The following is a 141,796-nucleotide window of genomic DNA, read 5'->3' as shown; positions in this document are numbered from 1 at the left end:
CAGGAGGGGGGCTAATGGCAAATTATGCCTTTCCTCACGTCTGATTGAGTTGAAACAGACAGGATCCACAGCCAAGAAAAAATCCTGGTTTGACCCCTAAAGTGGGAGAAAAAAACAGTAGAAATGCAGCAAAGGGAAGTGCACAGCCTCAGTCCATGGGAATTCTGTACTCTCCCTCTAGTGGTTCAAGGCTTAAAGGAAGGGCTAGCAGGTATGAGCTGGTTCCCCAGAGCAAAGAAGTGCAAGCTTGAACTTGATAATCAATAGGCCTGAATCCTGTCTCAACCTTTCACAAGCCGTGCAAACTTGGGCAAGTTATCCCACCTCTCTGAGCATCTTTTTCTATGGTACCTACCTTAAAGGGCTAGTGAAGGATTAGAAAAAAAGGAGAGCTCTGCTCTCTACAATGCAGCCACAAAAATTTAGAAAGAGAAAAAATTATTATGGCTCATAGTTTTCCAGTCTCTGATTGATTGGCCCCATTGCTTTGGGCAAATAGTGCCATATCATGGCCAAAAGCCAATGTCCCCAGGGAAAAAATTGCTCAGCTCATTGTCTGGAAACAAAACAGAAGATGAAGAAGGGACTAGAGTCCCACAATCCTCTTCAAAAGAGTGCCCCCAATGACCTGAAGATGTCTCATTAGGTCCCATTTCTTAAGGGTTTCATCAGCTCCCAATAGTGATTCACAGGCTGTGAGAGTTGTTAAGGTCATTCCTTCCATGGAGGCTCCGGGGCACATGCCACTGTCTAGTCACGCCCAGCTCCTGGGGTCCCTGGTCAGTCAGTAAAGCCCATTACCCCAGGACTAAGAGTCACAATCATAGACCCAACAATTGAGGCCTCACCCACATGACATCACTGACCTCTCTTAGAAACAATGGGAGGTGATATCACATCCTCCATTTTATACCTGAGAGAACTGAAGCTATGGAGTGCTCAATTCACTTGCTTAGGGTCACAGAGCTAGGAAATGGCACAGGTGGGGTTTAAGCCAGTAAAGTCCACCTTCTTTAACTCTATCCCTTAGAAATTATTTATCCAGTCTTCCATTAGACTGAGAGCTCCTTTAGAGCCCCACCCCCACCTCTCCCCCAAAAAAACGGATGGCCAACCTCTATTTACATACCACCAGGGACCAACAGTTCATTACACTGATAGGCCTGCAAAGGAGAAGATTGGAAGAAGGAATTCTAATCCCTAACCCAGCCTCTTCTTTCTCTTGCCTGGCCTCAGCCATCCTGTGACTGTGCATCCTGGGGACTTTTCCCCAGAATTAACTTTTATCCTTCTTGTCCAGGTTTGGATTGAGGTATCTACCAAAGAAATGAGAATGTATGTTCACATAAAGACATGTAGGTGAATGTTTATACCAATATTATATACAATAGCCCCAAACTGGAGACATCCAACATCCATGAAATGATTAATGAATAAGCAAAATATGATGTATCTAAACAATGGAATATTAGTTAAGAATAAAGAAATAAACTGCTGATTTGGGCACAGTGGGAGGGTTAAGGTGGGAAAATGGTTTAGGCCAAGAGTTTGAGCAAGTCTGGGCAAGATAGCACAGAAAGAAAAGAAATCAAAAAGAATGAACTACCGATATACTCTACAACCTAGATGAGCATCAAATAGGTATGAATAAGAGAAGCCATGTAAAAGATCACATATTGTTTGATTGCACTAACATAAGATGCCTAAGAAAAGCAAGTCCAAAAACAGAAAAGTAGATCAGTTGTTACCAAGAGCTGGGGATGAAAGTGGGGATTGACTAAAAAACTGGCTTTTGTGGGCAGGGAGATAGAAAAATTCTAAATGTTTTAAAACTGGATTGTCATCATGGTTGCACAACTTTATTAATTTGCTAAAAATCATTGCAGTATACATTCACAGTGGATGGATTTTATAATACCTGAATTATATCTCATATCAAAGTGAAAATTGTTGGTGTTTTGTTTTGTTTGGCACTGGGGATTGAACCTAGGGGTACTTTAACGCTGAGCTACATCCCAAATCCTTTTTGTTTTTTTTATTTTGAGCCAGGGTCTCACTCAGTTGCTGAGGCTGGCCTGGAAATGAGACTTTACCATCTCAGCCTCCTGAGTTACCGGGATTACAGGCATGAGCCACCATGCCTGGCTCAAAGTGTTTTTTTTGTTTTCGCTTTTGTTTTTGTGGTTCTGGGAATGGAATGCAGGGCTTCGCATATGCTAGGCAAGTGTTCTACAATTGAGAGAGACCCCCCACCCCAAAAGTCTGTTTGTTTTTGTTTTTGTTTTTTAATGAGGTTAATACGGAAAAAAAGATGATATGGAGTGAATAAGTAAGATTAAAAAAATCAGTAATTTCCATCTATGTAAAAAAAAATTAAGTTAAAACCCTCCATATGGAACATTCACACACATACCAATATATATAAAGAAACATGTTTTGAAAGATCTACCTCACTTTTTACAACTGATAACTTTTGAGGTGGGGAGTAGGAGTGAGTGGCTAAGGAGGGAGACTTTTGTTTTACAGTGAAAATTAATTCCTCTGAGTCTCAAAGGTCACCAGATCTAGCAAATGAAGAGAACAAGTGAATTCAGAGAATTCAACTCTGAATTCAGAAAATCCAGCTCTTCTAATGTTATGGCCCAGGCAGTTGTATTTTCCCAAATCATCCTTAGGTAGTCTGAAGTTCAGAAGTCCATAATATCCAGGCACTTAAAACAAGGGTCCCCAAATCATTTAATTAAAAAAAATTAGGGGGGCCAGGGTTGTGGCTCAGTGGTACAGCGCTTGCCTAGCATGCATGAGGCACTGGGTTCAATCCCTGGCACCACATAAAAATAAAAACAAATAAAATAAAAGTATTGTGTTTATCTACAACTAATAGATAGATAGAGAGATAGATATAAATTAGGGCTGGGGGTGTAGCTCAGTGGTACAGTGCTTGACTAGCATGTACAAGGCCCTAGGTTTGATTCCCAGCACTACACAACATAAAATATAAAATAAAAACAAATTCAAAAAGAGAAAAATAAAATAAATTATGCAAAGGAGAGGGACTAGAGACTACAGTCCATCCCCTGGCACTATCTTTTGGGATGCTTGGACCCATAGTTTTAGAGCATTGACTTTTTTGTTGTTGTTACATAAAGAAACAATGTCTTTATTTTATATTTATGTGGTGCTAAGGATCGAACCCAGTGCCTCAGGCATACTAGCCGAGCACTCTGCCTCTGAGCCACAATCCCAGCCCAAGAACGTTGTCATTTTGAAGTAGTAAACTGTTTCCAGAATAAGGAAGGACTTAAGAAATGATCTTATCCAGTTCCTTTGCTCTGCAGGTGGGGAAACTGAGCCCCAAAGAGGCGTTGGATCCTGCCCAATGTAGGAGTTCATTTGGCCCCGGGGCCCGGGCTGAAGTCCAGGCCTCCGATGAAGCTCCCAGCTCTGCCCCCGCACTGCGCTCTGCACAAATTGTTTCTTGTCTCCGGGAAAGGGGAGTTTATAAATTTGGCCACATTTTGGAACAACAGAGCCATAAATGGACATGACTGAGGGAGGCTGGGACGTACCTGACCTTTGAGGCTGGGGGTGGGGAGGGGAAGGGAGAACAGCCACGGCCCAGATTTCTGCATCCAGGGGAAAATAGAACTAGCGGGAGCAGCTAGGAAGCTGCAGTGAAGCAGGGAAATACAGAGGGACAGACCAACTGGATTTTAATGCCCTTTGCCACCTGCAGACCTTGGACAAAAGCCTTCACCTCTGAGCCTCAAAGGTCACCAGATCTAGCAAATGAAGAGAAGGAGTGGGAAATGTGTGAAAATGAAGAAGACCAGGCTCCAACTCTGAATTCAGAGAATCCAGTTCTAATGATATGGCCCAGGCAATTGTATTTTCCAGAAGCATCCTAAAGTAGTCTGAAGTTCAGAAGTCCACAACATCCAGGCACTTGAAACAAGGCTCTCCAAATCATTATTTTTACTAGACTCTGTTATGTAGAGAGGAAAGCCCAGCTGGTTTAGCACAGCATTCAAGACCTCCACAGAAACCTCTTAAGCAACTTCATTATCCCTGTCAGCCCTTCATACCCATCAGTCCAATTCTTTGGCAAGCACAAGGCATGTCCTCCCTGTGGTTCCAGAAAAGACCAGATCCCTGCCACCCATAGGGGTCAGAAGTGGGAATAAATAAATTAAATTCCGTACTCTAAGGTTTCCTTTCATTTCCAAAGAAATTCACATTCATACCTTCAAACCCTAGTTTCAAGGGGAAAATGCACCATCCATCTCCATCATGAAACTTATGGGGTCTCTGTATCCCCATATTGAATTTCTACTTCCTCTGGGTTCTAATATCCTAATAAATGAGCAAGCAAGTGAGTGAGTGAGTAAATGAATGAATGAATGAATCCTGACTAATTGATCTCCAGCCCTGGCACTGTTTGTAGCCAATAATGTTTGTTGAAATACAATGAAATCTGGATTTTCTGAGTCACATTTGATCTGAGTAGAACAACCACTGAAAAATAAGTCAACAAACATTTATTGAGTACCTATTATGGGCCAAGATGTGGAAACAAACCAGATCATTCCAGATGTGGTAAGGGCTATGGGTGCTATTGGGGAAAGAGATTGAAAGTTACTGTTCCATGTAAAAGGTCAGGGAAGTCCTTTGGTGGAGGTGCCATTTGAGTTGAGACCTGAAAAATGAGACAGAGCTGACCTGTAAGGGCCCCGGGAGAGGTGTCCTGATTTAGGTTTGAGAAGATCTCTGGCTTCTGGGTGGTGACTGGAGATGTCAGTGAGAGGTAGAGGGGGCAGTGGACCAAAGCCAAATGACTGGATTAACAATGGCTGAAGAACAAGCTGGATGTGGTGGCACATGCTGGTAATCCCAGTGGCTTGGGAGGGTGAAACAGGAGGATCGTGAATTCAAAGCCAGCCTCAGCAAAGGCAAGGAGCTAAGCAACTCAGTGAGACCCTGTCTCTAAATAAAAAATACAAAATAGGGCTGGGGATGTGGTTCTGTGGTCAAGTGCCCCTGAGTTCAATCCCTGGTACCAGGAAAAAAAAAAAACCACAATGGCTGAAGAGGTACAGCCCAACCATAAGAAGAAAGATACCACACGGGGCCTGATGTGTGGGTAGGTCTTGTGATCCTTATATTCTTTGATTGCTCTGAGTCTTATTTATATTTTAAACATATATACACATGCACTTGCATGCGCACACACACAAAGAAAACAAAAACCCCTCAGAGCCTCAGAAGTTGGCTCATACCCATAGGATTGTTTATTTGTTTTTTTTTTTTTTTTAATGTTTTTCCCACTGAATCTTCAGTTTTGCATTTCCAGCAGTTGGCATTCACCCAAGAGGACAAGTTAGCTGGGACAAAAGGCCTTCCATCTCTCTGTCATTGTCTTCTGGATCACAGCTCGTGGCTGCTAGAGGGTCATTTCCTGTGGCCTTGGTGGGGCTGGGAGGCCGAGGTGTGGGGGCCAGGCCTTCCCACGGATGCAGCTGGGTCAGGCACATTTCCCCAGAGGATACCACTATGGGGGAGGAGAGTAGGGCAAGTGAGAGGTTGCCCTGGAGGTCAGGCAAGCAGCTCTGCCCAACAGTTCATTACTAAGTTAGTTACTTAAAAATTAAAACAGTGGAGCAAGATTCCCAGGCTAGCCCACAAGAACAGTGTATTGCACTGATACTGGAGAGCCATCTCTCTAGGACTAAAGGCACCCAGACTACAGAGTCTCTGAACCACATGATTTCAAACTTGCCAAATCTGGACCACATGACCTGAGAATGAAGTGAATCTGGCAGTGATCAGGAATTAGAAAATCCCCACCCCCACCACAGACCACAGTGGGAGCTCTGACCCCAAAGGCAGAAGGTTCCAGGCATGGAGACCACTGAACTCCACATCTATCCAGTTCACACACAAACCCAAATTCTGCTGAGTTTCTAAGCTCAGGATGTCACTCTCCCTCACTCACCTCCAATCACACTAGCTTGCCTTGGGATCCTTCTTCCAGCCTCGGGTCCTTTGCTGATGCCATTCTCTGCCTGGATCACAAAGAAAAGTACCCAAAGCATCCTAATGCTTTCCTTCTTACCATCAACCCCAACTAGCAGTAGTGATTTTTGTAGTAATTTATGTGATATTGTTTCCTTCCAAAGTACCATTGAAGATGTTCCACCACTAAAGAAGTGGCTTCCAGAGTCACCATGGAAAGACAGAGAAAGGATGATGAGTGGTCTGTTTTTATGGACCAAGCCAGGCAGTGCCACATATCCCTTCTGCTCGGCCTAAATCAGTCATATGACCCCCCCTTACTTCAAGAGAGGCTGAAAAAAATGTGGTCTATTTGAGTGTTGTCTAATTGAGTATTCGGGCATACCAACCAACTCTGGCAACATAAGAAAAAATGGGGTAATAGAGGCCTGGACAGGCAAAACCTCACTCTGCATTACATACAACTTCTGCATCCCCACCCTGGGAGGAGGAAGCATGTCTACTGGGCCTGGGTCCACCTTTTCCTGTGAATGTAAAACTAATCAGTGGTTAGAGCCTGTAGCATACATTGCCTATATCCCCCTGACCTCTACCACCAAAATATGTTTATTGCAAATGCAGATAACTGCCTGACTATGTTGCTCTGGAAAGTTACTAAGTGCTGAGAGTTCTAGAAGCAGCCCTCAATTGGTGAAAGATAAGAAATTGATGGATACCCCAGCTCCCTTCTTGTTTGGGATGACTGTGGCATGTTCTATATTGTCTTCAAAAGATCTCTAAAAAGTTTGAGCTCAACCACCCTCCAAAGTAACTGGCTTGATAATGATTCCTTACCCAGCTGCCTTACTTTCCCCATCTCACCTTCCCACTCCCCTACAGGGATTCCCTAGGGTCACTTCCCAGATAGATGCCTTATACTTAAATAGTTGTCTTGAAGTCTGCTTTGGGGAGCACCAAAATCAAGGTAGCTCTCCAGGGACAGTGACTATTTGAGCCAAAGAAATGTGAACAGAAGGGATGTGTGGCACTTCCTGGCCTGGCCCATAAAACAGGGATAGGAACAGTGACCTACACTCTTTTCCCCTACCATATCCAGCCTTGCACTTCATGAGTACTCAGTTTTTTTGAGGACTGTTTAGAAACGCAAATAATGTCAATGGTTGGTCATCTTGGCCAGAGCTGCTGCAGACTTATCAGGGAGAAACTTCATGAACTTGAAAAAAAGCCATGAAGGATTTATCTGCTCATCTGTTTCATTCCCACAAACAGGAAATCCAGGGCAGGCAGAGTTTCCTGACCCGGGGAGAGCTCACAGCAGCACTAGGTCAAGAATCACCTCCTCATGAAAGGAAATGTTTGAGTAATTTGAGGAAATCCATGTCGCCTTCCTTGCTGCCTGGGAAAAGGGAAAGTTCAGAGTTCTGGGTTCCAGTCCCCACTCAGTGTCACTCTAGGCTGTCCCTTTTAGGTTCCCATCTATGAGATATCCTGGTGGAATAACTATGTTTGTGGGTATTTTCATATTGCAACATTCTGTATCTCCTCAGAACTCAGTTCCAGCCCTGGCACAGTATTTTTCTTTTGAAAACTTTTAAGGGATTCAAGAAATCAAGACAGACGAGTGTTCTGAGTATTTTAGAAATCAACATTTGCTATTATTAAAAAGAGTTAGTTTGTCCTGTAGATGGAATTTTCCATGGAAAAATATTTTTAAATATATATTTTCTTAATAAATTGACACACTCTTTTCTTGTTTTCCTCTTTCGAAGCTATTTCCAATCTTTACCTCATAGTCCAAGTTACCTAGCCAGTTCTGGATCACGTTGCTTTCCTACTTAAAACACATCTATGGATACCAGGTGGCCAATAGGCGTCCCACAGTGCTTTGTACATAGCAGATGATTGATTACTAGCTGCTGAGTCCTGGGAAGACACCATAGATCAGCTTGTTAAAATGATGTCTCAAATAAAAGTAGAAAGTTAATGAATAAAGGCCAGGAAAGCTTATTAGAGTGTAAGGTGCCTGGACTCTGGTATGAACATTGTGTCTCTGGTTTCGCTGCTCAGTTGTCTTTTCAGATTCTAGATAAATTTCTAAATACAGAGGATTAGGTGGGCATGTGACACACACACCTGTAATCCCAGTGGCTCAGGAGGCTGAGGTGGGAGGATCATGAGTTCAAAGCTAGCCTCAGCAACTTAGTGAGGCTTAAGCAACTTAGTGAGATCCTGCCTCAAAATGAACTATAAACACAAAAAAGGGCTGGATTTGTGGCTCAATAGTTAAGCACCTCTGGGTTTAATTCCCAGTACAAAAAAAACCCCAAAAAACAGTGTATTAAACTATATATGTATGTTTGCTTATCTACAGATCTGGTAGCAGTTGGTCACAAAGTTGGTCCACCAACTCAATGATATGTGAGATACAAGTTCTTTCTATTCTTTTCCTCCTTTCCTTTTATTTCAGTGCTTCATGATTCCAAGACAATAGTCACATCTGTAAACATCATCCTTGTTCAAGGAGGGTAGTATCACTGAGCTTCCCCTCCCTTATAATTCTTTCATCAGGAAAGCTTCCTAGAAGCATCCCTGTATAGTCTCCCAATGCTTCATTGGCCAGACTTAAGACACATGATCACCTGTATTAATTATCCATTATTGTGCTTAGAACAACAGTAAACACTTACTAACTCTCTAGCTTTTTGTAGGTCAGATATCCAAGAATGGTTTCTGGCTCGAGATCTGTAAGTTGATAATGGTGACTAAGTGACAATATAGGGAGGTTAATGTCTTTCAAAGAAAAGTTTGATAGTATTCACAGTTCCCTAGAAACGAGATATAGCATGCCATGCAAGACCAAAGGGGAACACACCAGCGTCAGTCAGGGTATAGAAGGAGCAAACAGAAGGCATAGGCCACAGCACTTTTTTTACACACACACACCCCTCCTCCGCACTGAGCGTTCAGCCCAGGGCTTTAAGCATGTTAGCCAGGCTCTCTACCATTGAGCTACTTCCTGAATCCAGGCCGCAGCACTTACTGGGGTTTCCATGTGAAAGGCAAGGCAGGAAAGGGTAAATAGCTTAAGATTTGGTTAGTTTGAATAATTTCAGCGGGTTTTGGGACAGAGAGGCTGTCCCTAGTTGTCTGGTATCTTGGCCTGAGTCGTTATAAAGCAGAGTATTGTTAAGAGTTATATAAAAGAGGTTGGAAGTATGAGCTGAGAATTGGTTGGTTTGTATATGAAAGGCAGGTTCACTGGCAAGTTGCTTTACTGTCTCTAGAAATTAACTAGCTCTGACAAAGACAATCTCTCCTCAGCCAGTAAGGCCCTCCCAAAAGATGTCAAAACATCATAAAATATAAAAAACTAAAAGTATTATTGGGCTGGGGATGCAGCTCAGTGGTAGACTTGCTTGCCTAGCGTACAGGAGGCCCTGGGTTCCCAATACTGAAAAAAAAAATAGATAGATAGATAATAGACAGATAGATAATACAAGCATAACTCTGTTACACGCTGAAGTTAGAATGTTATCCACATTGGAGTCATACAAAAGCTTAAATGGGACTGGAGCCATGTCCACAGTGGCCCACTCACATATCTGGCAAGTTACAGCAAATTATTGGTGGTATAACTTAGTTCCTCCCCATGTGGACCTCTCTAAAGGGCTATTGAGCATCCTTATAGCATGGCTGCCAGCTTCTCCCTGTGAGAGTAATTTAAGAAAGCAAGGCAGAAGTAACAATGGTTTTTATGATCCACCCTTAGAAGACACTCTTAGGAATGAGTCACTAAGTCAACCTACATCCAAGGGAAAAAATGAGTTTCCACCTTTTGAAAGGAGAGATGTCAAAGACCTTACATAGACATATTTTAAAAACACCAGATCCTCCCTGATGACAGGAAGTCTAGGAAAGCAAAGGAGAACAGGATTATAGTGACCTGCTTAGACCTATCATGATTCATCACCTAGGACACCCTGCCACCCCAGATAAAAATCAGAGTTCAGTTAACAAGAAAGAAGAAGGAAGGGCCAGGTGCATGCCTGTGATCCCAGGAACTCAGGGGAGGCTAAGGTAGGAGGATCACAAATTGAAAGCCAGCCTTAGCAACTTAGCAATGACCTAAGCAACTTAGTGAGTTCCTGTCTCAAAAATAAAAAGGGCTGGGGATCCAAAAGAAGAAGAAAGGAATTCTGATGGGGATGTGGCCAAAAGTGCCCCATGATGGAGATGATAAAGGGGCAGATCTGGATTGCCAGATAAATGTGTGTCTATATTCCATGGTACATACTCATAGGAAAACATGATTTATTATTTATCTGAGGTTAAATTTAACTTGGTTATATATATATATATATATAGAGAGAGAGAGAGAGAGAGAGAGAGAGAGAGAGAGAGACAGAGAGAGAGAGAGAGAGACAGAGAGAGACAGAGAGAGAGAGACAGACAGACAGACAGAGACAGAGAGACAGTGACAGAGACAGAGACAGAGATGGGGGGGTAGGACGTTTTCAGGAGGTCTGGGTGACTCAGGAGGAATAGCTATCTTGAAGCCTGAGGCAAGTCTTGGGTCAGAAAAATGAAAGTGGGTGGGGAGGTTAAAGTCTCCTGAGGTCCCATTTACTTTTGATTGCTGCCACCCCAATGCCACATCCACCACCAGCAGCATCACTACTACCATCATGTCCATCTTCATCCCGAAACACAGCCATGAGGGGTTGGGTTTGTAACTCAGTGATAGAGTACATGCTTAGTACATGAGGACCTGAGTTCAATCACTGGCACTGCAAAACAAAAACAAACACAACCAGAAGCACCTCTCTTCCCAAACACCCTGAAAAATAACTCACAAAGCTGAAGTGGGAGCTGAGTGTCCTGCTACAAAATTCATCTGATAGACATATATAAACATGGAACTTGGATTCTTGCTGTGTGACCTCAGGCATGGCTCTCCCCTCTCTGGTCCTCCTTCTCCTCTGCTAACAAAAGCTTGGTCTAACTGTCTCCAAGGGCCCTGTTACTTGGCCTACGTGTCTTCCTCCCAAAAGGAAAAACCAGAGGGAACAAAAAGACAGGGGTGATTTCTCTCATCCAATCTTCAAGCCAAATTCAGAAGAAGATGTCCAGTGTGACATAGATTTAATGTAAACAGTGGTGCATTAATACTTACAAATACCCCAAAAGGAGTCCCAGATGGCTATTTTTATCCCTTAACACACACACACACTCACACACACACACAAACCCCCACCGGGTAAGTTTCTCCAGTGGTTTTTATAAGAAGTCAGAGTTCCAGTTAAAGGCACTAATTAAACAGTTTTGACTTAGGGCAGGAGAGAGGCTGGCAAGAGTCTCCTGGCTGGGCATGATGTCACCACAATTGTGTGTTTCTCATGACCCAAGAATGTGAGTGTGTTTGCACTGCATGTTGGAGCCAATGATGCAAGCGCAGCTGGTAAACAGGCCCCAGACAGGCAGGCCCTGTGAAGAGCCATGGTGCAGAAGGCTGGCTGCCGCCCAGCTCCTGCTTAACTCCTTCCTGGCAGAACTGACTGGTGGGCCTTCTGGCTAGTGGACCCCCGGGGTTTAGCCAAGAAGCCTCCTCCACTCAGTTCCTGCCTCTCTCCCAGGCACAGTCCCTGGTGGTGACAAGCCCCAAATGTGGAGTCACCAACATCTGCATTCCCACCCACTCACATCTTTTGCTTGCTCTAGGACCCTGGGGATATGTCTCCCTAACCCTGAGTCTCAGTTTTCTCAACTGTACAACGGGGGAAGAAACAAGTCTTTCATCTTTTAACTGCACCTCCATGGGTCAGAAAACCCAACCAAAGCCTTTTCTGCACATTCAGAGAAAATTCATTTGGGAATTGTGCTGCAATAAACATTGATGTAGCTGTGTCCCTGTAGTATGCTGTTTTTTAAATCCTTTGAGTATAGACCAAGGAGTGGGATAGCGGGGTCAAAAGGTTGTTCCATTTCAAGTTTTCCAAGGAATCTCCATACTGCTTTCCTTGATTTGAATGAATTAAGACTGTGAGTCTTTATGTATCCCACTAACAGGAATATTCACACTTTTAAGCCAGACGCAGTGGTGCATGCCTATATAGTCCCAACAACTCCGGAGGCTGAAGCAGGAGGATCCTTTGAGCTCAAAAGTTCAAGATCAGCCTGGGCAACATCCAAAAACATCTAGAGGCCATATAAAAAATAATAATAAATAAATAAAACACACACACACACACTTCTAGCTCCAGAAATCCTTTGATTGGAGATGGGTGAACCCAGACCTCACAGGATCACCTTCAAAAATCCAAGACCATTCCTGAATTCTAAAACCCATCCAGCCCCAAAAATGTTGATCAGGGGTGGTAGGCCTGAAGTCCCTGACTCTAGCTTGTGAGGGAACTTCTTAAACAGCTGCTTTTCTTTAAAATGCCAGCCCCCCAAGGACAGGCCTTAGCTCTGTCTTTATGTCACTAGCAGCTGTCTCAGTGCCTGGCACAGTACAAGTACCCAACTTGAGAGTTATCGAATCTATAGCTAAAGTTATTCAGACCCCATAAAGGCTGTGGTGGGAAACTGAGGCCTGAGCCTCTAAGGTAGTCTCCTCTGAATCTTTTCCCACAGATGGAGTTCTGACTTCCCCAAAAAAGGTAGCTGCTCACATTTCACTGAACAAATCTCTGCTGGCTTCTCACAAACAGCTTGGTGACCCCCCTCCAACATTCCAGGGCAGCCGCTGGCTGGTTTGTGGGCACTGATGAGTTTTCTTTGGCAGAAGGTTCAGCTGATATATAAAAGGGGACCCCATGCCTTAAAGCTGGGAGTGGGGAGGGGATAGCCACAGGGTAGAGTGGGGACTGAAGGTGCCTGAGGAAGATTGAATCTTCCAGTTGAGCTGGGGCTGAAAACCAGACCCCCCAGGCCCCTCAGACCTCTCTGAAGACCATGAATGTGTCCATCAGACCCTGCCTTAAGGCTGAAGAATTATCCAGACCCACATGGAGCTGCCAGGAAAGCAAAGACCTCACCAGCATGGTCTGGCCTACCCCAGACTACTGTGGGGCCCCAAGTAACTCCCTCCTACACCTGGCCTCAGAATGATGGGAATTGAGATTCTAGCATGGCACAATAGAGTTGAGGTCATGAACACAAACTTGGGTTCAAGCCATGACTCTTCTTTTGGATTGAGGAGGGAGCTAGATCACATCAATTTCCTTCTTTGAGCCTTAGTTACCATATCTATAAAATGGCACTAAGTTATAGGAATATTGTCCAAATGAGTGTGCCTGGCACATAAGAACAATAAAGAAATGTTAAATAATATTACCCTTTGCATGGGCAATCCTCCAGCTCTGATGTTCTTTTTCAGATACTTAGTACAATAATCTCTTAATTGTCAGAGCCATTGCGTTCCAGGAACCACATGAAGTGCTTCACAAATATTGTTTAATTTCATCTTCCCAACTTGTTTCAAACAGGTACTGGCACCATCCCCATTTTTCAGAGGAGAAGACTGAGGTTAAGAGGGGTGATGTGACTCCTTGTTTCACAGTTGATTATTAGCAGAGTTGGATTTGTCAGACTCTATGCACTTCATACTGCTAGAAAGATCTAGCAGCCAAGTCCAGGCTTAGTTCCTTGAAGCCAGAAATTCTACGTCCAGAAATTCTGGGCTACCTGCTGTTGTGGCACGTGACTTGGGCAGTGCTGAGACTTCAATTCCACCATCTAGGGATCTAGGGAGATCTCCCCCACCCTGTCACCCCCACAAGACCACTAGTACCCTTAAAAAGGACTTTGTAGACTCTGAGTTGGGAAAGACTTGGTCAAATGGGAGACAGGGGAAAGAATGAATTGTCTCCCAGTTACCCTGACAAGTGTCAGACCATATCTGGTCACAGAGTAGCTGGAGAAAGGAAGAGGAGTGAGCAGCAGCCACCTCACAACTGGAAAGAATCTGGGTTAAGGGTATGACTTGGAAGTCAGATACTGAAAGAGAAGTTGTCCCTGTCACCCAGGGCCTAATGCTCAGCATGGTTCCTCCTTCTATTGGAAGTTGGGAAGTACTGTCTAGAGGTGAAGAACTTGGCTTCAAGTCTCCAATCCACTGTCTCTAGCTATAGTCCTTTGGACTTCCCTTCTCTGACACTGAGACTTCCCAGCTATGAAATGGGGTGATAATGATAATATCCCCAATAGGATTCTAGTAAGGACAAGTCTCAGTCCATTGTCTTAGTCCATTCCTGCTGCCGTTGCAAAATATCTTAGACAGAATCATTTATAGTGAACTGAAACGTATTCCTCACAGTTCTGGAGGCTGGGAAGTTCAAGATCAAGGTGCCAGCAGATGTGTTATCTGGTGTGGGCCCAGTCCTCACAGATGGCATTTCTATGTGTCCTCACATGTTTCAAGGGGCAAACAAGTGACTCTACGTGATGTCTCACATGAGGCACTGAAGGGTGTTAGTTAGAGACACAAAAAAAGACTCGGGTGGATAGGACTGTATACTCAAAGACTTGGATTTAGGCATTATTGCAGCATGGATAAGAGACACTGGTCTCATGTTTTCTTTTAGTAACTTGCTCAACAAGATCCTGAGGTGGGGGATCTGAATGGAGCTTCTCCCAGGATCCTTTGGAACAGAGCCAGAAGGTTAAGTAGGAATTAGGCCCCATGACCCACATAAGCAGGCAGGAAGGAGCAGGTCCAGCCTGGGGGTCTGGTCTCTGTGGCCAGGTCTGGCCATATTTGGTTTTCAAGGAACTAGGAAGCCTCTTACTCGCTCACTGCCCACACACAAGAGCAAGGCCACCCACAGTTGCTGAGTCAGGGAGGCAGCTATGGTCAAGAATAGAGGACTCACAGTGGGGTAACTGGAACACAGTGGTTCAGAGCCTGGCCTCTAGAGTCAAGATATGGGTTCAAATCCTGTTCAGTTGCTGACAGCTCTACTAACTTTGGACCAGAGCAACATCTCTTAGAAGCTTCGTTTTCTTTATCTGTAAAATAAAATATTAGTGGTAAAGACAAGGCACCATTATAGATTTTTGTTATGTGCCAGACTGTGCTAAAACACTCTCCTGACACAATAAAAAGATTATCATTGCCTGCATGAAATAAAACATATCATTCATCTATGCCACAGTAATTTTTAAACTCCAAGTCTTTGCTCATGCAGTCCCCTCCAGCTAGACAGTCTCAGTCTCTCTCTCTCTCTCTCTCTCTCTCTCTCTCTCTCTCTCTCTCTCTCTCTCTCTCTCCCTCCCTCTCTCTCTCTTTCTCTCTCTCACCAACCCTTATGTATCCTTCAGTGCCCAGTGTGAGGTATCCAAAGATACTTCCTGATCATGGAACCTGAATTTCCAATGAGGAACTTGAGGTACAGAGAGGTGAGACCTCATGCAAGTAAGGAAAAGAAACAGGAAAAGCTAAGAAGGGCTTATAGCTTCTTTACACTTCCCTACACTCTCATTTCTGTAATTTAATCAGCCCCCGCAAATATCCCCAGCAGTTTTTGTAAAACTTTTGGCATCTGTTCTCAATGATTCCAATTTCCAAATTGCTGCTAAAGCCTTATTCAAGTTCTATGCAATAGTTCTATGCAAAACATAAGCTAAATACCATTCCCATTTCACAGGTAGAGAAACTGAGGCTCAAAGAAGTGAAGCAAACAACCTAAGACCTTAACCATCAACAAAAGGAGAAACCAAAGGTGGTCTGTAGTGTTCTCTGGCTTTCATTCCTCACCACAATGAGCTGACCCTCCACACACTAAGAGGAGACATTTTACTTTTCCTTTTACCCCTAGACAGATGATTAGGATAAAAGAAAAAAATTGAGACCCACTTGAAAGCAAGCATCAGGTAGAGGTCTGGGGGTGTAGGTCAGTGGTAGAGAGTTTGCCTAGCATGTATAAGATCCTGGGTTTGATCCCCAGCAAAAAAAAAAAAAAAAAGGAAGGAAAGGGGGGAGGGAGGAAGGGAAGAAGGAAGAAGAAAGAAAAGAAAAACAAAAGAGAGAAAAAGAGGGGCCTGGGGATGTGGCTCAAGTGGTAGTGCATTTGCCTAGCATGCATGAGGCACTGGGTTCGATTCTCAGCACCACATAAAAATAAAATAAAGATACTGTGTCCTCCTAAAACTAAAAAAGTAAATATTAAAAAAAAAAAAGAAAGAGAAAAAGAAAGGTAGGTAGGCCAGTGGGTCAGTCAGTGGATTGGTCAGGCAGAACTAGTAGGGTATTTTGCAAATAAATAAAGAAATTAGGCCTCCTTTGAAAATCATAAATGAATCAGGTGAATGAACAAGCTGTAACAAATTCAAATTGGATCATCTTCGCATGACAGGCAGGAGACCAGAACAGCTCTCCAAACCCATTAGCTCATCTCACTCATTTTGAAGAGAGCTCCCGCCCTTACCAGGCATTGCCATGAGAGCGGGGCAAGGTCCCAGCCCCAGGGGAATCATTGCCTGGGCAACACCTCCCAAACTCTGGAATTTCATGTCCCAGGAAAGTTTCCTCCTAAAGTGGGGTACACAGTTGACAACATTTTGCTATATGTCCAAGAACATTAAAGAAAAGGAAAAATAAATTACAACTTTCTACTGTTACCACCATCTCATAAAATTTAATAGCAAGGGCTAATCTCAGAATTTGGCAAATTAAAAACCTACCTGTGTAAGTAATTTCCTAGTTTTCTCACTAGCCTCAGGGCAAGGAGAACAGTTATCTAAGAAACTTCTGGCAACCCTCTGATGAGTGAGAGATAAATATCTATGTAAATAACTCAGAGTAGGTATATTCATTGTTTCCGGGTTGAGAGCCACATAAAACTGTATGGCTACCTTAATTAAAAAAAAGATTTATTGGAAGGGAGTTTTATTTAGAAGATTTATTTTATTCTGTGATGGACAAAGAGGTCACCAATTAACCATTCCCAGCGCGGATGGAAAGCTTCAAGAACAGATGGAATCAGGTCTCTTTTTTCTCTCTCTTTACGACCCATTCTTTCTCTCTCTCTCTGCTTCTGTTATTCTTTGATCACACTACCAGAGAACAGGGTTTCTCCCTGTGACAGAGAACATGGTGTCCAACACGCTCCACCTTTCACAATTCATGGCTTGAGCTCCCAGAGACTGACCAACAAAGTAACTTCTCCGATCCAGAATGAAAGAGGGCGGGGGAGGGGAGACAAGGAAGGCGTCTGATTGGTCCAACTGGGTCACGTGCTTACCTCTGGACCAATTAACTACGTGGCCTGTAACAACATGGCAGGTCTTGTGAGAACTTAAAGTTTGAAAAGAGGAGAGGTATGTAAAAATACCATAGATTTTCCCTGTGGAGAGGAAAAATGCCCTAATAGACAAAAGTGTGATGAGTATTCAAGGGAAAAAGAAATAGCTTCTAGCTGTAGAAATCAATTAGAGCTTCTTAGAAGAGTTGGCATTTGAGCTGGTTCCGGAATCTGAGAATATTTTGGGACATACAAAGATTTTAAATGCTGTCTCAATTTAGAAGAGAAAGATGAGTACTGGTAGGGGAGAAGATATCTGAAGGAGCTATATACTAATGCCTTACTTTGTCAAGATTTGTATTGTCCTTTAAATTGACATAGAATACACAGTAAATGCTGGGCGCAGATCGCCGGTTCAAAGCCAGCCTCAGCAATTTAGCAAGGTCCTGAGCAATTTAGCAAGACCTTGTCTTAGTGGTTAAGCGGCCCTGGGTTCAACTCCCTGTACCAAAAACAAACAAACAAAAAACCTGTAATCCCACCAACACAGAAGGCTGAGACAGGAGCACAAAAGGATTGCCAGTTCAAAGCCAGCCTCAACAATGGCGAGGTGCTAAGCAACTCAGTGAGACCCCCATCTCAAAATAAAATACAAAGTAGAACTGGGGCTGTTACTCAGTGGTCAAGTGCCACTGAGTTCAATCCCTGGTACCAAAACAAAACAAAGCAAAACAAACAAACAAAAAAAAAAACATTAAATGTATTTTATAGTTTGTTGATCTTGTTATGGAGCTGATGATCAAACTTGAGGCCTTACACATGCTTGGCAAGTAGTCTACACTGAGCTACACTCCCAGGCCCATTTTATAGCTTTTAGAAACATTCTATTTATTATATGAATGTATATATTTTAATGGACAATAATTTGTATTTGTGGAAGACAGTGTGGCACTTCAATACATGTGAAATGATCAGATAAGGGTGATTGGTGTATCTGACACCTCAGACACTTATAATTTCTTTATATAAAAGCATTTATTCTGAAATAATTTTAAACTTACAGAAAAGTTGTAAAAATAATTTAGAGTTCTTCCAAACCCTTCATTTGTTACACCTTTACCTAACTTTCCCAAATGTTAACATCCTGCCTAGCCTTAGTAAAATGATCAGAACAGGAAATTAACACTGGTGCAATATTATTAACTAACCCACAGACCTTATTTGAATTCTGCCAGTTTTCCTTTTCATTTTATCCAGGATCCCATATTGCATTTAGTTGTTATGTCTTCTTAATCTCCTCCATTCTGTAACACTTCCTCCTCTCCTTTTATGACCTTGACTCTGAAAGATACTTCTCATTGTATAGACTGTTTCTCGGTTTGAATGTCTGATTTTTTTTTTTCTCATGAGTAGAATGAAGTGCATTTTTGGCAAGAATATCATAGAAGTAATGTTATGCCCTTATTAGTGCATCAGATTAAGAGCTACATTCTGTTGATATGATTTCTTACTGGCTATTAACATTGATCATGAGGTTAAGGAGGTGTCTGCTGGGTTTTTCTTTCATAAAGTGCCCCTTTATAATTAGTATCTTCTGGGGAGATATATAAGGCCATGCAAAAGTATAAATTTCTCATCATTTACAGTTCTTTTTAAAAGTACTACCAAATGGGAGGGGAAGGAGTATAAAGGTAGAGAGGATAGTAAAATGAATCAGACATTATCACCCTATGTACATATATAACTATACGAATGGTGGGATTCTTCATCATGTATAACTAGAAGAATGAAAAATTATGCTCCATTATATATGATATATCCAAATGCATTCTACTATCATGTATAGCTAATTAAAACAAATTTAAAAATTTTAAGTGCTATCAAATGCACACCATCTACTTTTCAACGAATGGCATCTGTTCATCCTCTGTGTGCCATACCCTGTGTTTATGCCCAGGAGTATGCCAACAAAAAAGAGCACTGGTCTAAGATTCATAGTTCAGTTATGTGTTATGTGTAGCTCCATGACCTTGCTGGGCCTTAATATCCTTATCTGTAAAAATGGGCATAATTATATGTTACTACTCAGAGCTGCTGAGGGGAATTGTGCTCATTAAACTGTTCAGTAATCCTAACTGAGGTTGTTTGTTTGTTTTTTCTCCTTCTGAGGCACTCACTTCTGGCCTCACCTCCTCCTGTTTGCAGCCTCTGTTCCCATCCTTCCTCTGTCCATGCCCCCAAGCTTTTCTCTGTCATTGGCATGACTCTCATCCTACTTGCCAACACTTACTTGTGATGTCATTTAATAAATTTTGGAGACACAAGGAGAGCCCTGTAGACACAAGGAGAGGCCTGCCAATTTCCTTCTGGAGGCTCTGTCTGCAATTTGGGGGGTTGCCTCAAGGTGTTAATTGATGCCTGGAACCTGTGGGTGGTAGACAGGAAATTCTTTTTCCTCTGATGGAAATAAGTGGGAGAAGTAGGAATTGACTTCCTCCAACAATACTTTGGCCCTAAAAATGAAAAGCTTGAACTCCATAGAGTATTGAAGAAGCCCAAATGGATACTTTTGTCTTGCTGAGAGATCTAACATGGACACACTTGAATTAACTTTATAACATGAAAGGATGAACTCACCCCAGATCCAGCCTCTAAAGCCAACAGCATTTTTTAATTTGAGACTAGATTTAAAAGAACAGAGAGAAATGCCAGTAACAGCTCTCACTCAACTCAACTCTAACAGGCATTCCTGGGGTTGAATTCAATCCTTTTTAGAGGCAGGAGCCTTGCACACTAGGTTGCCTTTTTTTGGCCCTTTATCCAAGATTGTCATGATGATCAAATATGATAAAGGGTGAAAGAAGCAACTTTGAAATTCCTACAGGGCCAGTAAATACCAGCTACTCCCATGCTATAGCCAAAGGGCAGATTCTTAATTCCTGTTTACCTAGAGCTCAGCAAGCATGTTAAAGGTCCCTATCCCTCACATTAGCCCAGCCAGGCCACTCTCTCCTTCAGAGGAACCCCTCAAAGTACAGACCCTTAAATAGAGACCCAGTAGCATACAGGAGATTCTCCCTTGTCCTAGGACAGTTTCCCCCTTGGCAAGTCACAGGTCTGAGTTTCCCAGGCCTATCTCCTATAGGAGGAAGCACCTGTAGTGCTGGACTCCTGTTCAGTTAGCACCTGACCAATAATTAGTTATAGTAGCTTAAGACTATTTGCTGGGCTGGAGCTGTGGCTCAGTGGTAGAGTGCTTGTCTAGCATGCATGAGGCACTGGATTGGTTCCTCAGCATCACATAAAAATAAACAAATAAAATAAAGGCATTATGTCCATCTACAACTACAAAAAAAATTTTTTTTAAAGACTATTTGCTGATTTTTCTTGAGGGGGGTGTACTAGGGATTGAACTCAGGGGCACTCAACCACTGAGCCACCCCCCAGCCCTTTTTTGTATTTTATTTAGAGACAGTCTGGGTTTTTTGTTTGGTTGTTTTTGTGGTGCTGGGGATTGAACCCAGGGTCTTTTGCATAGGGGGCAAGCACTTTACCAACTGAGCTATATCCCCAGCCTGACTGAGGCTGGCTTTGAACTCATGATCCTTCTGTCTCAGCCTCCCTAGCTGCTGGGATTACAGACGTGAGCCACCACGCCCAGTTCTATTTGCTGATTTTATTTCCCTCCTCTGGTGAGCCCTAGGGAAACTGATCCTCTGGCCTAAGAAACTTTGGATTTAAGAGACAACCCCAAACCCCTATCACCCAGTTGTTTCTCTGGTCACTAATCCAAACTATAATGCACATATAAATCCCCTAAGAATCTTTTTAAAATATAATATTCCCCTTGCTAGGAGTGGTGGCACACACCTGTAATCCCAACAGCTCAGGAGGCTGAGGTAGAAGGAGACTAAGTTTGAGGACAGCCTCAGCAACTTAAAGTTTTTTAATGAAAAAGAAAGTGGAGAGGGGGAGCTGCGGGCTCTTTTCTGTGGAGAATACATTCCAAAGTCCTCATGGATGTCTCAAACCACAGAGAGTAACCAATTCTATACTTTCTATGATTTTTCCTATACATACATATCTATGGTAAAGTTCAATTTATGAAATGAGAACAGGAAGAGAGTAACAAGAATAACTAATAATAAAATAGAGAGATTGGGGTTGTGGCTCAGAGGTAGAGCCTAGCATGTGCAAGACCCTTGGTTTCATTCTCAGCACCCCAGAAAAATAAATAAATAAAGGTATTATGTTCAACTACAACTAAAAAATAAATATCGGGCTGGGGTTGTGGCTCAGAGGTAAAGCACTTGCCTAGCATGCATGAGGCCCTGGGTTCAATCCTCAGCACCATATATAAATAAATAAAGATATTGTATCCATCTATAACTAAAAAAAAAAATTAAATCTTAAAAAATAAAATAGAACCATTGTGGCAAGGTACTGTAATGAAATTACAAGCAATACTACTTTTTGTACTTTGGGGCCATTATTAGGAAAAACAAGAGTTACTTAAACAAAAGCACTGTGACACCATGACCACTGATCTGAAAACCAAGGCAATTAACGGGCAAGTATTCTACATAGTGTGGACACTCTGAACAGATGATGTACTCATTCTAGACAGAACAGAGAAACAGGACAGCTACTTGGAATGGTGCACAATTTAAACTTATGAAGTGTTTATTTTTGGAGTTTTTATGTAATATTTTTGGACAGTGGTTAACTGTGGGTCACTGAAACCACAAAAAATGAAACCACAAATAAGGGAGGACTACTGTGCAGATTCTGATTCAGTAGAAATAGAGTAAGGCCGGAGATGCTAAGCTCTAACCAACAGGTTGATTAGAGGGAGATCTGGAAACCAGAAAATAAACTTCATTTTTGTAGGGCAGAGAGATGGTCCTGGAGATTGAACCTACAACATGGTACATGCTTTGTACTACTGAACCACACCTCCAATTCCCAGAAATCAATTTTGAGTGAACTAAAACAATGAGATTGAGGGGGCCCCCTTTTTGGGGGGTGGGGCACCAGGGATTGAACTCAAGGGCATTCAATCACTGAACCACATTCCCAGCCCTATTTTGTATTTTATTTAGAGACAGGGTCTCACTGAGTTGCTTAGCACCTCACCATTGCTGAGGTTGGCTTTGAACTTGCAGTCCTTCTGTCTCAGCCTCTGAAGCCACTGGGATTATAGGCCTGGACCACCATGCCCAGCTTAAGGGGCCTCCTTTTTAATCTTGAAATTTTTATAATCTTGATACCACTTCTGATGATAGCCTTCCAATAAACTCTCCTTTTTTTGCATAAGATAACCCAAGAAGGTTTTGGTATTTACAAACAAAAGGTTTTTGTTTTGTTTGTCTTTTTAGTGCCTGTGATGCTGGAGATGAACCCAGAGCCTTGTGCACACTAGGTAAATGCTCTGCCACTGAGCTACACCCTCAGCCCAAAAGAATTTTTTTTTTGGGCGGGGGGATAATGGGGATTGAACCCAGGGGCACTCAACCACTGAGCCACATCCCCAACCCGTTTTACATTTTATTTTGAGACAGAGTCTTGCTAAATTGCTTAGAGCCTCACTAAATTGCTCAAGCTGGCTTTCAACTTGAGATCCTTCTACCTCAGCCTCCAAAGCCACTTTCGGAATTATAGGTGTGTGCCACTGCACCCAGCAAGAATCTTTCTTAATACTTCAGAAGTCTTTTTTGGTTTGGGATTTGTTTGGCAGGGTAGGGGAGTACTGGAGATTAAATCTAGGGGCACTCCACCACTGAGCTACATACTCAGTCTTTTTTTCTTTTTTCTTTTGAGACTGGGTCTTACTAAGTTATTGAGGCTAGCAAGTATTTTCAAAATAGAAAAGAGTGACTCCTCCTCAGTCCTACCCCTTCACTTCAGTTCTGATCCTCCAGCACCACCCTCCCCAGCCTGGTTAGACCCACCTGCTTCTTAAAAGAACCAAGTCTTTTTGTGGCTGGGGTTGGATACTGAGGATTGAACCCAGAGGCACTCTACCATTGAGCTACATCCCCAGATCTTTATATTTTGAGATAAACTCACATAAATTTGCCCAGGCTGGCCTGGAACTTGTGGTTCTCCTGCCTCAGGCTCTCAAATAACTAGAAGTAACTGGGATTACAGACACGGCCCCTTCACCTTGCTAAATACCCTAGGGGCTACCGATCATTTAAATCTCCTTCAGTAATACAGAAGAGGGTTTTGTTGTTGTTTGTTCTTTTGCAATACTGGAGATCAAACCAACAGCCTGACAGGTGTTAGGGAAGCCCTCTGCCACTGAGCTACATCATAGTTCTTTTTATTTTGAGACAAGGTCTCACTAATTTGCCCAGGCTGGCCTTTGAACTTGTGATCCTCCTAACTCAGTCTCCCAAGTTGCTGGGTTAACAGTAATGGGCCACTAAACTGGCCTTGAGCAGAAGAGGTTTTCAAAGGTTATCCCAAGGATTCTTCTTTGGCCTCTGAATATTTCCCAGAGAAAGACCAGAGGCTTCCTGACCTCCCCCACAATCCCTCAGCTGTCTTTTGCATCAATTAGCTAGTGACTAATTGCTCCCTAATTGCAAATTGGCTGGCCTTTTACTGGGCTCCCACCCACACCAGCTGACAGGCATCCTCCAGGGAAAGGTCTTTTGTGGATCCAATGGTTCATTTGTTCCACAAATGTGTGGTGAGTGCTTTTGAAGCCAGGACCTGTTCTAGGCCCTGGGGGCTCTTAAGCAAGCTGGATTCCATCACTAGCTTTAGCTTTATGAAGTTCATAGTCTTAGCAGGAAACAAATGACAACATATAAGTCGTTTGAGGTAATAAATGCTATGATGGGTGTTGGGATATGTATAATACAGTACAGAGTAATTTTCAAGAGTTTCAGACAGGTGCTCTTGGGAAGGCCTTTCTAAGGAGGTGATATTTGAGTTGGGTTGAGTCAAAGAGCAAAGATGAGGAGAATGAAGAGTTTAGGCAAAGAAAACTACGAAGGCAAATACCAGGTGGGAGAAAAAATCATGGCCAACTGTGGAATATCCATTGCCTCTATTAAGCCTTACAGATTTCAGGAGTGACCTATCAGGCTGGAGCTGGTTGTAAAACTTGGGGTAAAACACCCCTCTCACTCCCGGTTGGCAGAGTTGCTGGAGGGATTTGCTCCTCCTTGCCCTGCCCTCAAAAGGAAGAATTGTTCATCTGATTGGCCAGTTTTCAGAATTTTGATTGGTCCTTGGTAGTAACTAGGGCACTTTTATTTCAAGGTCCCAAATTCTACCACGCCCCTGGGGAGCAGGGTGAAATGCCCTGGGGAGCCTAGATTAGAAGCAACTGATGCCCTGGAGGAATCCAGATCCAGGCTCAAGACTTTGCAGAGAAACAAAAATGCAGATTGCTATGTGAGATTTCCTGATTTTTAAATGCTAACAACGAATTTAAAAAGCTTTAAAAGCTATACAGGCCAAATACAACATGTATATGGCAGGACCTGGTCCACAGGCTTGGGTGCAGTGGACCATGGTGAATGCCTAGAGGTATTGGTGAGGGACAGGAGGAGTCAGGTTGGATGCTAACTGTCACACACACAACTCCACCCCCACTTGTGTCCTAGTAAGATCACACTACCACAGGCATATATTGAGCACTATTGTATGCATGGCTCAGTGACAAGCTAGGATGTACAAAGCACACCATGAAACTTCACCCTCCTCCAGGGCTGGGTGGGCCAGATTCCAGTGCTGACCTGCCTTCCTGTAATTGCCATAAAACCTTGGATTGGCTCATTATTTCTCTGGGATTCAGTTTATAGCCTATGTTGACATTAAGTTAACCAAACCAATGAAGGAAGATTATGAGGAGACTTGAGTGTCTGGTTAGGGAGGTTGGTTCAATCTGATAGGAAGTGGGAGCCACTGAAGGTTCTTGAGCAGGATAGTAACATGCTGAAAAGGAAAATGAAACAAGCCACCTGAGCAGAGTCACACACCATCCAGGTTTGGTGTAGAGAGGAGAACAACTAAGATTTATGCAAATTAGATCTTTTTGACCCTGACTCCCTGAAGCCCCCACAGCAAAGTCCTCCCTTCTTATTATGGTCTACAGCCAGGACCAATTTCAACATGTGCACAGGCACAGGGTCTCACACTTTTTTAGTGCTCTGCAACCACCTTTTGGAAATTCTAAATAAATCTGAATAAGGGACCCCATGTTTTCATTTTGTATCAGACCCCTCAAATTATAGACCTGTCCCCAGACTCTTTCATCTGGCCCCTGCTCCCTTTCTTTCTCATTCAAACCCCATGGCTCCCTCACCCTTTAAATTGTAGACACATTAGTTCTCAATCACTTCTTGAAGGTTCTTGGCTCAGGACATTTACAGAGCTTGCTCCCCTTGCCTGGAACACCCCCACCCGTACTCCAAGACCAACTCAATTCTTTAACAAATTTCCTGTTTACCTATTCAAAACAAAACTTAAAAAATAAATTAGGGCATGTGGTGTACTCAGTGGTAGGATGCTTGTCTAGTATGTGCAAAGCCCTGATTCAACCAAATAATAATGATAAAAATTTAAAATTTAAAAATAACTAGACAAAATTACTTTAAAATAATAATAATAATAATAATAATAATAATAGGACTGAAGATAGACCTTAGTAATAGAGTACTTCCCTTGCATGCATGAGGCCCTGGGTTCAATCCTCAGCACCACAAATCACACCATCAGCAGCAGCAGCAGCATCTAAACAGGCCTCCAGTACATGCTGGCATAGTGCCATGTGATTCCTTCTGCAGAGACCTCACCATAATCTCTAAAAACTTTATGTGGGAGTCTATTTACTGAATATATCTTCCCTTCTAGACTGTGAGCTCCATCAGGCTTGCTATGTATCATGAGATCCTTATGGACCTCTGGCTGCAATGGGAAAGTTAAGTAGGAGAGAATGAAGGCCAAGCCATCTCTCACCCACCTCAAACGTCCCCTTAAGGTTGGGTGGAAATTTTTTTCAGGATTTTCAGACCACACATCCAGCACAGTCTGCGCTAACCCTGGCCTTTCCCCAGCTGGAACTGATTACATTGAGACCCTTTTGCTCTGCCCTCTTCCCAGAGAAGGAACAATCCTAGAGGTGGGTTGAGAAGGGGACACATTTTATGGACCTAAGAGTTAGCCTAAAGGAAGCAATAATGAAGGTATTTCAGACATCTTTCAGCAACACAGGTATAGGTGTTTAGAAGTTTTGTGCTTATAAATGTTTGTTAAGTGACAAAAATACAAATGGGTGAAATATTTCCTTCTCTTAACCAAGAAAATAAAACCACACCACAAGAGGTAGAGGGAAGGGACAGGTTTTACCCAAAACATAATAAAGACTCCTGGCCAAATTTATGTACTGTGGGAAGATAAGATCAAAAATAACATCAACTTCTTCCAGGTGACTCACGGTTGTTAAACAAGCCCTTGTAAGGGTATTAGGATTTGAACTAAGTTCTGGACACAGACAAACTCCCTGAATGATCACCCCCAACTTAATGAGGTTGAAACTATTCCTCTCCCCATTTTACGGATGAGGAAACTGAGGCCCGAGAAATTAGTCAATTGTCACACAGCAGGGAGTTGGGATTTACACCCTAATCTGTCTACTTCCAGATGTTTGAGCCCTTTACTACCACAACATAACTACTGCCTTGACTGATTTTGGGAAAATCCCTCAACTTTTCTGAGCTTTGGATTCTTCACCTATAAATTGCCCCTCATTTAAGCCACTGGTAGATGCTAGAGTTGATCCCCACTCCCCTCAGGGTGCTGGGGATCTAACTTGGGTGTGTGAGAGAGTTTTTTTCTCTCTCTAACTTGGGTGTGTGAGAGCGCGCCCGCGAGCTAGCTCTCTCTCTCTCTCTCTCTCTCTCTCTCTCTCTCTCTCTCTCTCTCTTTCATTGTTACTGGGAAATGAACCCAGTAGTGCAGTAGTGCTGTATCTCCACTCCCCTCAGGGTGCTGGGGATCTAACTTGGGTGCATTAAAGAGTCAGTCTCTCTCTCTCTCTCTCTCTCTCTCTCTCTCTCTCTCTCTCTCATTGTTACTGGGGAATGAACCCAGTAGAGCTCTATCACTAAGTTACATCTCCACCCCTAGCCCTTTTTATTTGTGAGATGGGGAAATCACTAAATTGCCTAGGCTGGCCTCTAACTTGATGGCCTGGAGTTGATTCTTTATAGAAGTTAATTTTCTGCCTGATCCCTCATCACCACCTAAGGAGGAGAGGAATGTGGCAAAAGCAGTGCTTTGTATTCTCCAACCTGTTTTGCCTAGGCACACAGGCAGAGGGCAGGTGACTGCCTTCTGGCCAATGAAATTACACATGCCACCCCTGGGCCAAGGCAGTTAAAAGTAGATGTGCCTCATTTGATTTTCAGGCTTTTCACATGCAGTGGTTTCAGGAATGGATTCTAGGGAGGATCTGGGGGAGTCATTGCTTGGAAGAGAGCTGTCTGGGAGAACCCTTCAACCTACATAAGACTTTGCATGAGTGAGAAATAAAGTCTGATTCAGCTACTAAGACTTATGGTTCATTACAGCAATTAGTACTAACACTGAATTAAAGTGTGTATCAGAAAACTCCACATTATGTACAACCCCAAGAATAAGACACTAATTAGCATAATTACACTCCATGTATGTATAATATGTCAAAATATACTCTACTGTCATATATATCAAAAAGGAACAAATTAAAATAAAAAAGAATAGTCTACAAAGGGGAAAAAGTATATATCAGTTATCAATTGCCATAACAATGCTGCACCCCAAAACTTGGTGCCTTAAAACAGCAACCATCTATTTGGTTTATGATTTCATGGATTGGCACTTTTGGCTGAGCTCAGCTAAAAGTTCTTCTGGTCTCAGTTGGATGTACTCATTCATCTGTGTTTGGCTATTGGATAAACTGATGACTGACAGGGTAGCCTCAGCTAAGTCAATTTGCCCTGTTCCAGTAATCTCTTATACCCAAGCAGGATAGCCAGCCTTGTTCACATTATAGCTGGGAGGGTCCAAGAGAAAGATCAGAAGCTATGAGACATAGTAAGGCCCAGTCTCAGAACTAGCAGTGTCTACTACATTCTATTGGCCAAAACAAGTCACATGGCTGAGCCCAATGTTTCAAAAGAACATTGCAAACAGGGGGGCAAGCTGAAGTCAGTCAATATATACCAAAATATATATACCAAAGTTGGTATATATATACTCTATCCTCTCTCTCTCTCTCTCTCTCTCTCTCTCTCTCTCTCTCTCTCTCTCTATATATATATATATATATATATATATATATATATATATATATATAAAATGATACCGCCTAGAGTATATATATATATACTCTAGGCGGTATCATTACCCTCATTTGAAAGTCCAGGAAACTGAAGCTCAGGGAGGTAAAGTACCCAGTGACTGCATGAATCAGGATTTAAGCAAAACCTGAAGCTCTTGCTATGCTCCAGGCATCCCTAGTGACTTCACAGACTGGTCTTCTTTGGTTAGGAGGTTCCCACCTCTGCCAATTGAACTGGAATTCAGTACCCAGGCTTCCAGAAAAAGGGACCTAAAATATCAGGATCTTGATCTAGGCTTTGGAATAATAGGGCATCTTTTCACAAAGTTGGGATTGGGGAATGCTTGAGCTCAAGTCCTAAGAAGCTGTGACTATAGTGACCTGAGGCTGGCAGGCAAGCTTTTCCTTCCTGGTCTTTGAAAATTAGATGACCCCAGGGCTGGGGTTGTGGCTCAGCAGTAGAGCAATTGTCTAGCGTCTAGCATGTGCAGGGCCCTGGGTTCAATCCTCAGCACCACATAAAAATAAATAAAATAAAAGTATTATGTCCAAGTACAATAAAAAAATATTTTAAAAAAAAGAAAAGAAAATTTGATGACCCCAGAGACCTATTTCACTGTGTGATCCAGGCATATCCCACTCCCCCTCTGTGCCTCAGTATTGGGGTACAAAGTATAAGGAAATAACAGGCAACAGTTCAGCCTCTAAAATCTCAGCACTGGGCTCAAAACCAGATTAGAGCTGTTTTGCTGGAAATTGAACCCAGGATCTCACACATCATAGGTAAGTGCTCTACCATTGAATTACACCCCAGTCCTTTATTTTGAAATTGGGTCTCACTAAGATGCCCCAGCTACTCCCAAATTTGTGATAATCCTGCCTCAGCCTCTCAATAGCTGGGATTACAGGTATGTGGCACCATGCCCAGCCTGATTCACTTGCTGTTACTTCTGGGCAAGCCTTCTTCCCCTTTGAGCCGCATACTTCTCCTTTAAAAAATAGGCACAAGAAGACAGGAGTCACCATATTGGGGCTGTTGTGAGAACTGAATGAAGGAATGTACAATGTAAATGCACCACCTAAAGTACCCACTGGCTACTTTTTTGTTTAAAAAAAAAAAAAGGCCTAGGAATGTAGCTCCATGGTAAAGTGCTCCTGGATTCTGCAATCAGTCAATCAATCAAGTACCTCCTGGGGCTGGGGCTGTACCTCACTGGTAGAGCACTTGCTTAGCACATGCAAGGCCAAGGGTTCCATTCCCAGTGCAGCAAAATAAATTATCTGTCATACCCAAGGCTGGTTTAATGGCTGGCAGTGATGTTAATATCATCACAACTAAAACCCCATCTTACAGAGGAGGAAACAGAGGCTCAGCAGTGACTTACAAACATCATATAGCTAAAAACCAATGATGTCACCACCATATTCAGGCTTGTCTGATTCTAGAAACTGAGTTCTTAAGTTCTCTTGGCTGGAAAATCCTGGGTTGGAGTCCTGACTGTGTCCACTACAACTGTCTGACCTAGGGCAAGACACTTTTCTCTCTGAGCCTTATTTTTTCCTCATCTTAATAAATTAGAAACTGCTTCATAACACTGTGGAGAATCAATGAAAAATGCTTAGCACAGTGCCCAGAAGGGATATTGTACATGCTCAGCAATTGCAGGCTGCCAAATTCATATTGTCATCAGGGGCAATTTGCTTAACTTCACGTGCTTAGGTTTTTTCTGTTCAACAAAAGGGCTCATAATAGTCTTATTCCATTGAGATGATCATGAGGAATGAGTGAGTTACTGTCCACTAAGCTTTAACACAGTGCCTGGCACATAATATGAATTCATAAGAACTGGCTTTTATTTTTTAAGTTCTGAAGCCTGCATGAGATTATGGGGTCCCCAGTCCCCCAGTGGCTGTGACTCCAGGCACTCCTCCACTGCTATTTAGCTATTAGGCCCAGTGTCCTCATCTCAAATCCAGATGGGGGAGTGAAAAGGGCGTGCAGGGCCAGGCCTGGCTGTTGAATGGCTGGGAAAGTGACTGGAAGGCTGGGTTTGGGTTTGGGCCCCACCCCGTCTGCCTGCTCTCCCTTGCTGCAGCTGGTCCTGCAGCCACGTTTACACTTGGCTCTGAAGTTGGTGCTGAGCAGTCCCTCCTACTGTGGCTGCCTCCTCTGGGAAGGTTCAGAGCCCTTCTGCAGCCTCAGCACTTTTCTAACCACCCCAGAGAAGCCAGGCCTGCATGGAAGCTCTGAACCAGATACTGCTCACCTCTGGAGTCTGCAAAGAAAGGCTTTCCTGCCTCTGTTGAGATTTATCGGATCTGCTAAAGGAGAAGGGCCCACAAAGCTGGGTTCCAATCCCAGCCATACCAACAACATGCTGTCAACTCAAACAAGTGACCTCCCTCTCAGTTTCTTTTTCTTTCTTTCTTTTTTTCAATTTTTATTTTGTAGTTTTAGATGGACATCATGCCTTTATTTTATTTTTTTTAATTTTCTTTTTTAGTTGTAGAGGGACACAATACCTTTATTTATTTATTTATTTATGTGGTGCTGAGGATTGAATCCAGTGCCCCACGCGTGCAAGATGCATGCTCCACCACTGAGCCACCACCCCAGCCCCTTATTTGCTTATTTTTATGCGATGCTAAGGATCGAACCAGTACCTCACATGTGCTAGGCAAGCGCGCTTCCACTGAACTACAGCCCCAGCCCTGAATCTCAGTTTCTTTATCTGTAAAATTGACATAATTTTAGCATCTACTCAGGCTGTGGTGATGTTTAAATGAGTGTATGGCACATAGTTGCTGCTCAATATATACGTTACTATTGCTATTTTACATTTGGGTGTTCCAGGCCCTGAGAAAGAAATAAGGGATTTGGAAAGCTGGGGATTTGAAGTGCAGAGTGGCTCTACCCTTAATTTGCTCTGTGACCTAAAGTTTGTCCCTTGCCCTCTCTGAGACACAGGGTACCTGTCTAGATAGATAGTCCATGAGGTTAACATTCAGGACTGTGTGATGCTAACACTCAGCTGCTGTATTCACAAGTAATGAAAAGTGTCGGTTTAAAAATCTGATGCCACTTATAGTAGTAGCAGCACATGACTGTACTCTCAGAGACATGGGAGGCTGAAACAGAAGATTGCAAGTTCGAGGCTAGCCTCAGCAATTTAGCAAGATTCTATCCCCAAATGAAAAAGAATAGAAAGGGGGCTGGGGCTGTGGTTCAGTGGCAAAGCACTTGCCTAGCATGTGTGAAGCACTGGGTTCGATTCTCAGGACCACATATAAATAAATAAATAAAATAAAGGTCCATCAACGTCTAAAAAAATAATTAAAATAAAAAAGAATAAAAAGGACTGGGAATGTAGCTCAGTGGTAGAGTGCCCCTTAGTTCAATCCCCAGTACTCAACACACACACACACACACACACACACACACACACACACACACACATCTGACAAGACCTCAAATGGGCAAACTTCTAAATGTCAGATGGTGTTTTAAGAACAAGAGTGTGGGTTAGAATTGTGTGTGAAGTGCTGGTATGGCTGAGCTTCACTGAGCCTTTTGTAATTATAAGAACTCACAGGATTCAAGCTATGAGGGTCATAGTGATAAAAATGCTACACATGTATTATAAAAGTGATTAGAAATCAGGGTTGAACCCACTTGAGATGATTACACAGTGCCCCCACCTTCAACCTAAACTCCCTCTCCAGGCGCCAAGGACAAAAGGTCCAGGCTGACCCATCCAAAATTCTCCTGTTTGTATATGAGGCTGTTCTCCTAGAGTTCATTGCTGCCTAGTGGGCATTTCAGGGGCCTCCTTCTCCTCCTCCAAGGCCGGAAGTTTGCCTGGCACTATTGCTCAGAGAACACAGAAGCTGGATGACATCATAGAGATGATGGCCTTGCTGAACTGGTTTGAGAAACAGGTCCTCATTTGTACCCCTAGGGCTGTTGGCGTGACCTTGGGAGCCTCCAGTTCCACTCAGGAGGAGGAGGATCACAGTCCTTGGATCAAACCAACCCCAGCAAGAAGCAGTTCTCCTCTAGGGACCTCATGTTCCAACTTCACTTGCCTGACTGTTCCTTTACACAGTTCTCATGGTCCTACTTCCCTTCCTTTGCTTATGTTGTTCTCCTCTTCCAGGCTGCTTTTCCTCTGTCCTTTCCACATACCAAAGCAAGTAAGGGCTTTGTTATCCATAACTTCTAGAAACCAGATACCATCTCTCTCTCTTGAAGACTCTAACTGCAGGCCCAACTCCATCCCTTCTCACACTCCTCCAACCCTCTGTTGCCTAGTAGCTTCCTGGTCTCATCTGGCTTTCATCCACTTTAGCCAAGATGGTATTCTCTCTGAAAGCCTTGGAATCTTATGTTGTCCAGGCTAGGTATAGGGAGCTTAGGGAGCTCAGAGCACAACTCATTGAATAGATGAGAAAATTGAAACTGAGAGGACCAAGGCCTTCCATGGGGTAGAACTAGGACTAAGACCAATAACCATTTTTGCCTTTTTTTTTTTCTGGTACTGGGGTTTGAACCAGGGCCTTGAACATGCTAGGTCAGTGCTCTACCACTGAGCTACATCCCCAGCCCCTGTTTTTTGCCTCTTAACCCCAGGGCTGGATTTTCTCTGCAGGACCCTGACTAGGGGGAGGGGAAGCCAGGGTGACTCAGGGATTCAACACCACCAGTTTGGTAAAATATTCATTCTCAGACTTGGGCACTGGAGCAAAATATTACCCTTGGCCCCACAGCTGCTTTTGCCACTCCCTACTCTGCCAGTCCAGGGTTGGACCTGCAAGAATCTGGATCTTTCCTGTTATAGCCCTTCGTTCTAGGAGAGCTTAGAGCAGACTGGTCCAACCCCTTCTTTTTAAAGATGGGCAGATAGAGGGCCACTTCCATCTCCTGTTTCACTCAGAGGAGAATGATCTTCCTTTTCCTATTTGCAAGCCTCTTGGCCTCTACTTGCATTGCCAAAAATGCTCTTCCATGCCTATTACCTTTTCTCTGTGAAGTGAATTTCTTTTCTCTTACATTCAAGGGTCAGTTCACAAACCACCTTCTTTCAGAAGCCTTCCAGGATTTCCCCCATCCTCAAGGCTGCAAGGTGGAGGGAAGGGGCTTCAGAATTTGGCAGAATTCCACTGTTCACATATCATGCCAGCCCAAGGTGCCTTCACCTCCACAAGCTTTAATTTCCTCCTCTGTAGAATCCAGCTACATCTATCTTGCATAGTGGTTAACTTGCAATAGTTGTCTGACATGCAACAGGTGCTCAGCAAATATCAGGGCCCTCCTCATGTGATGTTTACTCTTTCCTGGTCTGTGGCTATAAACTTCCCCCATACTAGTGCTGGGCTACCTTTTGATCTCTAAAATCACCCCCACCACCAATTGCCCTCTGCACCAGCACCACCCTCTGCAAGTAGGAAGAGAAAGAGGCAGACAGATAGGTATGCTCTGAGAGTTTGACAGCAGGGACTGATTGGGACCCTCACATCCTTACTGTACCACAGGGGTAAATAATTGTGAGTGCAAGACTTAAGTCAATGTATATGGGCCTCATCTGTATAATTCCTCCCAGCCTGTAGAGGAACATAGCTAGCACCAAGCATGCAGTTCACTGGAGCCAAAAGCCACACCTCAAGCAAGCCCTAAGAATCCAGGGGGCCTAGGTGTGCTCTGCAAGAAGGAATGGTCCAAAGTGGTGCATGAGGTACAACAGAGTTGGCTTTGGAGGACATACACACTCCTTCAGGAAATAACATGGGTCCTAGGCCAAGTAGAGACACCTGAGGACCTCAAACTTTATCTGCCAAATTGTTCTCTATTTACCCCTGCTCCAGGGTGATTGGAAGATGGCTTTCTTCTCTGTGCCTTGATTTTCCAATGTGTAAAACTATTTCACAGGGTTTGGGGGATGAAATGAAAAAACATGGAAAAGAAAGTGTATACTAGATCTCTCCTTAAATATGTGTGTGTGTGTGGGGGGGAGTTGCTGTAGCATAGCATTTGAATCCAGGTTCTTCTGGGGCAACTGGAGCCAACTTCCAACTTCCCACAATCCTACGTTCTACTGCTTAGAAGCACTAGACTCAGAAGGTGTTAGACTCAGAAGGTATTAAGTATGAATCACAGCTACACTACCTATGGGTTGTCTTCATCTGTATAATGGGACAATGATTCTGGTATCATTTGGTTGTTGCAGGGATTATGTACCTGGTGCATGACAAGTACAGAACAAATGAATTATATTTTTATACTTTTTTATTTAATGGCAAGTAATTCAGACTCCATGTTCCCAGTCTCCACCCTTTTTGGTCCCCAAGGAGAATAGTTGGGGTAGCAGGTTCCAGGGACACCAGCATGTGGAATAGAATGAGTCTGGCTGACTTTTTGTTTGCTCTTGGAAATGTTGGCTCTCTCTGAGCCTTAATTTCCTCCATTTGTTGAACGAGAGTCTAGAGTCCATATTCCCTGTTTAGGACTCTGGCGCTCCAAGAGGCAGATCCTATAAGGGCTTGGGAGAAGCACGCTAGTTGAGGGTATCTGTGCAAAGGTATGTGCGCGGGGGAAGACATGCTGTGTGATTGATCCTGCTCCATCTGAGATGGTCCCAGGCAGTCCAACACGGGGTCAAGGTGCTGCTGGTCACTCAATCCCTGCTCTGAGGTGGCCCAGACCAGGTGTCCCAAAAGCGGCCTGGAGGCGGCGGCAGAGCTTGAGCATCGACGCGAGGAGTAGGTGGAGTCGAGGGAGGGGACGTGATCTCACGAACAAAGAGAAGGGCGGAGAAGAACTGCACTGATGGCTCTGAGAATTGTATGATTCCAGGCCACTTACCCCGGCTTGAGGCACCCTTCTCGACTTTGGCATAGAGCTTTACACCTAACTTAGAGATGCCCACCCGACCAGCCACTAGCTCCAAGACTGCAGTACCCAACACCACTGGCCCGCGAAGGGCGGGACTTTAGGGCGTGGCTGTCAAATTGAATTTCCCCAATGGGGCACAAGGGTGGGCGGGACCCGACAGAGAATTGGCTGCTGCGTTAGGGTGGGGAGGAGCCAGTGAGGCTGCTGGCGCGGCTGGACGGACCACTCCAGCAGAGTCCAGAGGACGGTTGCCGGGCGAGTCTGGCATCCCGGGTTGCGGCGCCTCCCGCCGGACGGTCTATAATCCATCTGTTGAGTCTGGAGCGAGCTAACCCGAGGCCGCCCCACACAGACGGTCTGGACTGAAAGGTAGGTGGGCGGGCCTCAGGGCGGCTCCAGGACCCCCGACGGGTCTAGAGGGTAGAACCCGGATATCTGGACAGGAGCTCTGGAACTCCGTATGTGGGAACCCACCCAATCACGCGAGCTCCAAGTAAAGGAGAAGGTTTTGAGCCGTGGAGGAAGACGCCCTCATACCTCCAAGAGGTCCTCGACCCTCAGGAACTATAGTCTATGGGGGATGGGAGATACCTTGAGGAAGCGCCTACAAACTTGAGGCCCCTCAGTCTCCAGGGTCCCCAGACTGTGTGATAAGAATCCGTGGGACTAATGAGGGGAAGCAGCAGGAATTTCTAAGAAGGAAAAGACTTCTCACAGACACTTGGGTGTCCTAAATAAGACAGTAGGGACCCCCTGCCCCAGGGAAAAAAAAAAAAAAACATGAGGAAACCGAATGTTCATGGAACCTAAGGCTGGTGACCACTGTGTGATCCTCTTGGGGTGGGAGGGTATCTCAGACAAAGTACGTAGAGAAGAGGCAAGGACCCTCGCAGGCAAGGGTTGCAAAGTTGACACCTGTCTGAACAAGGATGGGAAAAGCAAGCAGTGACCTGAGCAAGCAGGTGTGACAAACCCCACTTAGGACTTCCTGAGACACATTCACCAGATGGGGTGACTAGCTAAGTGACTGTTCTGGAGAGGGGAAGGGGATGGTTGAGGGATGAATCAACAAGTGGAGGAGGGGGTGGAAAACATGGGACTCTTTCAGTCACCATATATTAACTAAGCACCCAGGTGTGCTAGGCCATGGGCTCCTGATTTCCAGAAAGACAGATATTAGCGCTACAAGATGAAGGAGAATTGGGCTAGGACCCTGGATCATGATTTAGGGGTCCATTTTGATGGGTAGTGATGGGGCAAGAGGGAGTGCCTTGGGCTCCTGGGGGCACTTTGGAAGAGTGCTTCAGAAGCTGTAAGTGACGAAGATTTTTATTGTATCCTTTCCTGTCCTTTGAATCTTTGGGTTCTTCCTTTTCCCTGGAACAAATCCCTGGCCCTCTCTGATCCTCTCAGTTTGCCTGAAGTCCAGAGTTTGGGTGAATCAGCTTCTGAAGGCACTCTCAGCTGGAAAATGAATTGTTTAAGTATGTGACTGCCAGAAGGAGCTGGGTGCTTGTATCCTTGGCTTCAAAAGGTCAGGACAGTTGGCATCAGGGGGATGAGAGGAGTGGAGAATTGTGTGCCCTAAGGGCTGACTCTCAAGAGTTGGAAGACACAGTTTCGCAGCTCCTGTACTTGGGGGATTGAGAATGATGGTGGCATCAAGACCCAACCCACAGCCAGAAGCTGAGTTTGTGCAGTGGGTGGAGGTTGGGCAGGCTGTGGGGATGGGAGGGTGGGGCAGGAAACTGTGGAGACTGGTGTGCACCCCCTGGTGGTGCATCCAGTTTGGGTGGGCCTTGCTGGACTCAGGCTTGTCAATCCAAGTCCCTGCCCTCCCTGTTTAAGACTTAAATGGGATGAGGACCCAGCCTGCGCCACTGGCAGATGAGCTGGCAGGGCTGGGACAGGGATGCCTATTCTTGGTTTGGTGGGTTTTCCAGAAACCACACTAGGGTAGAGGGCAACTCCCAGCCAGAAGGCACAACACAGGATGGGATAGCAAGAATAGGACAGCAATGGATGGTCACAGGTTAGAGGGAAACCGAGGCACAGGGCCTAAGTGCCTATGGTTTTCTAGCAGCCCCAAGAGGCCTAACTCATGTCTGTCCTCTGCAGAATTCTCTGAGCGGGTGTCAAGTGCTATAGGCACTGGGGAGCTCACCAGGAGGTGACAGACAGAGCCAAGAGCCAGTGAGATGGCAGACGAGGCCTTAGCTGGGCTGGATGAAGGAGCCCTCCGGAAACTGGTAAGTGGCCCCATGACCCCCACTGTGGGGTAGGCACACTAGGCTAGAGAAGCAGGATCAGTCAAAGCTACCTCTCAACTAACAAGAAGAGATGGGGGGGAGGGGTCAAGGGAACAAGGCCAAGCTGGTTCCATGTGGCTGATGCAAAGGCCCCTGTGGCATGTGCTGTGTGTGCCAGGTGTTAAAACCTGGTCCCTCCCAGCACCACCCCCCTTGCCACCACCTGTTTAAACAGTAACTACTGAGGACTTGCCCATGTGCAGTCACAGATGTGGGCAGGCTGGATCTGCCTCTGCTAAACAACAGCCTGGACAGTGCCTACCCCTGAAAGCTGTATAACAAAAGTAGCAGCAATGATTAATAATGTCAAGGCACAGTGTGAGGCAGGCTAGGTGCTCAATATATCATCTCACAGAATAGTCACAGTAATTCCAAGAGCCAGCACACTCAGAGAGGTGAAGTCACCTGCCCAAAAGAATGCAGTTAGAAGCCGTACCAAGATCCAAACCCCAAAGAGGTTTATGGGGGACAAAGAACCCTGGGAGAGTCAAGGCTGGAAGAATAAATGAGACAGAAACAAGCTTTGTGGACCCCTATGAGTTCTGTCTGACTTCTGGTCCGTCATTTTTCAGTGTCTCAATTTCTTTACCTGTATAATGGGGGGGGGGGCGGAGGAAGTGTATATGACCACAAAATCTAGGTCCTTGGATTGGCATAGGGGTGAAATGAGGTGTGGGCCCAGATCTTGGGATGGAGGCAGAATGGGTCCCCACCATCCCCTTTCCCAGTTTCTTCCTACCCCTATGTACAGAAAGGCTGTGGGGGGACATAGCAAGGAAGTGACATGACCACCAGAGAGCCAGGCAGGTATACCTTGGGGAAGAGCTGGAGTCCCACCCCCTAGTCTCTGACCCTTGTCCAGAGGAGAAAATTAAAGATTTACTTTTCCTAGGAGAAGACAAATGACCCACTCCACCCCCGTACTTCAGGGAGTACCCTGAAGGCAGAAGATGGAAGGACCCAGCTAGGCCAGCTACCCAGCACACAGTCTAACTGCTGCGATCTCCCCAAGGCACTATGCCTGTGAGTCCTCAGACCAGTGCCTTAGACTCTCTCTGAGCGTCTGCTGCCACCAGTCGCCACTATTATGAGCAGCCTGGAAGGGCAGGGATTTGGTTTTTAAAGGTGGCTACTGGTCAGCTCTCCTCTCCTCAGGAAGTCAGAGTCTTAATGGGAGTAGCGGAGTCAGAGCGCTGCAAACAGAGGAAAGCCAGGCCTGGTTCCCGCGAATCCCCATCTCTAGGGGTCCGCATTGAGGCTCAGGGTTTTCAAGCCGCCAGCTCCCACTTTCATGTGAGGTTTGGGCACTGGAAGCAGTGATGGAAGTCACTCAGTACCCTCCCTGGGAGAGGACAAACGAAACCCCGCCCCTTGTCTCAGAACCATGTTGCTGCCAAAGGTCTTTCCCACCCTGAGACCAGTTCCTCCACCGCCCGGGCGCCCGCCATTTCTGCAACCGGCTGCGGGAGAGTCCCGCCCCGTGCTCCGGCAGGGCCCGGCCCTCGCCGTCCTCGTGGCAGGAACCGGGGCGTCCCGAGCCGGGCTCCTCCCCGCGGGGCCGGGCCTTATAAGGGAAAGTCGGGCTAGCTCCGTCCGCCCTGAACCCCAACCAACTCGGGGACCTGGGCAGCTGCTTCCGGCCTCGGCTCTCGCACATTCCTGAGGACCTGGCGGTGGGCTGCACGGAATGGGGGCGTCTGAGGACATGTGTCCTGCGTGCCCCTCGGCCACATGCCGGACGCCCTCCGCCTCGGTCCTGGGTTCGCACTCTTAATACCCTTGCTGGGTGACCTGAGGAAGCAGCTTAGTTTCTGTGAACCTCTGTTTCCTCTCTGTAGAAGGGGACATTAAAGCCGGCGGCGGCGAGGGGCTTCCTGTCTGGTTCCCCCCTAGGCGCCTAGCGCGACGCGGTTGGGAGACGCGGGGGCGGGCCCTACGCGCAAAGGCGCTTCTGGAGCTTCTGGACATACAGCACCCCCTGGCGAGACGTCGCTCCACTGCTAGCGGGTCCCGGGTGGGAAACTGGGGCCTTGGGATTAAGCAAATGCCTGGAGAATCTCCTGGGTTTTGCAGGTGGGGAGAATGAGGAACAGAGAGACGCTGGGCCTGTCAGACGACCCCAGCAAGGAAAGCAGAAAGTACCGGGAGCACACCCCCCCGCGCGCCCCTCCTTGCAGAGGAGGAAGCACCCTCTTTCCTCCCGGGAGAATTTCACTGGGCAGTTTCGGAAACCCGCCCCATCTCCTTCCCCTTCCCCCTGGTGGACAATGACTCTTTGTACTTCCTTCCCTCCTTCCCTCAGCCCCCTCCACACACAGCGGTTGTGCCTGAGAGGGTGGGGAACACAAGCCATACAACAGAGACACTGTGGACACTGGGCCAACCTTTGCCCACAGGCCCAAAGGGAAGGGTCATGCCAGGGAGTGACCAGTGGAATGAGTTCCATCCCTTAGCCCTACCCCACCCACTTGGGGGAATTAGAGAGAAGTTTCCAGTTTCTGGATGGGGACGCTGAGGCACCCAAGGCTTGCAGAAGTGTCCAAGTTACCACATCAGTCTTTTGGGGGACAAACACCCCATCTCTAGAGCCCAGCTCATTGGAAATGGGGACCCAGAAGACAAAGGGCTAGTCACTCTGGACTGTTTATCTTCTGAGTAGCAGGAGCTGAACTTACTATCACGAAGGTCCCCCATCATTCTCATTCTCCCTCCCTTTGCTATAATAGGCCCCTCAGGCTTACGAATCTCTAAAGGGGTCTCCAAGTTAAAGGGATCCCCAAAATACAGTGCCAGGGCCCTGTAGATTCTCCACCATGACCCACAGACCCTAGCATCACAGTTGTCACAATCTGGGGCAGGCCCTGGGTTCAAATTCTGACTCAGGTAAGCAAATCACTTCTTTCTCAACCTGTTTCCTCTTTTGTCAGATGGGAATAACAATGTATCTAGGATATTTGTGAGGTGAGGACAGTGAGGGCTTATTACCATGTCTGACACACAGATTCTCAATACACATGTCCTATCTCTCACATTTACCCTCTCTTCTCTCTCCCTCCTAATTGGCTAGAACAAAGGGGGGGTGATAATTACTGCATCTGCTTATTGCACATGCAGGGGAGAACTGAATCACTGCTCCATCCCTATCCTCTGCCCTGAGGTGAGGGCCATTGTTTTATCCAGCAAATAAGGAAACAAAAATACAGAGAGATTAAGGGGTGTGCCCCTCACCACCCCTCCAAGACTAGACTGAGGCTTAGACCCTCCCATACCTCCTCATGAATGTGGAACCTGGAGGGCTCTATCCCCCAAGGCTCTCCCCATTATTTAGTCTAGGATGAATTGGCTCATGGCTGAGTTGGGCCAGCCCACACTCCCTGCTGAAACCTATCTATCTCCAGCTCAACCACACCCCAGCCACCCTGCTCCCCTACTGAGCAGAAAGAAATGATAAAGGGGGAGGCTAAAAAGGAGAAGGAAAGAGGCTTCCTTGGCTCTATCCCCTAATTGGTTTGGGGGATAGGGATAAAAGAATCACCTGAGGGCTGGGGATGTGGCTCAAGCCTGGCATGTGTGCCGCCCAGGTTCGATCCTCAGCACCACATACAAACAAAGATGTTGTGTCTGCTGAAAACTAAAAATATATATAAAAATTCTCTCTCTCTCGCTCTTAAAAAAAAAAAAAAGAATCACCTGCCTTTGCTTGCTCCTATCTGGCTATCAGACCCCACACTGAAGCCTTTTGCCTTCTTTTTGCCACTTTCTTCCTGGGGCTATGGGCCAGCCTCCTCCCTTGAACTACACATGATCCCTGGGATGGGGCCTCTATCAGGTGGTGCAGAGGAACCACAAGAATTAGCTAGCTCAGAGAAGATGTCCTTTTCTGGACCTGGTCAAGAGCTATAGGGCTGAAAAACTGGTGGGAGCACCTGTATTCCATAGACACCCTCTCTAGGATTCTGGGTAACCCCTAGGGCCAGTTGCCTTATCTCTCTGTGGAGCTTGCCTTCCCTCTCTGGGTTCTGGCTCCTTCAATGGTATCTAGGACTAGGACAATGAGGGGGAAAAATAGCCCCCAGTCAGACAGGTAGCTAGGATTCCTGAGCCCGTACCCCTGTTTCTCCATCTGTCAATCAGCAAGGCTATGTTGCTCTGGGACTGAACTATGGGAGTCTCCCTTGCTCACAGGGGTTCTCCAGCTACCTAAATCACCCTTCCCTCTAGGGACTGTTTTTTAATGACTCACAGGAATGACTGCTCTTCTGTAGCTGCTCCCTAGTTTTGGGGTTTTGATGAAAGGCTCTCAGAAGTCAAATAACAGGGAGGGGTGCTTGGCTGCTTGGCACCTGACACAGGTGGGCAGCTCATTTACAGTGGGTGCTCTGTGAACCACAATGCACAGCAGGCTGCCCAGGATCCTTGGTGCTGTGAGCTGGGGCTCCCCCTGAGACCTCTGCCCTGGGTGGGTGGTCAGGCACGTGAATGGCTTGGAACTGATAGAGTAGAGACAGGCCATTCATTGTGCCATAGGCAGAGCCGTGGGCAGTTGGTGCCAGCCTTCCATCCCTGATTGCCAAAATGACCCTCACCCACACCTACCCTTGCAGCTAGAGGTCACAGCAGATCTGGCAGAGAGGCGAAGGATCCGCTCAGCCATCCGGGAGCTGCAGCGGCAGGAGCTGGAACGTGAAGAGGAGGCTCTGGCATCTAAACGCTTCCGTGCAGAGCGGCAGGACAACAAGGAGAACTGGCTGCAGTGAGTGGCAGGGTTCGGGGTGGGGGTTGCATTGGAAATGCATGTGGGAAGGGAAGAATGCACCAGGGCTCAACTTGTGTATAGGAAGGTGTGAATACAGGTATGTGTATCATCATGGACTATATATTTATGGTGATGTCCTAGCCACACTGGTGTGGACAGCATGTCTGAGTGTGTGGTATTAGTTCCCACATCCAGGGGCATTTGTGTATCACTGTATGGCCAGAGAGTCTGCATAGGCAGCTACATATCCCACTGTCAAGGTTCTGGGTACCCTGTCCTGACCCTCCCTTTAGCCCACATCCTCCATGACCTGGCCTTGGCAATGATAGCTACAGTCATAATATCTTTGCAGCTCTCAGCAGCGGGAAGCCGAACAGCAGGCTGCCCTCACACGACTGGCAGGGCGGCTGGAGTCTATGAATGATGTGGAGGAGTTGACCACACTGGTATGGCCCAGGGCAGGGGATGGGGATAGGACTGGGACAGGGCAGGTGAAGCACCTTGACTCTCCAGCCTAAAACCCATGACCTGCCTCTCATTCTCAGCTGCGAGGTGCTGGTGAGTACGAGGAACGCAAGCTGATCCGAGCTGCCATCCGCCGTGTACGGGCTCAGGAGATTGAGGGTATGTGCCCTTTCCTGGCTCCACCGCTGCCCTGCTGTGTGCTGCCTACAGCACCTCCCAGCCACTCGCCTGACACTTGCCTCTGCCCTTCCAGCCGCCACTGTGGCTGGGAGGTTGTACAGCAGGCATTCCAACAGTGGCTCCGGAGAAGACAGCAAGGGGCGGGCAGCATACAGGCTGGAACAGCATAAGGTAAGGCGCACGGCCATGGTAGAAGGGAGGCTCAGTGTCTTGTGCCCACAGATGCCAACATTACAGAGCTCCTGTTTGTCTGCTACACTGGTATTTGACTGTTAAGGGAGGACCCCAGGCTGTGTTTGCAGACACTGGAGCTCTCAGGCCTCTGCCCATTCTCTCAGGCAAATTCCAGCCACGTGTCCTCTACACCAGACTTTGTTTCTATCCAGGCCTTCCTCTCAAAGCCAACCTGTCTACACTGCTCCCAAGTTTCTGCCCCTTCCCCATTACCATTTTTATTGATACATAGGTCCTCTCCTACCTTCACTCCTACTTTCTAACCCCATTCCTGCCATCCAGCCTGCACCTAGCAGCCAGAGGGATCTCACAGAAATGCAAACCTGACCCTGGTGATGTTACCTCCCCTCCTTAAACCCATCCCAGGCTGCCCCTTACCCTCCAGACAGCCTGCATCCTTACCTTGATTCACCCAGGGCCTGCGTGTCAGATTCCAGCAAACTGTTGGAATACTGTTCAGAGTCAGAGCTATCTGTTCTCCAGGAGTGCTGGTAAAGTCAGGCCGTGTAGATTCCCTAAATGACCAGCAGAGGCCGCTGGGTCACTGGTCCGGGCAGGTTTCTCTACCTATTCACTGATTAAATAGGCTGAGTGAGGGTCAAGGGCCTTTGCTCCAGGGATCTATTAGGGCCAGGAATCCCCAACAGGTCTTCTGCCATTTCCAACCACTGACATTAGGATCTGGTCCTCTCTGAACCACCTTTGGCTAGGCAATGCCAAGAGACTAGAAAGTAAGGATCAGAGATAGCCCCATTCTTGTGCAGGTTCCACAGGAAGCCATGCTCAGCTCCTCTACTTTTATGCCCTTGCCTTGGGCACCTGCCAGCCTTGCCCTCCATGGGTGGGGATAGCACTCAAGGTAGGAAAATCTTGGTTGAATCCTATGGGTCCCCCACAGGTATCAGAAGTCAAAGAACAGGAGCAACAGGCAGAGGTCCCAGAGCCAACCCCAACTCCCGAAGGGACCAGCCAGGATATAACCACAGTGACACTCCTGCTGAGAGCCCCACCTGGGGGCACACCTAGCTCATCAGCCTCACCCAACAGTTCACCTACCACTGCTTCTCCTGAGCCTTCACTGGAGCCTGCTGGAACCCAATGCCCTGCTGCCGAGGCTCCAGGCAGTCCTGAGCCACCTCCTAGCTCTTCGGGAACCCCTAGACCTGATTCCCCCGAGTCGCCAGCCACCCTCAGCACTGAGGAGCAGGTGGTCACCAAGGTGAGTCTGGAACAGGAATGGGATGCCAAGCAAATGAGATCCATCTGGAATCAGCCCTGCTTATATCATGTCTCCTTGCAGCTCCTGCCTGGGCCCACAAAGCCTCCTGCCACCCAGAGCCCCACCAGAGGTCCTTCCAATACAAAAAGAGCAGGTGAGGGTTCCATCAGGGATAGCTACAGGCATCTGCCTTTCCCTGCCCCAGACTCCCTTTCCCTGACTGTAGAATGCACTGATGCCTGGATAGCTGCAGCCTCCTCAGGTTTAGGCAATCCCTGACTGCCCCTGAGGTGTCCCCGCCCCTGGCCAGGCCCACCCCTGCCACCCATGGCCAGAGGCCTCCCTGCAGCCTTGAAAGGCAACGGGCCTCAGGCACATTCTTTTTCCCAATAAGGGAGTGCGCCCATCTCCCAGCCAGAGCCATGGGCAGTGCTGGCCAGGGGGGCTGTCCCCTATCCCCATCAGTAGGGAGGATCTAGACACCATTCCTCTAGCTCAGGTTTAGCCCTGGCCCCCAGAAGTGTCCCAAGTCACCCTGGGGTCAGGGTAGGAGGCAAGGGAAGTGACTGCCTATGGGAGAGATGTGGCTGAGTAGGAAGGCCTTAGCACTGGATGATACAGGAGGGGGTGGGGAAGTTTGGGGTATACAAAGGGGTTGAGAGGCTAGGGAGATGTAGAGGAGGGGAATATAAGAAATGGATCCCCTCCAATTCACTCTTCTTTCTCTTCCCGGGCATGGCTGCCACCTACTCCTGAACCTGCCAGATCTGGCTAGCCCCCAGCCCTGCCAACGCTCCGTATCTGTGCTGAGCCCCCACCAGCCAGCCCAGAACCAAGGTACTACCTATTCTCAGCACCCCAGGATCTGGGAAGTCCCTGTCCCATTTAGCCACTAACAGCCCTCCTGTTCTTTCTAGAGTCCACTCCCCTTGCCAGCGGACCTTCTCCATTCCAGCGGGCTGGCTCTGTGAGAGACCGCGTTCGCAAGCTCACATCCAATTCTCCTACAGCTGCCAGGCTCCAGGATGGCCCACCCCGGGCAGCTTTAGGTTCCCCGACTCCCACAAAGCTCCTGGGCCCCTCCTTCATCAGCACCACCCCTGCTGCCTCCTCTAACAGCTCCTCCTCTCAGGGCCCCAGTGACACCTCCTCCCAGTTCAAGCAAAGAGGAACAGCCCAGCCCCTGGCCCAGCTTCGGAGCTGCCCCCAAGAGGAGGGCCCAAGGGGGCGGAGCTTGGCTGCCAGGTCCCTTGAAAACAGAGCAGGGGGGCCTGTGGCCTGTTCAGAGGAACCCAGTACCCAGCTGCCCGTGGCCGTCGGTATTGCTGAGCCAGGGAGCAGTATGAAGACTACATTCACCATCGAGATCAAGGATGGCCGTGGCCAGGCCTCCACAGGCCGGGTGCTGCTGCCCACAGGCAACCAGAGGGCAGGTAGGCCTCCCCACCATCTCCCCACTACTGGGGGTGAGTGCCTGAAGTTACCCAGCTCTGCACAGAGGACAGATGCTGTGGCCAAGGCTCAGGGTATCTCCAAGGGGTGCACTGGGAACAAGAGCGCCACCAACCTTGGTTGGCACAACCATCATCCCACCAGTTCCTGACAGCAGCCCTTCTCCCTACCCAGAACTGACACTGGGGCTGCGTGCGCCCTCCACGCTCCTCAGCACCAGCAGTGGGGCTAAGAGCACCATCACCCATGTCAGCAGCCCTGGGACCCTGTCGCGCTTGGGCAGTGTTACTCATGTCACCACCTTCAGCCACTCTTCCCCTGGTAGCCGAGGAGGCTGCAGCATTAAGGTGAGCTCTTCTTCATCCCACCAGCTCACCATCCATCATGTCAAACTGCTTAAGGTCATAGGAATTGCAGGTTTTCTCTCTTTCCCCTCTATACATACCTAGAAACTGAGGCTCAGAGAAGGAAAGTTGTTACAGTTGTTACAGCAGATTCATTAGCCAGTTGGTGACCAAGCTAAGACCAAATTCTAGTGTATCAGCCACCAGGCATACCAGAAGCTCATTTAATACTGATCTTAAGCTTCCTACTTGCTGAACTCTGGTCTTTAGTCCAGAATTTGTTGATTTCATTCCTAATGAACAGATAGGAAAACTGAGGCTCAGAGAGGATGTTAGGTCTTTGCCCCCCTTTCTGTGACAGCCCAGTGACCCTGTTCCCACCCAACACTAGACATCAGTCCTGAGGTGTAGAGCTGCTCATGAGCTGATCCAAGATCAGCCTGACCCATTAGAAGATTAGAGATTAGTGATTAGCATCTGCGTCAACCTCCCTGTGGGGGTTGGGCAGAAGCATTGATGGGGGACAGACAGGAGGGGGAGTGGGCACCAGTCGGCGAAGCAGCAACCTAGCAGGTGCCACGGGAACTGAATACACTGCATCCTTTCATTATTCATTCCTAAGCCTGGGATCAACTGGCTAGGAGTTCATTTGGGGAAGGGATCCTCAGCAGGCCACCCAGCTGCCCAGGTAATACCCTGTATGCCTAACCAGAAATTGGATGGGGCTTTGGTTGAGGTGAGATGGCTATAGCCAGCTCTGTGTCTTCTCAGAAATGACAGGGAAAGAGTCAAGACAATAATTCATCTTTGTCCAACATCAAGACCAGTGTTGTCTGCTAAGAAATTGGGGTGGGATGTCAGGAGGGAGTGGTTGTAGCTGAGACCCTTGAGTGGATAGAAGATGCTATGGTGATAGTTGGATCTTGCACTGCCAACTCACCTCAGTTTCCCCATATAGGGGAACAGATAGCATATCTGTAATGCACTTGCTTAAAATTTGTGATTGGATCTGAACACCATGGGCAGGCTAGGGTCCATTTATCTCAGGGCTGTAATACTTATTACAGTTGTTATAGCAGGTTGCTCAAAGTCCAGTCTTCTTGTGCCTCCATTTTCCCCATCTGTCCAAGGATTTCTAAAATGGAATTGCATGAGGGCAAAGGCATATTGGCTCTAGAGTCTAGCAAATAGATCCTTACAGTTAATGTATATGGTGGTTCGAATAGCCCTATTCCCTGCTCCCTGCCTCAGTTTCCTCATCTGTGAGGCATGGGATCCTGGTCTCATTAATCCTTCAGAACACATGCAGCCTTGCTGTGCTTGTGGTCTGTGATCTGTGTGGGGCCAGGGCCAGGCCTGGCGGTCAGCCTACTTGGACAGGCCACCCCTCCCCCATTGTCCCCACTACAGAGGAGCCCAGAATAGGTTTCTATTTGGGCTGCAGCTCCAGCTGGCTGGTGGTGAGCTGGGAGGCCAGCAGGGGAGGGGCAGGCCTGCTGCCCTTGCCTTCGCCCTCAGCAGCAAAGACTCTGATTCTGCCAGCCATAGAGAGCAGTCCCTGCTACTGTCCCACCATTACACCCCTTAGAGTTTTATCCCGCACTATGCCGGGGGTACCAGGGCCTGGGCCTGAGATGTCTGCAGCCCTCGAGGAACGGTTGGGCCAGGCTTTGGAGGAGCTGCAGGCGGTGGCTGAGGCAGGCCGGGCGGCAGTGACCCAGGCAGCTGAGGCAGCTGTAGCCGCCATGGAGCCTGTGGCCCAGACAGCTGAAGAGTTGCGGGCTGAGACAGCGGCACTGAGCCTGCGGTTGGATGCCTTGAGCAGGCAGGTGGAAGTGTTGAGCCTTCGGCTGGGGGTCCCACTTGTGCCGGATCTTGAGCCTGAGCTGGAGCCCAGTGAACTGCTCCTGGCTGCCGCCGACCCCGAGGCCCTCTTCCAGGCAGCTGAGGATGCCGGGACCCCAGTGGCCCACCCACCTGCCTTCAGCACCCGCCGCTGCTCCTCTGCCGGCCCCACCCACAGCAGCAGTCTTGTAAGTCCCTCTCAGCTGGTGGGAGTGGGTGGTTTTGAGGTAGGTCCTGCCTCTGCTAAGTGACCTTAGGTGTGCTATCACCTCCTCTGAGCCTCAGTTTACCTATCTATACAGGAGACCAGGATAATAGTGCTCCAAGATTAGGACAAGAGGGCACCAGATTTACCCTGAGGCATATGCTCTCCGAAGCTGCCCTGGCATCCCCTGGCATGGCCATGGCCCAGCCCCACCCCAACCCCCACACTCCAGCCAGGCTGAGCCTCCCTGAAACAGCTGCCACCTCAGCTCTCCTTACCATTATGGCAGATAGAGAGGCCCTGCCAGATAGGGAGAAACTGTATTAGTTGGGCTGGGGCCTTGACTTCAATAATAAGGAGATGTCTTGGGAAGAGTGGGAGTTAGTTCGGGGCTGGAGGCCCTTAAAGGATGGTTTCTAGCAAGGGTGGGATAGTGGGAGGAGGGATTCAGAAGAGAACTTCAGTGAGGTCTTGGCTTAGAGCAGCCCCAGTCAGATACCTTGTTAGGAGTCTGCAGGCCCTGATCAACCCCCTTAGCAAAGGAAGATGGGATATGTGCCGCCTGGGTACTGACCCAGTGTCCCAGGTCTCAGGAGCTGCAGGATGCAAAAGAACTGTCCTGGGAAAGGGCTGGAAATAAAACAGCAAAAGGAACTCAAGTTCAGAAGTTATACTATCTTTATCTCAGATCCCAGGTCGCATCACATTTATAGAAGGACTGTAAATCTTTCAGCTGCCCTGAGCCTCAGTTTTCCCTTCTGTTGAATAGGGATAATAAAATCCCTAGTGTTTATACAAATGCTTGTTATTGAATAGAAATCATTATTATGCCACTACCACTTGGGTTTAATATGATTATGGATATGTGGGAAAGCATACACCAAAACTACTAGTTTCTCTTCAATGAGTCTGACACCACCATGGCCATCCTGGAGCAGGCAGACTGGCAGACTACTGATTATTTCCAAGGCTGTGCCAGCAACCCTAGGATATGGCCCTCTGACCACTGTGGACATTGTGAGTTTCATCCTTACTTAAAGGCCATGCTTTCCCCTACCCCAAAGATGGAGCCAGAACCAGCGGAGCCCCCTTCTGCCGCAGTGGAAACAGCCAATGGAGCTGAGCAGACTCGGGTAGACAAAGCACCAGAAGGGCGGAGTCCTTTGAGTGCCGAGGATCTGATGGCCATTGAGGATGAAGGAGTCCTTGATAAGATGGTATAATAGATCTGGTGGGTTAGGGGTTGGTAGTAGGTGGGAACGTGCCAGTAGACAATGACACCTTTATTTGCAGCTGGATCAGGCCACAGATTTTGAGGAACGGAAGCTCATCAGGGCTGCACTCCGGGAGCTCCGACAAAGGAAGAGAGGTAGAGAGTCAGGTTTCCTACCCTAGATCCAGCTACTCTATTCCCCACCTGCTTCCCTCACTCTGGGGTCCATTTATGGATGCTCAAGCTTATATAACTACCCTACCCAGCTTCGCCTTTTCTAGACCCAGCTGTTCCCTTGCTTTCTTCCCCTGGATTTGACTGATCCCTTCCCTAGCTGCTTTTTGCCCCTGGCCATTCCATTCAGCATCCCTTCTCCTTCCTAGACCCAGTAACTCCCTCCCTCAGCCATACCTTCCTTGGATCCAGTTGTTTCTCTAAGTACAGTCAATATTTCCCTGAGGGGTTGGGAATATAGCTCAGTTGGTAGAGTGCTTGCCTTGCATGCACAAGGCCCTGGGTTCAATCCCCAGCACTGCCAAAAAATAAAAATAAAAAAAACTATTTCCCTGAATCCAGATACTCTTTCCCTGAGCTGTTTCTCTCTCCCAGAGGTCCAGTGACAGCCACCTTAGTCTCTGCCTCCATCCAGCTTCCCCTTTCCTGAACAAATCTACTTTCTCTCCCTGTTACTCCTCACTGAACACAGCTATTCTTTGCCTCAGATTCTAAATTCCTTACTTCTCCAGATAGTTTCAATTACTCCTCTTCTAAATCTAGCTGCTTCCTCCAGGGCCTACTGACGGCCACCCAGCCTCTATCCCCACTTATCTAGTTCTTTTTTAGGCCCAGTTAACCCCCTTCAATAGCTCCTTCCCAGTTACTTTTTTCCTGGATCATATTGCTTCTCAAATGCCTCCAATCACTCTCTCCCTGGACCTAGATAATCCTTCCTTCAGCTGCTCTTTTCCCCACCTACAACAAATTGATGGCCCAGTCAGACTGTTTAGTCAGCTACTCCCTCTCTAATTTAGATGCTCCCTTCTGACTCAGCTGTGTATTCCTATAGAAACTTCTTTCTTGGATCCAAAATATGCTTTTGAGATCAGTTATTCTGTATTCCCTAGTTTCTGCCTGAGTCCACTCCCCCCAATTCATACCCCACTCCCTGCCAAGTTACAGCTGCCCTCCCACCCCAGCTACTCCTAGAGAGGCCCCTGTAGATTTAGACTGTGTCATTATTGTTTCTAACAAGCTACCCTCCACTCCATTTTGTGTGCCCTGTGTGCCTGTGCACATGTGCCGTGTGGGCACTGGGTGGCCCTTCGGGGTATGCATGGGACATCCCCAACCCAGACCAGAGGGAAAAGGAGCGGGAACGGCGGCTGCAGGAGGCACGGGCCCGACCAGGGGAGGCCCGAAGCAACACAGCCACAGAGACCACCACAAGGCACAGTCAACGTGCAGCCGATGGTTCAACTGTCAGCACTGTTACCAAGACTGAGCGGCTAGTCCACTCCAGTAAGGGACCGAGTGGGACTTGGGGTTCAGGGTGGGAATAAATCCCCCCACTGAACTCCTGTGCCTCTAATACCCTTCCTCTCATCTACCTCTCCAGATGATGGCACACGGACAGCCCGCACCACCACAGTGGAGTCAAGCTTTGTGAGGCGCTCGGAGAGTAAGGCTGCCTAATGTGGCTCTGTGCCTACCACTTGCCTCCTCGTCTCCTCGTCTCCTCACCGCCTCAGGCTCTTCCTCAAGCACTGTCCATCTTCAGCTGTGCTCTCACTTTCTCTTTTCTACCTGTGGTTATCACCATCTTCCTGTCTCTTGATATTCCACCCGGGGCCTCTCACCTCACTGTATTCTTCATTTTTTGCAGATGGCAGTGGTAGTACCACAGTGCAAACCAAAACTTTCTCCTCTTCCTCCTCTTCATCCAAGAAAATGGGCAGGTGAGCTTGGTGTGTCCCATACCACAGAGGAATCAGTGCCACAGGGTACCTCACTTCATACCCATTCTGCAGATGGGTAGACTGAGATGCTGTGAGGTGATAGGTGTATAGCCAAGAAGGGACAAAGTGGGAGTCAGACTTGCATTGTGGTCTCACTTAATTCTCAGCCACACCATGGTGGGAAGATAGATGTTCTGTGACACTAGAGGTTTGCTTAGAGTCCAACACCTCTGAGTGGCAGCAATAACATTGAACCCTCAGAGAAGCCTGCCTATCATGCTGAGCTGCCTCCTGGCACTGCCACTTCCCATTGTCTACAAACTACCTCCCAGGTCACAGAGCACCTTTATACCTTAGTTCTGTGAGTGGGTGGCTAAACTCCCACGTTACAGAAGAGGTCAGAGTTGGCAAAACTGGGAGTGGATTAGAATCTAGTCCAGGGACTCTGAATCAAACCTGCATCTCTGTCTCTCTGCATTCAAGTTCCAGCTCTGAATTCCCTCTGAAATCTTAGGCAAAGTGCTGCCAAGGTCCTCAGTTTCTTCATCTTAATTGGTAATAGCATGTGTCCTTTTCTCCCTTTGTTAAACTTAAAATGGTACATAGGAAGGCTGAGTATGTAATCTAAAAGCAGAATACTTGTCTAGCATAAAGAAGACCCTCGGTTCTATCCCCAGCACTGAATGAATGAATGAATGAATGAATGAATGAATAAATAAATAAATAAATAAATAAAGTAGCACACAGAAAAGGCTCAAGGGACATGAGCTATTATTTTTGGCATTATTATTATTATATGATAATTTTTATTACTTGATAATGCCCAGATTCTGAATGGGCCTATAACTTGATAAAATAATGAATCTTCTCAGGTAATTCCTGGGAGCCAAGTCTGATCAAAAGACCCTGGCTCCCATCTTCCTATTTTTGAGCCACCATGTACTCTGTAAAATGGGTGTTTGAAGAGCTCAGTTGGTAGAGTGCTTGCCTTGCATGCACAAGGCCCTGGGTTCAATCTCCAGCATCACCAAAAAAAAAAAAAAAAAAAGAATGTTGCTTCTGGGCTGGGGAGATAGCTCAGTGGTAAAGCACCTGCCTAGCATGCATGAGGCCCTGAGTTCAATTCCCATCACCACATAAAAAAATAAATAAATAAACAACAGTAAAAAATGATATTAAAAAAAAAAAGAATGCTGCTCCCTCACTGGTTGGAATTGCAGGTGGTAGAGATACGGCAGTATGGGAGATCCTGGTACACAATAAGATCCATTCCTCAGCAAGCAGTGGCAGAGGCTCAATGTGACCCTCTTCCAGCTCCATAATTTGCCACCCCATTCAACCCTCCAGCATCTTTGACCGCGAGGATCAGGCCAGCCCGCGGCCTGGCAGCCTGGCCGCACTGGAGAAACGACAGGCAGAAAAGAAGAAAGAGCTGATGAAAGCACAGAGTCTGCCCAAGACATCAGCTTCCCAAGCACGCAAGGCCATGATTGAGAAGTTGGAGAAAGAAGGTGCCACGGGGTGAGCAGCAGAGGGCCAGGGTTGGGAAGTGGAAGTTGGGCTTGGTGACCACATGTTGGGGGGGATGGGCGGGTCCAGGGGGCAGGTAGAACAGGAATGAACTGTGATGGGAAGGGTCTGAACATCATAGAAAACAGGGCCTGGGGGTCTGTCAGGTGGGTCCACCAAGGTGGTGACCTATAGCCTTGTGACCTTGCTCCAACATGGCTCCCACAGCAGCCCTGGCGGACCTCGTGCAGCTGTGCAACGCTCCACCAGCTTTGGTGTCCCCAATGCCAACAGCATCAAGCAGATGTTGCTAGACTGGTGCCGAGCCAAGACCCGTGGCTATGAGGTGAGCCCAGCAGCCTCCTCAGACCCCAGCTTATCACCTCCTTCTTTAGAAAACTCACTCCCCTCTGAGTTTCCACAGCTTCTAGCAGTGAATATGGAAAGCCTTCTGCAGTGAGGATCTGAGAGAGAGGACACATGACATGTCCTAGATCCCAGAATAAGGATTAAGTAGCAGGGCCTAATGAGAGCCCCTTGCTGGGTGGGCATGGCTCAGGGCCCAACCCAACTCTTGAAGCCTTCACCCTGTTGCACTGTGGAGAGTGTTGGGTAAATTTCTCCAAGTGAGGAAAGGAGTGATGGAGGCATGACCACTGCCTTAGCTGGGTGGCACTGGGCCTCTCCATAGCTCCATCCCCCTAAATCACAGACATGGGAGTAAACAGACTGGGTTGGAAGAGGCTTGTGTTCTGAGTACTCACCTGTTGTGCAGACCTGAGCAAGCTATTGAGCCTAGATCTGGAGTGCCAAAACACTGAAGGATAGTGGGCATGGAGGAATTGCCCCCAGGGTCCTGACCAGTCCTTCTACCTCCCATAGCATGTGGACATCCAGAACTTCTCCTCCAGCTGGAGTGATGGAATGGCCTTCTGTGCCCTAGTGCACAACTTCTTCCCTGAGGCTTTCGACTATGGGCAGCTTAGCCCACAGAACAGGCGCCAGAACTTCGAGGTGGCCTTCTCATCTGCTGAGTAAGTGTGGGTCCCAGCCCTGCTGGTGTCAGCTGGGCTCAGCTGACTCAAGACCCTCTGGAGCTGGCCAGCCACACTGTGGGTCTGTGGCTGAGATCCCCTTCCCCAGAAAGTCCCCTTCCTCCTCTGCCCCTACCCACCTGCTCCTGAGTGTGCCAGGTGCCCGTCGGAAGGAAGGAGCTACAGGTCCACCTACCAGCCCAGGCCAAAGCCCTCCAGGTGGCCTTGTCCATATTCCCTCCCTCCTCCTTCTACCCCTTCTCCCTCCTTTCTCCCTTTCTCTGTCCTCCTCTCTTCCCACTATCACCAGAGCTTCCTGCTCCCACGGGGTCCTGGCTGGAGATTCCAAAAGGAGGCTCCTGGCCCGGGCACCGTGCCCGTGCAGCCTATATAGGTGCTGCCAAAGACTTATATAGGACATCAGCAAGCCCTCCACTTTGGAATCGTTGCCCCTTCTGCTCACTTCACTCTCAGCACCCTCCTCCATCTTTCCGTCTCTTTCCTTCTCTTTCTGGTTCCCACCAGATTTCTTCCTCCTCCTCCCTCCACCTCCTCTCACGCCTCCCTCACCCCCACTCCCTGGGGCACAGCCCTCCTCTCTGACCATGGCGCCAAGCCATTGCCCCCCCACCCTGCGTTCCCGCTTGCCCCAAGAGTTCTCTGCACCTGTGACTGGTTTTGCCCCCCCACCCCTGTCTGCATTGCACACCATTAGTGATGGGTAGTGAGCGGCACGTCCACAATTGGGAGGGGGCATGCGGGGGGCTGGCAGACTGCAGCACCAAGAATGAAACTGAACTCATGTCTCTATGTGTGTGTGTATGTGTGTGTCTCTCTGTTCTCCCTTCTCTCTTCTTGGCCTCTTCCCCCTCTTCCCCAACTGGGCCCTTGCCCCTTGCCCCTTCCCGGCCCCCTACCCTCCCCAGGACCCATGCGGACTGCCCGCAGCTTCTGGATACAGAGGACATGGTGCGGCTTCGAGAGCCTGACTGGAAGTGCGTGTACACGTACATCCAGGAGTTCTACCGCTGTCTGGTCCAGAAGGGGCTGGTAAAAACCAAAAAGTCCTAACCCCTGCTTGGGGCCCCACGGTGAGAAACGCCGCCTCTCCCACCTGCCGTGTTTCAACTGGAATCTGCTCATCAGGGCTCAGAGTGGGGCCCGGGAGGTGGATGGGGCATTGGGGAATGTTGGAGGGCCCTTATAAAAGGCAGAGGGTGCAGACAGGATCCTATCTTTGATAGTTCAGGGCCTAGCAGGTGAAACCATTATTCATAGTCAGTAATGACCCAGGTGAGTGGAATTATGATGGGGAAAACCCAAGGGAGGCTCCTGATCCAGGCTGCAGGCCCAGAATGACTTTCTGACCAAAGTGCAAAATAAGTTTGGATTTGTACAACAATTTCAGGCTAAAGAAGGGAGAAAGTTTCCGGCAGAGGGGGTGGGGTGAGAGAGATGGAGAGGATGGCACACCCCAGAAGGAAGGGAGCTTGAGTCTGAATGTAAGGATGGAGGAAAGGGCCACAGGCAGGAATTTGAACTTCTTCCTGAGGACAAGAAGAGTCCTAAAAGATTTCTGAACTGAGGAAGGATAGTTGTAGGCAAGTCAGTATTCTAGAACAATCCTCAAATGAGGCCTGAGATGGACTAAATGCTGAGACCAGTATAAAAAGTGCAGGGTACAGGCTTCCTGATCTGCAAGGAAGCAGGAGGGTCAGTGTGGATCCTGAAGAGTTGGTGGAGTACTCCAAGGTGTGAAGTTTGGGAATAGGGCCAATTACAGGAAGGTGTTTCTGGCTGAATGTCCTGGATTCCCCAAGCTAGCTATGGCATATCCTCTCTTGTCATTTTATTTCAGGGCCACAGTAGAAAATTCAGATTCTAATTAACTGCCTCATTATATATAGGAGCTCAGAGCTGGGAGAGGTAGGCTTAGAGTGTTTCCAGGGGTGAGGGTTTAAATCCGAGCTGAGGTCAGAAAGTGGGGCTCCAGATTCCCCATTTAGTGGCTCTTTTCTGTGTCCCACCACTGTTTTCCTATCCATTTTGTAGACAGAAGTAAAACCAGAGAGAGCAAAGGGATTGCCTGAAGTAATGAGTCAGGGAGAAAGCCAATAGAGTACACTCAGAGAGGCCCTTTCGGGTTTGCAGTCATTGTGGAGGGCAGCCCACATATGCACATACATACTCAGGTGCAGGTAAGAGGAAGATGGGCTTGATGCTGTCTCCAGGTCATATATGGACTTGGGAACTGCTGCCCAGCAGGCCAGCCTGGAGGGAGAGGGGCCTACTGCAGCCTGATCCAGTTGGAAAGTGTGACTCAGCTATGCTGTTGCCCCAGTTGCCTGGTGTTTGGCCTGTCACTGGGGCAGCCTGAGCCCTAAGCCGTGCACCCCAGTGTAAACAATGGCTTTATAAGGTCTCCAGGGAAGGCACCAGGGGCGGGAGGGGGCTCCAGGTTGGGGGAGGGAGGCCAGGATCCCCGGGAAGATAGCCCAGCTGGAAGAAGCTTCAGAGAAGAGGCTGCTTCTGTTCCATGGTGCAGCTGGGGAAACAAGCCCCATGTGGGACAGGGATGACCCTAAGGGCACATAGCACATCAGCAGCAGAGCCAGGAACCTTTCACTCATCTTTAAGTGTTTTCAAGATCTGAAATGAGGTAGGGAAAGGCTGTACTGTCATAAAGAGGAGAAAACAAAGTCACAGAACAGGTCAAGGCCTTATCTAGTATTCACAGATGATTTAGGGTATAATCTGGACTGAAACAGGTTTTCTGCCTCCCGGGCTTCTTCCTTAAAAGAGTCTCAGGTGAGCTGAGAATTGGCCTGAGTGTGTCTGCAAACGTACAAGACGGGAGGTGGTCTTGGGTTGTCTTATGTCTTGGAAACAGGATCAATCCTTCCCATGGCTTCCCTGCCAAAGCAAACTTATTCAGCAACGTTGACCAAGTGCTTACTATGTGCCACACATGGCAGATGGGAGGAAATAAGGCAGGAAAGGCCTTGCTTTGGGAGAGAGGGGGAAATAGAGCCAGAGACAGCTCTGGAGTTGTCAGTTGCATCGTAGTCACAACCTATTCACCCCAGAGCACAGAAAGGGCTCCTGCAATAGGGAAAATAGGGCTTTACTCAGGTGCCTAGTGAGGTCCAGCCCTACATCTGCTGTGAGGCTTGCAACAAACAAGGGGCAGCCCTGACCCCTAAGCAAACAACTCCTCTGGTCTGTGACTCAGTTTCCCTATCTGTAAAGTGCAACTTGCACTCTGAAGGATGGTCCAGCTCAACTCTGAGCATGTTGTAGATAGTCCATTGGTATTGGTTGGTACCCTCATTTGTGCCCCCTTCTCTACCCAAGGCAGATGATTAGGGTGCAAGAACCCCCCCACACACACACACTCGCTGGGTGTGATGGTGCACGCCTATAATCCCAGCAACTTGGGAGGCTAAGGCAGAAGGATTGTAGTTTGAGGCCATCCTGGGCAACTTAGCAAAATTTAAAATAAATGAATAAATAAAGGCCTGGGATGGTAGTTCAGTGATAAAGCATCCCTGGGCTCAATCTCCACTACTGAGGCAGGAGGAGGAAGAACCCCCACCGACACTCACCACACACAAGTGCACATGCATGTACATACACACACACTTCTTGGCCTCCCTTTCCAGCAGCAGGGTTATCCCTGGAGCATGGATAAGAGAATCCTTAGGCTGCTTGACAGTAAGTACCAGATCAGGAAGCTGACAGAAAATTATCAGGGCCCAAAAATCCTAGCCATGAAATGATTTGTCAATAATGACACCCCTCTGTGTGCAATGGCCCAGCTCAGAGGCTTTTACCACTCGAGTGTGTTAGTGAGGGTGAGCAGGAGACTTAAAGGTCTCGAGTCAGGAACTCCCCAGTTCTGAAGGGCTGGTAAAAGAGACCCACAACCTGTTTGGGGTGGGACAGGCTCTGTCCCCATCCCCATCCCTCAATCTCCTCTACCTGCCTAGTGTAATATGGGTAGTGTTATCTCTGGGATTGGGCTGGTGGGACCAGGGCTTCTTGCGCTCCAGGAAGGCTTTTTGCCCAATCGATGAACAGTAGAGTTTATGAAAGACCAATAGGCTGCAGCAATGAAAAGACCTCGCGTAGAGGGGCATCACAAAATGTGGGCTGGTGCTGACAAGAATCCCGGTACCCGCTCCCTGCAGGATGCTGGTGGACTGCGTGCCCTTGGTGGAGGTGGAGGACATGATGATCATGGGCAAGAAGCCCGACCCCAAGTGCGTCTTCACCTATGTGCAGTCGCTCTACAACCACCTGCGGCGCCATGAGCTGCGCCTGCGTGGCAAGAATGTTTAGCTGCACCGCCCGCACCGCCCGCCCGCAGCAGGTTGCCGCCCCCACCCTCCCGGCACTGTCTCTTCCCTGTGCTCCCGCCCACCGCTGCCTTGTCTGTCGCGACACCCTCCTCCGCATACACACGCGTTTTGATAAATTATTGGTTTTCAACGATCCTGACTGCCTCTCTTGGGGGAGGGGGCCGAGCTGCGAATTATCCCTGGAAGGGCCCAATTCCCGCAGCCAAGCGTTGGGAATGCGAGGTCTCCCAGTGGTATTTGGAGCACCCATTCCGACCTATCATACCATCTGCCTGTAGCAAAGAAGGAGAAGAGCCTTGGTTAAGGTGGAAGAAATTTAGTGGAGCTGAGGAGGGAAGAAAAGGGGGCTAGGAAGAACCTCCCCCACCCCACTTCTGCTGGCTCGGAGACGAGGTGTCGGCCCTCAGCAAGGGAGGCGCTCCCGGGATGCTGAGCGCTTCATTGGGTCTCCGGGACTCTGGCAGGGTGGCTCCAGCCCCGCCGCACCTCCGGACCTACAGGTCAGCGCGGTCAGAAGCTTCCCCGGGGGGTTTAGCTGGCGCCCACAGGTACTCCTGAGGCACCTGCGCATCCGGCGCAGCCTTGCGGTAAAAGCCGAGTTCCAGCACCAGCTCGTTGATTTCCTTGCGGGTCATTTCACTGAGTGGGATGCGCTGAGGCCAAGAAGGGGTGAGGTCAGCATGTCGAACCCCGACTCTCGCTCCGCCCCCACCCGCCTCCCAAGTTTTCACCTCTAGTTCCTCATAGCGACGGCCCAGCAGCACCAACTCGGGGTCGGCCCCAGGGAGGTGTTTCATCACCAGGTTGTGGCTGAAAGGAGTGTTAAGGGGAGTAGTGGTGGACAGAGGGAGCTGGGGCTCCTGGAGCCAGCAATACCGCCTTTGCTGAATGCTTATTCTGTGCCCAAATGGGATCCCCACTTATACGCAAGGAAATTAGGGTTCAAAGAAATAAAGGGTCTTTATCTCCAGTTTCTTTCTTGCCTACCCAATTTGAAGACCACTTTAGAATCCTCTGGGCAGTCAATACCAATCAATTCTGTTGTCCAATGAAAACTATTTACCATCTCTTAATTGTGAAATTCAATAAAAGGAGATTCTCCCAGGTGCCCTCCTCATGTCCCCTTCTCCAGAATAAAAGGATACTAGAATGGAATGTCCTGAGTGACGAATGCCTTCACCTGGGGAGGAACCAGAGCATCAGAGAACATGTCCCCTTCCCTTTCCTCTGTTCCCTATCTTTTTTTTTTTTTTAATCATGTTGGCCATTCCCCAAGAGGCTCGAGGGATACAGAACCAGATATCCCCTTCTTTCAAACTCACCTCCTTTAGGCGGTTCAGCTGTCATCCTCCACAGGTCTGGAGGGGGACAAAATGGGATAGGTCAGAAGTGCCTCATTTTACCCTAATCTCACCCCCAAGACCATTACATCTTCATCCTTGAATTGGGTTGAACTGTTGAGTTATCCCTAGAAGAGCAATTCCCAAGGAATGAAGGAGGCGAATGAAGGTCCCTTGTGGGCAGAAGGAGGAACTCTATGGTGAGAGAAACTCAAGCCTAGAGAAACTAATGAAATAGGTGCAGGGCCAGACACCCATAGGGGGTTTGCCAGCCCTGGGGCTCTTGAATGAACCTATTGATCATTAATTCCTAAAGACAGACATAATAGCTCTGCCCTTCTCAGGAAGTAGAGACCTGGGTCTGACCTTTTGCCCCTGAAATCTCAATAAAGAAGCAGACCAGAAGGAAACAACTCAGAACTGCCCTGGGGGCCCCCATTAGAGGCACCTGCCATCTGGTCCCTGCCCCACCCATGCAGAGTGGGGCCCTGCTAGCCACCTGTGGCCCAGCTCCACAGACCATCTGTCAGATTCCCTAAGGTAGGATGGGAGCATCCCTCTATGCATTCCCTGAGGAGAGGCCATCTCAGCAGGAGTTCAGACCCCAGGACCACCCATTCCAGCCTCCTTCATCCTACCCACTTTTGTCAGACAGGAAACTAAGATTCTGAGAGAAGCTGAGATGGTTCAAATCACATTGTAAGACAGACTTTGCTATGGAATTTCCTGGTCGGGGAGGTTGAAGGGGACTGCTGCATAATAAGTATTGATAACAGAGTTTCCAGCCCCCTTCCCTGGCTTCTGCAGAGTAAAGGGAGGTGCCCAGAAAGTCATTCCTCCCCAGAAGAAGGAAGAGAGATTCTCTGGAGCGCCAAGCCCTAGAACTGGGATGGGGGAGGAATTCCAGGAATAAGTGGAGTGATAAGAGGGATGGGAAGTTGGGCTCCCAGAAGCGGGTTTGGGGAGAGTCCTAGACTAGCAAAAAGTCAGAGACTGGGCCTGTTTGTCCAGGGACCTGCTGTCGGGCCAGAAAGAGAGAAAGGCAAGGGTTTGGGATGCCAGGCTGAAAGGTAAGCATCCGGGGGCTGGGGAGGGGGAGGGATGGTCCTGGCGCTTTGGGGGAGGAAAGGAGGGCGGTCGGGGGTCGGGGTGTTCCTGGAGCCAGAGAGAACACTAATCTCAAGGTTGTGGGGCCTGTAGGGCTTGCGGGTTGTGGTGCTGGGGTTGGGGGCCGGCTCACTCACCTCTACCCGGGCCCGGGCCAGGCCGCGCAGACGGTTCCAATCCGGCCGGTAGGTGGTGGCGGTGGTGGCTGGGGCCACAAGCGCCGCAAGAAGCAGCAACACTGGCGGCGGCAGCAGCAGGAAGCTCATCGGTACCCAGCTGATGATCTGCAGGCCACTGCGCCACGTCTGGGCCAGCAAGCTGGCAGGGTCTCCAACAGAGGCCCCGCCCCGCCCGAGACCACGCCCCCAGCTCTAGGTCTCCACCCCTGGCTCGCGTGGATGCCTCCCACTAGCTCCTGGCTCTGTCTTGACTCTTCTCTGACACCCGAACCTTCACTTCCCGAATCACGAGAATGTCGACGCTTCTTTTGTCAAATGAGAGCGTGGACGCTCCTGCATGCTGCGGCCAGACAGCGCCACCTCACGCCAGCAGAGGGTGCAGACGGGCCGTGGACAGACACGGGTTTCTGGGTCAGATCCTTGAGTTTAATATAGGGACATTGAAATCTGGGGAATCCTTATTTGTGCATTTAATATCTTTGTACGAAATTTCGATCAATGTTCAATTGCCCAGAGCATATTTTATAGTAAGAGAATATTAATACTTCGTGGGGGCTGGGATAATAAAAGGATTAATAGACTTAAAGCTTATTAGAACAGGATCTGGACAGTGCTGGCTTTCATTATCAGTTCATTCCTTACCTCATCTTTACCAGGCCCCCTAAACTGTATTTTGCTGTTTAGGAAACAGACTTAAAAAGGTGAAATAGATTAAGTTGTAGATCTGGGATTTGAACCCAAAACATCTCTGTGCTCAGCTCACCAGACCAAAGATAACTAGATCAAAGTACCATTTCCCCTCTTCATGCCTTCAGCAAACACAGGAAGTATAGTCAGCTCTTTGTCACACTGTGGATTAAATCAACCTCAAGTTGAAAAATATTTGGAGGGGCTGGTGGTGTGGCTCAGTGGTAGAGTGTTCAACTGACACTGTCAGGCACTGGGTTCCATCCTCAGCACCACATAAAAATAAATAAAATAGGGATGTAGCTGTAGCTCAGTGGCAGATAGCTTGCCTAGCACTTGTGAGGCACTGGGTTCAATTCTTAGCACCACATAAAAATAAACAAATACAATAAAGGCATGATGTCCATCTACAACTACAAAAAAATTAAATAAACAAGTATAATAAGTGTACTGTGTCCATCTACAACTAAAATTTTTCAAAAAAATATTTGGAAGTAAAAATCGCATCTGTACTGAACACATACAGACTTTTTTATTGCTATTTCAACCAATATGGTATTAACTACTAAACATACTGCTTACATTGTATTAGGCATTGTTATTTCAACCAATATGGTATTAACAACTAAACATACTGTTTACATTGTATTAGGCATTGTAAGTGATCTACAGATAATTTATGGAGCCAGGCACGGTGCATGCCTGTAATCCCTCAGGTAGATTGCAGTTTGTGGTGCTGGAGCTGGGGGCCAGCTCACTCACTCAATCTCAACTTTAAGGCCAGCCTGAACAATTTAGGAAGACCCTGTCTAAATAAACAGAACTAGGGATATAGAGCCCCAGTGCTATCAGTAGTAAAGTGCTTGTCTACTATGAGCAAGGCCCTGAGTTTATTCTCCAGTTCTGCACAAATAAAGTGCACAGGAGGCTGTGCACAGGTTTTATGCAAAGGCTACACCAACTTTATATAAGGACTTGAATATCCTCATATTTCATTATGGAGAAAGTCTAGAATCAAACCCCTGCAGATACTGAGGGATCACTGTGCTCTTTCCACTGAATCTAGAGAATCCTTTTCAACCCTGAGCCAAAGCTGCATGAATTGTAGGAATTTTGACTTCTTGGGCTTCTTCCTCCATTTAAAAAAAGATACATATTACTTACTGCAGGAGCAGTGGTGCACATTTGGGAAGGCTGAAGCAGAAGGATTCCAAGTTGCCAGACCAACCTCAACAACTTAGTGAGACCCTCAGCAATTTAGCAAATCTGTCTCAAAAATGAGTAAATAGCCAGGCATGATGGCACATGCCTTTAATCCCAGAGGCTAAGGCGGGATAATTTCAAGTTCGAGGCCAGTCTCAGCAATTAATGAGGCTCTAAGCAACTTAGCAAGACCTTGTCTCAAAATAAAAAATAAACAGGACTGGGGATATAAATAAACAGCACTCAGTGATAAAGTGCTCCTGGGTTCAATCCCAAATACAATAATAAAAATAAGTGAATAAAAATACATATTAAAAATTGGATTTTACAACTGCCTTGATAAAAAAGATGATAAAATCCAGGCTAGATTCATTTCATTGTTGTGGTTGTTGTTATGTGGGGGTTTTTTCCATTTTAAAAGAAATTAAAACAGTGACCCACTCCTGCAATCCCAGCTGGGAGGCTGAGGCAGGAGGATCACAGGTTCAAAGCCAGCCTCAACAACTTAGTGAGGCCTTAAGCAACTTAGTGAGACCCTGTCTCTAAGTAAAATATATTTTTAAAAAGGGCTGGGGATGTTGCTTAGTGGTTAAGAGCCCCTGGGTTCAATCTCCAGTGCCAAAATAAACAAAAGGAAGAAAGAAAGAAAAAAAAATTAAAACATTTTCACAGACCCATGAAAATATTGTGGGCCCTAGACACTGAACCTACTGTGCCTCTGGATAAGTCACACCTGCATTGAGCCCTTTGCTTGCACCCTGCAACTTCCCCTTCACTGACTTGATTTTGAAGATATAAAAATAATTGCCTTGGAGATGTTTTTTAATATCTGTTTTCTATAAATGCATGAGCACATTGAGAATATGATTGGAGTGGACTATCTCTAACACTATTCACGGCCATGGAAGTATGAATTCATCCAAACTTCCTGAAGGGCAATTTGATTCAGTATGTCAACACCCTACAAACAGTTGTTTGACCCTATAATTCCACTGCTCAGAATTTGCCCCAAAGTAATCATCAGAGAAGGGACCAATTGTTAGGTCAAGGTTGTTTATCAAATATACTGTAAGTTTGTGACAGCAGAGGATGAATTTAGTAAATGATAGTAGTTCCACACAATGGAAAACCATGCAGTTGTTTAAAATGATGTATCATAATGTTGAATGACATAAAGAATGTTCATAGTTATGGTATTAAGTAACAAAAGCAAAAAAGCTTCGAAACTGCAATATAGTAATATCAGTTGCAAGTTGTGATGCTCTTTGTAACTTAAACTGGCTTAAACAATAAAGGCTCAATGATTTTTAAAACTTAGCTTAACCAATTGAAACCTATTCTCTTAAAAATATTTTTAATCGTAGATGGACATAATAACTTTATTTATTTATTTATTTTATGGTGCCAAAGATTGAACCCATTGCCTCACATGTGCTAGGCAAACACTCTACCATTGAGTTACAACTTCAGCCCTAAGACACCCCCTGCTTTTTTTGTGTGGTGCTAGAAATTGAACCCAAGGTTTTGAGCATGTGAGGCAAGCATTCTACCCAAGACCCCCTGCTTTTTTTAAAACAATTTTTGTGGCAATTTTATTTAGGTACAATTAACATACAGTAAGATTTGTCAATTTTTGATTGTGTGTGTATTTGGTGCTGGGGATTGAACCCAGAGGCCTTGTGCATGCGAGGAAAGCACTCTACCAACTGAGCTAAATCCCCAGTCCCCAAGACCCCTTCTTAAAGTGAATCATATTCTGGTTCCTGTTACGAAGACAAACTGCAATGAATGTTGTGATGACAACATAGCCACCAACGAATTTTATAAATGTATGTATGAATACATATGCCTAGACAAAATCTAGATGGAAACAATTCAAAAAGTGAAAATGATCATCTCTTGGTGGATAAAATTATAGGTGAAATTTTTTCTCTTTTATGCTTTTTCCTATATTTTCTATAGTAAGTGTGTACTACTTAAACACAAATGGTAAACTCTTCCAAAACAATGGAACATATCCCACTAGTTCCCTCTACTCTGCTTCTACTTCAACCCCAAACTACCCCAGCAAGGGCCCCAGAGTGACTGAAGCCAGAGGCCCCACAGAGCCTGTGGTTTTTTTGCTGACAGAGCCAAATCCCAGTGCCCCCATGGGCCCTTATTGTTCATTGGACAAATGCCACCAAACCACTCTCATTGCATTAACCTGGACTCTGTGGTCTGAAGGGGCCATAGTTTGGGCTGCTGAGGCTTGACCATCCAGCCAGTGGAACCAGCAGTGGAGACAGTGGCCACAATAGTACCAGGAACATTCTGGCAATCAGCAGTAGAGGAGGCCTAAAATCTCCCAGGAAAGATCTCGGTTCATAATTAATGCCCCTTATGTGGAAGCATGCAATCTAGGCCAAAATAGGGCTAGGACTAGAGTTTAGGCTGTGATGGGGTCAGGTTCAAATAGTGTCAAGTGAACACTTAGATTAAGAACAGGTTTAAGGTTTAAGGTTTTGGTAGCATAGACCTGCAATCCCAGAGATTCCAGAGACTGAGGCAGGAGAATATCAAGTTCCAGGCCAGCCTTGGCAACTTAGCAAGACCTCATCTCAAAATAAAAATAAAAAGGCATGAGGATATAATTCAATGGTAGAGCACCTTGGAGTGAGTCTCCTGCACCTTGAAAGGGACAGGTTTAGAATTGAGTCTGGGTTGGAATGATTAGGCTCAGACTTCACAAAACTCCATGATTAAGTTCAGAGCTCAAACTCTTACCAAATTCAGGGCATAGCCAGAGGTCAAGACTCAGGAATCCAAAGTTTGCACCACCCAGGGTCAGAATTTAGTCTGAGATCAGGGTTCAGTCAATGATTAAATTTGGGGCTCAGTTTGTGAAGTGAACAAGATCAGGGTTTAAGCTTCCACCAGAGTCAGGATTCAGTCAAAAACAAGGTTTACTTTGGACTAGGGTTAGTGATCAGTCTGTGATTAGGGCTCAGTCTTAGGTTAGGATCAGGGCTCAGTCTAGGTCAAGAATCAAGTTCTCAAATTGGGATTGGCCTTTTGCTGAGCTTGGATCAGGGCTCAGTATGTGACTAGAGTCAGGGCTTATTCTAAGGCAATGGTCATAACTTAGTCTAGAGATGGAGTAAAGGCTCAGCCTTGACATGAGATCAGGGCTCAGTCAACATCAAGATTAGGGCTCAAGTTGGATGTGGTATCAGGGTCATAACCAGAGTTTACTGTGACTCTATGTTCTGTTCTGAACCCCAATAGAGATGCTTCTGGAAACATGGGAGCAGGGCAGTCAGTCTGCAAGAATTGAGAGCCCCCAGCTAAGCTTAGTACAATCTAGTCCCTGCAGTAAGCTTTCCCTTGCTTGCTAAGGACGGGTGTCCTAGAGCCTTCTAACCTACATGGCTCTGCTGCTCAAGATCCCCTCGCACCAGAATAAAAATAGCCACTCACTTCAGAGCAGCTGACAGCGGGTGCCAGGCTGCCTGGGAGGAGGGGGAGCCAAGGAGAGGGAGGAGGGATGCCTGAGCTCAGCCTCAGCTGTGTGACCTTGGGAAAGTCACTCCTTCTCAAGCCCATTTCCTGAGTGGCAGAATGGGAAGGGGGGGTGAGGACGACCTTCCCCAGAGAGTAGAAACAAAGGGGCAGTGATATAACATATAACATATGGCACTTGTTACCAGCAAGGAAATTTGAAGTCTTGGGAAAATAAATGCTCCTTTGTTCCCTGTTCACCTCGTTCTCCCTAATGCTTACCTCTGTCACCTTTCCACAATACCTTGTTTCATCCTCTATGTCTTTCTAGACATTTCCCACATAGTGGCCATAGTGGGACCTCCTTCAGGATGGGCCTGGGTCAGGGTGACCAGAGAAGGAAGAACAAACCCTTCTGTACCATTGCCATCCTCAAATACCCATGGAAGGAGTAAAAGGAGAATGAAGAGGAGGAAAAAGGAATTTTTATTTCTCTTTCCCCTGCTCATGGTGTGTTTAGTCTGAGCCAAAAGTCTGGAAGGGCACATGTCCAAATTTTGTTTCCTCTCACAGCCAGAACCTTCTACACCCCATCTCTTTGCACCTGCCATTCTCTCTGCTTCCTAGGGCATTTATCCTCTTCAATTTGGCATCGTGTACTTTCCTTCCAAGCAAGGGTTCAATAGTCATCTCTTCCGCAAAGCAGAATTATCCTCTCCCTCTCTAGTGCTCCATTCTCTGTGGGGGTCTCAGTTTTTTCTTCTGTCAAATATGGGTCTTATGACCAATCTTTCAGGGTAATTGTGGAGAGTAAATGGGATAACTGTCAACCACCCGTCTTCCCTTCTTATCACCCAAACAGCCTAAAGGGAAGCACTTAGAGTTTCCAGAAAGGGGCTGGCCAAGCTGTACTTCTGCCTTGGTACACCACTCCTCCCTGCAGAATGAAGGAAAGGAGGGAGCCAGGAGGAGCCTCAAGAGACAGCCGTCTCCAGGGGGGCGGTTCTCCCTGGCAGCTGCCCCCGGCCTGCCGCCCTGAGCCCCAGAGCCTGTTATCAACCTCCTGAGTCATCATACCAGGAGTTCAAATATAGCTCTTACTAGCTCCCTTCTCAGCTGGGGTCCACCCTCCACCACCCCCTTCCTGTTCCTTTCCCCTTCCTCCTAGGAATACAACCATTCCAGGCCTCAGTTTCAGCATCTACCAAATGGGTGGGCTGGAGTAGATAATGACGGTGATGATGATGATAACGATGATGATGATGATGATGAAGAAATGATGATAATGATGATGATAACTACTGAGCCTTTACTGAGAGCTTGCTTATGCCAGGCTCTATGCTAAACACTTTGTATCTATTATTTTGTTTAATCTTCACAGCAAACTATGGAGGCATCTAGTGTTTTTTTTTTTTGTTTTTTTTTTACCTCCCTTACACAAGTCAAGAATCTCAGTGACCTCACCAGGTAAATCAGTAACAGGGGCAGAAATAAAGTCCCCTGCCAGCTCCGAGCTCAGGGAAGGGAGATCATGAGAAATCCTGGGTTGTCCTCCTAGCACAGAGGAGCTCTCTGTGCAGTCATTTGCATTACATTTGCGTAGCTTCCAACGGGCATTGGTGCCCTGTCCTAACCCTAGGAGTGGTCCTAGAGGCCTGTATCTTCCTCCCATCCCCTCCAGAATTGCATCAGAAGCTGGTACTCTTGGGGGCCTCAGTTTTCCACTTGTTTAATAGGAGTCAGAGGACTGGGCAAGGTGAATTCAAATTTTTCTTCCCTTTCTAATAATCACCTCCATGTCCACTCTCACATCCTCCCTCATTGCCACCTTACCTCTACTCCAACCCCACCACCACCTCTCCCATAATCACAGTACCACCCCATCATCTCTTTTGCCCCCCATTTGTCCTCTGTTTATCCCCAATGACACTTTCCCTTCATTCCATTACCAGCACCATAATCTGTACCTTTGTTATCACCTCCACCACTGCTGTTCTCAACACCTGCACTATTTCTACAATCACCTTTATCCCAACCATCATCACCTTGCCTTTGCCATCACTATCACTTTCTCTTCGTTTACCACCATCACTGTCAATTCCTCACTTCCATTGTTAGTTATGTACATCATCATAGCCATCATCACAGTTACCTCCACCATTAGCACTGTTATCTCTGCCATCACTGTCCAAAGACCTTTCTATTATAGTACCTTAATATGGTCTGTCTTTGTCTTTTCAAATTCCAGCCTCATAAAGATTTGGGCTGGAAATATAGAATAGACCCAGAGGCAGCCAAGTGGAGGTGGGAGAGTAAAGGAGAATGAGGCATCCCCATGACCTTCACATAGGGGACCTCAGAGGCCCATGAAAATACAGATATGACTGTCAACCAACTGGAAGCTCTGGAGACAGAACTCTGAACATTTTAAGCCTGAATTGGGTGGGCTCAGTCCTCCCCAAGCAATCCAGCAGTTCTGAAGAAACTGGTATTTCAGGGACTGCTAAGCAAATAGAAGAGAGTGTGAAGAAGAGACAGAATCATAGACCACAGTCATCCCTGGCCAAATCTGATCCTCATCACTTATTCACTCTTCTAATTCATTTATTCATTTGTTCCTTCATTCAGCAATCATTCCCCTAGGCCTGTTTGCGCCCAGGCCCTGTGCAAGGTCTTAGCCATTGGAGTTCTGAGGCCTGGAGTTTGACCATGGTGCCAAGTCCAATCCCCCACTCCTGGGCCTTTCTCCTCCCCAGTACCCATCCCCTACATACCCCCATGGTTACTGAGTATCCTCACTGAAACTCAGGAGACCCTCCTAGTTTACCAGGTGACCTTGAGGAAGTTCCTTCCCAAACCACACCCAGTGAGTACTGGAGAAGGGAAAGCTGAGAAGCTGGGCTAGGACAGGCCTGGATGTGGGGCCTGCTGCAGGCAGCGAAGTGTTTGCAGAAGAGGAGGGGCTGGTGCTGAGGTTGAGATGGGAAAGGACTCCAGTGGCTGGAGCCTGAGTGTCTAGTTCTGGAATGGGAAAGAATGAAGCCAGGCAGGAGGGAGGGTGGAGGGGGGCAGGTACCAAGGCCTGAAAATGGGGCAAGGGTGGGGGCCAAGACAAGGCCTGGGCTAACAGGGAGGTAGGAAGTTTACAAGAGTAGAGCAGGGACTCAGGTGTCTCTGAGGCCTTGGAGAGGTTGTTGACCTCTGAACCACCTGTCCTTGTCTCACCTGCAGGTGTGTCAGTGCTCCTCCCTGGAGAAGGTCTGGCCAGGCCTATTGTCAGGAGGGTGGGGGTAAACAGAATGCCTACTCCTGGGTTCCAGTTGGGACCTGGGCTAGGTGATGGGCATTTTCTGACCCCCATGGTCTTTTCAGCCTCAGCAGCCAACTTGAAGTTTTCCCAGGGGGCAGCCTCCTTGTGAGGGCCACCTCTAGGCAGGAAAGTGGGTGCCTGTGCCTTTAAATTCTCAGCAGGTTGAAACGACTGATGACATCACTGGTTCCCGGGAGCGGAGGAGCTGGAGCCAGAGCCCGAGGGAGCCCGGGCTGCTGGGGGCTGCAGACATGGAGGGCCAGAGCAACAGTGGTAGCAGGAGACCAGGGACTGGGACTCGATTGGGCCCCTTATCTGGGCCACATGGGGTTTCTCAAACTGGGACACCCTCCAAGGTAAGACCCCCAAAACCTAGCCCCCCATTCCTGATCCCTGGTCTCACGCCCCCCACACTGTAGGCACCCTGGCACCCCTGGATAAGGGACTGGCACTCTCCTGTGCCCACCAAGCATGAGCTGAGCAAAGAGGTCACCCTGGAGGCTGAGGGTCAGTGACAGAATGCCCAGAGAGAGAGAGATGGAGTTAGCCATTTCCAGGAATCCCCCCAAAGAGCCCTAGACTGGGTGTCAGGGGACCCAATTATTCTATAGCTTTGCTGTGTGACCTTGGGCAAGTTGCTTGTCTTCTCTGAGCTATTGCAAAATGAGGAGGCTTGTCTCTGAAGACTAAAACTGTGACATCTGGGATGTCTAAGTTGTTAGTGCTGGAGGCGGTGTGGGGGGGTACACAGTGGGACACTTGGAGCCAAGAAGGATGCCCAAAATGCATCCTTTCAAAGAGCTTGAGTTTGGGAAGGGAGGTGGAGGCACAGTTTCAGGTTCTCTGAACCGAGAAGGACACAGGACAGAGACAGAACTGCATCTCTAGAAGCAGGGATGGGGCCACCCTGGGGTGAATGTAGACCTTCTTCTGTCCTCCCTGACAAAGGACACTTTATCCTGTCTTCTGGGGACGGGACATCATAAACAGAGGATGGATGGGAAAGGGAGAGTGGATCCCTGCAGCACCCTACTATTGTCCCCTACCTGCCAGACATAAAGGGGATACTTGGTGGTCTGTCCTCACAGGTGGGGGAGAGGGTGGAGAGGGTAGGAAAGTACGACCTGGACATGGAGAGGTATGACATCAGGATCAACTTCCTCTGAATGGTACAATCACACTTGGTGAGGATAGTTTAATTCCACAACATGTAGGGAATATGAGACCAAGACTCCTCAGAATCTGGTGTGGTCCAGGACCCTTCACCCAGTCCCTTTGCTTTATAGACAGGGAAACCAAGGCTCTGAGCACAAAGGTGCTTGCCTAAATTCACACAGAGCTGGGCCAGGAATGTACATGGCTAGCCTCAGTCCTCAGTTTTTGCCCCTGTGAGGAGCTTTGATAATGGATGACACAGGGAGGAATCTGACCAAGGAGTTGGGGATGTTTTGTTGGGGGAATGGGGCGGGGAGGTGACGGACTATGACGACACAGGATCTGAGGGTTTCTGGCCACCATGGAGAAAAGGAGAAGTACTTAACAGGCTGGACCCAGTGTGGGTGGACCTGGAGTGTCAGTTCATTTGCCCTTGGCCAGGGAGTTGAAGAGACTACAATGAGAGAGTTTCCCCAGGGAAACTGTTCAGGGTAGGCACAGAGTGGGTTCCAGCCAGAAAGAACAGGAGAACCCTCAGATTTAGGCTCACTCTGCTTTATTCAATTCAGGTCTCAGTTTCCCAATATGTGAAACAGGTTTTAGACTTCAAAGATGGGGAGAGAGCTTTTTGCTCAGAGAAGCTGAAGCCAGTTACAGTGACACTCACCTGTGATCCCAGAAGCTTCGGAGGCTGAGTCAGAAGGATCAAGAGTTCAAAGCCAGCCTCAGAAACTTAGGGAGGCCCTAAGTAACTTAGCAAGACCCTGTCTCAAAATTAAAAATAAAAAAGGACTGGGGATGTGTCTCAGTGGTTAGGTGCCCCTCCCCCAGGGTTTAATTCTTGGTACCAAAAAGAGATCCTCTACAAAGTGGACTCAAATTTTCAGCTCCCAGCAAAGAAGAATGCAGCCCCAGTACCCATGGAACCAAAGTTGGCTCTAGCACCTGTGGGGCCACACACAGCTACGTCATCTTCCTCAGAGGGGCCAAGGCTGGCTTTGGCATCTCCACGACCCATCATGACTCCAATGTCTACTCCTGGAGGACAGAAAAGGGTTCCTTCCCACTGCAGCTCTAGTCTGGCTCCAACATCTGTGGGCCAGCTGGTGGTGTCTGCCTCAGCTGGACCAAAGCCTCCCCCAGCCACCTCAGGCTCAGTCCTGGCTCCAGCATCCCTGGGGCAACTGGTGATGTCTGCCTCAGCAGTTCCAAGGCCTCCCCCATCTACTCTGCCTCCAATTTCCATGGACCAGAAACAGTTATCACCCACCTCTGTGGGACCCAAGCCAGCACTAGCAGCCTCAGGCTTAAGCCTGGCCCTGGCTTCTCAGGAGCAGCCCCTCCAGCCCCACTCCAGTCCTTCCCCAGTGCTCAGTCCAATTCTGTCGCCCTCTCAGGAGCAGACCCTGGCTCCAACAGCCATGGCCTCAGCTCCAGCTTCTGTAGGATGGACACCAGCTAGACAGAGGGACACCCCAGCCCCCAGACCTCTCCCCACTTCTGAAGGGCATCTCCAGCCTCCAGCTCAGGCATCTGGTCCGACAGGCTCCACATCCTTCATCCAAACCTCCCAAGATCCCCGGTTTTCTTTCTCCTTCCGAGCCCGGCCTGAGGCCCCCCGCAACAGCCCTGAGGATCCACGGCCACCCCAGACCCTGCCTTTGGATGTGAGCCAGGGCCCTCCAGAGCCTGGCACTCGCTCCCCTGGACTTTTGTCCCCTACCTTCCGGCCAGGGAGTTCCTCAGGTCAGACTGTGCCCCCACCTTTGCCCAAGCCACCTCGGTCTCCCAGCCGTTCCCCCAGCCGATCTCCCAACTGCTCTTCCTGTGTCACCCCAGCCCCTGAGGTGGCCCTCCCCAGGTCTAGCACCCAGGGTACAGGACCTGGCACTTCTAGTGCAGGGCTTGTCACCCAGGGTGCAGGACCTGGCAGGTGCCCAAGCCCTAATCTTCAGACCCAAGAAGCTCCAGCCCCAGTCACCATCTCGTCTACATCCACGTCATCCTCCTCATCCTCCTCCTCTTGGTCAGCTCAGCCTACATGCAAGAGCGACCCTGGATTCCGGTGAGTGGACCTTGAGCTTGGAGACTAGCCATTCTTCCAGGGTGATGGTTTACGCTGACTCAGAGTGCCTCCCTGAGGATTTGTCCCTAGGAGGGGTGCTGGGCCCACTTTGGGACACTTAAAAGACATCATCCTTTCCTAAGGGACTTGCTTCGACCTCAGTGTATATCACCAGGGAGAATCTGGTAGGAGGGATTCTGGGTCCAGTGTGGGTTCTTCTAAAGGATTTTACCCACATCTGCCTCTCCAGAGTCAGCCCTGTGGGAGGGCAGGGGAAGGTGGGTAAGTGGTGCCCAGCAGTAACCTCTCCATACCCCTACCCCCAGGATCACTGTGGTCACGTGGAATGTGGGCACCGCTATGCCTCCAGACGATGTCACATCCCTCCTCCACCTGGGCGGTGGCAATGACAGTGATGGTGCAGACATGATCGCCATAGGGTGAGGGGCAAAGTTCATATACCCCTTTCTCAGCCCCTCAGGCCTCATAGGCCCTCAACTATGATAGGGGTTTCCAATCCATGGCTGCCCCCATCCTGGTACCTCCCCAGGTTGCAGGAAGTGAATTCCATGATCAACAAGAGGCTCAAGGACGCTCTCTTCACTGACCAGTGGAGCGAGCTCTTCATGGATGCCCTGGGGCCCTTCAACTTTGTGCTGGTAATACCTCCCTCACCCTTTGAAAGAGCTTCTGGATTCCTGGCCCCATCTTTTTTCTGACTCTTGTGGGAACTGCTGGGTCTCTGTTGTCCCGTGGGCAAGATAGGGACAAGGTATTGTGTCTTAATCCTCAAAAGCAGTGTCTGCCTCCTGCTTCTCCCTGCAGGTGAGTACTGTGAGGATGCAAGGCGTTATCCTTCTGCTGTTCGCCAAGTACTATCACCTGCCCTTCCTGAGGGATGTGCAGACCGATTGCACTCGCACTGGCCTGGGTGGCTACTGGGTGAGCATGGGAGAGGTCCAGGAGGGAATAGCCCCAAAGGTGGCCCTTAATTAGTCCCCTGGCCCCCGTGCATCTGCAAGGTTTCCTCCTGACGCTGCACCCCCTTACCCAGCTGCCTGCCTCTCCCCAAGCACCAACAACATCACACCCCATTTCTCTAGACCCCGCCCCTATTCTTTACCCACCCTGTCCCAAAGTTCTTTTCCTAGGACCTACCCTTGTTCAATCCTCATCCACCCTCATCCTCTCCTATGCCCTCCCAGCGACTCACTTCCTCGCCTAGGCTCCGCCCATGACCTGCCCAACCCGGCCTCCCTAGGGTAACAAGGGTGGAGTGAGCATACGACTGGCGGCCTTCGGGCACATGCTCTGCTTCCTGAATTGCCACTTGCCAGCACACATGGACAAGGCCGAGCAGCGGAAGGACAACTTTCAAACCATCCTTAGCCTCCAGCAATTCCAGGGACCTGGTGCCCACGGCATCCTGGATCACGAGTATGAGCCAAGGCGCTGCCACTTCAAGGCAGCAAGGTGTGGGTGGAGGTGTGAAGGCTAGTGACAGTGTGTGGAGCACCCTCTGGGTGATGCTTGTGGAGAGAGGCCTATTGGGGTGAGTGACCATCCAAAGTACTTGTCGGAATACAAAGACAGATAGCAATTTGATCGAGGGGGCTGAGCTTTAAGGGTGTAGCTTTGCTGAGGGCCTCGAGGGACTAAAGGTTGGAACCTAATTTCCTCCAGACTCACCCCTCTACTTCCTTTTGCTCCTTGATGTCTGAAGGCTCTGGTGCCTCCCACTCACCCACTGACATCTTTACAGGCTCCAGTGCTGTTGGGTTGGATGGGGGTCCAGAAGGATCTGGATTGGATCCTTCCACCCCATTGACCCACTGAACCCCCACCCTCAAACAGCCTTGTATTCTGGTTTGGGGACCTGAACTTCCGCATTGAGAGCTTCGACCTGCACTTTGTCAAGTTTGCCATTGACAGTGACCAGCTCCATCAGCTTTGGGAGAAGGATCAGGTGGGGAATCCTAGCCCCCACCCCAAACCCCCAAGTACACAGAGCATATTCCTGGGACACACCTGTACCTTAGGTTATGGTCCTTGCCCTCATCCCTACTCCCGGGTGCTGGAAGGTTCCAAGCTGTTGTCCAGTTCTGCCCTTCTGGACCTCCACAGCTCAACATGGCCAAGAACACCTGGCCCATCTTGAAGGGCTTCCAGGAGGGGCCCCTTAACTTCGCTCCCACCTTCAAGTTTGATGTGGGTACCAACAAATATGATACCAGGTAAGCTCTGAAATGGGATGAAGATGTGGGCTGAGGTCTCCTGTGGAAGACTGTGGGAAGAGGGGCAGGAGGCAAGGCCAGAGGTTAAGGCACAGCCCCCTGTAACTCAGGCTATCTCTGCCCACTGCAGTGCTAAGAAGCGGAAACCAGCCTGGACAGATCGTATCCTGTGGAAGGTCAAAGCTCCAGGTGGAGGTCCCAGTCCTTCAGGAAGGGAGAGCCACCGGCTTCAAGTGACCCAGCACAGCTACCGCAGCCACATGGAATACACAGTCAGTGACCACAAGCCTGTAGCTGCCCAGTTTGTCCTGCAGGTGAGTTCCGACCTCATCTTCCCCTCATGACATCCTCTGGCCCAGCTCAGCTTCCCATTGCCCACCTGTAACCCCTTGCATCTGCCTTTAGTAGCATCTATTTATTCTAACAGAATGGGAATGGGTTATAATCTCTATTTTCAAACGAGGAGGCTGAGACTCAGAGATAGGATAGCATCATTTGTCCAGGGTTACACAGCTAAGTAAGAAGAGTTAGGATTTGAACCCAAGTCAGTTGATTGGAGAATACATGCCTTTTCTACTAAACTTGGACTGATTCCCTTCTTCCAAGAAAGGTTTAGGGTAACATGTTAAAATTCACATATATAATAAGATCAGCAAAATCAAAATGTTACTCAAAACCCCCATATACCATTCATTATTTATTACTTACCATCTGATTGTATGCCTGGCCTTATGACAGTAAGGTAGTAATGGAGAAGGGGAACAGAAATATAAAAAATAAAGAGCCAAACTCAAAATAGTTACTAGAGTTTAGTACCATCTTCTGTATCATGGGTTCACATCCACAGATTCAACCAACTGCAAATTGAAAATATTCAGAAAAAAATTGTGTCCTGTCAGCGCAGTGGTACATTTCTGTTACCCCAGTTACTTGGGGTGCTGAGGCGGGAGGATCACAAGTTTGAGGCTAGCCTAGGCAACTTAGACTAGGGGAAGGGGAATGGGAATATCTCAGTGGTCAAGTGCTTGCCTAGCATCTGTGAAGTCCCAGGTTCAAGCCCTAGTGTGTCTCTCTCTCTCTCTCTTTCTCTCTCTCTCACACACACACACACGCATACACACACACACAAAGATTTTAAAAATTTCATCTGTACTGAACATGTATAGACTTTTTTTCCTTGTTATTTTCCCCTCAGTAATACAGTATAACAACTATTTACACAGCATTTGCATTGGTAGGTATTATAAGTAATCAGAGAGGATTTGAAATATATAGGAGAATGTGCAAGGTTATATGCACATTACTATACCATTTTATATAAGGGATTTAAACATTCTTGGATATTGGTATCCACCAGGCATCTGGAACCAATTTTTTACAAATACTGAGGGATGACTATATTGTTTTTAGGGTTGAAGTTCCTGGTTGTTAAAGTGAAAATCCAGCTGGGCATGATGGCATATATCTGTAATCTACTTGGGAGACTGAGGCAGGTTTGAGGTAAACATCAAGTTTAAGATCAGTCTCAGCAATTTAGTGAGACTCTGTCAGAATTTTTAAAAATGAGGTAGGGACTAGAGATGTAGCTCAGTCATAGAGAGCCCCTAGGTTCAGTCTTCAAAACTGCAAAACAAAATAAACAAACAAAAGATGGGGAGGGAGGGAAGAATTCTAGAATGTCAGAACCAGATCTAAAAAATCATGTAGTAAAACTCCCTTTTTTTTTCTGTGGGAGAATCTGAGGTTCCTAATAGACCCCAAGTTATACAAAGAAAGGCTCATTGGCAGAAGTGGAGCAGGCTAGATCCAGTCTTTCCAACCCTGAAACTCTACACTGAGTTCTGCCAATCTGATAAGAAGAAATCCTGCAGGTCAGAAAATGTTTTTCCTGGTAACTTTGTCCTGTGTCAGTAAGTAGGACAAGGGCCAATGTCTCCAGGGAGTGGAAATGTGCCCATGCCTGGCCTCCCCCTCCCATGACCTATGGTAAAGGACTTGGACTTGAGGTTTAACCCTCAGTCAGGAACCTGACTGGTAGAATGCTTGCTTTCCATGTACAAGGTCCTGGGTTTTATTCCTAGCAACACACACACACACACACACACACACACACACATAAAATTGTTCCTTTTACCCTGTCCTTCCTGCCCTTTCTAAGACTATCTCCCTCAAAAAATGTTACCTGTTGAGTACCTACAATGTGTCAGGCCCTGTGTAGGGCACTTTATGTGTCATCCTTTTAAATGTCCAAATTCTTCTCCCTGTTTTACTGATGAGAGAAACTGAGGCTCAGAGAACCTTAAGTATTATCCAAAGCAATGCCATCAGAATAGGGCTTAGCAGGGGTTTTGACCTTGGGAGGAGATGGAGGCTATTTCCACCAGACTGTTAGAAACCCAGGGACAGGAAGGGAATGTGCCAGTTTCTTCTGGAATAACCTGGCTTAGAAACTGAGGGAAGGAAACCTGAAACCAGATCAACAGGGGAGCAGACAAGGGCCTGAAGCTGGCACCACCTGAGCACTTCTCCTAGGGACACCAGTAGAGCCAGCACCCTGGTTATCTGCCACCCCTGCAGTCCCACCCATTTAGGTGATTCCCCTAACCTCCATTAGTACGGTTGATCCTGGGGGAAGGATACTCATGATTATAATTTGTCTTTGTGGACTGATGACAAGGCAGTTGTTAGTGTGCTGTTCTTGCCAGCTCAGAAGTATTCAGCTTATCCCAGAATGCCCAATATATCATAGGATTTTGCCTGTCCCCCTTGTTAACATGTAGGCAAATTCTTATTACTTACTCTTATACTGTAAAGTTTATAAAATGTTTTACAAATGGTATTTCAATGAATCTGTAGAACCAACCCCAAGTGTTAAATAAGAGCCTCTAGTTTATAGACAGGGGCCCTGGCATTCATAGAGGCTGAAGAGCTTGTTCATTGCATAAAGTGCAACGCAGAACCAGGACCAAACTGCGAGAGTCTACTGGCCTCAAATCTGTGTTCCACTCACTCCCTGAGGAGGCAATGGGTAGAAGGAATCCTGGGCTAGAAGACAGAAAGCTTGATGTTTATCCTAGACCTGTTGTACCTCAGTTTCCCAGTCTATGAAATGGCCTCATATTCCTTTGTCTCAGCTGATTTGTGCTGACTCCAACCCAAGAACCCTAGGTGTGTGGAATGCTAGAGGGTTTCCCCTGAGATTGCCCCCTAACCCTGCCTTGCCTGGACAGTTTGCCTTCAGGGACGACCTACCACTGGTGCGTCTGGAGGTAGCAGATGAGTGGGTGCGGCCGGAGCAAGCTGTAGTAAAGTATCGCATGGAAACAGTGTTCGCCCGCAGCTCTTGGGACTGGATCGGCTTGTACCGGGTGAGAAAGGCAAGGGTGGTTGGTGTATTAGGGGAGGAAGTGCCCTGGAGGAACAGCTGAGGGTCAATGCTGTGTCCAGTGTTTGGTGTTATTCCCAGAGGCTACTGGGAAGGGGTATTAGAGGTCACAGTCCTCATTCTTCTTGTCCCAGGTGGGTTTCCGCCACTGCAAGGACTATGTGGCTTATGTCTGGGCCAAACATGAAGACGTGGATGGGAATATCTACCAGGTACTTAGAAGGAAAGGGAATGTAGGGAGACCTCAAGACTCATCTTGAGGTAGCCCCCTTAATCCCAACTTGGGCTTATACCCCTGGGCCCATCAGGTGACATTCAGTGAAGAATCGCTGCCAAAAGGCCACGGAGACTTCATCCTGGGCTATTATAGCCACAACCACAGCATCCTCATTGGTGTCACTGAACCCTTCCAGGTAAGTAGGTCAGACTGCAGGGTCATGGGATGCCAAAAGGCCCTGTTCAAATGCCAAAGCCTCCACATTCTACTCCGAGACCTCAGACCAGTAGCCCAATTCCCTAGGTCTGCCAATGGGAGGATTGGAGTGGTTTCAAGAGGCCTCTGTGGCCAGGTTGGGGAGTGGGGTGCTCCAGTAACCAGCATTCCCCTCAGATCTCGCTGCCTACCTCGGAGTCAGCCAGCAGCAGCACAGACACCTCGGGCACCAGCTCAGAGGGTGAGGATGACAGCACTCTGGAGCTGCTTGCACCCAAGTCCCGCAGCCCCAGTCCTGGCAAGTCCAAGAGACACCGTAGCCGCAGTCCAGGCCTGGCCCGTTTCCCTGGTCTTGCCCTTCGGCCTTCATCCCGTGAACGCCGTGGTACCAGCCGTAGCCCATCACCCCAGAGCCGCCGGCTGCCCTGGGTGGCCCCTGATAAGAGCAATAGTAGCGGCAGCTGGGGAAGTAGTGAGGAGGGGCCTTCTGGGCTTCCTGGCCCCTGGGCCTTTCAACCAGCTGTGCCTCGAAGCCTGGGCCTGCTGCCAGCTTTGCGTCTGGAGGCTGTAGATCCTGGTGGTGGTGGCTCCTGGGGACCTGATCGGGAGACCTCTGACCCTGACAGCCTATCTCCCAGTCCCCAGGGACGTCAAGGACTAGAGGAAGGGGGCCTAGGGCCATGAGGATGGGGTGGGCAGATGGGCCCTGGTGGCCCCACTCTGCTCAATCTTCCACAAACCTGCCTGCCTCTCTTCTGCTGCTGCTCCAGCTGTATCTGTACCTACCACTCTGTCCTGGCCAGGGGTGGCCAACTAGGGTCTCCCCAAACTCAGTCCTGGCACTTTAACTGTGATAATCAGCAAAGCCCCGCCTGGACCCCCATCTGGATTGGTACCCCCATCTGGATTGGTGGGGGAGCACTGGCAGAAATCCTAATCTTGGAGTACATCCATTAGGAATTAAATTCTCCAGCTTCACTCCTGGCTGTTTCCTAACTTCTTAGCAGTCTGGGGATGGGGGTAGTTAGTCAGAAGCAGAGAATAAAGAGGTAAGAGAATGACAGAATTGACATTTACCAGGTACTATATATGGGATTCATGCCATCTCCTTTAACCACAACCAAATGGGTTCAGTGCCATTCTTAGACTCAGGCATGGGAGAGCAAATTGAGGTCTCCAAGAGGTTACATCAGTTTCTCAGGATTTTACACCAAAGCAGTTTGGCTGTGTTAGAGAAGGAATATTTACTAGGTGCTAAGTGCTATAAGTATGTATATATTAGTTCACTTGATCCCCAAAAGACTATGAGGTAGCTCTGGTATACACACACACCCTTTTCAGAGGAGGAAATCAAGGCTTAGAACAGGGGAGGGAGGTCCTTTGCCCCAGTGCACAGAACAGATTTGAATTAGGTTTAGGGCAGAAAGAATGGTCCAGGCCTAGGCTAGGAAGGTTGTATCAGCTATTAAAAGAAGGAGCCCCCTAGAAAGAGAGGAGTTGGGAAGCCCTCTCCAGTGCCCCCATCCTGGATTCAGATGCAGGTACTTCTGTGACATTCCTAGCTTCCTACCAGCTGCCCTGGGCTTCATGATAAGGTGCTAGGGCTTTCCTAGGCAGGTTATTGAGACATGTATTAATTTTGCAACATGAATACACATATACCTCCTTCTGGGACCTCCTGGGGCTGCTGCAATAAGTTACTCTCCCCATTTCCATTCAAATATGAAGTTTCCTGTATAAGACCCTAAGCCCAGGGCATTAGAGTGAGCCTCCTGAATACCACGTTCACAAAACTTCACAGAGGGTTTTTGTCACCAGCTTAAGGTCACCCAGCACTGCAGGAGACATGCTCTGGTATTTGAGCTTTAAGGTCCCCCACCTCTAGCCTCCCGGCTTTCCATAAGAGCTTCTGCCATGCTGCAGTCTAACCCACGGAGAAGAGGCCAAGATTCCCAGTGCTTGGTCAAGCTAGGGATAAGGTCCAAGCTGATGCTCAAGAGAACTGGAACTGAGGTCACTAGCTCCAGAATTTCTGCTGCCCATTAAGTCTCCAGGTTGCCTGGGTTAGCTGCAGGCACTGGTTGTAGAATGACACAGGAGTCCCTGCGGGCTCCAATGGCCATGCCTGCCCTTCCTCTGTGTGTTTATCCCTGAGTTGGAATCGTATCTTCTGAAGTCGCCGCAAGTGCCGTGCTGACACCTTGATGGCCCTTGGGTCTTTGGAACAGCTGTTGGAAGAGAACCAGATGGTCAGCACTAGCAGAATTCCAGCCTACTCTGCAGACAATGGGATCAATGCCCAGAGAGGATCAGGAGCAAAGCTAAGGTCACAACAAGGCAGAGAGGGCACGGTTATACCTAGAAGGTAGGCAGAATAAACCTGATCTGGTCCCCAGAGGCCTGGGTTCTGTTACTACCTGGCTATGGGAACCTGAGCCAGTACAGGCCTCAGTTTCCTCTTCATCTGTAAAGTGGGAATAATAAGGGGCTGGCTTTGAGAATCAGAATCCAAATGAGATTGAGGATTAGGAATGAACATTAAGCATTTTACTGTGTTTCTGGCAAGTCTTAGTATATCACACAAGACGTTTCCTTGGCTTGTATAACCACTTTACAGATAAGGAAATGGAGGCTTGGAAAGGTGAATCAACTTGTCAAGGACACACAAGAATTACACGACAGAGCCAAGATGCAACCCCAACAGGCCAACTGCCAAACTGGATCTGAGGCAATAGGGGATAGGGGACAGATGACAGAGAAACTCAGAAACCTCCTGACCCTTTCCCCACCTGCTTGGGCCAGGTACACAATTGGGGTATAGGTAACCCATCCCTTGGGGAAAAAAAAACCAACATATTTCCTGGCTTTGCCATCACTTACCCTTTGTCCTCAGCACAGTCCAGTGAAGGGACCAGTTTGAAGCAGGTGGTGCCCAGCAACTCCCAGAGCATGTTGGCACCTGCAGGTGGGCTATGGAGCCTCAGGAAGCGTGCCAGACTGGGGGCAGAGTTAGGCTCAGGCTAGGTTTGAACCTCACCAGCAAGGTGCCCCTTCCAAACAGCCCACCACCAGGGAGCCCTGCAGGCCTCACCGTTGTGTGCAGTTGCAGTGGAAAAGGGGCCCACGGGCACTGTTGAGCAGCTGGAACTTGGTTTCCTGGGGCTTAATTTGGTGCTCACACTGGTCCAGGCGGCGGAAGCTACGGCAGGCCCTGTGGGCACCTGGGGGGATACATGGTCACGAGGGTTTACCAGTATACCAGAGTGGCCTCACCAATGTTTGCCACCATTCAGGAGAAATACTAGAATATATGCTCAGTCACACAAACACAGTCTCTGTCTCCTGCCCTTCGTGCTCTTAGAGTGTTGCCCATGTGGGATGTGCCCCTACACATACACATACACACACACACACACACACACACACACACAAAGTGTCCCATGGGGAAACCCAGACTGCTGCTGAGGGTGGACAGGAAAGGCTTCCTGGAGGAAGAGACTGCTAAGCTGAGGCTGAGAGAGGAAGAGGGAGGAGAGTACTTCAGAAAGAAGGAACAGTATGAGCAAAAGCTCAGAGGAGAAAGAGCAGGCTGCATGGTTTTATTCTATTTTTGCAGTGATGGAGGTCAAACGTAGGGCCTTGCACACTGTAAGCAAATGCTCTACCACTGAACTACATCTCCAGTCTTTGAAGACTGCATTTGAGGAGCCAAATTAAATTTGTTAAACTGGAATTTTGACTGGGGGATGGGGTTTATAGGGCCTCAGGACCACTGGTCATTGGGACTTTTGTCAACTGTGATAAAAAGTAGCCATGACATCACAGGAGAAGAGTTCAGTAGATGTAAAGTGATGAGATAAAATTTGCATATTATGAAAATCCCTTACTTCGGTGTGATTTGATGGTAAAGGTTGGGATACCCTCCGAGCACTTGGAGCAGGAAAATAAACAACATATACTTCACCCACCAAAATGCACACAGAGGACACCCCCCTCATATCAGGAACTCCTAAGGCTAGATTCTGAGCTTACCCCGAGGTTTTAGGTGCTGGAGAACTGGATGGGGAGCCCATGTCTCAGCTGTGGGGGTTACATCAGTCCTGGAGGATGTGGCCTGGAAGACTGTGGTGTTGGCCAGACTGGGGTACCTGGAGTTTTTTAGCTGTGGCTGCCTCTTCTGAGGGTGCTGCTTTTGTTGCAATTTGGTGGGGGCTAGGCTTTGGGGACTTGGAGTCAGGGAGGTGATGGGGGATCTCCAGGAGGCATTGTAGTAGGTAGGGGGCTGGAGATGGGCGAGGAGCACCGAGCCATACGTCCTACACCTGGAAGATGGCAGTTGGTGGCAATTGATGATCAAGATTTCCTGCCTCCAGAAGCCCCCAGGGTGCTTCTAGAAACCCCTGGAGTTGTCCCCAAGAGACCAAGTATATCTGCCAGTCCCCTTCCCCATCTTACTGGGTTGTGGGAGGCACTGAAGAAGGTGCCTGAACCCTGCCCTAAGGAAAGGACAAGCCTGACAAGAAATCATTCCCTGAAGGATAGACAGCCCTCCCTCACCAGACTTGAAACCCAGGTTCCCCTGCTGATTGGGAAAGGACTCAAGGGGTGCAGACACATACCCTCCCCACCAGTACCACGCCACACACGCCTCCTTCTCCTTCAGCACAAAGCAGGGGATCTCCAGTACGTTGAAGAAGGCTACACCCACAATGTCCGAGATGGAGTCATGCTGGTTCCTCAGGCATTGCTGGAACCTGCCCCAGAGTCAGCATTCAGGTCCTCGTAGTAGAGAGAGCTCCTGGCTCCTCCAGCAACCCACCCTGCCACTATCAGCCAAAAGTTTGTGGTTCAAAAGTTCCTTCCCTCTCTCAGTTCTGTTTTTCCATCAGCACTATGAGGTCCATGCTGGCTGATCTTTAGGATTCTCTGGAATCCTAAGAATTACTCTGCCCTATCCCTGAGCCTTAGACCCTCTGCCAACCTGGTATCACAGTCACAGTGGGAGATGGTATGGAATCTGAAGTTTCGGATGCCATAGTTATACTGCAAGGGCGAGATGTTCTTTGGGCAGCGGTCATGTTCCCGGCAGCAGAGATCAGGGCCCTGGAAGATCCCTGCATGGAGGGGAAAGAACACCAGCTCATCAGGGTCCTGGGTAACACCCACCAGCTATGCCCACCTGATATCAAGAGGACAGAGTTCTGGTTCTCACTCTGGTTCTGACATAAAACCCTGACATAAAACTCAAGCCAGTCATTCTCCCTCTATGAGAGCCTCTGTTTCAAAGTTTCAAGAGAACAGCCAGTCTGTAGCCCTTTTTGGGCAAATCCCAGTGCCAGACAGCCCACCTATGAGCATATGGAAAGATCTTCCTTAGGGGAATTGGAGTCTGCCCCTAGGTTTCCCAAGCTCATGCTCCAAATAAAACTCTGAAGTTAGGAATGTGTGTGTAATGGAGTGGTATACAGATAGAGTACAGCCTTTCTTACTGGCAAAATGAGGTACTGCTGACCTACCAGACTCAGGTGCCAAATCATCCCCTAACCCTCCACACAGATAGTAACCCATCACAGTCCAAGCAGTAGCTCCTTTTACTGAACACACCCTGAGTGCCCAGCACATCCCACACCCAAACTCACAGCAGTCCTAAAAATGAGGTGTCACCTTCGTTTTACAGGTGAGGAAACTGGGGTTCAGTGGGGAAGTGACTTGCTAAGTATGAATGTGCTTATTTGAGATTTGAACCTAGACTTATGGGTACAGGTTTTTTGGCTCAGCAGAACTTGAATCCTCCCCAGTCTATTCCCTCCCTCAGATGGTGATTAATGAGGACTCCCAGGTTTGAATAAGACCTTCTGCATCTATTATATCACTTAAGCGTCCCATGATAAGACTCATGGTCACCCCCACTTTATAGATAAGGAAATTGAGACTCAGAATGGTTAAGTCACTCCTCAAAGGACACTCAGACTGGGAAAGTGGGAACCAGTGCTGAAGCCTGTGCCTCCCCCATCAGATACCCAGCTCACACCCCTGGGGCTCACCCAACTCCGAGGAGTTCCCAGCAGAGTCTCCAACTCCACACCACAATGTGCCAGGCATGGTCCAGCCTCTCTTTGTTCGCAGATGCCCTCTGCCAGGTGCTTCACTTTGCCCTGCCATTCTCTTCTCCCTGGCCCTTGCTGGACCTTCCTCAGGTCCTCGGCAGGTTTCCCACTGACTCTGAAGCATGGCCAGTGTTCTCTGAAGCTCAGGTCCGGGGGTGTGAATGAAGAAGCCCTGGGTGATCTCATGAACACAGAGAGCACCGAAGGTTGCCGTGAGCTCTGGTTCATCCAGCCTGCTACATACCTGCAGCTTTCTGTGTGCATCCCAGCGGGCGTGGAACAGTGCCAGTCCCTGGGTATCCTTGCCCAGGAAGCTCAAGGACCCAAGAGGGCTGCCAGGGATGGATCTGGCCAAGTGGCAAGAAGTGCTATCCCAGTGGAGGGCTTGGGAGCCCCCTGGAGTCAACCCCAGAAAGCCAAGCACCCCTAGCAGCACTGCCAGAACCCCCATTCTCCCCTAGCCCAGCCTGGTCAGACAAAGCCCCCTGGCGGCCCACGAGGCAGCAGCTAAGCGGGGGTGGGGGTGGGGGGCAGCGGAAGCTATGTCCAGCAGGCCTTGTGAGGCAGGGCCAATGAATGGAGCAGCAGGAGGAGGAGAAAGGAGGCTGGAGTATGGGGTGATCTTGGGCTTGTAACCGAATCCACCGGCTGGGCAGGCTGCTGATTGGCTGAGGAGTGCACTTGTGGGGCCCACGCCTCCACTCACCCTGCCCTTCTCAGCGCCATCCAGTCACCTGCTGCCAGCCCCGCCTGGATGAGGACTGTGGGAACCAAAGCCCTGGGCCAAGGCGGGGTGTTGAGGGACCGTGGTGGGGAGTGGGGGGGCACATTCTGTTGCTCCCTGGGGAAGGAAGAAAGTTAAGGGGCTTGGAAGAGACCTCTAAAACCTATCCTTGTATCCCTATTCCAGTGGTGGCCGACACACCCACTGCCATCAGATTGGCAATAGGCCATGGACCTCAGCCAGAGCTGGGTAAAAGACGTGAGGGCAGGGCCGAGGATTCTGGGGCTACCACCCTGGGAGTTACCTAGTCTTCTGGGAAAGGAAGTGACTATTCCCAGGGACAGGCCCTGATGCTCACTCCCTAATTCTGATTGTTAAAAGACTCTTGACATAACAAGGGGGCAGTGCTACAGGGTTCCCCACTTTCTAGGACTCCAAGCACAGACCTGGCCTAGCAGCAATTCTCCTGGTCTGATGAATGAGAGAGACATAGCTGGAACAGGCCTTGAAAACAGCATAGAGCATGGCCAACACTCTGGATTCGAAGGAATTATTATCCCCAGAGGAACAGAGTGGCCCAGGGGGCTAGGTCTGTGCCACCTCTATCCCTGAGCTGTGGCTACCTGAGAGACTCAGCAGGCATCATATGTTGCTCCAAGAGACAGGGGTCTCTTCAAGGGAGGGGTGATACCTAGCACTTGGTCCTGTGTCCCCAAGTTGTCATATCATTCAGTTTCCAACCATCTGGTGAAGGTGAGTGTTTATATCCATAGTACAGATGAAAAAAACTGAGGCTCTGTACAGGTGGGGAAACCTTAGGTAACAATCAGGCCATAGCTAAAGAGAGGTTAGAGATTAGGAGTGAAGCTTTTACGGGGATTGACTGGGAATCAAGGATAGCCAGGACAGTGACTTGTCTGTCTGTCCATTTGCCAGTCAGCTTACTGCTTCTCCAACATCTGGTCAATCTCTGTCTAAGTCTCTCCACATAGACCAGCCCCAGCAAGGCAGAGCCAGGCAGAGCTGGGGAACTCAGTGTGCAGCTAAAGGGAAAAGAGATTGTAGGGTAGAAAAGCCCATCTCTATGCTTCAGAACCAACCTCGGTTTGTGGTCCAAAGGTCATAGCTAGAGACAATGAAGAGAAGGGAGATGGATGGGAGGAGTCCAAGAGCCAAACAGCCAAGCTCTTTCTCCTCCTCCTCCTCCTTCTCCTCCTCCTCCTCCTCCTCTTCTTCCTCCTCCTCCACCACCACCACCACCACCAGGGATTGAACTGAAGGTCACTTAACCACTGAGCCATAACCCCAGCCCTTTTAATTTTTTTGAGACCGGGTCTTGCTAGGTTACTCAGGGCCTTGCAAGTTGCAGAGGCTAGCTTTGAACCTTCATTCCTCCAACCTCAGCCTCCTAAGCTGTTAGGATTACAGGCATGTGCTACCATGCCCAGCAAGGAGCTAAACTCTTTCTTTCCAGAGGTTTGGGAAAGGAGATGTAGAGTAGAGCAAGTGGTAGGATGGGAAAGAGAGCAAGGACTTACAAGGGCAGAGACAGAACTGAACCAAGTTGAATCCCTCTAAGAAGAATTTGACACTTGAAAAAAAATAACATCATTCTGGTATTTTCTCCTATGATAGGACCTGCCACCCACCTCTACTTGCTTTTCCACATTATAGACCCCTTCCCTGCTCATTACTCAGAGAGGATGGGAGGTATTAGCACAGTGTGACCATGGGCTTAGAAGTTGACTTCTCTAAGTTTCCTCTTCTGTATGATGAATGTAATCATAGTAGTCACCTCACAGGATGTTGGTAAGACTCTTAGCACCATGCCTGACATTTAAAACACTATCACTAAAGCCTCAGGAAGTGGTTTACCCAGAATAAACCAAGTCTCAAGGTTTTCAGGCCACAGCGTCTGTGATGTCTACCAGCTCTGTTTAGATGGGAACTGTGCAACTAATGGTGAAGCCACTACTTGGCTATGGAACTTCAGGCTTGTCCCTGTCCCTCTCTGGGCCTCAGTTTTCTCCTCTGTGCAGTAAGAGGTACAATGGAATTGACCTTTGAAGTCTCTATCTGGGCCCCAAAGAGAGGCAGGCTGGAACCTGCTTAGGCCTCCAGGAAGGAGGGATTCACTGGGTTCATACTCCACCTTGGTGGCCATGTCAGCCTACAGGACAGGCTTGGTGCCTTGCCTCCCACCCAGGGTGCCCTCTCACAGGATGGGAAGGTCAAACCAGTGGGACAGGATTTGCTAGACCGAAAGGGGGCTAAGCTTTCCCCTGAGTTCCCATGCATCTGGGTTGGGCTGGCTCCATGGCAAGTGCCAATGGGGAGTGAGAGAATGGAACATGGGAGGTGTTCTCTCCTTCCTCCCTCTCTCCACCAATCCCTATCACTCTTTGTCATCTTTTGTCTTCTCTCTCATCCTCCTCCAACTCTTGTTCTCTTTCTGTATATGGCTGAGATTTTCGTAATTCTGTCTCCTCCATCCCTTCCTTTCCCCATCTTTCTGTTTCTGATTCTACCTCTCCGCCTTTTCCATTTCCCTCTTCATTTCCTGTGGGTGGGTGGGAGTAAGGGTTAACTAGGGAATAAACCAAGGGGTGTTCTACCACTGAATTACACCCCCAGGCTTTTTTATTTTTTTCTTTTGAGTCCCACTAAATTGCTGAGGCTGGCCTTGAACTTAATGATCCTCCTGCCTCAGCCTCTGAGTTGCTGGAGTCATAGATGTGCGCCACCATGCCTGGCTCCATTTCTTTCTTTTTATTTCCTCTACCTCTCTTTAGTTTTCCACTACCAACTGCTTTCTCTCTCTCTCTCTTTCTCTCTCTCTCTCTCTCTCTCTCTCTCTCTCTCTCCCCCCTCCTTCTCTCCCTCCCTCCTTTCATATTTCTTTCTTATTTTTCCAGTTCTTCCATCTCTAAGGGTACCTCTCTGTGCTTCTCCCCCACTTTCTCTTTTCCTCTATTTCCCTGCTGTTTTGCATTGTCAGGGTTCGAACTCAGGGCTTCACACCTCCTAGGCAAGCATTCTACTACAGAGTTACATTCCCATACATCCACCCCACTCCCAGTCTTTTGAGACTTGGCCAAGCTAACCTCAAACTTGAGATCCTGGGCTGGGGATGTGGCTCAAGTGGTAGCGTGTCGCCTTGCATGCTTGTGGCCCAGGTTCGATCCTCAGCACCACATACAAACAAAGATGTTGTGTCCGCCGAAAGCTTAAAAAAATAAATAAATAATTCTGTCTCTCTTAAAAAAAAAAAAAAAAAACTTGAGATCATCCAGCCTCAGCCGCCTGAGTAGCTGAGATTATAGGTGTTCACCACCATGCATGTCTTCCCATTTCTTTCTTAATTTCTCTCTCTCTCTCTCTCTCTCCCCCTCCCCCCCTCTCTCTTATTAACCCGTGAGCACTCCCTTTTTCTCTTAGTTTTCCAGCCTGTTTCGCTGTCTTTGGGTTCTCTCCTGCTCTTTTTCCCTCTTTACTTCCTTTTTCCTTCCCCCCCTTTATTTTTTATTCCTCTCTTTCTCTCCTCCCTCCCCATCTTGTGTGTGTGTGTGTTTGTATTTCTCTTCCTCTCTCCTTTTGTGTTTCCACTTTTCCCTTTCTCCTTATTTTTTTTCTCTTCCTCCTTTTTTCTCCACCCTCCCCCTCTACACCACGGCCCCAGGTATGGGACAGAGAGCCTTGGGTATGCTCCACCCTTCCATTTACATTTTTCCTGATTCGACCTGTGTCACAACCCCTACCCCTCCCTAGGGAGACAGGTAGGGTGGGGCTTCTCACCCTGAATTGAGAAGAATAGAGACCTAAGAAGAGGGGTGACTTGCTGGAGTCAGTCGCCCAGCAAATCAAGAGAGAATTCAGGTCTGACTTCCCCCAGCATGCAGGAAGACCTCCCAGGGAAATGCTCGGTCCCCTCCCCCCACCCCCATCTCCTGCAGGCCCCCATGCCTAAGGTCTCAACTTCAGGGGCCTTGCTCCCCACAGGCCTGAAGTGTGTCCTCCCTCTGGCCTTTGGAGCTGGCACTCCCAGTCTTACCCGGAAGGTTCTCTGTGCTGTCTGTGCAGGGATAATGGGGCAGACAGTGCCTAGCTCCAGAGCATGCAGTGTTCATTCAAAAACAAATAGTTACTGAGTTTACTATGTGCCAGGCACAGGGGGAGACCCTGGAGAGAGCATGAGCATGAGAAAGGCAAGGAGGGGGAACACAGCATGCCTAAGAGCAGGGAGGAGGGGAAACATCTCTTGGGAGAATGGGGTCTGGCAGTGCCAGAGAGGGGATAGGGCCCACTGTCAATTCCGTCTTCCAGGAAGCCACTGCCAAGACAGAGTTAGAAGTACAAGAGATTTATTGGAGGAAATGCCTGTGAGAGATAAAAGGAGAGGAAGCAAGACTGTGCAGGGAGACCATGTTTCAGCTCTGACATCTATGGGAAGAGAGAGGACAGAAGGAGGTTGGGTAAGAAGGGTCTCACATTTCACTGGGGCTCTGAGAGTCTTGGCCAGCCAACAGAGGAGCTCTGGTGCAGAAATTTCCAATAGATGAGTCCCAGCTGGGCAGAAACAGCCAGGACCTAGTGACCCAGTTGTGCCTGTCTTTGACTGGAAGCTTCCCAAGAAGACAGTGGTCTCTGCTCCAATGCTGCTGCAGATCCTAAACGTGCTGCCAGCCAACTGCTCTCTTAAAGCTGATGGCTGCTACATCCAGGACTTTAGACATCCATTTGACTGGGGCAGTCACCACTACAGACCAGGAGGGGGAAATCAGTGAGATAAACAGTGGAAGCTGAAAAATCAACCTTCCTCCAGAGGATCCCAGGTTATAGAATAGGAATCTGTGGGTACAGGACCATGCCTGTAAGATTCCCAGGTAGGATTTAGTTCCCCAAACTCCTGATCCCAACTAAGCCCAGTCCTAGGTCTAAGGGAATAAAAAATGAGGCCCAACTGAACGTCTCAGTAGATGGAAAGAAACGCATTATATTCAGTTCAACAGCTTTTTAAACTAAAACAGAAGGGAGGGGAAGGTCTGAGAGATTACAGAAACCAATCTACCTCATTAGAAGCTGTGGTAGTTTAAAAATATGTGCACAAATTCTTTGATACTCCTCCCTTCAATTGGAGGAGCCTAAAACCCCTCCATTGAGTATGAGCTATACTTAGTGACTTGCTTCTAACAAATAAAATGTGGTGGCACACACTATGACCCCAGCGATTTGGAAGACTAAGACAGGACGATCACAGGTCCAAGGCTAGCCCTAGCAACTTATCAAGACCCTGTTTCAAAAATAAAAATGAACAGAGGCTGAGGATGTAGCTCAGAGCTCAAACTCCTGGGTTTGATTCCTAATATTAAAAAAAAAATAGATAAATAAAATGTGGTAGAAGTGACGTTATTTCTGAGACTAAATCCTAAAAGGCATTGTGATTTTCTTCTTCCTCCATCTCTTGGATCATTCCTCATCCTGGGGAAGCTGGACCATGTTACTCAAGCAGCACTATGAAGGGGCCAATGTCATGAGGGAAGAACTAAGTTTTCCTGTCAATGACCTTGTGAGTGAGCTACTTGGAAGCACAGCATTAAACCTCAGACAAGCTTTCAGATGAATACAGTACCATTTGACTTTTTGTGCACATGTGCCAGATTTTTAGAGCTGTAATTCAAGTACCATGCAATTCATCCATTTAAAGTATATAATATGTATAGTTGTGTGACTATCACCACTAATTTCAGAATATTTTCATTGTCCCCCAAAGAAATCTAGTAACAGTCATTCTAAATTCCTGTAGCCCCTAGTAACCATGAATCTATTTTATGTCTCTATAGAGTTACCTATTCCATACATTTCATATATAGTCACACACTACTTAACACGTGGTATACCTTCTGACATATGTATCATAAGATGATTTCATTGTTGTGCAAACATCAGCGTGTACTTACACAAACCTAAATGGTATCAGTCAATCATTTAATGTGGGTTTTCAATACAATCAAGAGAAGGGTTAAGCATGAAATGTATGGGCTGGCTGCCAATGTAACATGGCATACTGTTTTACAGTAATTTTTTAAATATATAATTAAAAGGGATACATTCTAAAATAATGACAAAAAGTATAGTAAATATATAAACCAGAAACATAGTCATTTATTATCATTATCAAGTATCATGTACTCAACTTAATTGTATGTGCTGTACTTTATGTGATTGGCAGTGCAAGAGGTTTCTTAACACCAGCATCACCACAAACATGTGAGTAATGCATTGTGCTACAACATTATGATGAGTATGGCATCAGTAGGTGATAGGAATTTTCCAGCTCCATTAATAATCTTATGAGACCACCATTGTCAACTTTTTTTTCAGTGCTGGAATCAGATCCAGAGTCTCACACATATCAGACAAGCACTCTACCACTGAGCTACACCTTCAGCCCTATTTGTGTGTGTGTGTGTGTGTATATATATATATATATATATATATATATATATATATATATATATATATATATATATATACATACACTCAGACATCTTTCATTTTCTTGTTACTTACACACACACACACACACACACACACACAATTTTTCTGTAGTGCTGGGTATGGAACCCAGGGCTTCCAGCATATCAGGAAAGTGCTTTACCACTGAGCTATACCCCCAGGCCAGGTTTTTGTATTAAAGTAACACTATCCTCAAGAAACAAGTTAGAAAGTGTTGACACCAATTTTATTTTCTGTAAAAGAGTGCACATAATTGGTATCGTTTCATCCTTAAATGGTAGAAATCATCAGTGACACAGTCTGGGTCTGGAGTTTTCTTGTTGGAAGATGATTAAATAAATTCAATTTCTTTGGTAAATACAGAACTATTTTAGTAAAGTTCTTTTTCTTGAATGGGCTTTAGTAATTTTTATCTTTTAGGGAATTTTTTCATTTAAGGTAGTTGTTGAATATAAGCAAAATGTTTATTGTACTATTATCTTATTTTCTTTTAAGTTTGGTAGTATTCATAGTGTTGTCTATTCTCTCATACCTGGAATTGTTAATGCATGTCATTTTTTCCCCATTCCTGTTAGAAATTGATTGTTTTGTGAACCTTTTAAATGAAACTAGCCTTTTGTCTCTGATTTTCTCTACTGTTTTTCTTTCATTTTCTTTTTCTTTTTCTTCAGTAGTAGGGATTGAACACAAGAGCACCCAAAACTGAACTACACCCCAACCTTCTTTTTTTATTTTGTGATCATTTCACTGAGTTGTCTCTGTGACAAAAAGACCCAATAAGAACATCACATAGCAGGAAAAGTTTATTTTGGCTCACAGTTTCAGAGGTTCAGTCCATGCTTGTTGAATCCATAGCTCTGGGCCCAAGGTATAAGGCAGAACATCTAGGGTGGAGGAAAGCAGTTCAGGACATGGTGATCAGGAAGCAGAGAGAATGGGACCACCACTGTATAGGTAGTTCATTGTTAATCATTATGTGGTATAAGAATACATATAGAAGCATACAATATATGATCTTTTGTGATTGGCTTCCTTCATTTTGCACAATGTTTTTGAGGTTTGTGCATGTTGTAGCATGTAACAATACTTTGTTCCTTTTTATGAATAGATAATATTCTATTGTATGAACATCAAATTTTGTCTAACTATCTGATGGACATTTGGGTTGTTTCTACTTTTTGGCTATCATAAATAATACTATTCTGAATATTCATGCACAAGTTTTTTATTTACTTATTTTTTTGTGGTGCTGAGGATCCAACCCAGTGCCTCACATGTGTTAGGTAAGCACTCTACCACTGAGCCACAACTCCAGCCCATCATGTACAAGTTTTTGTATGGATATATTTTATTTGTTTTTATACCTAGAAATGAAATTGCTGAGTCATATGGTCACTCTCTATTTAACATTCTTAGGAACTGCCAGAACTATTTCCAAAGTGGCTGCACCATTTCATGTCCTTACCATCAGTGTATAAGAGTTCTGATTTCTCCATATCCTTGCCAATAATAGTTATTGTCTGTCTTTATAATCATCCTATTGTGAAGTGGTATTTCATTGTGGTTTTTACTTGTATTTCCCTGATGGTTAAAGATGTTGAGCATCTTTTCATGTGCACACTGGCCATATGTATAACTTCTTTGGAGAAACATTACTGATATAATTGCTGTAATCTATGAACCTTGAGCCAAGACCATTCAACTAAGCTACTCTTTGGTTCTTAACCTTCAGAAAGTATATAAGATAGTGTGTGTGTGTGTGTGTGTGTGTGTGTGTGTGTGTGTGTGTGTGTGTTGGCTGGGGAATGAACTTAGGGCTTCATATATGCCAGGAAGCCCTCCACTATTAAGCTATGCCCCCCGCTCTATATTTGTTGTTTTAAGGCACAAAATTTTGGAATTTTTTTTCACACAGCAATTGATGACTAACACAGAAACATTCCACTAAAATAGGAAGATTTCATAGCTGCTACAATTAATTCCACTGAAAATCCCAGACATTATAATGACAATAAACAATATAAGAAAATGAAATACACATTGTCAAGTTTGAAAAGGAATAAACCAAGTTGTTACTGTAGATTTTTGACCTAGAAACTCCAAGTATATTCAACATCTAGGGTGTAGGTAGAGCAGTATGATAGAAAGAAATAAGCCCGGGACAGATGTCTTTTCCCTTACTTTATAATCTTGGGCACATCCTCTTGCCTTTTGGGGCTTTATTGGTAAAATGGAAATTATAGAACCCATGTCATGAGGATTAATGTGAGTATAAATAAGATTCTTCAATGACTGACATACAGTATCTTTTAACAAATAGGAATTTCATTTCAGTTGGGGAATTTAGGGCAGCAGCCAGGCAGACAACAGTGTGACTGACTTGTTGTCTAGTTCCCCAGGCTGCAGAATGTGGGCTCCTTTCATTTCCCCAGATGATTCCAAGCTGTAATGGGGCCCTAAGAAGCCCAGTAGATCCTTACTCATATGCTGGGTTTAATGCCCACTTCATTGGGCAGCCTTGGCTAAATGACTTACTTTTGCTGAATCCCCATGATGTGTTCTACTAATTAGGCTGGTCATGCCTACCTTTTTACACTAGTCACCTTTCCATTGCTGTAACAAAATACCCAAGATAAACAACTTAAAAGGAGAAAATATTTATTTTGGCCCATAGTTTCAGAGGTTTCAGTCTATAGTCATTTTGTCCCATTACTTTGGACTTGCAGCAGCACAATACATTATGTATGGTAGGAGCACATGGAGGAAGAGGTCTGTTTATCTCATGGCAGCAAGCAGAAAGCAAAAAGAGAGGATGGGGCCAGGGTCCCAATATCCCCTTCAAGGGCATGCCCCAAACTTGATTCCTTCCTATCTCTTAAAACATTTCCACTACCTCACAGTAGTCCATAGACTAGCAACCAAGGCTCTAGCATATGAGCCATTGGAAAACATTTAGGATCCAAACCATAAACTTTATTACTTCTCAAGAGTATGGTGAGGTCAAAGATGAGGAAAGGAGCTCACTGGAGGGAAAAACCTCAGAGCAGAGCAGGAGCTATAGGGAAACCCAGTAGGGAACATGGAGGCAGTGTGAATCCTGAGAGCTCTGTCTATCTGGGAAATGAAGCCACAAAGGGCCTTGGGATATGGGACAAAATGATGCTGAGTACAAGACTCAAACCCCTTTTGTTTAGGTGGCACTTGACATTTACAGTGCCACCATACCTTAGTAGTAGGAGTACCAGATGACATAGAGATGCCTGGTTAAATTTGAATCACAAAAAATGAATAATTTCAATGTAAGTGTATGCACCAAACATTGCATTTAAAAAAAAAATATTCTTTGAACTTTAACCAAACTGGGTGTCCTTTGTTTTTATTTGCTACATCTGGCAACCCTACCCAGTAGGGGGAGGATATTGAGGGCAGGGACTTTTCACCCCTACTTCATAGTGGAGGCACAGGGAGAACAAATTTGCCCAAAGCTCTACTACTTATCCATCTTTTTCATTCTACACAGGATTCCTTGCTAAGGTTTAAATCTGGACTGTTTTGTATTGATGTAACTCAGAGACCTGAAGTGATATCCCCTCCTTCCCTGTTGGGCTGTCCTCTGCCTAGGGCCTTTGAGAGGCTCTGAGAGACTAACTCCTCCAACAGAATGAAAGAGGTGGGAGAGTGGGGAACAGAAAAGTATTATCACAAATCTCAGGGGGAGACTGGGGAGAAAGCTCAATGATAGGATATTTTCCTAGGATGCTCTAGGCTTGGGGTTCAATATGACACTGGAAATGAAAACAGAAAGAGGGCTGGGGTAGTGGTTCTGCAGTGGAGCGTTCACCTAGCACATTCAAGGCCCTGGGTTCCATCCTCAGAACCAAATAGGGCTGGGGTTGTGGCTCAGCAGTAGAGCACTCGCCTCTCACATGTGAGACCCTGGGTTTGATCCTCAGCACCACATAAAATAAATAAACAAAAATAAAGATATTGTGTCCATGTATAACTAATATATATATATATATATATATATATGTGTGTGTGTGTGTGTGTGTGTGTACATAAATAAAATAAATGTATTGTGTCCAAATACAACTTAAAAATAAATATTTAAAACAAAACAGAGAGAGGTTCAGAGGGAGTTTTGACTACAAATTTTGGCTCCTGTTGACTAAATAATAACTCTACCATTTCTATAGCCAAGGACTCAAGTTCTTAAGCAGTTGTATCTGTGAATTTGCCCAGATCAAGGGCAGAAGACTGGGAGCTGGGGTCAGTTTCTGAGACTCCTAACATCCAAAAGTTCTCCTTGCTGCTCTGGGGTCAGGACAAGAGAGCTTGGCCCAGAACACGGAAGAAAATTTGTGAAAAAGTGCAGGAGGCCGTGGATTTGGGTACAGCCTCTTCTGCCACCTGGTGGACATCCAATATCAGCATTTCCTTGAGAAACTACTGAACAAAGCTGGCTGCTCCTTTCTGGTTGCTTGTGTCTTCCTGTCCCAGCTCTAACCTGTGATTTGTTATGATGCTGAACAAGCCCTTTGATCCTCTGGCTTTCTGTTTCTCTCTTAAAAAGGGATTCCCCAAGAGGCAGTAAGCCTGATCTTCCAAAAAACAAACCTGTCCTGCTGCTTCCTCTGACTAAATCTGTCCCCTGACCACTTTGGCTTTCAGATTGAAACCTGGCAGGCTCTGCAGGATTAGGGTTCAGTTAACCTCTCTCACTCCCCATTTCTCTGCTCCATAGAAAACTGCTCTCTCTCTCTTTCTTTCTTTCTTTCTTTTTTTCCCTCCCTCCCTCCCTCCCTCCCTCCCTTCCTTCCTTCCTTTAGTACTGGAAATTGAATCCCAAGCCTGCATGTGCTAGGTAAATGCTATATCCCTAACACCACCAACCCCACCTTTTTTCCCTTTTTTTGAGGTAAGGTCTCCTTTTATGTTGTCCATGTTGGTCTGAAACTTGTATTCCTCCTGCCTCAACCTCTAGAGTAGCTGGGATTACAGGCATCTGCCACTATACCTGGCCACCGCTACATTTATACCCTCAATGCCTAGGCTCTCTCAGGGCCGTGCACATGCAATTTCCTTGCTTAAAACACTCTTCACCCTCCTTCACCTGTTTTCTTCCTACTCATCCTTCAGCTGTTGGTTTAGCCATTCCTCTAGGAAGTCCCCACTCCCACTCCTATGTCCTCACAACAGGATGGGTTAGCATACCTTAGGTCTCTACTGGTTGAAGACTCAAGAGGGGAGGTGGGGCTGGGAGTATAGCTCAGTGGGAAAGTGCTTGCTGAGTATGCACAGGCCCTGAGTTTGATCCCCAATACCTGAAAAAAAAAAAAAAGAAAAAGAAAAAGAAAGAAAGAAAGAAAAAGAAAAAAGAAAGAAAGAAAGGAAGGAAGAAGGGATATGAGCACTGGAAATGAAAACAGAGAGAGGGCTGGGATAGTAGCTCAGCGGTGGAACGTTCACCTAGCACATTAAAGGCCCTGGGTTCCATCCTTAGGGCCTTGAAAGGAAGGAAGAGAGAAGAGATATGACCTTGGAAAAAGTCAAATGTCAGAAGGCTAAGGGGAGCTCTGTAGGTAGTCATGGGTTCAGGGTTCAAACTGGCCTGATTTCCCATCCCATTCTACTATAGTTGGGGACTGTCAACCAATTACTTACTTCACTTCTCCAAGACCTTATTGTATAGATGAACAGATCAGATTATGTCTTCACTACCCTGAACAATAGAACTCTAATGTGTTAACTTAGAGTTAACACATAAATTGTTAACTTCAGATTTTCTTTTTTTTAATATTTATTTTTTAGTTATAGATGGATACAATACCTTTATTTTATTTTTATATGGTGCTGAGGATCGAACCTGGTACCTCACGCATGGTAGGTGAGCGTTCTACCTCTGAGCCACAACCCTAGCCCCCTAACTTCAGATTTTCTATCTGCAGCTTTTAAAAAGGAAAAGAAATAGGTGAAGGACTGGGAATATAGATCAATTGGTAGAGTGCTTGCCTGGCATGTGTGAGGCCCTGGGTTTGATCTCTAGTACTGCAAAATATATATATATATATATATATATATATATATATATATGTAAAAGTAAAAATAGGTAAATAGTAAAAGGAAAAAAATTTTTGAGACAGGGTCTCACTAAGTTACTGGGCTGGTCTCAAACTTGCAATCCTCCTGCCTCAGCCTCCCAAATCGCTTAGATTACAGGCATGTGTTACCATGTCTGCCTAAGTAAAAGAAATTTTAACGTTATATTTCATGCAGTTCAATGTGTAAATTATTATCTCAACATACTATTAATATTTTAAAATTTTCAAGGAGTCTCTTACATCCTTTTTCATACTGTCTTTAAAATCCTGTGTTCATTTTTCACTTACTGTACATTTCAACTAAGATTCTATATTTCAAGCACTCAAAGGCCATGTGTGGCTAAAAGTCACTCTATTGAAAGCATAGTTCTATATCTTGATCTGTGTGGTAGTATGAAGGGTACATACTTATGTAAAAAATTGTGGAACTAAACATAGACTTTGCCCTTTTTTGAATGCAAATTATATCCACTCTTGGAGGAAGGATGTAATTTCTGGATTTTTTACCTGAACTTACATTGTCAAAGGGTGAGACAATTTCCTAGGATGGAGGATGCTGAGGTGCTCAGATGGGGTACAGGGTTGGGCAAAGCTGACAGAATGAGCACCTTTATCCCTTTAAGTCTTCACTGCCTCTACACCCTGGGAAAGTTTCCAGCCACCCATCCTGGAACTATGTAGATCTTGGCTGCCCCCTACTGACTGATGCTGATGCCTGGGTTTCTTCCTCAATGTCCAAGAAGGGATTGCCAATGTCACCCATGCTACTCTTTTGAACCCCATAGTCCTAGGCTCTGTCCAGTCATGTGTTGAAGTTGTGGGCATTTCCTCTAGCTAGGATTTCCAGATTTAGCAAAAAATAAAAGTCACCAAGTTAATTTTGAATTTCAGATAAACAAGTAATTTTTAGCATAAAGCATATCCCAGGTGATATTTAGGACACACTTATAGTAAAAAATTATTTGATGCTGATGTGAAATTCAGATTTAACTGGATATCCGGTGTTTTATCTGGCAATCTCATTTCTAGATTATCCTCCAGAATTCCCAGGGGGAGTAGAAAAAAATGGACTCTGAGTTATCCTGGAGCAGGGGACTTGATGGCAGAGTTGCAGTGGGCTTTGAACTACCTTAGGATCCAGAGAGAATGAGAGGAACACAAGGCCCAGGGCTTAGGTGACATATCTTAGAGCACACAATAAAGATTTAACCATTTTGTCATGGATCTGGTGACTAGTAACAATCCAATCATACTGTTGAGTTGATGCGCCTTCTCTCTGCGAAAGGGTTGGGACTGAGAATTGAGGGGTGCTTTCTCTGGCTTAGTCTCTCTGCTGTGTACACATATGGTTTTACACTTCTATAGCCATAAGGAAAGAATAACTTGGAGTGAGGATAGGAGTACTGTCAGGCCCAGGGAACTAAGCCAGGTGGAGGAGATTGGAAGAGAAATTGATTCCACCTCCACATCACTTCCAAGAGCTGGGTTATCCTTGAATTCCTGGTTCCTGGGATCCTAGAATCCTTTCTCCCTGCACTGAACAGATGAAAAAACTGAGACCCAGAGAAGAGCAGTGATCTGTGAATCCTAAAAAAATGAGCCCTCTGTGAATCCTAAAAAATCAGCCCGGCACCATGTATGCCTGTAATCCCAGCGACTCAGTAGGCTGAGGCAGGAGGATCACAAGTTTGAAACCAACCTTAGCAAGGCCCTGAGCAACTTAGTGAGACCTGCCTCAAAACAAAAAAATTAAAAGGGTTGGGGTGGGCTGGGGCTGTAGCTCAGTGGTAGAGTGCTTGCCTAGCCTATTTGAGGCATGGGGTTCAATCCTCAGCACCATATAAAAATAAATAAATAAAATAAAGATATTGTGACCATCTACAATAAAAATATATTTTTTAAAAAAGGACTGGGGTGTGGCTTAGTGGCTAAGCACACCTGGGTTCAATCACTTGTGCCAAAAAAAAAAAAAAAATCAAATAGGCAGTAAATCCCCTGGGTCCCTCTTCTCCTCTACCCTGGGAGGTGAACATCTGAAGCTTCAGGTCCTTAATCCCTTCCCTATAAAAAACTTTCCCTTCTCTACTTTTCAACCTGCCTGGTCCCCAAGAAGCTTGGCTCAGGCCTTTGCTCCCTCTAAGGCTCCTCAATGGCCTCATATTTGTTGAATTCTCTCCTTTGGTCTACCTTGTGAACCCAACAACAACAACAAAGAGCAAATATTATCAGCAAGTTTATCTGAATTGAAACTCATGGCTTCAACATCTTTTCATAATGATGATGCTCTATGATTTTTTTCAAAGGCTCTCTTGAAAGGATCTGAATGCCTCTGTATGGACTCCCATCTCCCATTGCCCCTTCCTCTCTTTATAGCCCTACTTTCTGTACCAGGGAGGCAAAGCATGTTCAACCACAGTTAGGTTTTGTCTTATTGTGTTGTGTTTTTGTACCAGGGATTGAACCCAGGGGCACTTAACCACTGAGCCACATTTCCAGCCCTTTTTTTTCCATATATATATATATATATCGTTGTTGATAGACCTTTATTTTATTCATTTACATGCGGTGCTGAGAAATGAACCCAGTGCCTCACTCAAGTCAGGCACATGCGCTACCACTGAGCCCCAGCCCCAGTCCCTTTTTCTTTATTTTTTTTTTTAGTTGTAGATGGACATAATACCTTTATTTATTTATTTATTTGATGTGGTGGTGCTGAGGATTGAACCTAGTGCCTCACACATGCTCAGCAAGTGCTCTATCACTGAGCCACAATCACAGCCCAGCCCTTTTTATTTTTTACTTTGAGACAGGGTCTCGATAAGTTGCTTAAGACCTCGCTAAATTGCTGAAGCTGCATTTGAATGTGCAATCCTCTTGCCTCAGCCTCCTGAATTGGGATTACAGGTAGGCACCACCATGCCTGGCCAGATTCCAAACTTGAAGTCTGATTCTTACCAGGTGTTGAGCTTTGGGCATGTTGCTTTACTTCTCTGGTCCTCTAGCTCTTCATCTAAATATTTTTCTTACAATGTCAGGATAGGAATTAAATTGCATTATATTATTATTAGAAGAGTATGGAGAGAGAAGGGAAGGGCACAGGAGGAAGGTTGGGGCTATTAAAATGATAATCTTGAGATGTTCAGAATAAGCAGAGGATGAAACCAGAACTGTGTGTGTGTGTGTGTGTGTGTGTGTGTGTGTGTGTGTGTGTGTTGTTGGGAGATTGAACCCAGGGCCTTGTGCATGTGAGGCAAACACTCTACTGAGCTATACCCCCGGCCCCAGAATTTTTTTTAAATCCTTTCCTTCCAGAATTAATTTTTTTTTTTAGGTCAGCACAATTTGTTGTTTTGGATAACATTAAATCTATGCTGGGTCCTGGCAGGATAAATACCAACATCACCAACAGGGTTTCTAGGACCCTCAAGTGCCTTAGTGTGTAAAGCAGAGATGTTACTTGATATATTTTGAAGCTAAAGTTGCTTTCAAGTTTGTTAAATTTGAATTCTGTTATTTCTTTTTTCTTTGGCACTGGGTATTGAACCCAGGGCACTTAACCACTGAGGCACATCCCCAGCCCTCTTTATTTTTTTATTTTGAGACAGGATCTCACAAGGGTTGGGGCCTCTCTAAGTTGCTGAGAAAGGTCTGGAACTTGTAATCCTCCTGCCTCAGCCTCCTGAGTTGCTGTGATTAGAGCTGTACATCACAGCACTTGGTCAGTTCTATTATTTGTTGAGAAAGTTTTTAAAAGCATGAGATAAATAGTGCTTATTACCTCATGTTATAGTTTCAGGAATGTGGATTTCCAGAAAAGACCATGAGAATGACCTCATTACTGAATCAGGGAAAAGTTGAATTCTCTCCTTTGGTCTACCTTGTGAACCCAACAGCAACAACAAAGAGCAAATATTATCAGCAAGTTTATCTGAATTGAAGCTCATGGCTTCAACATTTTTTCATAATGATGATGATCTATGATTTTTTTTCAAAGAAGGTACTAGCTTAAGCAGGAAGTTTCTTTGAATGTATGAGAACTTATTATGTGCTGAACCTATTCCAAGTAGCCTCACAACCAAATTCTGATATAGGAATAAATCAGAACAACTTGGTTAAGCAAGTTGGTTTATCACTTTTTACAGGGGTTGGGGTTGGTGGTATAGCAGGAACCATGAAAAACAATGAGGCATCTCAGTACCAATATTAGAAAGGAGGGAACTGGGGATATAGCTCAGTTGGTAGAGCACTTACTTCACATGCACAAGGACCTGGTTCAATCCCCAGCACAACAACAAAAAGAACATAGAGGATTTGGGCTTGTGTCAGGTGATTTTAGGGAGGGTTTAAGGAAGAGGAGCTTTAATCTGAATTGCAATGCTGTCTATGAATGTATACCTTGGTAAATTTTAGATGGAAGGAAGAGTAAACTGAGGCTAAAGCTATAATCTCTATTGGAGTGAGGATAAGGAAATATTTGATCATTTTTATGGTTTGAACAATGCTTATGACTTGTCTGGGGTCAAACAAGATTAAGGAGGGGATCTTGTTGTCTTGATTCATCATGGTCACATAACACCTTTGTTTGATGTTGAAATTTTTATATTCAACAGGAGAAGGCAAAGGTCTCCTGTAATGCCAGGCCAGCTCCTGGATATCAGGGGGCTGTTATTCTTTTTCTTAGATCCTAGACTCTTCCAGATTTGTGTGACTGTAAATACCCCCATGCATTTCCTGGTTACAGCTAAGAGCTTAATCTATGAGTTTATATCATTTATTACATTAATTCCCTTCTCATGCCCATACCCTAAGTCTCTGAGATAATTATTGATCTTTAATAAATATTTGTCGAATGAATGAAACAACAAAGAATGCTGCTAAGGACAAGTGCCTGGATGCAAACTGCAGCTCAGGGAAAGGCTATCAATGTGTGATTTGAGGCCTGGAATGATGGAATGCTCCTGTAATCCCAGCTACCAGGGAGGCTGAAACAGGAAGATCACAAATCTGAGGCTTGCCTGAGCAATTTAGTGAGACCCTGCTGCAAACAAATTAAAAAGGGTTGGTGATATAGTCCATTGGTAGAGTGCATGCCTAGCATTCAAAGCCCTGGGTTCAATATCTAGTATCACAAAGCCACACATAAGAAGTATGTGATTTGACACAATATGTACTGGCAGCTAATCCTCAATTCATACATGAATTTTACTACTTTATTTGACCACTTTACCTTAGTCCAGCCCAGGCACACAATTTTGTTGTTGTGCTTTTTAGTCTTCTTTAAACTGAAAAAAGAAACAGTTCCCCAGCTGTTCTCCACCCTGACAGTTATTTTATAGTTGATAGTAGTCCCTCAGTTTGGATTTGGAGACTTGAACCACACCCTTTTTTTCTTTTTTGGTTCCTGGAGATGGAATCTAGGACCTCACAAATGCTATACACATTCTACCCCACTGAACTACACCTCCATCCCCAGGGCCATGCACTTGTAAAATAAAGACCACGGAAGAGATGTCCTTCTCAGGGCATCTTATGAGGAGGCATAAGATCTCTACTTGACCCCTTACTTTGACAATACTTTTAATCACTTTGATTTATTTTTTATGCTAGATACATTCCTGTAACACCATTAGTTTTCTTTTATAATCAATAAGTAATTTGTGGAAGACACTGTATTATGCAAACATCTAATTTATCATTCAATTGTGATTTTCTAATAATGTCTATTAGATGGCATTCTCCTAATGGAAAGGTTTATTTTTTCCCATTTATTCATTTCTGTGTGTCGTAAAAACTTACGGATTACTATTTTATTCAATTAGTTATACTCTATTATTATCACTGTATATTTTGATCCTGAAATTGCCCTGAATTGACGCTAGTAGCTCTTCTCATTATTATCATGTTTACATTCTGCTGCAACAAGATATCCCAAGCTTATCTGGTACTTCCGGAATCACCTTTTATTCAAGGAGCGACTTCTTGTCCTACCTTGCGTTTTTCCGCGACCTGCCGGCAGGCGGAACCTTAGAGCTCTAGACGTACCTTTCCGGTTGCAGCCGGAAGTTCCTCTGAGAGGGGAGGCTCTGGGTCAGGTGACGAGAATTCGCGTAGGAGGGGTCGGAGTTCTAGTCTTGTAGACTGACGAGGCAGTGAGACTCTCGTCCGGGACGTACCCGTAGGCTGGGGCGGCCTCTGCGGCGTTAGCTGCGCGGAGGCAGGTACGTGAAGGGCTGGGGAGGAGACAAGGGAGGTGGGGACCGGGAATCCGGTTCGATATTTTCGGGGCTCACGTACTGAGACACCTGAGCCCAGGGCCTCAGAGACAAACCTGGCCCTGCCCGGAGCCCTCGGTCCCCAGAAGAACAGTCAGGCTGGCATTGTGGTCTTTCGTCCCCTGAATATAGATTAGGGAAATCGAGGCCTTGAGAAAGGAAAGGGCTCCCCAGAGCTCCGTTTCAGGCAAGGGCTTACCCTGATTTCGTTCTTTTCTCCTGGACGGAACCGCCTCTCTCATATGGTGGTGCTTTTAACGAGTTTACCTCGAATAGAGAGACCGAGGGGCGCGGAATGTGTTGAACAGATTTATGGTGAGAGTTAAAAGACCTGGGTTCGAGACTTCGCCACCGACCGCAAATTGTGCTTTCCAGGCCAGATCCTTTTTCTGTGCTGAGCCTAGTTTCCTCACTTGTAAAGCGGGGCAGTGCTTCTCAAAATGTTTTTCACACCATCTACTTTGAAATCTCCTCGTTTGCCGGCATTGAAGTGCTGGGCTAAAATCAAACTACTTGTGTGGAATCTGCGTTTAGGACCTAGGAAACTGTGATTTGAGTATTCGCCTTGGAATACTCAAATAATTTTACTTTGAATCTTTCTGATGTTTGAAGCCCAATGATCTTAAGTGCTTTCTGCTATGAGTACCAGATATCTTTTCTTCGCTTTGAGGCTGTTTGGGCCAGTTCAGGAACTGAAAAAAACTGGAGTAGTTAGGCTAGAAAAAAAGAACACTGAAAGGAAAAAAACATTTTTAAAACTGAAGGTAAAAAAAAAAGTTATGGAGAAGAGAGCTTCCACTGCGTCTTTGGGGTGGAAAGAAGTAGAGCTAGGCTTAATAGGTGGATTCTACAGGAGGACAAGATTTTTGCTTACTAGAAGAACTTAATGGAAAAATCATCAGCGGTGACTAGCGATAGGATGGATTGTTTCCTTATGAAAGGAGGAATGCAAGTATTAGATGAAGGTCTTTCCCAATTCCAAAGTCTCTGCTTCTAAGTAATTTACTTTGAATCTTTCTGGTGCTGACTCTGCCCTCAGAGAAAATGTGAGATTTCTTTTTCCAACTTTCTTTTCTTGACACCTTCATTCCCCCTAGCCTACATCTAGCACCTGATCTATGAAATATCTTCCTGGTTGTGCACCATCCTTTTCAAGGACTTTGGAATGCCCCAACATCTGATAGAGGTGCTTGAACTGTTTATGAATAACAAAACAGAATGTCATCCATTGGTTAATAGCTTATTTTCTAAGAACAAATTGGAAATGCCTCTGAAGACTTTGTGACCAGAAGAAACCAGTGAACTCTATATCACAGAATGAAGGGCCTCTTGAATTTGTAGTCCAACCTTCTTTCTGGGACATATATCCCTCTTTAATCCTTTCTTTCTCCAACAGTGTGTATGCAAATGTGAGAGAATTGATTTTTTAACTCTGTAGGCTAGCTTTCCATACAGCAAATAAAACCCATTCTATGATGGATTAATTTGCCAGTTCATCCTCATTTGTGTGTAATCTACAGATGATGCTTTAGCATGTGTTTAGTTTTCTCATCAAACATCACATTTCCTTATTTTGTGCTTTACCAAACTCCCAAGTAGATCACTTTTACAACACCTGTTAGAATATTTAAGATTATGTTGTCTTATAAAGCAGAAGTTCAAAATTATCACTCAATTCTGCAGACCCCTCTCCTCCAAAAAAAGGTTGGTTTAGCCAAAACTTTATGCCTGTTTTTTAACTTTGTTTGTGTTTCTCAAGGGGGGAAAAAAGTTGTGAAATGCTTACTCAGATGTTATCAGGGTGCTGGGTAAAATGTTCTTAATTTGTTGGGGTTTTTAAAACTTATCACTACAGGAGTTCCAGGTATTAATGAAACACCTGAATCAGTGCTTTAATAAGGCCACTGGTCTGAAGAGATGCTTCTGAAAAAAAGGGTTTGATGGTAAAAATAAGTTTGGGGAAAGCTGCATACTATTCTTAGAACTTCTCAGTGTATAGTACCACATTAAAGGTATTGAGAAGTCTGCAATAAAGGAATGGGCTATATAAGCTCCAACAGGGTGATGCACACCTATAATCCCCAGCTACTTGGGAGGCTGAAGCAGGAGAATCTCAAAGTTTGAGGCCAATCTCATAACTTAGTGAGTCCCTGTCTCCAAAAATAAATAAATAAATAAGAAGGGCTAGGAGTGTAGCTCAATGGTAAACCACCCCTGGGTTCAATCCCCAGTATCACAAAAAAGGGTGCTTTATAAACTAGGCTAATAACTTGTTTTACTTGTTTAATTTAGTGTTGCCAAGTATATTTGATATGAATTTTTTTTTTACACTAAGACTTAGGTGATTTATTATGTTTGTTAAGAACTCTGATACAAAGCACAGTAAAAGGCCACAGACCAGTAAATGAAGAATGTGGCTTTTGGCTACTTTACAACCACTGCTACAGCCTATCAACATAACACACTTTTCATCACTTTGAACGAAGGTGTCCAAATGGCCAATAAAAGTTTCACTCACTTTTCTGATTAAAAAGTTTAATAAAGCATTAAATATTTGCTGGTTTAAATATTACCAATCTAAAAAATATTTTTATTTTATTTATTTATATTTTTTTTTAGAGAGAGAGAGAGAGAATTTTTAATATTTATTTTTTAGTTTTCGGTGGACATAACATCTTTTGTTTTTTTTTTTTTTGTATGTGGTGCTGAGGATTGAACCCGGGCCGCACACATGCCAGGTGAGTGCGCTACTGCTTGAGCCACATCCCCAGCCCTAAAAAATATTTTTAAAAAACTTCAGTTAACACAAGATGTATAGAGAAAGTCAGTAGATTTTGAAGGCAAGGCAGTTGGCTAATTTTTTTTTTAATTGAAGCACAAATTGGCAAAAATCTAGCTCTACCACTTCTTTTTGCCTGCCCTGTGAGCTAAGAATGGCTCTTACATTTTTAAATGGGGAATAAATCAAAAAGAACAATAATATTTCATGATAGGAAAATCAAATTTCAGGGGCTAGGGTTGTGGCTCAGTGATAGATTGCTTATCTAGCAAGTGTGAGGCACTGGGTTCTATCCTCAGCACCACATAAAAAATAAATAAATAAATGTCCAAGTACAACTAAAAAAAGACAAATTTCAGTGTTCAATTTCAGCCACACTCATTTATTTGCATATTGTGTTTGGCTGCTTTAATTCTGTAACTGCAGTAGTTAACACAATGACTGTAAGGTCCACAAAGTCTAAAGTATTTACTATATGGCCCTTTACATTAAAAAAAAAAAAAATCTGCCAGCTTCTGACCTGTATCTTGTACATTTAAAAAAATTTTTTATTTTAAAATTATTTTAGGCTGCAAAATAATTCACAGACTTACTGCATACCCTCCATCTAACTTCTCCTAATATTAACACTTTACATAAGTATATTAAAATTATCTAAGCAAAAAACTTAATATTGATTAAAACCTACTAACTATAGACTTTTTCGGGGGGTGGTGGTACCTGGTATTGAACTCAGGTGCTTTACCACTGTTGTTGCTGAGCTATTTATTTTTATTATTTATTTATTTTTGGTATGAGGGATTGAATCAAGGGGCACTGAACCACTGAGCCACATCTCCAGCCCTTTTTAAGTATTTTATTTAGAGACAGGGTCTCACTGAGTTGCTTAGGGCCTCCCAAGTTGCTTAGGCTGGCTTTGAACTCACAATCCTCGTGCCCCAGCCTCCTGAGTCACTGGGATTACAGGTGGGCACCACCGCACCTGGCTTTATTTTTTATTTTCAGGTAGTTTCTCACTAAATTTGCCTCAGTCTCCCAAGTTGCAGATGCCTGGCTCTAATCTATACATTTTATTAAAATTTTGTCATTTGTCCAATTCTTTTTTCTGTCCCAGGATCCAATCTGAGCTCTTGGATAACATTGAGTTATCAAGTCTCCAGTCTGGGGCAATTCCTCAGTCTGTCCTTCAAGACTGAAACTTTTAAATAGGACTGGCCTAATATTTTGTAGAATGTCTTTCAAACTTTTTTTATATGTAATTCACATACCAGAAAATTCACCACTTTAAAGTGTGTAATTTAGTGCTTTTTAGTATATTCACAAAGTTGTACAGTCATCACCGCTATATGTAAGCAGTCACTCTATTCTCCCCTCTTCCCATCTCCTGGCAACCACTAATCTCCTTTTTGTCTCTGAATTGTCTATTCTGAACATTTAATATAACTAGGATCATACAGTATGCGGCCTTTTGTGTCTGGCATTTTCATAAGCATATTTTCAAGGTTCATCAATGTGATAGCATGTAATAGTATATCATTCCTTTTTATTACTCAGTAATATTCCACTAGGGGTATAACACAATTTGTTTATCCATAAGTTTGTTCATTAGTTTACTGACACAGATTTTTCTATCTTTTGGTATTTATGAATAATGCTGCTATAACATTTGTGTGCAGGTTTTTGTTTGATCGTATTTTCAGTTCTCTTAGATAAATACCTAGAAATGAAAATTGATGGGTCATATGACAACACTGTGTTTAATTTTTTGAGAAACTGCCAAGCTATTTTCTATAGTGGATGTCCTGTTTTATGTTCCTACTAATAATATATGAGAATTCCAATTTCTCTACATCCTCAACACTTATTATTGCCCATTAAAAAAAATATATCCAGGGCTGGGGATGTGGCTCAAGGGGTAGCTCGCTCACCTGGCATGCGTGCGGCCCGGGTTCAATCCTCAGCACCACATACAAACAAAGATGTTATGTCCGCCGAAAACTGAAAAATAAATATTTGAAAAAATATATATATATCCATCCTAGTGGGTATGAAGTGTTTTTTAATTTGTGTTTCCCTAATGACTGATGATGTTAAATGTTTTCATGTGTTTATTGGCATCTGTATATTTTATTTGGAGAAGTCTATTTAAATCCTTTGCCCATTTCTTAATTGGGTTATTTGTCATTATATACAATTTCTATTATAAATAGAGTTTGCAAATCCCTTGAAGCTGCTTGAAGTAACTAACTCAGAGTGAGCTGAATGGCAGAATCTGATGCAATACTAGTAGCTCTCTCTGAGCTGAATGTGGTTGGATTTGGACATGCTGAAGTACAGAGTAAGTTGTCTGTCTGAGACTGCTGATCATGTGGAGCTTGGCACAACCCCAACCACTGCTGATCATGCAGAGTTGGGTGCCTGTAGTCAAATGAAAGGAATACTACTTGTGTCCAGAAACTACAGCATCATCTGGGATGTAATAAAACCACTTGGGGATCCTTCCATTTGGGAGCTACTCTGGTGTTTGCCTCATTATCAGTAGCGAGTAGAGGAGTCTGGTGGTTTGTCACGGACAGCTGCTCATAACTACAGAAGTTTTAGTGCAACTGGGCTTCTCTTGACCCCATAGTATTTGGCTTAATCAGATCATCCTGGAGATGTACTTTAAAAGAAACACTTCAGTAATTTAAATTGTGAAAATAATATATTCTTATTTTAGATATTTTGGAAAATACTAAAAACCTCCCTCTCCCCACCTCAAACATCCCTTATTCTATTCATTGTACATAGTAATTTTTTTCCCCAAAGAATGGAGTCTTACTGTGTTGCCCACGTTGGTCTCATACTGCTGGGTTTCAAATGATCATCCTGCCGTGTTTTCCAGAGTAACTGGCCTAGAGGTATTCACTGTTAACTATCCCCCCCACCCCCATACTGAGGAGCTTTACTGCTGAGCTACATCTCCAGTTCTTTTATCATTTTAAGATGGCTATAGTGGCCCATGCCTGTCATCCCAGCAACTGAGGCTGAGGCAGGAGGATCACAAGTTCAAGTCCAGCCTCAGCAATTTAGCAAGACTGTGTCTCAAAACAAAAAATAAAAAGGCCTGGGAATGTAGCTCAATAGTAAAGAAAGTGTCCCTGTGTTCAAATTCTAGCACCAAAAGAAGAAAAAAATTACCATCTTAATGATTTTTTCAGGTTAGTGGTTTTGAGTACTTTCATATTGTTATGGAAACATTACCATTATGTGTCTCCAGACTGTTTTCATTTTGCCAACCCAAAACTCACTACCCACTAAACAATAACTCTCTTTTCCCTCCTCCCCTTGCCTATTGGCAACCATATTAAGGCCTTGCTAGGGGCTGGGGATGTGGCTCAAGCGCGCGCTCGCCTGGCATGCGTGCGGCCCGGGTTCAATCCTCAGCACCACATACAAACAAAGATGTTGTGTCCGCCGAAAACTAAAAAATAAATATTAAAAATTCTCTCTCTCTCTCTCTCCTCTCTCACTCTCTCTTAAAAAAAAAAAAAAAAGGCCTTGCTAAATTGGTGAGGCTGTCTTTGAACTTGCAATCTGATCCTCCTACCTCAGCCTCCCGAGACACTAGGATTACAGGCTTGTGCCACTGCGCTTGAATGTGTCTGATTCTGACAACCCTTAAATACCTCCTATAAGTGGAATTATGTAGTATTTGTCTATTGTGATTGACTTGTTTCATTCAACATACTGTCCTCAGTCAAGGTTCATCCATATTGTATATGTCAGAATTTTCTTCCTTTTAAAGGCTGGTTGTGTTCCATTATATGTACATACCACATTTTGGTTATTTATTTATCTGGTAATGTTTCCATGTTGTAGCTATTGTGAATATTGCTGCTATAAACAAATAGATATTTGAGACCATGCTTTCAGTTCTTTTTTTCAGATACATACCCAGAAATGGAATTATCATATGGTAATTTTTTTTTTATTTTTAATTTTTTGGTAATACTGGAGATTGAACCCAGGGGCATTCTACCATTGAACTACATCACCAGTTCTTTAGTTTTTATTTTGAAACAGGATCTCATTTATTTGCCAAGGCAGGGCTTGAAGTTATGATCCTCCGGCCTCAGCCTCACAAGTAGCTGGGATTAAAGTCATTCATCACTATGCCTGTCGTGTTTTTAATTTTTTAAGGAATTTCCATATTATTTTCTGCAGCAGGTGCACCATCTTACATTCCCACCAGCAGCCAGTGTGTAAGTGTTCTCTTTCTCCATATTCTCGCCAATACTTGCTTTCTTTTGTTTATTTTATAGTAGCCATCCTAATGTGATAAGGTGATGTCTTGTAGTTTTGATTTTCATTTCCCTAATGATTCATGATAATGAGTACTTGTTCATGTGCTTATTGGCTGTTTATATATCTTCTTTGGAAAAATATCTATTCATATCCTTTGTCCATTTTTTAATTGGATTGTTTTTGTTGTTGAGTTTTAGGATTTAGTTCTGGAAGTTAGTATGTTCTGGAAGTTAGTCCTTTATCAGATATATGATCCACAAATTTTTCTCCTTTTTGTGTGTTGCCATTTTACTCTGTCTTGGTGCATAGAATTTTTAAGTTTTCATAAAAACCAATTTGTTTGTTTTTTCTTTTGTTAGATTTACCTTTGGTGTCATATGGATGAAATCATTGCTAGAAATGTGGATTATAAATTAGGACCAAGCGGATTCTCAGTGGTGACCTTAATTGTTGTCCAGTTATTGTAACCCCACGTCTTTATTTTTCAACTCTACAGAAGTGGGTCTTCATTGCATAGGTCAATGGGAACACAGTATTTGAGTGGTCCCTCCTGTGGAAATGGCCGTAGTGACTAGTTGGCCATTCTACTCTGGGCCTAGTCATCAGGTTAATTCCCATGGTAGTATCTTTTTTTTTGAGAGAGAATTTTTTTTTAATATTTATTTTTTAGTTTTTGGCGGACACAACATCTTTTGTTTTTGTATGTGGTGCTGAGGATCGAACCCAGGCTGCACACATGCCAGGCGAGCATGCTACTGCTTGAGCCACATCCCCAGCCCCCATGGTAGTCTCTATAACTTCCAACAGTTCAATATCTATTATCATAGGTACTTTTCAGAAATACCTTGTGATGTAAGCAATAGTGGTGTTTTTAAAGATGGACTTTTCTGGATATGAGATTGGATCCTGGCCAAAGCCCAGAAAAGTTTCTTTTCTTAGCACTATCATCTTTGCCAAGGCACATTACAGAATAAGAAGCTTTTTACAATTAAATTCTGACTTGACTCTAGACTCCTTGAAGTCAAGAAGCAGAATCTTGTCTGCTTTGTTTTTATCATTGATCCTAGTAGTTGGCATTCTCTAAATGTTTGTCAAACTGCACTGGCAATAAACACAGTTAATGGCAGTGGCCATTAATGGAAGACACAGCCTGATTTGTGAAAGTTGATATTATAGATTATTCAGAATAGTGTCATTTTGTTTGTATTATTTTTAACCACAGTCAGTCCTCTTTAGGACTTCCTGTTGAAAAGAAAAGTGAAATCATTGTTTTGTCAATATTTACTGGGTGTTATTAAACTCTCAGAAAGTTTTTTCCCTAATTAGTTAAACTTTATTAACTTAAACTTTTTTTTTTAATATTTGGCCTTCAGAGTATTTTAGAGTAATAACCAAGCTCAATCTTGGTTAAAATTTGAATTAATGAGGGCTAGAGTTATAGTTCAGTAGTAGAGCACTTGTCTTGTATGTGTGAGGTTTGATCCTCAGCACCAAATAAAAATAAATTAAATAAAGGTATTATGTCCATCTACAAGTAAAAAAATTGAATTAATGATATTTTGTAAACATTTGTGAGATTTTATAAAATCAATCAATGAGGTTTCAATGACTTAATGAAAACAAAAAAAACTCTTATTCATAAACTTTTCTTTTTTAAAAAAATATTTATTTTTTAGTTTTAGATGGACACAATATCTTTATTTCACTTCCATGTGGTACTGAGAATCGAACCCAGTGCCTCACGCATGCTAGGTGAGCACGCTACCACTTGAGCCACATCCCCATCCCCATAAACTTTTCTTATAACAAAAGAAAGGCAAGCCAGGCATGGTGGCTCATGCCTATAATCCCAGCAGTTTGGGAGGCAATTTAGCAAGGCCCTAAGCAAATTAGCAAAACCCTGTTTCAAACTAAAAAAAAAATCTAAAAGTGGGCTGAGGAAATCAAAACTACTCTAAGATTTCATCTCACTCTAGTTAGAATGACAGTTATTAAGAATACAAGCTACAGGGCTGGGGGTGTGGCTCAAGCGGTAATGCGCTTGCCTAGCATGCGCAGGGCGCTGGGTTCGATCCTTAGCACCACATAAAAATAAAATAAAGATGTTGTGTCTGCTGAAAACTGAAAAATAAATATTAAAAAATTCTCTCTCTCTCTTCTCTCTCTCTCTTTTAAAAAAAAGAATACAAGCAACAATAAGTGTTGATGAGGATGTGGGGGAAAAGGCACACTTACACATTGCTGGTGGGACTGCAAATTGATGCAATCAATCTGGAAAGTAATATGGAGATTCCTTAAATAACTTGGGATGGAACCACCATTTGACTCAGCTATCCCATTCCTCAGTTTATACCCAAAGGATTTAAAAATAGCATAATATAATGATGCAGTCACATCAATATTTATAGCAGCACAATTCACAATTGCTAAACTGTGTAACCAACCTAGATGCTCTTCTATAGATGAATGGATAGAGAAACTGATATATATTCACAATGGAATATTACTCACATTAAAAGAGAATAAAATTTTCTGGTAAATGGATGGAGTTGGAGAATATCATGCTAAGCAAAGTAAGCCAGTCCCCCCCCAAAACGAAGTCCAAATGTTTTCTCTAATGAGTGGTTGCTAATCCATGATGGAGGGGGCAAGGGATGGGTAGAGGAACTTTGGATTGGGCAAAGGTGAGGGAGGAATGGGGAGGGGCAAGGGGGCTAGGAAAGGGTACCAAAAAGGGGAAAAAAAGAAGGGCAGGCACAGTTACACTATTGGCACATGAAGGACACTGGCTTGGCAAGTGGCAAAGCTGGGTCTCAGGCCAAGTCTTCTACCTCCATATTGCTCCTTTCACTGTGTTTACTAGAAATCCAGTACTCAGTTGGGATCTGTCTTTTCTTAGTACAGTATTTCCCCCAGGTATATTGGTTTGAGTTGAAATTGGCAAATTTCTACCATTCATTCACATACATTTTATCAAATGGCTGCTCCCAGGGGTATTGTGCTGTTGGCCCTAGGACATGCTTTCTAGAGTGTACAATAAACAGTTCACTGCATAATTAATCCTCTGTGTAAGTAGTGTTATTCTTTAATATACAGTGGGTCCTAATTTTGGAATAATACCTGAATTGTTTTCTCATTGCAAATTTCTGACTCCCCCCCGCCCCATTTGTTTATGAGTTTGGACTAATACTTTAAAAAAAAAGTATTGATGCAGTTACATGTACATTTCTAGTCTGGGGGAAAGAAAACCCCACTGAAGAATGTTTTTCTTGTAGAATACTGATTTTCCATAACTTTGGTTGGCTAGATTGATTTGTATTGAGTTGTACATTCCTAAGTGTTCTTTCTTAGGTGTTAGATCTGATAGTACAGTATACATTGATGAGGTGCTCCTGAACTGCCTGACCCTGTGCTGACTAAAGCACTTGGAAGCTGGGACAAGGCATGAGGAAACACAATAACAGATCCCTAAGGTCCCATCTATTAAGCACATTGGCTTGGGGTTGGGAAGCTTTGTCTGTGACTGGCTCCGTTGTCATTGGGCAAGTGACCTAACTAGTCTGAGCCTTAATTTAACATACAGGGGATGCTAACAGTGTTACAGTAATGTTTGCCTCAAGGCAAGCTGTAAAGATGAAATGACATAATTCACTAAAGAGCCTAGCTAAGTAGGTTAGTTGATGTTATTGGTAATGACAAGAAATATAACAAGTGCCCCTGATTTTAACATTTTAGTGCAAAGTCTGGCTTCTCTGGATCAAACTAATTATGCCCTATTCTAGATTTCCTCTCAGCACAAATTTATACAGTTCTGACATCTCATCTAATCTGCCTTCAAGGAATAATGCTCATTCAGAAAGGGAAGTTGTAACTCATTCAGCAAAATAACCAAGTCGCAGCTGATTGCTTAGGTCTGTGGGGGAATATAAGGAAGCAGTATTGTTCAGTGAACTGAGAGAGGGAGATCTCGTTAGGGAGGGGGATTAACATTTTTTAAGCACTTCACTGCATGTCTGGAAATTGGCCTCTTGTTTTGTCTTTAATTTGCACAACTGTCTTGTGAGGAAGGTAATGGCCCTGTTTTCACAAATAAGTGAGACCAAAGGCTCAGAGAGAAAATAAATTGTCTGAAGTCAGAATATGTGGAAGATCTGAGGTTTGAACTCCAAGCCATCTGAATCCTCTATGCCATGCTAGTTTTTATAAAGACAAGTCCAGGGCTGGGGTGGTGGCTCAGCGGTAGAGCGCTCGCCTAGCATGCATGAGGCACTGGGTTCGATCCTCAGCACCACATAAAAATAAATAAATAAAAATAAAGGTATTTAAAAAACAAAAAAAAAAAAAAAAAAGACAAGTCCACTAAAGTCAAGGAGCATTTAAGACATTGGAATGACAAAAGGCAGCCTTCTGGATGACCCTTAAAAGTTTGTGTCAGTAGTGGTCATAATCCCATTATAGCTTTTTACAGGGTTCCAGAGAATAGGACCAGTGCATCTCCAAGGAAAGAAGCCAATTCTTCTGGACCTGAAAGGCCATTCATGTCCTTGGTCCTGTACTTGAAGGCCAAGTCATAGAGGGCTAGCTTAGTGGTCTAACCGCCATTTAGATTCTCAAATTTTAGAGCTGTTTTCTGTGTGTTCTAAGTTCCAATTAACTTACTCAATTCTTCACTCTAACCTTCTGTGAGTATGATGTAGACATTCTTGGAATGCACATCTCATCTCTACATATGGTCTAACAGCAACCTAATAAGCAGCACAGACAGGTTCAAGATTCCTGGCAAAAAGCTTCCCTATGAAGAAGCATATACTTACAGGAATGAAACCTGCCAGAGTCATTTATCACCCAAATTTGTAATCTTCATAACTAAGAATAACATTGCTAGGTGCCTCTGTACACCTTGGTCTAGGAATTCTTAAGAGTTAAAAGAGGGCAGAAAAGGCAGAGAATGAATTCTTACAGTTCTCTAGAACCTGAAAATTGAACACAAGAATGTTACAAAGAGATTTCCTCATAAGGTCAAGTTCCTTGGTTCCTGCAGGGATGTTCAACTCTTGCATTCTCACTTGTTCAGTTCCTGTGAGGTAGACCAGGGCAAGTGGACCAAAGGCCAGCTCTGGAAAGGTAATAGGAGTGAGTCAGTCAAATACAGGCTCTGCACTCCTAAGGGATCATTAAGTATTATAAATTGGCTTTCAGTCCAACACCACATTTATCTCTCAGAATGTCTCAAATTGAGGAATGTTTTACAAAACTAAGTGTGATCTTGTTTCTTAAACGAACAGCTGTGTCCTGGATCGATCAAGTGCTGACTGGTCTGAAATCTTAGTAGACTTGTCCTCCACCCCAAGTTTTCCTGACCTTTCTGCAGTCCCTGTGGATTGTAGCAGGTGTTGTATATTCTGAAGGTTGGGACCTGAGGTTATTGTCCCTCTCAAACATTGTGCTGTGCTGGTATGCTCTGCTTTTGGTAGAGTCCATTTCTTCTAGAGCTGGATTTCCAAAAACTGTTCTTCAGAGAATTATCTAGGGTGGAGGGAGGGATACATTTATAAAGTAATAGATTCTTAGGCTTGATCCATATCCTATTCAAATCACTGAGAGTCTGAGAGCCAGATTCCCTATGGAGGGAAGGACCTCTTTAGGAAAAATGGTGGTGGGGAAAGGAAGGTGAGTTTAATGGAGCCCCTTGTTAGAATTCTTATATCTTCTTCTTCTTTTTTATATTGGGATTCGAACCAGGGGCACTTTACAACTGAACTACATCCCCAGCCCTTTTTATTTTGAGATAGGCTTCCGCTTAAGTTGCTTAGAGCCTTGCTGAATTGACAAGACTGGCTTGAACTTGTGATCCTCCTGCCTCAGCCTCCTGAGCCACTGGGATTACTTGTTTGAGTCACTGTACTTGGCTCCATATGTCTTTTCTAGCTCCGATGCCAGACTCAACTTGTTCTTGCTCTTCTTTGTGACTCCTTCACAGTTGGTAGCATCAGACCTGAAATAATGTTGTCAGTAGAGAACTGTTGATTGCATAAATGAATGAGTGATAAATTTGCTCTGTATTTATTTCAAAGCACAGAATTTACAGCATTGTAAAATGAATTTGAGGGAAAACAAAGACTGGGTATTTAGCTTTGTAAAGCTGCATGCTATTTGAATAATATGAGTAAAAAAGAGTGCTCATGTTGTGTTAGGAAGCCTGAATTTGGCACTGTATGGTGACCCACCCTTAGGCAAGTCTTCCAGCCGCCCTGGCCTGATGTCCTTATCTATAAAATGGGATGAAGATCAGAAGTAATGAGAGATGTTAATATGATTTAAAAAAACTAGTAAGTACAGCCAGGTGTAGGGGCACATGCCTGCAATCCCAGCAACTCAGGGGGCTGAGGCAAGAGAATTGCAAATTCAAGACTAGCTTCAGCAACTTAGTAAGGCCCAAAGGACTTGGCCAGACTAACTCAAAATAAAACATAACCACATAGCTCAGTGGTTAAGCGACCCTGGATTCAATTCCCAGTACCAAAACAAAAATCTAGAAAGTGGTTCAAATCTAGAGCGAAGAAGGGCCAGGTATGATGGCACATGCCTGTAGCCTCAGATCCTTGGAAAACTGAGGCAGGAAGATCACTTGAGAAACCATCCACAGACCATCTTGAGAAACAGAATCCTGTTTCCCACCCCTCTAAAAAAGTACAGGAACACAAAAATAGTTACAATAAAGTTGTGATGTGGTCAGGTCAAAGTCTATAGGCCCTATAGGGCCAGGAGAGTTGTAGCAAGAGGGAATCTTAGGTATGCTCAAGATCTATTTCCTTTTTATTCTGTCTCGTTCCTAAGCCAACCAGGGTCCTCTATTCTCTGGACCACTTTCCTAGTCCTGCAGAGCCCATGAGGCTGTGGCCACATTCTTTTGTTCTGTAGATGCTCATTAGATAGTCACCAGGGAAAGCTACTTATCTGTGCTTTGCCACATTGGTGTGGGGTTCCTGTGGATAAAGTTAGGGAGGAGGTAAAGAGAGGAGGCTCCTAAGATGGGTGTGTACCTCTGGAGCCCAGGATATACTGCAAAGAGGGTTGTGAGCAGCTCACCTGGCAGATGACCAAAGCCAATCATGCATGCCTGTGCCCATTCACTAAATATTTCAATACTTGCTAGGATGAAGCTCTAGGTCCTAGGGAAAGGAACCATGGTATCAGTCTACTAAGAATTAGAATGAGAGTGATGTGATCTGACTGGAGTTGGGACATACAAGCCTATCTCAATACCTGGCCTGCTGCAAGGCTGCCACACCCTGCAAACTCTGAGCTTACCAGTGAGTGTCTCCTGATTGGTCCCACCCCAACACCTATCTTGACCCAGGATTTTCCCTTATGCCTCTGTGTAGGAGTATAGACTAGGCAGAACCTTGGGTCCAGAGAGTATTTGGAGGGGGAACCAGGGTAAATGGTATGCCTATGTACCTCCAATAGCAACAGCCTCCTCCCACTTTGGTATGCCCTCCAGGTCACTCTTGTTATCTTGATGTGCGCGCCTCAGTAGTGCAGTAGGTGGTATGATGCCCTAACTTCTCAAAGGAAAAAAGAAATTCAAGTTATCAATAATTTACCCAGGCCAATGGCCAGTCAGTAGTAAAGTTAGGACTTGAACGCAAAGCTTTTTGGGGTGGGAAAACTGAGTCATTTCTGCCAAGCCCCTATCAACATATAGTCACATCACTAGCTTGGTATATTCTTCCTCATTTTAAAAGATAATTGCTAATATTTATATTTATTCTTGTAACAAATGCAGTATCATACATACATTCTATCTTTTTTTTTTTTTTTTTCGTTGAAGTGTTCTTCCGGGGGTTGAACTCAGGAGCACTTGGCCACTGAGCCACATCCCCAGGCCTGTTTTTTGTATTTTATTTAGAGACAGAATTAGAATGAAACACTGAATTGTTTAGTGCCTCGCTTTTTGCTGAGACTGACTTTGAACTCGCGATCCTCCTGTCTCATCCTCCAGAGCCATTGGGATTACAGGCATGTGCCACCGTGCCAGGCATACATTTTTCTTTTTTAAAAGTTATTATAACTGGGTGCAGTGGCACACATTTGTAATCCCAGCAACTCAGAAGGTTGAGGCAGGAGAATCACAATTTTGAGACCAACCTCAGTGGCTTAGTGAGACCCTAAGCAACTTAATGAGACCTTGTCTCAAAATAAAAAGGGCCAGGAATAGCTTCAGCAACTTAGCAAGGCCCAAAGGACTTAGCAAGACTGTCTCAAAATAAAACATAACTACCCAGCTCAATAGTTAAGCGACCCTGGGTTCAATTCCCAGTACCAAAACAAAAATCTAGAAAGTGGTTCAGATGGCATATAGCTATAACACAGCTCGTTGGGAGGTTGAGGCAGGAGTATCACAAGTTCATGGCTAGCCTCATTAACTTAGCAAGACCCTGTCTCAAAATGTTAAAATGTCAAAATAAATGGACTGGGGATTTAGCTCAGTGGTAAAGTGTCCCTAGGGTCACTTGCCATGCGTGCTTTACCACTGAGTTATATCCCTATCCCCCCTCCTTTAAAAAAAATATATATATATATAAAAGTAATACTGATGTGCTGGGTGTAGTGGTATATGCCTATAATCCCAGCAGCTAGGGAGTCTGAGGCAGAATGATCAAGAGTTCAAAGCCAGCCTCAGCAATGGCAAGGTGCTAAGCAACTCAGTGAGACCCTGTCTCTAAATAAAATACAAAATAGGGCTGGGGATGTGGCTCAGTGGTTGAGTGCCCTGGGTTCAATCCCCAGTACCAAAAAAAAAAAAAAGTAATTCTTGTTGATTATAATACTTTCAAACAGAATAGCAAGGGCTAGGGTTATAGCTCAGTGGTGGAGTGCTAGCCTAGTATCTAGGAGGCACTGGGTTAGATTTTCAGCACCACATAAAAAGTAAATAAAATAAAGGTATTGTATCCATCTACAACTTAAAAAAAAAGACTAGGAATATAAAAATACAAAGTTTTCTAGTCTTCATAATACCCAAAATAACTGTTGATAGTTTAGGGTGTGCCTTCTAGACATCCTCAAATATACTTGTGTGTTTATATATACACACACACCCATTTATAAACTTTGTTTTTACACAAGTAAGTTCATAAACACACTTTTCTGCAGCCTGATCCTTTAAAAAACATTTATTTTGTTATGGAAAAATATAAATACAAAAATAGACTAATTTAAGTCCCTATTCATCATCTGGCTCCAACAACCAACTTCTTTGTTTTTCTTTCATCTTTTTTTTCCACTTTCATTTTCCCCCTAAAATATTTTTTAAACTTTATTTATTTGTTTGTATGTGGTTCTGAGGATTGAATCCCGTTCCTCACCTGTGCTAGGCGAGTGCTCTATCACTGAGTTACAACCCAAGTCCCTCCCCCTAAAATATCTTAAAGTAAATACCAAACATCAGTGTTTCATAAATACTTCAGAATGTATCTCTAGGAATTCAAAAAAGAGAACTTTTTTTGAAAAGTTACATAATATTATAGTCATACCCAACAAAATTAGCAATCATTCTGTCAAGGAAAAAAAAATTGAACAAATGGAATAGCATTTGTTTGAGACACTGAAAATGCAATCAGGAGGTCATTATTCATCAGATCTCAGATATTTCTGCAGCGGCAAATACACCCACCTCCAAATTGAGTTGACCTTTGAAACATACAGTGAACTCCTTTCTCCAGACTACCCAGAGGTTAAGATTACACATAATCCCCTTCTAATTAAATAGTTTGACTTATGCCAGCATCAATCATAATTCCTGACTAATAATGTAATTTCCAATTCCCTTGTAGTTTAAAGCTATAAATATAGCTGCTATTTTGTAAAACCTTTGAGCATAATTTCAGGACTGCTTAAATCTCTTTTCTTAGATTGTAATCCTCATTAGCCCCAAATAAATGTCTTTTTTTTATTGTCAACTAGATTGATTTTATTGTCAGTCATTTTACAAGTATAATTTAATAGTTGGTTTATTTGAATCTGGTTCCAGTGAGGTCCACACACTGCAAGTGGTCTGGTATATCTCATATCTCAATTTGTTAACTCTGCTCCCTACCTATATTATTTAACTTTTGGAGAGCTTGGGCTACTTAGCCTGTAGGAAGTTCCACATTGCTGGATTTGGCTGAATATATTCTCCAGAATTGTTTAATACATGCATCCTTATTTTCCATAAATGGGTACAATAATTCATTTTTGTGGCTTCGTTTGTGTTTTGTTTTTGTTTTTAATGTAGATGGACACAATACCTTTGTTTTGTTTATTTAGTTTTTTTTGTTTTGTTTTGTTTTTAATGTGGTGTTAGGGATCAAACCCAGTGCCTCATACTTGCTAGGCAAGTGCTCTACCACTGAGCCATAACCCTAGCCCTATAGTTTGTGTTTTAAGGCAAAAATGCTTCCTTGTTGATGCTGTGTATTTCCTACTGCATCATGTTAGGAGGCTGTTGTTAAAATTGGTGAACCTGACTGTACTTCATCTGTTTACAGTTGTTCTTAATTTTAAAAGATAAAATTTTTGAACAAGGAAACACAGGCTAGGGACATAGCTCAGTGCTAGAGGGCTTGCCACCCACGCATGAGGCCCTGGTTTCCATCCCCAGCACCTCAAACACACAAAACAAAAAGGAACATACATTGGTCAAGTACTCAGGGTTATTGAGCTGGAATGACTAGAAAAGAAGGCTTAGATTCTAAGAGAGCAGATGTATATGTAGAAGGAGAAGGTTTCTTGGTCAGAGAAAAGGTTTTGGAACCGAGGCCAACAAGGCACTGGTACTGTCAGCAGCCAACTGTTCTTCTGGGACTTCATGTTAAATGATGTAACTGAGTGAAAAAGTGGCGGTGAGTCGGCTTCCTCTCCCTGTTCAAATCACTGAGCTGCTGTCTTATTGAGAGATGCTCATGAGCCTGCTCTGTGAAGACTCAGTGGAAGGCTTCTTGATCTGAGAAGATTGCAGCTTTTTGATCCTTATCTTCTTGTATTTTGGAAGCTAAAATCAGGGTGGTCCCTTGGTACTACATCGGTGAGTCCTAGACTTGTGGAGGAGCCGTCTGCTTTGGAGAAAGTAAGTGAGATGATCCAGAGTGGCAGTCTAAGAGCTAGAAACAGTATTTAGAAGACCATGTAGTCCAGTGCCTCATTTTATAGTGAGAAGAGTATGGCCAGAAAAGGGGAAGGGAGATTCTCAAAACCACTAGCAAACTGGAGGTTTTGCTGAGGCCAGCATCCAAGCCTTCAGTTCTCTGACTATGGTAGTCAGCCCACATTTTCTGCTTAGAATTTTTGAGATGATGAGGATAGCCAGATCTGGCTCCTGACAGATTCTTCTGGATATTCCTTAATGTTTCATCATCCTTGCTTTCCTGCTGAGTTCTTTGACTTGGAAGTGGTAGTCAACAGTGGTCTGTTTCTAATGGCCAGCTTGCTCTATGGTGGTACAGCGATCTGAATACAAACAGGGTATCATGAATCCCAGTCTCAGCTCCACAGTAGTCAGGCTGCATTTTCCTGAAGAGAGTGGATCAGATCAAGATTACCCAGAATGGGGCTGGGGTTGTGGCTCAGCAGTAGAGAGCTTACCTAGCACATGTAAGGTGTTGGGTTCCATCCTCAGCACCACATATAAATAAATAAATAAATATTAAGAAAAAATTACCCAGAGTATATCATGAGTGTGACTTTAGGTGATGAGGGTAAAAATTTTTCTTCATTATATTTGTAATTATCTTTTTCATTTCCAGTAATACTGATTTTCCATTAATAGCAGTGACATAAACTTCCTCTTTAAATATATTGAGGCCAAAATGTTGGTAGATTTAGACAAAACAAGGTAGATGATACTCCAGCATGACAAAAAAGGGAATGAAAAAGATTGCATTGTAAGAAATCATATTCTGGTCCCTCCTAGCTTCCTAATCTTTCAGTTACAGGAATTCCTTTATATAAATTCTAGCATATATCAGTCATAATCCTAAGCAGGTTCCCCTCTCCTAGACAATATATAGAATCTGTTCAAAGTTAGAGGACAGCTTGAGGTTCATTTTAATTGAGCATGTATTTATCATTTGGGTTGATTATTATAGGAGAATATGGAGACAAGTGAGATAGCTCCAATGGTGAACCATCTGGAGGCTACTCTGTATTTTTGCCATTGGTGAATTTGTGAAGTATATTCTGGGCCATGTTCATGGGCACTGCTCCACAGCTGTGATTCTTGATACCTTTAGGGAAATCTGCTCAGGGGTTCAGCGTAATCAGCTTCTAGAACTGAGAGAAGATGGGGTATTGGCATGGAATTTGGGCAAAGTGGGCTACAGAAATTGGTAATTGGTTGTTCTGCCTTTCAGGGTTTTCCGGGAGAGAATCTTCATTCAAAGCTTTGCTGACCACTGAAGATGGCAAACAAGGGGCCCTCACCTTCTACATCCCCTGAGAACTCCAGTGCAGGAGGACCCAGTGGGAGCAGCAATGGTGCTGGTGAGAGTGGAGGGCAGGACAGTACATTTGAGTGCAACATATGCCTGGACACAGCCAAGGACGCTGTCATTAGCCTGTGTGGCCATCTCTTCTGGTTAGTACCCCATCCAAACACTGCCAAGTTTGGAAAGACTGTGGCTCTGGGCAACTTTGGAAAGATGGTTTCTCACCCACTTTGGGTCCTGAGACACTCAGACTCAAGGATTCGTAGACCTGTGTTTCTGTCCCAGCTCTGTTCCTTATGAGTTCAGTGACCTTGGGCAAATCCTATCTCCATCATAGGCTGCTGCTCCTTACCTCTTCAGTAATGATGTAATTTAGTGAGCACTTACTACCTGCCACTTGTGCAGAGCCTAGAGGCAGCAGAGTATAGTGGTTATGAGCAAGGACCAGGGAGCCAGACTCCCTCTTCTGAATCTTGATCCTACCACTTCTTACCAGATGACCTGGGACAAAGTGCTTACATGCACTCTGCCTCATTTTATAGGGTTGTTCACAAATATGCAGCAAATACTACGTGTTAGCCATGACCATAATTGTTACTATATTTTATGTGTGTGTACATACATAACAATATAAAGTGGCAGGGTCAGTGTCCGTTCCAGCCTCAATGGTTACAGAAGTACCTGCTGGCTCTGAGAATCTGGGTGAATGTTGAGTTTTGTTTTTTTCTCTTGAGATTTGAGCTGAACATTGAGGGGTAATAATGGCAGGAAAGGTGAAAGATATGTGCTAACTTAAGCTCTGTCATTTCTAGGGACAGCCATGTGCACTATTGGGTTCATCTGAGACCCTGAGGCTCCTTCTATACTTCTCAAAGCACACTGGATGAGGAAACAAGGGATTGTTGAGAGTTCAGCCAAATTATCAAACCCAGATTTGTTTAAGAGGATATAGAGTTAATGAATACTTTTGATCAGGAAAATGGTGTGAAGAAAGGGTTATTTAAGCAGTATTTTAGAGGAGGTTAAAATGGTACCTGTGTAAAAGATAAACTTATTGATTTATTAATAGAATGGGGCAGAGATTTTTGTTCTCAAGTCTCTCACCCTAATCATAGTTTTACATAGACATCGTTGTAAGTAATCAGCCTTATCCTAGAAGTTGGAGATACTTCAGAGTACCATAAAACCACATTTAAAATGAGTGACAGAATTAAGGTCAGGTACCGTTGAAAAGAACATAGATTCTAAAAGGACGTTAGGCATCCAGATTGGGTGGTATATGTTTTGGAAAATCTGCTAGCTTCTCTGTGCTTTAGTTTCTACATCTGTAAAATGGAAATAATTATACCCCCTGGTAGGTTAACATAATCACCCAGTACCATTAACAAATAAAAAGCTATTTGGCCACAGTCTTTGCTTAACAAATAAGAGGACTCCCCATCATTATAATCCTGAACTTTCCTCTGAGGGTCATTCATTCACCTCTACTTCTGGACAGCCTTTGAGAGAACTGCTAGTGAAGATCTGCCATGATCTTTAGGGTGCCTTGCATTTGGATCAGATCAGAATGGCATCCCAAGGTTAATGTGGAAGTCAGATGTGAGGTTTCTGTTATGTCTAGAAAGATTGTAGATCTACTTTTGAAGCTAAATTGGTTCCAGAATTGGGAAAGGAGCTTCCTCTGAGTCCAAGTTTTACTTAGCTAGAAAAGATACATGATGTGCAAGGACATCCACATTTTCCACTGTCCTGACACACAGTAGATAAACAATAGATTAAAAAAAAAATGGGGGAGGCTGGGGATAATATAGCTCAGTTGGTAGAGTACTTGCCTTGCATGTTCAAGGCCCTGGGTTCTAATCCCCAGCACCACCCAAAAAAAAAAAAAAAAAATCCATGTGCTTGCTTCGGCAGCACATGTACGAAAATTGGAACAATACAGAGAAGATTTGCATGGCCCCTGTGTAAGGATGACACGCAAATTCGTGAAGCATATGGATTTTATTTGGTGTCAACATACCTTATATATCAGAGATATGATAAATTATGGTATATTAAGAATTGTAATGCAAAAATAAATAAATAAATAAATAAATATTAACAAAAAAAATTTTTTGTAGTGGTAGACGGGCAGAATGCTTTTATTTTATTTGTTCATTTTTATGTGGTGCTAAAGATTAAACCCAGTGACTCACACATGCTAGGCAAGTGCTCTGCCACTGAGCTACAGCCCCAGCCCAACGGTAGATATTTGTTGATCTATTTAATCAATGAGGGAGAAAGAGAAAAGAAGTATTAAGAATCTGTAGTTGAATGATTTTTTCCTTTAATTCTATAGATATATTTTTTTTGTATGCAGTGCTGGGTGTTGAAAGGGCAGTGAAATATAAGTCAGGAAACTTGGTTTTCACTCCTGGTACAAGTAATTGCTTGTTTCTGAGTCTTGGCTATTTTCTCCTTTGAAAAATGAGACATTCTTTTTTTTTTTTTTTTTAAAGAGAGAGTGAGAGAGGAGAGAGAGAGAGAGAGAATTTTTAATATTTATTCTTTTTAGTTCTCGGCAGACACAACATCTTTGTTGGTATGTGGTGCTGAGGATCGAACCCGGGCCGCACGCATGACAGGCGAGCGCGCTACCGCTTGAGCCACATCCCCAGCCCGAAAAATGAGACATTCTAAAGCTAGCCCATTTTGCCTTGTAGCCTCCCTGTCCTTTCCATTACTTAAATGTTTTTAGAATGTTTTTATGAATTTTTAAGCTACTTTCTGTCCTTTTTATTTTGTCCTCTCAAAGTGAGGACAGCCTAAAGATTTTGTTAAGCTAGGCGTGAATTCTCTTGTGAGCCTGAAATTAGGTGTAAAATAGTATGTGTATGCACGCACACTTGCGTGTACTTCATAAGAATGCTCCCATGAATTTTTCTGCAGAGAATGCTTAGCTTTTATTGGATTCCTTCAGATGCTATAACCTTTTGAAGGCTAACTTTCAGAGAAGTTGGGTCTGGATGGTCTGGGCCCTGCAGGTCTGCAAGTGTAGAGGGATCCTAGTTGTGAAGCCTGAGATCTTGTCTTCACTATTTTGTATTTCCTGTGATTTTTATCCCAGTCTTTTTCTAGTTTCTGATGCCAGTGATTCCTGCAGAACCTCAGTGGGGACACAATGCCCCTGCTTCCCCCATTTTTCCCATTCTAATGTTCCTACCTTGTTCATCAAATGTTTCTGCTAATGAAAGCATTTTTCTTCCTTTTCCCCTTTCTAACCTTCTCCTTGATGGCTGGTTGCCCTGGGGACTCTGGCAGTTGGCCATGTTTACATCAGGTAAGATGCATTTCATTTTACTCTTGTCTTTCATCAGCTATGGTTGCACAAGACAGCCCTTGTCTCAGGAGACTGCTGTCAGAATCTGCAATCTCCCTTGCTTCTGGGCTCATTTGCATGCTTACCCCCAACCCTTTTTACACACCTGCCCACTGACAGGCACTTGACGAAATAAGGAGTTATTGTGGTACCCAAAATGGTCCTGATTTTGCTACTAGTGGCCATTGTAGCCTTAGCCAGTTACCACCTCTCTGGATCTCAATTCCTCATTTGTGAATTGGGCTAGATTTGATAATATGATGGATCCTTTTTATTTTTTAGATTCTCCATCTATAAAAAGTACTTCCTACCTTCTTTTTTATTTTTCTATTTTTTTTTTTATGTGGTGCTAAGGATCAAACCCAGTGACTCAAGTATGTGAGGCAAGCTCTTTGCTGTTGAGCCATAACCCTTGCCCTAAAGTTCTTGAAAATGTTAAGAAGGGGTAAATTTTATTTTGGTAGCAACAAAGAGCTTTTGTAAAGGAAGAAAGTCTGTTTTCCCAGTTTTCACTCATTGTGAAGACCAATTAGTATTCACCAAGACCCAGATACCATCTTGGTGAGACAGAGCTGGGCCTGATATTCACAGTTGCTTGTGAATAATTACTGCCAGCTGACTGTCTCCATGGTTGTTTGTAGTAGAACACCACACTTGTAGGTGATCACACTCATAGGTGACTTAGGAATGTGAGGAGAGGATGAGTTTCAGATTGCTAGAGCCTGACTCTTTTTTTTTTAATATTTTTTTTAGTTGTAAATGGACACAATGATTTTATTTTATGATTTTTTTAATGTGGTGCTGAGGATTGAAGCCAGTGTCTCACATGTTCTAGGTGAGCACTCTCCCACTGAGCCACAACCCCAGCCTGAGCCTCAGACTCTTGATGGGAGAAAGAAGAGGGACTTAGGGCTGAGCACTCTAACCATAGTGGAACCTCATAGAACATGTTGGCTGTGAGCTTATGACGAGCACATAAGTTTTGGAGCCATTGACAGATTGACAAAGTAGGATATAAAAATCATTAAGTGCTGCCAATTCTATATTCCTGAGCCCTAGATACACATTTATAATATAACTTCATATCATTGGATCTAAGCATGCAATTATTTATGTTCTGAAAAAATGTTTAAGGGCTGGGAGTATAGTTTAGTGGTGGGATGTGTGCTTAGCTTGTGCAGGGTCTTGGGTTTGATCCCTAGCATCAAAAATAAAACTTGAGAAGAAATATGTATGAAATTATCTAATGTCTATAAAGATACTACAGTGTCTTTTCTTAATCATTTTTTGTTTGTGTGTTTGTTGTTGTTGTTGTTGTTGTTGTTTTGTTTGCCACTAAACTATATACCCAGCCCTTTTTAATTTTTTATTTTCAAGACAGGGCTTCATTAAGTTGCTGAGGCTGATCTTGAATTTGCAATATTCCTGCCTCAGCATCCCATATTGCTTGGAATTACAGGCATGCGCCATAGGCGTGTGCCATCTTGTTCATTTTTAAGAAAATTAAACAAAATATCCTTAACCAATGAAAGGGCCTGGGAAACCCAAAACAGGGTGTTGTGGGGGTTTTGTTGTTTTTTTTTTTTTATATATACATATATATTTTAGTTGTAGGTGGACATATATCTTTATTTTATTTTTATGTGGTGCTGAGGAACCCAGTGCCTCACTCATGCTAGCTGAGCACTCTACTACTGAGCCCTAGCCCCTTGTATTGACATTGAAATAATTGAATGCAAAAGTTACTGACAGTTTATAAAAAATCAAATTTAGATAATGAACTAAATATATTCTTTAACACATGGTAAATCACCAGAAAATGATCTGCTTATGTTCAGGTGCTGATGTCTAGGACACACAGTTGTTGGGGAAATGCTGTAAAAATAAGAAATCACAGAAAGAAAAATATCACTTACATAAGGATAATATACTTGACCCTTTGGGGAAAGTGGAAACTAATTTCTTTATTTTTGTGGTACTGGGAATCAAACCAGGGCCACCACACACATGCTAGGCAAGCATTCTACCACTGAGCTATGTTCCCAGCCTGGAAAATGGAAAGTTCATTATACCCACATCAGTAGTCTAACCTGAGATTGGGTATGGCAGACCACTTAGCAGCTTGAGGCTTGCAGCTCCTCCTTGCTGTATTGCTAGCAACCCCGAGAGAGACAGAAAGCATGAAGAAGCTGACTTTAATTATTATGGCATTTAAAGGCAATTTCAGTTTTGCCACTAGTAAATATTTATTGAGTACTAGGTACAGGAATCAGAGTCAGATTTCTCAGGGTATTACTGATTTTGCTGGTGTTTCCCATTTGAGGCCTCTGGCCCATGTTCTCCTACTGCTTCTAATCATTCTGTGGTGGGCCTTCAACCATTCATGCATTTTTCTGTCCTGCTTGCAGTGGCTGGAGACCAGACCTAATAGACAGGTGTGTCCAGTTTGCAAAGCTGGTATCAGCCGAGACAAGGTCATCCCTCTCTATGGCAGGGGCAGCACTGGGCAGCAGGATCCCAGGTGAGGACTTGAATGTCTCTCATACCTTCTTCATCCCTTGGATATTAATTCACTTCCATTCAGCACCCCCAAACCCCACCCTTTACTTAGTGCTTGATGATCACTTGGTTCTGAGGTAGTCTGATCCAAATGAGAATCAGCCAGTTATGGTGAGGGAGTGGCCATTTACTGGACTATAATAGATAACCACTGAGTGTCATTTACCCAGTAGGCAGTATGCTGGGCCTGGGGACCCAGGAGTGCACAAGACACCACAATTGCAAGTGTGCAAAGTGCTGTGAAAAAGCACTCCCTGCAGCCTTCGAGGCAGGCTGTGTATATAGCAGGAGAGTCTCAAAATGCTCAGCAATGATGTATAAAGTGTGGAGGGAGGGGGAATAAGCAGTCTGGGTGACTTTGTGGAGTTCAGAATTTCTAGAAATGGAGATGTGGGTGACTGCAGCATTCTACAAGTACTGAAAGCCCTTCATGGTTTGTTACCTCCAACTTTTCCTGAAATGTCACTTACCTTCTCCCATCCCATCCCATCCCAACATACCCAGTACACCAAACATACTGGACCTTTCCTAAAGGAACCTGCCCTTTCACATTCATTAGCCTTTGTGTTTGAGTTCTGCTCTGTCTCTTCTGCCTTTTCTACTCCTACTCAAACCAGCACTCCACTCCTACCTCTTTCTCTAATGTTACCCATCTTTTATGAACAGCTTGAAAGTCACTTCCTTCTTGAAGTGGTCATTTTTTCCCACATGAGTTGTTCTCATCATTCTCTGGTAATCCTTCTCACACTGCATTATGATTTGATGAATCCCCTTTGAAATTGTCTTTACCTCAAGAATAAGATCTGTCAGTCTTATTATTCTGTCTAGGGCTTCATATGTAACAAGTCCTCAGTCAGGCATTTCTAAATGATCAGAGGGTCTGAGACTGAGAGGCCTAAAGAATAGCATGGGGTCTTTACCCAAGAGTAATGTGAGGTAAAGCTAAAGTCAATAAAGACAGTGCAGAGAGACCTTGAATCTCAGTACTCTCAGTTGTTAAATTTCAGTTTGGCTTTGGGATTTTTGATATCTATGAGCCCAGTAGCTTATAGGTCCAGGGAAGACGATGACTGCCATCAATAACCAGTATGGGTCAGGATTTCTGTAAGAGGAATAGCTTGTAATGCAGTCTAATGAATATCTTTTGAGAGGAATAATTATAGGTAAAATAAAGAGTTTGCATTTAGTTTATCCTACATAGTTTATGTATGGGCAGGAAAAATGGCTGTGGCCCTGACCCTCTTGGCTTCCAGTTCTCATAGTGAGCAACTCAAATCATGTTGTAATAGACTTATTTTATACCGTTTCTTTTGCAGAGAGAAGACTCCTCCTCGTCCTCAAGGCCAGAGGCCAGAGCCGGAGAATAGAGGGGTAAGGAACATTCAAGGAGAAGCTTCTAGAAAGCCCATGGCTTTAGAAATTTCCCTATTGACCCTACATTTTTTCCCCCTTGATTATAAAAGTAAAGGAAAACTTGTAGAATACAGAATGGAGAAAGGGGGAAAATAATCAAATCATCCAGAAATAACAGCTGGAAATGTGGTCTTTTTCCTTTTCCATTATTCTTCTTGTAACAAGTCGAAAGGGTTATTGTGCATGTGTTTTTCTTTTTCTTTCTTTCTTTTTGTTTTTGGTACTGGGGATTGAGCCCAGGAGAACTTTACCACCAAGCTACATCCCCAGTCCTTTTAACTTATATTTATTTTTATTTGAAGACAGGGTCTCATTAAATTGCTGATAGTTCCACTAAGTTTTTCTGAAGCTTTCCTTGAAGTTTTGATCGTCCTGCTTCAGTTTCTCAAGTAGGCATGTGCCACTATACCCTGCTTGTGGCTGTATTTCTATAATTCTATAAACACATAAATTTTATTCATTGTGTTTACATTGATCTATTTTATAATATGAATCCTTTGTTACTCCTTTAAACTTCTTGGGGCTGGGATTGTGGCTTGGTGTCAGAGCACTTGCCTCACACATATGAGACCCTGGGTTTGATCCTCAGCACCACATAAAAATAAGTAAATAAAATAAAGGTATTGTGTCCAGAAAAAAAAATCTATTTATTCTACAAATAGTAAGTGACTATGTGTTCCAGGAGATTTATCAATGAACAGGTGTTCATTGATAAATGAACCTGTTCTTGTGTAGTTCATACCATTTGAAATTAAAGACTTTCAACAGTATAACTTAGGATTTTACTGAAGGTACTTTCCCATTAATACTTGACATAATGGCTATTTAGTATTCAGTTGTGTGGACCCAACATAATTTATGTAACTAATCCTTCATTAGAAATTTAGCTGCTTCCTTTTCTTTTTCTATTTTAAAAATATTCTGTTGGGGGCTGGGGTTGTTACTCAGTGGTAGAGCGCTTGCCTAGCATGTGTGAGGCACTGGGTTCGATTCTCAGTACCTCATATAAATAAATAAAATAAAGGTCCATTGACAACTAAAAAATATTTTTTAAATATTCTGATGGATTTACAATTTTGTTTTGTTTTGTTTTGTTTTGATTTGATTTTGGTATTAGGGATTGATCCTACAAGCACTTAACCACTGAGCTGCATTTCCAGTCCTTTTTATTTTGAAACAGGGTCTTGCTAATTTGCTTAGGGCCTTCCTAATTTGCTGGCCTCAAACATTCAATCCTTCTGCCTCAGCCTCCTGAATCACTGGGAATACAGGCATGTGCTACCATGCCAAGCTCAGGTAAAATTTTGAGTAGAGTTAGCCGGGCGTAGTGTAATCCCAGAGACTCTGGAGTCTGGGGCAGGAGGATCACAGCCTTAGCAACTTGATGAGATCCTAAGCAATTTAAGGAGATCCCATCCCAAAATAAAAAAAAAATAAAAAGGACTAGAGATGTAGCTCAGTGGTAAAGCAACCCTGGGTTCAGTACCATAAATAGATAAGTTAAAACTACAGTGATGATCTTTGTACACATTTCTTTTTTTTCTAACTTGAATTAAGTATTATTATTATTATTATTATTTTTTTTTTTTTTTTTGGTGCAATGCTTGGATCTAACCCAGGATCTCTCATAGGCTATGTGAGTGCTCAACCACTGAGCTATATCCCTAGCCCCCAGGTCATGGATCTTTTGTGTTTTGTGTTGTTGTTGTTGTTGTTGGGATTGAACCCAGGGCACTTAATAATTGAGCCATATCCCCAGCCCTTTTTATTTTTTATTTTGAGACAGGGTCTCACTAAGTTGCTGAGGCTGGCTTTGAACTTGTGATTCTCCTGCCTGAGCCTCCTGAGTCCCTGGGATTACAGGTGTACATCACTGCACCTGGCCAAGTCAGAGTTCTTGATAGAAATTAAGAGGGTCCTCTCTGTATTGCCTTTTAGCAATGAACACTTGTATGATTGTTAATGGGAAAAACTATATGATAGGGCTGGGATTGTGGCTCAGTGGTAGAGCGCTTGTCTAGCATGTGTGAGGCCCTGGGTTCAATCCTCTGCACCACATAAAAATAAGTAAATAAAATAAAGGTATTGTGTTCACCTACTTCTAAAAAATTTAAAAAAAATTATAAAACTATATTATGATCTCATTTAAACCTCCCACTAACCCATTTAAAAGATGAAACTGAGGCCCTGATAGGTGAAGTGACCTGTCCAGGGCCATACATAAGACTAAAAATCAGATCTGGCTGGTATTTAAGTCCCCACTCTTAACTTCCAGGCAACAGTCCTTTAAACTTAGGCTCTAATTTCTCATGAAGCATTAGCAACTAATGTAAATCAAAGGCCCCAGGAAGCCAGAGACCCTGGCCTTGAAGACTTTGGGGCCCACTTCTAGCATTCACAAGCACTTGCAGCCTCTAGTGATGCAATGTATTTTGCATACTCTGCCCCAGAAACACAAACCCACCAAATGGGAGGATTTGTGAGATCACATAGATGTTACTAGAAGGGAAGCAGGAAGGTCAGTCCTCAGGATTGCACTCAGTGAAGCTGTGGTTCCTGATGAAACAATTGCACCTTTTCCAGTAAGGCAACTTCAGTCCCAGGAGACTCAACCAGGCTAGGTCTGAGAAGAAGGCATTTGTGCAGCAAGGGGATGGAAACAAAATGTTTTTCTTCCCTATAGGTTTGCCCTCTAACTAAGTCACCTATTAGGTTTTATAGGTAGTGCCACATAGCAAGAAGTTTGGAGTCAGATGCTAGGCTGCTCAGTATGGGACACTTTTGTAATTTGCAAAAGTTTCACAAATACCAGCTTTTTTTGGAAAATGGTTGGCCCAATATTTTTTTTATTTTATTATTTCTATTATCATTGTTCTAAAGATCTTGTTAGGGATTCAGGGGCAGAGAAAAAAATAAGGTGTGTAAAGTAATTTTTAGGTTAGATTAACCTACTTTTAGATCTAAACTCTACCCCTTGATTATTCTACCTCTCCAACCCACAGTTGGTCTCTATAAAGTGCAGATGATGCTACTACAAGAATTAAACATGATTTATGTATCCCAGAGTTTTAACACTGTGCTTGGCACAGAATTTGCACTTAGAAAAATGGAGTTACTGCCGGGCATGATGGCACATGCCTGTAATCCCAGCAGCTCAGGAGGCTCAGGCAGGAGGATTATGAGTTCAAAGCCAGCCTCACGGGGCTGGGGATGTGGCTCAAGCGGTAGCGTGCTCGCCTGGTATGCATGCGACCCGGGTTCGATCCTCAGCACCACATACCAACAAAGATGTTGTGTCCGCCGAGAACTGAAAAATAAATATTAAAAGTTCTCTCTCTCTCTCTCTCTCCTCTCTCACTCTCTCTTTAAAAAAAAAAAAAAAAAAAAAAAAAAAAAAAAAAAAGCCAGCCTCAGCAATTTAGCAAGGCCCTAAGCAACTCATCGAGACCCTGTTTCAAAAAAAAAAGGTGGGGGGCGGGGGATGTTGCTCAGTGGTTAAGCACCCATGGGTTCAATCCCTGGCATAAAAATAAATAAATAGATAAGGGAGTTACTCACAATATTATAGTTTCTACTGAATCTTTTCATGTGAAAGATAATACAATGACACATAGAAAAAAAATGAGGATAATATACCAAACTTTTTTTTTTTTAAGAGAGAGAGAGAGAATTTTTTAATGTTTATTTTTTAGTTTTCAGCGGACACAACATTTTTGTTGGTATGTGGTGCTGAGGATCGAACCCGGGCCGCACGCATGCCAGGCGAGCGCGCTACCGCTTGAGCCACATCCCCAGCCCTATACCAAACTTTTGACAGTGGTTATTTGGGAGGATCCAAGGGTAAATAGAAACCTCTGATTTGCTAAGTTATTCCCATAATGTGTGAATTTCTCGTAACAGCATGTATTACTTTTACAATCAGAAAAGGTTAAAATGTTTTAAATTTTAGAAACAAAAAAATTTAAATATTTAGATTTATAAAAATTCTACATGATAATATTAAAAGAGGGGAATGGCTGTGGGCTCAGAAGTATTGCACTTGCCTGGCATGTGTGAGGAACTGGGTTCGATTCTCAGCACCGCATATAAATAAATAAAATAAAGGTCTATCAACAACTAAAAAAATTTTTTAAAATAATAATATTAAAAGAAACTTCAGGCAAGTGGGCATGCCTGTAATCTCAGCAACTCAGGAGGCTGAGGCAGGAGGATCACAAGTTCAAGGTTGGCCTCAAAAACTTAGTGAGATCTTGTCTCAAAATAAAAAATTAAAAGGACTGGGGATGTGGGCTGGCGTTGTGGCTCAGTGGTAGAGTGCTCGCCTAGCACGTGTGAGGCCCTGGATTCGATCCTCAGCATCACATAAAAATAAATAAATAAATAAAATAAAGATATTGTGCCCAACTACAACTGAAAAAAAGAAGAAGAAGAAGAAGAAGAAGGACTGGGGATATAGCTCAGTTGCAGAGTGCTCCTAGCTTCAGTCCCCAGAAACCACCCCTCCTCCACAAAAAATACTTTTGAGAGAAAATGTTGATATCCTGTCTACATGTTGTCATGTACTTGTGACCATGATGTCCAAACAATTTTGTCTGATAACTTGGACATAAGAGTTTTTCTGTTTGGCTACATAAGTCAGCATAATGATCCTTGGGGAGCATATTATCATGATTTTGATCGTGACTTCTATTTCTGGTCTGTTAGGTTCCAACTAAATAATTTGTAGCTTATTTTGATACTCTTTTGTAATGGGACGTGGAGGTAATTGAATTGTGTGTTATATAACATGTAGAAAGTTGTACTAGCTAATGTGGGACTCTAGAACATGTAGAAAATTAAACTAACTAATGTGGGACTCTAGAATTTAAGAACCTTAAGTCCTAAGAACCTGAGTTTCATCAGCACAGTGGTTCTCTTTTTATATGATCTTGTCTTTTTTGGCATATTCACAGTTCCATAGCTTGGAGCTAAGGCTATATGGACAGAGGATCCACCAGAGTTCCTTTGCTTTGGGGTCTAAATAGGAGAAAAAGATGATTCTTACCTTTGGAAATAGGTGGCAGAGAGTATGGAGGAGTGCAAGGTTCTGTATAAAATAGAGCATGTAAGATGTGCCATTGGATATGTATAGGAGAGACATGCTCATTTTTCCTCCTCTTAATTGCTTTTTTTCCATATAGGGATTTCAAGGATTTGGATTTGGAGATGGTGGCTTCCAGATGTCTTTTGGAATTGGAGCATTTCCTTTTGGGATATTTGCCACAGCATTTAACATAAATGATGGGCGGCCTCCTCCAGGTAAGTTTTGTTTTCTTCAGAAATCAGGAAGATATTTTAGTAATCCTGCTTGAAAGCTCCTTGGAATTCAGCAATATATAAATTATAGATCATCGTCACTGTATGTATAACCAGCCTTTTCAAAGTGTCTTAAATTCTTTTTATGTTACTGGTATTCATGCCAGTATTCTGAGCACTTACCAGGTGTTAGGCACATGCATTGTGCTTTCATTCCAAACTGAAGGAATCATCACAACCACCATGAGGAAATGTATATAGATGACTCTGATTTACAGATCAGAAAATGTTCAATAATGTTTACCAAGACATATCCCATGTCTGTAAAATGAAAAATGATAATAAATGATACCCAACTGAGGAAAAGCCTAATCCTGTACATGTACCTCATTTTGACCATATTGGGATAGGAAGGAGTGAGGCAACACACAAGGAGGTAGGGTCTCTGTTCTTTTGCATCTCTGTCCAGCTTACCTGACAACACAACATGGGCTAGTCCAAGTCTTGGCCCTTTAGAAATCATGCTATATCTGCCACCTGCTGCTTCATTTCTCTTCCAGCTGCTTGACAGTGCCAGCTGAAGAGTCCAGGGCATTCACCAGTCAGGTGAATGCCCTGGACTCTTACCACATTCTGACACTGAAGCCAAGATCTGTATTATAGGGCCTACAGAGATGTTAAGCTCAGTTGAGCTCTGCTTGCACTCATTGTTTGCACTTGGTACAAAGGAGGGTACAGAAGTGACCAATGCATTGTTCTGATAAAGAACTTACGCTGTAGAGATGGTAACCCATTCAGAAGTCATTCTAGTTTTTCCCTGTGCCACTCCAGTACTTGGCATATAGCAGGCAATCAATAAGAGTTAATAAGAGTTTGTTGACTACCTGCCTACATGAATTCATCAGAACACCTAACTGGGGAATGCAGTGTAGCATCAAGAGACAGTGGGTGTATTCTTCCTTACCTTATCTACCTGGAAAGTTTCTCCTCTGTTCACATGTCATTTTCTCCAAGGAAGGAAACCCAAAAGGACAAAATGACAGAAAAGTGGATTTCTGAGGAGGCAGCAGGAATCTGCCTCATAGCTTGCTTCCTTCTAACCTGATCCAAGGTTCACCCTGGATTCTCCAATTAGTTTCACAATCAGACTTTGGATCTTTTTATTTGCCCCTATGCAGTTACAGTTTTTATGTGGGCACTGTGGTGCATGCCTATAATTCCAGTGATCTTGGAGCCTGGGGCATGAGGATCACAAGTTTAAGGCTTGCCTGAGCAACTTAGTAAGACCCTATCTCAAAATGAAAAATAGAAAGAGCTGGCAATGTAACTCAGCAGTTAGAACACTTGCCTAGTATGTGTGAGACCCTGAGTTTAGTCCCTAGTACTATACACACTAAAAATTAACTTTAAAAAAAGAAGAAGAAATGAAGATTGATGCACTTGACTTCTTACCCAAATGGGTAGTGTGCACAACTGGAGCCTTCTAACAGCCTCTCTTTTCCCTCCTGTCTCTCCAGCTGTCCCTGGGACACCCCAGTATGTGGATGAGCAGTTCCTGTCACGCCTTTTCCTGTTTGTGGCCCTGGTGATCATGTTCTGGCTCCTGATTGCCTAATGCCAGGCTCCTGTCTATATCCACAGCAGGTCCTCTGGATTGGTGATGTGCCACCCCTACTCCTGGTGTTTGGCTTCCTGGCTAACCCCGACCTCTGGGAACAGTGGGGTCAGTAACACTTCAAGGAGTCTTGCTCTTTCATCAGAGCTGTGGAACTCAAGACCAGTTGGCGAGTACTCCCAAGTGTCAGCACTGCTGTAAACACCTTTCTCTAATCTCAGGCCTTGGTGTTGAGTCCCCACTCATGGGTAGCACCATGAAATCCTGTTCCAGCCAACTCAGCAGGTCCTGACTCTGCACAGGGAAGAAGTGGGAAGAAAGAAACTATCAGAGTGCAATTTCACATAAGTTTTATACAAAAACAAAGGGATGAACCAAATGGTATTTATGAAAATTTTCTTTCATCTCTTTAAATTCCCTTGTTAAGTAGCTTCTGAAGCCAGTGGAACCTGGAAAGCTTCCAGATCCCAGTGCTGCTCTGTCCCCCTGCACCCACCCCCCCGCACATCTTCTTCAGCAGAGATATAGAATCTACTGTCCCAGGAAGATCATAATCACAGCAGCTGAAACTAAAGTCACTTCATGAATTCACCAGAGACCCAAAGATCCCAAGGCTCTAGGCCTTACTCTTTGGCCCCAGAGAGCAGCTTGAATGACCTCTTCGTTTCCTGGTATAGATTGGCCCTTATGAGACATGTCGCTTCACTCACAAATTTCCCATCAGCTTTCCTCTTAAAACTATGCATCTGCCTCTCTTTGCCAGAGGCAAACAGCCTATACTACTGCTGAAACTCGGGACTGCATTAGAAATGACCTGGAGTTGGGCCTTTGGTAGGATTCAGAGCTTTGACGCAGGAACAACTGGAACAAGTGGCCCTATCCCCTAAGCCACAGAAGCTCTGAGTGCTTTTTCTCCCAGAACTTGCCCAGAGGAAAATGGAGGCTTTATCAAGTCAGCCTAGCTGCTTGTGGAAGACAACCACGTCAGAAGCCAAGTTGTCCTTTATGAAGAGGCAGGTTGGGGAAAAACCCATCTGTGAACCTGATTTTGGTGTGGCTTGATAGAGTCCCTGAAAACTCCTTGTATGTGTGCTAAAACCAAGGAAGCATGTGCCTCCTGATCAGGCAACATCTAATGATTTGTAAAGCCAGGTAGCAGGGCCCAGGGAATCTCAGCACAGTAGCGAAATGTGATGATCTTTCCTGTATAATCCAGGGGAAATGATTGTTCCTAAGTTCTTGTTATGTTTTTTGATTTCATAAACTTATTCATCTGAATCTGATAGTAGGAGTGTGGTGCTAGGCAGGTAGGGCAGTTTACCTAGTGGGATAATTCTTGTTCTTCCTGCCAGGCTTCATCTAATTTTTTAGAGACATTGATGGTGAAAGGATATGGACTTATGCTGGGGCCTCTGGCTCACTTTGCTAGTCCACACTTTCCTGGCTCACCACTAGCAATAGTAGAAAAGCCCCACCTGGTGCTTTTTTTAGATATGGCTCTGCATAATTTAAGGAAACCAAGACCTTGAAGACGATAAGGGAAGCCATCCTCCCTTCTGCATGGTCCCCGACCCTTTCTCCTTTGCACCTGCCAATGCCAGAGTTCAGTGTTTAAACAGATAAAATATAAAGTATTGAGTGATTCGTTTGCTGAATCCACTTGGTAGGAATAAGCCACTAGCTTTACAATGTGCCTGATGGATTTTAAACATTCTTGGGCACCCCCTCAAGAATACTTCTTTAAATCACCTTCTGGAGATCCCTAGTCTCAAAGGCCCCTAGAGTATCTGCTCTAGAGGCAATTGATGGCATCTCTCAGTGCAGTGGCCCCAACTAGTGGAGAGAGAGAGAACTTCAGTCAGACAAACAGAAATGGGTTTCCAGAAGAAAGAAAGTTGTGGGTAGGATGACAACTCATTTGGATTCTTTAATTAATTGGAGTGAGCCCGAGAAAACTCCACCAGCAAAGATATTCCAGGAACCTATTGGCAAAGCCAGGTTGGCCATGTGCCCTTTATAAACTTAATAGGTCCCACTCACCCTCTTCAAGGCTCTGGGGCAGAAAAGCCAACTTGGGACTGTTAGTCCAGCCTAACAGGACCTATTTCCACCATCTCTCTGTAGGCCACTTATCCCTCTGCCAAGGCAGCTTTCCTTTGTATATGTTTTCTGTGCCCCTCAGCCTCCACACTCCTTTCACCTTCGTGGATTAAAACCCAGTCCTAACCACAATCAGAAAATGGCAATATGTACAGTGGCACACCTTGACCAGTCACTAATTTTCACTGTTGTGAAAATGATTTGATTTAGAATTAAACAAATGATTTTATATTACTGTGAGTTTGAACTTCATATCTGTGTCATGGGAGGTGAATGGGTGGCGAGTGGTCACACTGGTCTGGCCTCTTGGGAAGCACCTATATAGCCATGATAATGTTCTTGGTAACTAAGGATAAAAGTCTTCAAACAACTGTCAATAATTAGAGATGAGAAGTATGGGCTGGAGGCCTGGCTTCATGTACAGCCCTGCCCAAGGTACAACCCGTCTGACAGGCAGCCCCAGTCCTAACAAGTGTGTTGAATTTCTGAGTTTGCAGGCAACAAACTGCCATGAGGGACCTTGATTTGAAGCCTATCAGAACCTTTAGTATATTTGCTGGTTTTTCAGTGTCAGCTCTACATTTCAGTGTCAGGACAGGTGGGCCTACAGTCAAGTCCTCTCCCTTTAGCAGGGGGTATGCCCCTCTCTGAGGGTCCTCAGTAACAGAGTGTTGTGTGAGAGAGAAAATGTTGAGGTTACAAGTCTGGTGTAGGCTTTCCAATACACCAAAGCTACAAGTAGTCATTCAGAAAACAGCTCATTCCTTCCTCTTAGACATTAATCTAATAGTTACCTAGTTGAACAGTGTTAAGATACAGTAGGGGCCAAGCATGGTGGCACATCCTTGTAATTCCAGCAACTTGGGCGCTGAGGCAGGAGGATCACAAGTTTGAGGCCATCCTCAGCAATTTAGTGAGATCCTGCATCAAAATAAAAAGGGCTGGTGATGTAGCTCTGTAGTAGAGCACCCCCAGGTTCAAGTTCAGTAGTGTAAAAATAAATAAGCAATAAATAAAATAAAAGATACATACTGTGTAGGAAAAGAAGGGAGACAA

General features: G+C 45.2%; 5 protein-coding genes, 1 long non-coding RNA gene and 2 other non-coding genes across 17 annotated transcripts; 5 read left to right on the top strand and 3 right to left on the bottom strand.

Annotated features, from left to right (window-relative positions):
- Nucleotides 1–35,696: 35,696 nt before the first annotated feature.
- Nucleotides 35,697–58,699, top strand: Smtn (smoothelin). Of its 9 annotated transcripts, XM_078039587.1 has the most exons (22): nt 35,697–35,854; nt 37,604–37,734; nt 42,399–42,547; nt 42,903–42,996; nt 43,096–43,174; nt 43,269–43,366; nt 44,328–44,648; nt 44,730–44,802; nt 45,414–45,485; nt 45,566–46,081; nt 46,275–46,447; nt 48,385–48,477; nt 49,559–49,711; nt 49,788–49,863; nt 51,061–51,225; nt 51,323–51,385; nt 51,590–51,662; nt 53,010–53,183; nt 53,400–53,517; nt 54,054–54,205; nt 55,132–55,296; nt 58,396–58,617. In XM_078039587.1, the coding sequence occupies exons 2-21, from the start codon at nt 37,684–37,686 to the stop codon at nt 55,274–55,276; spliced, it is 2,838 nt and encodes a 945-aa protein (XP_077895713.1). In that variant the 5' UTR covers nt 35,697–35,854; nt 37,604–37,683; the 3' UTR covers nt 55,277–55,296; nt 58,396–58,617. The 9 variants fall into 9 exon arrangements, with proteins under 9 accessions (XP_077895713.1, XP_077895712.1, XP_077895710.1 ...); XM_078039586.1 differs by lacking the exon at nt 55,132–55,296 and having other exon boundaries at nt 53,403–53,517; nt 58,396–58,699; XM_078039584.1 differs by lacking the exon at nt 55,132–55,296 and having other exon boundaries at nt 58,396–58,699.
- On the top strand, nt 50,173–50,245 carry Trnaa-ugc (transfer RNA alanine (anticodon UGC)). The gene has a single exon. It is a non-coding gene; the product is annotated as a tRNA-Ala (tRNA).
- Nucleotides 58,700–58,866: 167 nt separating the features above from the next.
- Nucleotides 58,867–61,518, bottom strand: Selenom (selenoprotein M). The gene is made up of 5 exons (XM_005339850.5): nt 61,151–61,518; nt 59,889–59,924; nt 59,712–59,746; nt 59,298–59,376; nt 58,867–59,219 (listed from the first exon to the last, which is right to left on the bottom strand). Exons 1-5 carry the CDS (start codon nt 61,277–61,279, stop codon nt 59,061–59,063), a joined length of 438 nt encoding a protein of 145 aa, XP_005339907.2. The 5' UTR covers nt 61,280–61,518; the 3' UTR covers nt 58,867–59,060.
- Nucleotides 61,519–69,910: 8,392 nt separating this feature from the next.
- On the top strand, nt 69,911–80,122 carry Inpp5j (inositol polyphosphate-5-phosphatase J). Its single transcript, XM_013364982.4, has 13 exons — nt 69,911–70,228; nt 71,915–73,092; nt 73,419–73,532; nt 73,643–73,751; nt 73,918–74,034; nt 74,354–74,529; nt 74,947–75,058; nt 75,217–75,326; nt 75,457–75,640; nt 78,557–78,694; nt 78,846–78,923; nt 79,020–79,124; nt 79,322–80,122. Exons 1-13 carry the CDS (start codon nt 70,124–70,126, stop codon nt 79,826–79,828), a joined length of 3,033 nt encoding a protein of 1,010 aa, XP_013220436.1. The 5' UTR covers nt 69,911–70,123; the 3' UTR covers nt 79,829–80,122.
- Nucleotides 76,123–87,179, bottom strand: Pla2g3 (phospholipase A2 group III). Its single transcript, XM_005339855.4, has 7 exons — nt 85,189–87,179; nt 84,126–84,258; nt 83,764–83,898; nt 83,177–83,466; nt 82,236–82,365; nt 82,025–82,141; nt 76,123–81,372 (listed from the first exon to the last, which is right to left on the bottom strand). Exons 1-7 carry the CDS (start codon nt 85,700–85,702, stop codon nt 81,162–81,164), a joined length of 1,530 nt encoding a protein of 509 aa, XP_005339912.2. The 5' UTR covers nt 85,703–87,179; the 3' UTR covers nt 76,123–81,161.
- Nucleotides 87,180–93,281: 6,102 nt separating this feature from the next.
- Nucleotides 93,282–104,717, bottom strand: LOC144375301 (uncharacterized). The gene is made up of 3 exons (XR_013434985.1): nt 104,581–104,717; nt 97,706–97,815; nt 93,282–93,375 (listed from the first exon to the last, which is right to left on the bottom strand). It is a non-coding gene; the product is annotated as an uncharacterized LOC144375301 (long non-coding RNA).
- Rnf185 (ring finger protein 185) lies at nt 104,670–140,974 on the top strand. 2 transcript variants are annotated; one of them, XM_021719833.3, is made up of 8 exons: nt 104,682–104,810; nt 107,575–107,602; nt 124,326–124,549; nt 127,701–127,719; nt 130,167–130,279; nt 131,634–131,688; nt 136,911–137,028; nt 138,543–140,974. In XM_021719833.3, exons 3-8 carry the CDS (start codon nt 124,374–124,376, stop codon nt 138,638–138,640), a joined length of 579 nt encoding a protein of 192 aa, XP_021575508.1. In that variant the 5' UTR covers nt 104,682–104,810; nt 107,575–107,602; nt 124,326–124,373; the 3' UTR covers nt 138,641–140,974. The 2 variants fall into 2 exon arrangements, with proteins under 2 accessions (XP_005339913.1, XP_021575508.1); XM_005339856.5 differs by lacking the exon at nt 107,575–107,602 and having other exon boundaries at nt 104,670–104,810.
- On the top strand, nt 126,299–126,405 carry LOC120892168 (U6 spliceosomal RNA). Its single transcript, XR_005736819.1, has one exon. It is a non-coding gene; the product is annotated as a U6 spliceosomal RNA (small nuclear RNA).
- Nucleotides 140,975–141,796: the final 822 nt, after the last annotated feature.

Source organism: Ictidomys tridecemlineatus, chromosome 2, assembly GCF_052094955.1.
Source record: "Ictidomys tridecemlineatus isolate mIctTri1 chromosome 2, mIctTri1.hap1, whole genome shotgun sequence".
Classification (NCBI taxonomy): domain Eukaryota; kingdom Metazoa; phylum Chordata; class Mammalia; order Rodentia; family Sciuridae; genus Ictidomys; species Ictidomys tridecemlineatus.
The sequence above is the reverse complement of the archived record's forward strand: the minus strand, read 5'-3'. Positions and strand labels throughout refer to the sequence as shown.

Excerpts from the sequence above, each read along its gene's own strand:
- Inpp5j (XM_013364982.4), top strand. The coding sequence starts at position 70,124 with ATGGAGGGCCAGAGCAACAGTGGTAGCAGGAGACCAGGGACTGGGACT. Across the intron at positions 73,093-73,418 it reads AAGAGCGACCCTGGATTCCG|GATCACTGTGGTCACGTGGA; the intron begins GTGAGTGGACCT and ends CCCTACCCCCAG. Across the intron at positions 75,059-75,216 it reads AGCTTTGGGAGAAGGATCAG|CTCAACATGGCCAAGAACAC; the intron begins GTGGGGAATCCT and ends GGACCTCCACAG.
- Pla2g3 (XM_005339855.4), bottom strand. The coding sequence starts at position 85,702 with ATGGGGGTTCTGGCAGTGCTGCTAGGGGTGCTTGGCTTTCTGGGGTTG. Across the intron at positions 83,899-84,125 it reads CACTGTGACTGTGATACCAG|GTTCCAGCAATGCCTGAGGA; the intron begins GTTGGCAGAGGG and ends ACTCTGGGGCAG. Across the intron at positions 81,373-82,024 it reads GACTGTGCTGAGGACAAAGG|CTGTTCCAAAGACCCAAGGG; the intron begins GTAAGTGATGGC and ends CTCTTCCAACAG.
- Rnf185 (XM_005339856.5), top strand. The coding sequence starts at position 124,374 with ATGGCAAACAAGGGGCCCTCACCTTCTACATCCCCTGAGAACTCCAGT. Across the intron at positions 130,280-131,633 it reads ACTGGGCAGCAGGATCCCAG|AGAGAAGACTCCTCCTCGTC; the intron begins GTGAGGACTTGA and ends TTTCTTTTGCAG. Across the intron at positions 131,689-136,910 it reads CAGAGCCGGAGAATAGAGGG|GGATTTCAAGGATTTGGATT; the intron begins GTAAGGAACATT and ends TTTTCCATATAG.
- Smtn (XM_078039584.1), top strand. The coding sequence starts at position 37,684 with ATGGCAGACGAGGCCTTAGCTGGGCTGGATGAAGGAGCCCTCCGGAAA. Across the intron at positions 42,548-42,902 it reads AACAAGGAGAACTGGCTGCA|CTCTCAGCAGCGGGAAGCCG; the intron begins GTGAGTGGCAGG and ends ATATCTTTGCAG. Across the intron at positions 49,712-49,787 it reads AAGGAGTCCTTGATAAGATG|CTGGATCAGGCCACAGATTT; the intron begins GTATAATAGATC and ends CTTTATTTGCAG.